Source organism: Castor canadensis, chromosome 8 (assembly GCF_047511655.1).
Source record: "Castor canadensis chromosome 8, mCasCan1.hap1v2, whole genome shotgun sequence".
NCBI classification, from domain to species: domain Eukaryota; kingdom Metazoa; phylum Chordata; class Mammalia; order Rodentia; family Castoridae; genus Castor; species Castor canadensis.
In genome coordinates this window covers 24,855,182-24,973,992 of record NC_133393.1, presented here as the reverse complement: position 1 = coordinate 24,973,992, position 118,811 = coordinate 24,855,182, and the positions used below count along the sequence as shown (strand labels likewise).

The following is a 118,811-nucleotide window of genomic DNA, read 5'->3' as shown; positions in this document are numbered from 1 at the left end:
GGAGGTGTGGCTCGAGTAGTAGAGCTCCCGCCTAGCAAGTGTGAAGCCCTGGGTTCAAGCCCCGCTACTGCCAGTAAGTAAATAAATACATAGATAAAAATATAAAAAGCTTCAAAGTACTATACCAGCATATTCTTTAAAAATCGTTTTTTAGTTGTAGAAAGGGATTCCATTGTGATATTTCTGTTTCCAGTTTATAGGATTATAAATTTTTGAACTATTCCTTTAATACTCACTCTTTCCTTAGGTTTTTTTTTCTTTTATTATTCATATGTGCATACAAGGCTTGGGTCATTTCTTCCCCCTGCCCCCACCCCCTCCCTTACCGCCCACTCCCTTAGGTCTTAAATTAAGGTCTTTGGTGCACTTTGAGTTGATTTTTGTACAGATTAGGAGACAGGGATCTAGTTTCAATCTTCTACCTATGGCTAGGTAGTTTTCCCAGAACCATTTATTGGAGGAAGAATTTTCTCCAATGTGTGTTTCTGGCACATTTGTTCTGCCAAAATATTTGTTGCTGTAGCTGTGTGGGCTTATTTCTGGGTCCTCTATTCCCTTGGTCTCTGTCTCTATTTTTTGCAGGATCATGCTATTTTTTTTTATAGTATAATTTTTTTTTTTTGGTGATACTGGGGTGTGAACTCAGGGCCTAATGCTTACTACACAGGCACTCTACCTCTTGTGTCACTCTGGCAGCCCTTTTTTGTGTGATTATTTTTGAGACAGGGGTTTGTGAACTATTTGCCAGGGCTGGCTTTGAACTGTGATCCTCCTGATCTCTGTCTCCTGAGTATTTAAGATTAAAGGTGTGAGACACCAGTGCCAGGCTTATAGTATAATTTAAAGTCAAGTATTGTGAGACCTCAGCATTGCTTTTTTTTTTTTTGCTCAGGATTTCTTTGGCTATTCAGGGTCTTCCATGATGCTGTATGAATTTTAGGATTGGGTTTTGTATTTTTGTGGAGAATGACATTGGAATTTTTGTGAGAATTGCGTTGAATCTGTAGATTGCTTTTTTTTTTTTTAGTGATACTGGGATTTGAACACAGTGCTTCACACTTGCTAGGCAGGCCCTCTACCACTTGAGCCACTCCATCAACCCTTTTTTGTATTAGATATTTTCAAGAAAGTGTCTTTTGAACTATTTGCCCGGGCTGACTTCAAGCCTGTATTCTCCTGATCTCTGCCTCTGAGTAGCTAGGATTATAGGTGTGAGTCACTGACACGCTGCACTTTCCTTGCTTTTTTTTTTTTTAAAGAATGATTTAAAATTCTTTGTTTTAACTATAATATGGCATGAAGAGGGTCTTTTCTGGTCTTGTCTGTTTGGTGTTCCAAATGTTTCCTATATCTGGATGACCATCTCTTTCTCAAGATTTGGGAAGTTTTCTGCTATTATGCTATTGAATATGATTTCTATGTCTTTAGCTTGCACTTAGAAGAGGAGACCTGATATTCTTTCTTCAACTTAACCCAGTCTACTGGTGATACTTTCAGCCAAGTTTTTGTTTGACTTGCTGAGCTTTTCATTTCCAGAATTTCAATTTGATGTTTTCAGTATTGATATATTATTAAATTCTTCTCTCACATCCTGCATTCCTCTCTCATATCTGTATTTCACTTAGCTATTCATTTATAAAAACCCAGGAGTTTATATGTGTCTTCATTGATCATTATAATTATTATTTTGAATTCTTAGTTCAGGACTTCATCTACTTCATTATCACTAAAGTTCATTATTGTGGAGTTGTTGACTTTTGGAGGAGTAGAAGTCATACTGCCTCATTTTTTCATTTTGTATTTATGCATCTGAGGCCAATTCATTGGTGGGTCACCTGTAGTGTTTCAGCTGAAATATTCTCAATGTGCAGACAGGACTATAGTGACAGGGTTTAGGTGCAGTTTCTTACCACTGGACTGGGGATAGAGCTCAGTGGTTAAACATTTGCCCATGTGCCCCAGGCACCAGCCTGATCCTCAGCACCACTCAGAAAGAAGAGACCAGCTGGAATATCTTCAGTTCCTATTGTTCAGGTTGGTGCTATACATGGGCTAAGGCCAGGGCTGGTCATGGACCATTTGTCCACTTCTGTGTTGCTTTCACTGAATAAGCTTCCCTCCTTTGTGTACCAAGAATTTCTACTGGCTGAAAAGAGCTTTACAGCCTCTGGGCAAGGCAGGTTCCTACTTACTTTATAAATCCTCCAGTTTGTGCCCCTAGAAGCAGCAAGTACCCAAGCCTAAGAATGTCCCAAAATGCATCAACAAGTTGGAGGGGCAAACAGAACACTAAGTTTTGCTCTAGTGGTGAACTAAAGGATTCAGGCTCTGTGAGTGCTGCCCTCAGTGCTTTCAGACCCTTCCCAGTAGTTCACCATCCTGTGGGAAGTAGACGGCTTAGGGAAATCATGTGATCTATGGATTCCCACCTGGTCTTGGGCCCCACCCACATGGTAGCAAATGCATGAAGCTGACAAGTAGCTCTGGGAGGCTGATCCCAGTGTTTAGACCCTGCCAAGCAGTTCACCACCCTGTGGGAGGGTAAAGGCTGGGAAAGCATATGGTTCACAGGACCTGGTATTGGGGCGTTCAGCCCCACCTGGCAGCAAAGACATGTAGCCCAGAGGTAGCTCTACAAACTTTAGCACTCCACCAGTCATGAGCTCACTGATCTGTTTCCACAGTGATCCTCAGGTGATGGGACTTGCTCCTTGCTGGTGTAGCCTGTTACTGCACAAGCTCCCCACTGCTTAAACTTCTCAGTGGGTCCACATCAGACCCTGTTACTCTCCACAACCACCTCTCACGGCCATCTCCTGCTCAAACACTGCAACAGGATGTCCACAGTACCCCTTATCCACAATTGTTCCATGTTTTCAAGTTCCCAGAGTATCTCAGCCTCAAATAAAAAGCCCACCACTCAAAATGGCATCTTGCTATAACTCTCCAAGGTATGAGGAGCTACAAAATATCTTTCCACTGCAAAGCTAGCCTCCCATGCAGGGGCAGTCACTGTCAGACCAAATCCCCACCCTGGGTTTAAGGCTTGTGGGAAGTGTTGGCTTATTTTATGTTGGAATTGCCAGTCTGGCACCAGGGCTGCCTGGCTTATCTTGTCTTTGTATCTCTGGCTTTCCCTGGGGGAACTGGAGTTGTAGCTGAGGACTGTTTTTCTCTGTCACCTTTCTGTTTATCCATGTGTTTCAATTGTCCTGTCACCTCTTTTGTGATTCCCAATGCTCTTTCTCTCCTCAGAATATCGTCTATCCCTTGTTACCTGGACTCTTCACATTCACAGAGCAGACAGAGGAAGATTGTAATCTGCCATCTTGCTCACAATCATGAGTTCATTTTTAACTTCAGATTTCTATGCCCAGTTCTGTCTGTGAATAGTAGTTGTTGTCTTTCACTCCTGCCATTCCTTTGTCTTCCTAATCTACTTACGTAGAAATTATGTTTAGCTTGGTAATTCCTGTTTTCTTTTCCATTACTAACACTCACATATGTAACCTTTTTATTTTTTGGTGGTACTGGGGTTTGAACTCAAGGCTTTTTGCTTGCTAAGCAGGTGCTCTATTGATTGAGCCACACCTCCAGCCCCAGATGTAACCTTTACTACTTTTTACTTCCTGAATAGCATTTGCTCTCCCTGGCATTAATACTTCCATTTTTTTCTTGATTGTTTTCTGTAGAGTTCTCACTAAGTTAACTTTGACAATTCTTCTATTTGTATGACTCTTTTAAGATGTTCAGAGACTTTAAGTATTCCGTTAATTTTACATTCTGGGAAATATCCCTCCTGGGCCCTTCTGACAGCTTCCCATCTGGACTTGGGGGTCCTATATTTGGAGCAGAACTCCTATCCTGGGATCTCTGTCCACCACTGTCTCTGCAGTGCTTTTTCATGAAGTGGAGCCACCTAGGAATCCTGCTAAAATGCAGATTAATTTAAGATTAATATTTAAATAAAAATTTTTTGAATTAACATACATTAATACTAAGAGGGGATTTCACTGTGATAATGCCATACATGCATACAATGATACAATGTACCCTGAGTAAGTTCATTTCTCTGCTGTCCCATTCCCTTCCTCTCACCCCAAAATTAATTTTTTTATTGTAGTTAAAAAAACCCCACAAAATTTACTAGAAAACCATTTTAAATGTACAATACCATAGTGTTAACAACAAGAATATTTTTTAACAGATCTTTAGTATTTTTTCATTTTGCAAAACCAAAACTCTATGTACATTGAACTAAAACCTCCTCATTTCCTTTCCACTCAAACTCCTAGCAATCCTTTCTCTATTTTCAGTTTCTAAGACTTTCACTCTTAGACACATTATATAAGTGGAATCATGCAGTATCCATGGTTTCCTTTGCTTCTATGAGACTAGAAGTTCACAATATGAACTGCAGTCAGTCACTGAACTGGGAAATCTAAATGCAAAGAATGTTCTGGACTCTGTGGTGACTGTGTGGCAGCATTCAGTGGCCTAAAACAAGATGGACATTGCTCTTGTGATGGACAACTGTTAGGACACAACCCGAAGTGTCTAGCTCTTGTACCTATGGTGCTGGCTAGTTCATCATCGTATCCCTAGGGGTGAAATAGGACTTTTTTGTGGTATTGGGGTTTGAACTAAAAGCCTGCAGTTTGCTAGGCATGTACTATAAGCCTTCAGCCACACCCCCAGTCCAAAACAGGAATTTCTTGATGTATATAAGCAGAATATTCTATGTCAAATAATCAAACATCTATCTTTAATAACAAAACTATAGAGTCATAGACCCTCAATCAGTTCCCAGACTTGAGCCAGTTCAGAGACCCAGAACCCCTGAAGCAAAGGGAGGAGAGTATCTCCTTTAGGAAGGATGCCACACAGAACTGATATTTATACTGTTAATCTTTCTTGGGGCTTCTTCACAGGGACTTATGTGCTATAAACAGGGTATGTGCACTGGGGGAAAGGAAATAATCAGATGTTTAGTGGCCATTAGACGTGAGTTCTAAATTGACACTAATGCCATGAGACTCAAAATATCACTGAGACATTCCAGTCAGAGTAGTCAGTGGATCCAGAGGGTTCCCAATGTGGTTATTTCTGTGGTTCATAAGTACAGTTGGAATGGACAACTTCAGCCACAAACATAGTCCCCAGATCGCTTCCTTGTCTTAGAGTGGGGTTTATTGAGGTGGGGAAGGCCTGTGGAAGTCCAGTGCATTGCTGGACAGATTGCAGAGATTAGTGCTACTAACAAGGACAAAAAGATACAACAGAGGCAATTTCTATTACATCCCCACTCAACTCACTTATTTGTCCTGAGGACAGTGATGGATCTTGGCGAATCACAGTCGATTATTTTCAACTTCACCAAGTGGGATTCCAGTTGCAGCTGCTGTAATAGATGAGTGTCCACTGCTTGATCAAATACCTGCACCTGATGTACAGCTTAGCTGGAAAATACCTCTCTCCATTGGTGTCCATCAGGCCTCCAACAAGGCCAGCAACACACCTTCCCTATATCTTTTTATTTTCTGCTGGACAGACTGCAGAGATTAGTGCTGGTAACAAGGACTAAAAGATGCAACAGAGGCAGTTTCTACTACATCCCCACTCAACTCACTTATTTGTCCTGTGGAGACTGATGGATCTTGGGGAATCACAGTGGATTATAATAAATTTCACCAAGTGGTGATTCCAGTTGCAGTCGCTGCCCCAGGTGAAGTTTCACTGCTTGACCAAATACCTGCACCTGATGAGCAGCTCTTTCTCAACTGGTGTACATTAAGGCCTCTAGTTTGCTTTCAGCTGACAAGGCCAGGAACACATCTTCACTGTATCTCTTTATTTTCTTGGGATCTTTTTTTGGGGGGAGGGGCTATACTTGAGTTTGAACTCAGGTCTCACACTTGCTAGGCAGGCATTGTACCATTTGACCCACTCCCCCAGCCCTTTATTTTCCTTACAGTGGAAAAAAGATACAGTTAGAATTACCTGGCTACACTCAGTTTAAATTATCCCAATTTTGTTGGCAACATCCAAAGCAACATAATCAGAAGCCAGTTGAACACATGCCTCCTTCTGTCCATCCAGCTGGACAGGGTGTTGACCTTGGCCACATCGGTGTCACAGAACTTCTTCAAAGTCTGTCTGATCTGATGCTTTTTGGCCTTGACATCCAGTATGAACAGTGTATTGTCTTCTGTCTTCACATTGGCAGACTCCATGGTCAGGGGGAACTTGAGGATGGCATTGTGGTCAAGCTTATTTTTCCACAGCTGTCATTCCAAGGATATTTTGGCTGTCTTCAGAGCTGCAGTGTCTTGGTCTGAAAAGAAAGTGGGTGATGAGCAGGTTTTCTTTTTTTCTTAAGTGTTGGTGCTTGGGATTGAATTCAAGGCCTCATTCATGCTAAGCACACATTCTGCCAGAGGTACATTTCCTGGATTTGTGTGTGTGTGTGGGAGGGGCTGTGGTTGTGGCTGTGGCAGTGGATGCTTTCACTTTTTGGTCTTCAAAACCTTGGCTTCAACTTTGGGAGAGGCAGGAACTCCTTTCTTTCCTCTTGGCATCGCCTTGGAAAAAAGGTCACATTCACTGTCTTACTGCAGGGGAAATAATTTCTTCAACCCTATATCGTAATTTAGTTCATAATGGTCTTGCTTTTCCCTCCCACAAGATAATACATTTGTCTATTACATTGATAACATTATTGTGACTGGCCCTGGTAAATGAGATGGGGCAACTACTTTGAACTTATTTGTAAGACATTTGTATGTTAAGAGGTAAAACATAAACCTCACAAAACTTGGTGCCTTCTATCTCAGTGAAATTTTTGGGGTCCAATGGTGAGAAACGTGAAACATTCCTTTTAGGGTGAAACAAAAGTTGCATCTTGCCCCTCCTATAACTTGAGAGCAGACACAGTGCCTAAAGGAATTCCAGATCCTTCAGGAATGAAGGTCAGGGTCACTCCACCAGGTAAAGAACCAGCTGAAGGAAAAGGGAATACTGAGTGAGGAGTAGATGAAGGTAGTTACAAATCAGCTAGAACCATGTGACTAGTTACAGAAACAAGGACTGTCATTCTTTTTTTACTATTAATAAATTTATTATTGGCATGATATATTATTAAAGTTTATTTCCCAAGAATTAGCCAAAATTTAAAAAACCTCTAGTTCCTGTGACTTTATCTGCATGTGTCCTGTCTGAAGTACTAACAGCACTAAATCCACCGCTCAGCTCCATGCCTCCATCTTTTCTACTCCAGTTTCATGAAATAACTGAATTTAAAATTCTACTACTTAACTATACTCATTCAAGATACAAGATGAGGGCTGGGGCATGGCTCAACTGTTAGCTCCAGACTAGTAAGCATGAAGCTCTGATTCAAACCTGAGTACAGCAATAATAATAATAATAATAATAATAATAATAATAAGGAGAGCCAGAGAATGTGGCATTTTGTAGATGATGTTGAAGGAATATGTTTGCCTCAAATTCTGATGAGTAACTATGACAGTGTTGTATGTGAGAGCCAAGAGGCATTTGTAACATTCATTTCCCAGGCATTTGAGCACAGCTGGCCCGTACATTGGCAGAGATGAGGCCAGCCAAATGTGTCATTAAACCATCCTGAACAGGCATGGCCTCCTTTTTATCATCCAGAGATGCTGTAAGAATTTGAAGATGGCAAAGACACAAGCATTCAACTGTACCACTCCAAAAAGACCGTTCCTCTTTTAGGGCATAATATAAACAATATGCCCAAGTCCAGACCATCTTCCTTGGTTTGCCTCTCTCTGCACAGTGACTGGGCTATGAGCACTGCTGTAATCACACGAATTCCTTCTGTTAACCCTATCTATAACATGCAAGGGACTTTCCAGAAGGCCACAGAAAACGCAGTGCTGACAAAATCTGTCTTCACTTGTGTAGCAGAGGCCACCTACACTGCAGCTTTTGCAAATGCCTGCATCCCACTGCCATTAGCTGACAACCTCCATTCACTTACTATGCAGGCATTTTTCAGCTAGGTATCAGACACATTTCTTTGTACTATGCAATTGGATTAAAACCATACTTCTGAGCTCACTCTTCAAGCTTTATTTTATCTAATACTTTTTTAGCATTTACAGATTTACTAAATCCCATGTGGCAATAACTCTATGAGGTCACCCTTAATGAGGACTACCCAGACAGGCTGATTCTGCAATTCCTTTATCAGAGCTGTACTAGATCTTGATAAAATAGCGATATATTTGAATAGACACAAGAAAAAGTTTCAGGGAGGGCTGACAGACAGCAAGTGAAGGTTTGAAATGTCAAACATAAATGGCGTTGTACAGTTGCTTTGTTGGATCCATGTGCTCTGATCCAGCAGTTGCACTGCTTCTTCTACTGACGCCATGATGCTCTGAACTCCAGGACTCAAGCTCACTCTACCAAGTCTGTAGAATCCTATTTTCCAAATAAATATAAATCTAAATTACACTCCCCCTACTGGCCCTTGAGTTGACATTGGAGCCAGTGCTAGGATTCCTAGAGCTAAAAGCAGGGATGGGGCAGGTAAGCATAGCAGAAGAGAATTCCAACAGGATTTGATCTAAGATGAGACCCTAGGGAACCCTTTCTCTTTGCTAATTCTAGAATCAAGGATTAGATTTGAAAAGTTTGGGGAATGAAGGAAAGAAAATTTAGGAAACAGCCATTGAAGGAGAGCTCACAAAACTAAAAATTCATCTCTAGATTTCATAGTCTCCTCTGTGCTGGGGCTTGCTAGCACCTTACAGGAAAAACACTTGTTACTGCTGTCATGACCAGGGGACACCCAAAGAAGAATGAGACCAGTATCATTCTGAAGAATGAATAGGCAAAATTCTCTATAGAAACCAAGAGACAAGAAACAAACACAAATGAGAGCAAAACCCAGGGCTGAGCCTAGACTCACCTGGCACAGGTTGCCTTAGTGTTCATGATCCTGGTGACAGGACAAGTCTCTGGCCATGTCTGAATTCCTTTGATCGCAAGCCCTGTTGGAACACGGTTCTACCAAAAGGACAAGGACAAAGGAAAGCAGATGGTGATGTACCTGAGGAGTGACCATGTCAAAGCCCACAAATGACTGAGCATCAGCTGGTCACAGGACCAGCTACACTTTGCTCTTCACAGCCTTCTCCTACCCCACATGCAGTGGACTCAAGCACAGGAAACCTGGACTCTGGAAGGTTCTTTCTTTAGTGATTCCATCTATTCCTCCATCAAACGTTAGAATTTTTCTCCTTAAGTTAACTCATCAGTCCCTCATGTCAAGGATTTGATGAAACAAGTTTATATTTAGCTACTTATTTTCAATATGGAAGTAAGAAGATGCAGGTTAGTGCACCATGAAGTTGATATGGGGATGGAGATGTCCCAGCTCTGCTTCTGCCAGAACAGGAAACATAACTGGAAGGGAGGGATCAGTGTGGGGTGTACTGGTCTCTCCAATTTCTTCACCTATAAGAATGCAGATATATTCAGATACCTTTGCAGAATGAGAATTCATGGGTTCTTGAAGTCACAAGGGAGAGACGTGAACAAATCTTGTGTCACTCAGTCCCACACAAGGCAGCTGTCTCATGCTGCACAGCAAAAGAATCATGAACAAATTCAGGGCAGGCAAAAGAAGTGGCAACACTGAACAACCCACCACTCACACAAAAGGTCCAAATTCTGAGAGTCCTTAAATCCAGGTGTGTCCCTTCTGCCTCATCCCCAATTCAGGGTCTCACCTTTATAAGCTGTGAGAGACTTATCACAGTCCTGGGTACCGTCACTACCTGGGATTGAAAAATAACAAGACACACTCAGAGTCCAGCAAAGATGTGGTTGAAGGAGCAATTGTGGGTTGGGTGAGTTCCCCATGGATACCCAACTAGTCTGCCTCTAGGGTACTCAGGGACTCTCTGCCCCAATATTTACTTGCAGCCTGGGGGAAGTGCCCTCTTTTTCCACCCATGGGAAAAAAACAACCTGTGAGAAAACAGAGGAGCCCTGGGCCCCAGGGAAGTTTACAGAATTCCCCAGGGAAGAATCAGGAGACAGGAGGAAAGAAGATGTGCAGGGACTGAACCAACTGCCCTCCTGGAGGCCTGTTCTCAGCAGGGACCTTCTTCTCTCACCTCTGACTGCTGGCAATCAGGTCCCATCACCAAATCCATCAGGGTGCAAAATCTATACCTTATTTTTCATATGTTTTACAGCAGAGTGTCAGCACACAGGGTGCAGCCTGGGGAAGCATGTGTGTGTGTGTGTGTGTGTGTTGCTTCTATTAATGAGGCAGAGAGCACTTCTATTTTTATTTATTTATTTATTTATTTATTTTAATTTTTCTTTTATTATTCATATGTGCATACAAGGCTTGGTTCATTTCTCCCCCCTGCCCCCACCCCCTCCCTTACCACCCACTCCCCACCTCCCTCTCCCCCTCCAATACCCAGCAGAAACTATTTTGCCCTTATTTCTAATTTTGTTGTAGAAAGAGTATAAGCAATAAAAGGAAGGAACAAGGGTTTTTGCTGGGTGAGATAAGGATAGCTATACAGGGCATTGACTCACATTGATTTCCTGTGTGTGGGTGTTACCTTCTAGGTTAATTCTTTTTGATCTAACCTTTTCTCTAGTTCCTGGTCCCCTTTTCCTATTGGCCTCAGTTGCTTTTAAGGTATCTGCTTTAGTTTCTCTGTGTTAAGGGCAACAAATGCTAGCTAGTTTTTTAAGTGTCTTACCTATCCTCACCCCTTCCTTGTGTGCTCTCACTTTTATCATGATACCACATTTTTTAATCCTTTCATCAGTTGTACGGCATCTGGGCTTTTTCCTTAAGTTAGCGATTGTGAATAATGCTGCAAAAACCATAAGTGTCAAACGTCTTTACTGTACCCTGACTTACATCGCTTCAGATAGATGTGTAGAAGTGGTAATGCTGGATCATATGGCAGCTCTATTTTTAGCTTTTTGAGGCTCAGAGAGCACTTCTAAAAGGGGCACCACCTCAAAAGAATCTCCAAGGAATTCTGCACACAGAAGATGAAAGCAAACAAAACCACGAGAGGATGGGAAGATTAAACCACAGGAGAAGAAAAAACAAGGAATCAGAGAATAGCATTGATTCAACTACACACAATCAAACCCTTAAACAACAAAAACAACTACCTGGCAGGAATCACCACATACCTATCAATATTAATACTGAACGTCAATGGACTCAACTACCCCATTGAAAGACACTGTTTGGCAAACTGGATTAAAAAGGAAGATCCACCAATCTGTTGTTTGAAAGAGACCCATCTCATTGACAGAAACAAACACTGGCTTAGGGTGAAAGGCTCGAAGAAAATTTACCAAGCCAATAGCCCCTGAAAAAGGCAGGAGTAGCAATATTTATATCAAACAAAGTAGTCTTCAAATTTACATTGATCAAATGAGATAAAGAAGGACAGTTCACACTAATAAAAGGGGAAATACACCAAAAGGAAATAACAATTATATACCTATATGCACTCCATGTCAGTGCACCCAATTTCATCAACATACTCTAAAGGACTTAAATGCACATATAGACTCCAACATGGTGGTAAGGGGAAATTTTAACACCCTCCTATCACCAATAGATAGGTCATCCAAACAAAAACTCATAAAGAAATTCTAGAACTAAATCACGCCACAGATCAAATGGACCTAACTGATGTCTACAGAATATTTCATCCAATATCTGCACAATATACATTCTTCTCAGCAGCACATGGAACTTTCTCTAAAATTGACCATATCTTAGGGCACAAAACAAGCCTTAGCAAATATAATAAAACAGAAATAATCCCCTACATGCTATCTGATCACAATGCATTAAAACTAGAATTCAACAATAAAAACAACAGCAGAAAATATGCAAACAATTGGAAGCTGAATAACACATTGCTCAATGATCAGTGGGTCATAGATGAAATAAGAGAGGAAATTAAAAGGTTCCTGCAACTTAATGAAATGAAAACACAACCTACCAGAATCTATGGGACACAACAAAGGCAGTCCTAAGAGGAAAGTTTATAGCCATGAGGACACATATTAAAAGGACAGAAAGATCACAAACAAACGACCCAATGCTACATCTCAAATGCCTAGAAAAACAAGAACAAGCAAAACCCAAAACAAACAGAAGGAGAGAAATAATAAAAATAAGGGCCATAGTTAACGAAATAGAGACCAAAAAAAAAAAAATACAAAGAATCAATGAAACAAAAAACTGGTTTTTTGAAAAAATAAAACAAGATTGACATGTCCCTGGCAAATCTGACTAAAACGAAGGGGAAAGACCCAAATCAGTGAAGTCAGAAACAACAAAGGGGAGATAACAACAAACACCAAGGAAATCCAAGGAATCATCAGACACTACTTTGAGAACCTATATTCCAATAAATTGGAAAATCTTGAAGAAATGGACAAATTTCAAGATATTTATGACCATCCAAAACTGAACCAAGAGGATATTAACCACCTAAACAGATCTATAATACGAAATTAAATTGAAGAATCAATAAAGAGTCTCCCAAAAATGAAGAGTCCTGGATCTGCTGGATTTTCTGCTGAATTCTATCAGACCTTTAAAGAAGAACTAATACCAACTCTCCTAACACTTTTCCATGAAATAGAAAGGGAAGGAACACTGCCTAACTCATTCCATGAAGCCAGTATTACACTCCTCCCAAAACCAGACAAAGACACATCCAAAACGGAGAACTGTAGGTCAATCTTCTTAATGAACATCGATGCAAACATCCTCAATAAAATAATGGCAAACTGAATCCAACAACATACTAGAAGGATCATTCACCATGACCAAGTCAGCTTCATCCCAGGGATACAGGGATGGTTCAGCATACACAAATCAATAAATGTACTACAGCACATTAATAGAAGCAAAGCCAAAACCACTTGATCATCTCAACAGATGCAGAAAAAGCCTTTGATAAAATTCAACATCACTTCATGATAAAAGCTTTAAGAAAACTAGGAATAGAAGAAATGTACCTTAACATTATAAAGGCAATATATGACAAATCTATAGCCAACATCATACTTAATGGGGAAAAGTTGAATCCATTTTCCTTGAAGTCATGAATGAGACAAGGATGCCCACTCTCCCCACTCCTATTCAACATAGACCTGGAATTCCTAGACAGAGGAATAAGGCAAGAAGAAGAAATAAAAGGAATACAAATAGGTAAAGAAATAGTCAAAGTATCCCTATTTGCAGACAACATGATCCTATACCTCAGAGCCCCCAAAAACTCCACCCAAGAACTCCTAGACACCATAAACAGCTTTAACAACATAGCAGGATACAAAGTCAACTTACAAAAATCAGTACACCAACAATGAACAAATTGAGAAAGAATATATAGGAAAACAATTTCATTTACAATAACCTCAAAAAAATGCCTAGGAATAAACTTAACAACAGATGTGAATAACCTCTTATGAAGAACTACAAGTCACTGAAGAAAGTGATTGAGGAAGACTACAGAAGGTGGAAAGATCTCCCATGCTCATGGATTAGTAGAATCAACATAGTAAAAATGTCTATACTACCAAAAGCAATCTACATGTTCAGTGCAACTCCCATCAAAATCCCAATGACATTCATCACAGAGATTGAAAAATCTATCCTAAAGTTCATTTGGAAACACAAGAGACTGCAAATACTGGGTATCACAATACCTGACTTCAAACTACACTACAGAGCCACAGCAATAAAAACAGCATGGTACTGGCACAAAAACAGATATAAAGACCAGTGGAACAGAATAGAGGACCCGGATATGAATCCACACAGCTATGCCCACCTCATTTTTGACAAAGGTACCAAAAACATATGATGGAGAATAGACAGCCTCTTCAACAAATGTTGCTGGGAAAAGTGGTTATCTGCCTGCAGAAAACTGAAACTAGATCCATGCCTATCATCCTGTACTAGTATCAACTCAAAGTGGATTAAGAACCTTAATATCAGACCCGAATCCTTGAAGTTAGTACAGAAAAGAGCAAGGAGTACTCTGGAAGCAATAGGTATGGGCAAGGACTTCCTCAGTAGAATTCCAACAGCCCAACAGCTAAGAGAAAGGATGGACAAATAGGACTACATAAAACTAAAAAGCTTTTGCACAACAAAAGAAATGGTCCCTAAATTGAAGAGACCACCCACAGAGTGGTAGAAAATATTTGCTGTCTATACTTCAGACAAAGGACTGGTAACCAGAATATACAGGGAGCTCAAAACTAAACTCCCCCCAAATCAATGAATGAAACAGAATTTTTTCAAACGAAAGAGTACAAATGGGCAAAAAACACATGAAAAAAATGCTCACCATTCCTGGCCAAAAAGCAAATGCAAATCAAAACCACACTAAGATTCTACCTCACTCCTGGTAGAATAGCTACCGTCAAGAACACCAGCAACAACAAATGTTGGCAAGGAGTGCGGAAAAAGGAACCCTCATACACTGCTGGTGGGAACGTAAGCTAGTACAACCACTTTGGAAAACAATTTGGAGGCTTCTTAAAAAACTAAACATAGATCTGCCATATGATCCAGCAATCCCACTCCTAGGGATATATCCAAAGGAATGAGACTCAGGTTACTCCAAAAGCACCTGCACACCCATGTTTATTGCTGCACTATTTACAACAGCCAATCTATGGAAACAGCTAAGATGACCCACTGCCTATGAATGGATTAAGAAAATGTGGTATTTATACACAATGGAATTTTATTCAGCCACAAAGAAGAATGAAATTTTGTCATTCTCAAGTAAATGGATGGAACTGGAGAACATCATCTTAAGCAAAGGTAGCCAGGCTCAGAAGGTCAAAAATTGTATGTTCTCCCTCATATGCGAATTATAGACCTAAAACAAATGCAGTAATATTATTGGACATGGGTCACACACTAAGGGCAGAACACGAACTGGAGGAATAGCGAAAGGGAGGGAAACCTAAAACTTGAATGTGGTTGATGTGCCCACTATAGAGGAGCAAATGAAGTAATCTTAAACTGGCAGGGGCCACTATGGGAAGTGACCAGAAAGTAGTGAAGAGGTCTGGTAGAGATGAATCAATTCAGGCTGTAATACACAAGTGCATGGAAGCAATGCTAGGAATCTCTCTGGATAGCTATCTCTATCTCTAACTAGCAAAAATGCTATGTCTTTCTTATTGTCTCTTACGTTTTCTTTTCAGCAAAACTGGAGAACAAGAAGGCAGAACAGGTTCTTCCTGGAAGTGAGGGGGGTTGGGATGGGGGGGGAGGAGGTGGGAAACAGGGGGGAGAGGTGTCTCAAACAATGTATTACATATAAATAAACATAAAAACAATTAAAAATAAATTCAAAAAATAAAAAATAAACAAAAGGAGCAAAAGGAGAAAACTATGACCCTTTCCCTTCCCTACCTGTGTTATTCTTCCTCCGTATCACAACAGCCACCACGGCTCCAGTGACCACAACTCCAAGGATAACCAGGGCAGTGACAATTCCCATGATGGGGATGGTGGGCTGAGGAGGTGGCTCTGGGAACAGAAAGAAAGGGAAAGGAAGGTTAGAGAACTTGATCCCCAGATTTCAGCCTGCTCCTGCTGAGGGTTCCAGACCAGCTCCTGCTTTCCCTGACAAGAGGCTCTGTGTCCACGTCCCCTCCTTACCCCAACTCAGGGTGAGGGGCTCAGGCAGCACCTCATGCTGCACATGGCATGTGTAATTCTTCTCCTTCCCAGAAGGCACCACCACAGCTGCCCACTTCTGGAAGGTTCCATCCCCTGCAGGCCTGGTCTCCACAAGCTCCATGTCCTGGCTCAGGTCCTCCCCATCCTGCTGCCAGGTCAGGGTGATCTCTGCAAGGTAGAAGCCCAGGATATCACTTTAAGGTGATATCCTCTTCAAGTTGGGGGGTAATGGGTCATTTGTGTCTTTGGGACATCTACAAAGATGAGTTGAAGAATTCAGGCATTTTGCATTCTTCCTGGGCCACTCCAGTAGCACTCACGTGACCATCTTGAGAACTGATAGCAGACTTGGATTGATGTAAAACCCAGACACTAGCCCCAACACAGGCATCTGGGATAATCTAATTCTTGGGAAGTTCTAGAAACCAGTGAGTTAGCCCAAGGCAGGAGACTCCAAGTCTCTAAGGGAGAAAAGAGAGGGATTTCTGGGGCTGTCTTGGTAGAGATTTGGCATAACTGGAGTCAAACCTCTAAAGCCATTGGGTGGTAGACAGAGAACAAGGTCTGAGAGAGGCCATGGTCACACCCCTGCATAGCCAAAGAGAACCGTAGTTTGGTTACTTCATGTACCTTTACTCCTTCCATCCTGAGGCAGACTCATAATTGTGATGAGAGGAGCGTGAGCCCCTGGGTGGGTCACACTCTGATACTGGATGTGAAAATCCCACAGCTCTCTTTCTGTGGTGATTCAAGAGAGCAGCAGTGTTCTGCTTCCCCTTTTCTGCCACTCGTTGGAAGACATGGGTTTCATCCCCAGGGCAGATGGAGGAGTTGCCCTTCGGGACCTTGTACCTGCGCGCTGCAGCATCTCCTTCCCATTTTCTAGGGGTCTGAGGAGCCCACTCCACTCACTCCCCCTCCGGGTAGGTCCTCTGGTGCTCTGCCTCACCAGCCGCCTCCCACTTGCGTAGGGTCATCTGAGCTGCCCTGCCCGCGGTGGTCCTCCTCATTCAGAGATATAATCGTTGCAATTGTAGGCTAATTGTACCCTCAGAGGAGGCGGCCATCCAGCGCCGCAGTGCAGCCATACATCCTCTGGATTGACCCAGGGTCAGCCTCCGCCGAACCGACTCCTGATGGATTTCAACCTAAACTGAAAAGGATACAGTCAGCGTCCCGACGTTTTTTCCCAGGTCGAGGGTCTCCGCACGTTTCGCAGCTTCGGGGTGAACCTCGAATCTGGGAGCCCGGGGCGTCTCTGACCCTTGTGAAGGAGACGTGGAGGGGTCATGACCTCCGAGCCCAGCCTGGAGTCACTCACCATCCTCGTTCGGGTTGTAGTAGCCGAGCAGTTTCCGCAGATACCCTCGGTAACTCTATGCGTTACCCTTGGTTCCTTCTGTGCCCAGGTTCCAGTACTCCGGCCGCTCCCGCTCCATCCACGGCGCCCGCGGCTCCATCCTCGGGCTCGCGGCGTCGCTGTCGAAGCGCACGAACTGCGTGTCGTCCACGTAGCCGACAGCTATGTGCCGGGGCTCCCCGCGGCCGGGCCGGGACACGGAGGTGAAGAAATACATCATGGAGTGCGAGCCTGGGGACGGGGGGCGGCTGAGACTCCGCGACCCTCCTGCCGCGGAACCCGGGTCCCAGGATGATGGGGCGAGGGGAGGAGGGTGCTCGGGGTTCCTGAGGCGAAAAGGGGGCTGCTGGACTCGAAAGGTGAGGATTAGGTGAGAGAGGAGGGGTCAGGAGATTAGATGGAGATCAGGGCAGGCGGTAGCAGACATAGGGAGGGATCTGGCTCAGAGTGGCGGGGACGCGTTTTCTGGTTCCTGACCTCCTCTCGCTTTTCCCCAGCAAGGGGTAGTTTCTGTCTCTGCCGCTCACTCACTTGCCCAGATCTCCACCGGGACCAAAGCTCCTGAGAGCAGCAGGAGGACGGCTCTTGGCACCATGATTCCAACACTGGACATTTGGAAAGAAAATGAGTCCCCGCGAGTGGTCGGGATTTTAGAACCCGGAACCAAGGCGGACGCTGATTGGCTTCTCCAAGAACTCAACACCCAATAGGAGTGAGAACTGAGGCCTTCTCATGAGCGTCTGGGCGGAAGAACCTGACCCCATGTTGAGAGTGTCCACATGCACCACAATTCTCTTTTCATATCGATCAGCAGTGTTGATTCTTTTTAGGTTAGAGTGGGCATGACGAGTGATCTTCAGATCTCGCAGTAAACTTGGGCCCACAGACATGAAAACACGCGCAAGTGGCCTTGAGAGCCCCGCCCAAGGTTACAAAAGGGGCTGCTTTGGGTGGTTTCTGTTTCTTTTCTCAGACTCAGCAATGGTGTCCGAAGTAAGCGCGGAGAAAGGCGCCACTATTTTTGTGAGTCCAGGGGTCCAAAGGCGAGAATGAAGAGAGAAAAGCAGCGTAAGAGGCAGAAGTCAGCCTGGGAGGCTTGTTGGGGGAGGGCAGCCCCACATCCAGAGCCAAGACCTACAGGGCCTCCTCTGAGGTTCCTTCTCTCTAAATGCCAGGGAACAAACCTAGCATGTAGCTATTAAAGTAGTAAAAGTCTTTCTTTGGGAAGGAGCTGAAGAGGACAGTGTGCTGGAGCTGGTCCACTTAAGAGGTCCTGGAGGACAGACATGGAGGAAAGGTCTAGGACCAGCTGTGAGGAGAGCCTGGGTCCGTCTCCCACTGCATCAACACTACCCTGTGGCCTTCTCTAATGAAAATGATTTCCCTGAGAATTGGCACTGGATCTTAATTCCTCTTGTGCTAAATAAATTACCATGGTCAAAATAATTAATAAAAATGAATGTAAAGTTTAAGTTGTCAAGACTGCTGGGCGTGGTTGTACATGCCTGTAATACCAGAACTGTGGAAGTTAAGGCAGGAGTATGGAGAGCTCCAGGGCAGCCTGTCTACACACAGAGTTCAAGACCAGCCCTGTCTCAATATATGTAAATTTTTCGAAGCGCTGTGATACGTGATATTTACATCCACAGACAAAAGGTAGTCCAGGGGTCCCAGGGGAGTGGTTAGTAAGGATAGAACAGTTCACCCTTAAAAAGGGGAAGCAGAGGTGAACTGAACACAGTTCCTGATCCTGGAGTGGGAGAGCTATGATCCTGTGGACCTGTCTGGTTTGAGAGGCTGATGGGCCCACGGATGCAGATGTCCTAAGGCAAGTTGGCAAAGGGAGTCTGGTTGGTGTTAGAGTGGACTATAGTGTGTGTGTGTGTGTGTGTGTGTGTGTGGAGTAGGAACAGATGCAATGGCCTTGTGAGCTTAGACACTTAGAAAATGAGGCCACAAGAAAGGAGGCCTGGCTGGATCTGGGAGTCAATGGATGGAAGAGGAGATTGAAATGGCTGACACATGTAAGAGATTTGGAGTGATTTAACTGGGGTAAGGAGCTTCTGAAAGGCAGAGGAGGCCAAAATTTGCAAAGAGCTCTTTAAATATGGCTAGGGGTGACATTACCAGCAATGCTGATAATGCTGAGCTTGGTTGAGGGCTGTGTATTGGGAGAATTAACAACTCATTGGCTTTTCTCCCAGAGTGCCCTGGAAGGAGCAGGGGTGCTAGAGACAGGCAGATGGGGAGCAGGACTAAAGGTGCTTGGGGAGACTTGCACTGCTCTATGGGCAGGGAGTGGGCAAGGCTGGTACTGATATGGGGTTGTTTAAGAATGGGACATGACACTTGGCTGCTCAGAAGCTGTTCCTACAAAATTCACCTAGCTGCAGTCACTTGTGAGTCTAGCCTGCCTGGGAGTCCTAGCTCACAGGCTTTTTCTGGACCTAGAGCATTTTTGGATTTTAACACAGAGTGCCAGCTGCTAGATAGTTTTCAGTGTCTTTGGTGATTGTTTTTTCTCCTTGGCCCTGAAGTAGATGGAATGATCTATGTCAAATGTAGGTGCTCTCTGCTCACCATTCATGATTGGTCTCTTCCACACACACTATAAAAGGATGGCTTTTTTTTTTAATTGATGACAAGAAGATGCAAATAATATAAAAATCAAAGGCTTATCTGGCGTTTAACTAATTTTTCTTTTTTTTGATTGTCAAGTGGGAGTTGGATTTTTTGAGGGTCCTGATCTGACCATGAAATCTTTTTTGTTGTTATTTGTTTTTATTTTGGCAGTACTGGAATTTGAACTCAGGGCCTTGTACTTGCTAGGCAAGCACTTTACCATTGGAACTGTGCTTCCAGCCCTGGTCCTGAAATCTTTATACAAAAAGAAGAGAGCAAGTGTGAGGCAGATTCCTTTAGTGGCCTTTCAAAGAACTCTTATGGGGGGGGGGAGCAGTTGTTCCATTCTGCCTGTTTCTGTCCCTTCTGCTTTATGAGCACTACAAAATAATCCTTGCAGGCATGGTGGTGAGGTTTGCCATTAGCAAATAGGAGCTCTGCAAGGCCACTTTGCCATCTGGACACTTTTCCAGGTTCTTCATTATTTTGTCCACAGCCAGAGGGTCTTTCTGATTTTCAAAAATCCAGGGAATTCCTTGTTCATGAGTATACTGGCACATTTGTAAATACATTCTGGTTTACATGGCGTTCTTTTGGAGACAGCATTTTGGAGAAGTCCCTTAAGGCTTGGCTGTGAGGTGCCCTCCTGGAGCCACCGTGATTGGGCAGAAGTTCGTGGCATCCGTTTTCATTGGGTGAGCAGTTGTGGGCGGCGCCAGGCTGTTAACTAGACCTCAAAACTGGCTGTCTTCCCACTGCCATCCACTGGGAAGATGACAGACTTGTCTGCTCTGGGACTGCTCCTGATCCTGGTGCTTTGGGCCGGCACTGCCCTTTCTGCACCCCTCGGTACCGCCGCCAGTGAGTGGGGTTCCTTGCGGTCCTTGAGAGCGGGTGCTGCCGCGCGTTTCCAGGGGTGGAAATGGGAGAAGTCGCAGGGAGAATCTCTTATTTCAGGAAATTTCAGGGTCTGCCGCATCATTGGGGTTCTGGTGCGCGGTCTTGGTAGGGGTGAGAGGTGCGGGGCTGGATGTGGCCTGTTTGCCACTGCACCTCAGCTCCGCTTTTCTGGGTGGGTCTCTTGCTCCCCGATGCCACGCCTCCTCGACTCGGTCGCCTCTCGATGGCCTCGTTTCCCCTCTGAGCCTACCTCTTCATTTTCTGACATTCTGGTGCTTCGCATGCCTGAAGTCTAGGGGCTGTCCTGGGTTGCTTCTTTGACCGACCTTCAAGGGCCGTTCGAGTTCTCCCGCGATGGGACCCCGCCCCAGCAGCTTAGGGGACAGTCTCAGGCCCCTGTAACCTTGTCCTTTCCCTGAGTCAGCAGCCTGCCCAGCCTCCTTTCGTGACTCATACCTCAGGCAGGTGACTCACACACCTGAATGTAACAGGGAGCTGGTGGCACAGGGAATACTCCCTTTCAGGTGCCCTGCTTTGGTAGACTCTAGAGGGAACCTGCAGTATGGGGAAGGCAGATGGTGGAAAACTGAACATTGAGGGCCATCTCTCCTGCCTTCTGTCCCTGCCTCTGTCCCCAACTCTACCATTTCCTTGTTCACATTCCTGCCCGTTGCCTGAGACTGGGAACCCTATCTATGGCCCCTGCTTGGCAGAGGAGGTGGAGAGGACCCTGGCCCAGTATTGTCACTGTGCGGAGTCACTCTACAGGTTGCTCATCACTCACAGCATAGAGACAAGACTGATCATGTGCTCTGTACTGGCCTCCCCTCCAGTCTTGCTCCTGCCTCAGTCTCCTTTTCTCTTTGCTGTGGACCACACTGGCCACTTTCCAGTTCCCTGCAGCTATCTCATGGGGCCCTGCCCCTCCCTCTGCCTTGGGATGTCTCACTTCCATCTCCAATTTCGCCCGTTCAGGTATCAGGCTTGAACATCATATTTTCAAGAAAGCCTGTCCTGATCCCCAAGCCAGTCACTTACCCTCAGTATCCTATAGCATTCCTCACAGCTCATGTTGATGGGATACCACTTTCTACTACTGGAGTGCAGGGGCAATGATGGCGGGGTCAACCTTGTTTCTGCTCCCTTCAGATTTCCCACACTGTGCACAATGCCTAGCAGAAAATCCTCTCTCAATAGGCTGATTCTTATTTCCTGTTTTGTTATGGTAAAATATACATGATTTTCTACTTTAACCATTTCAATTGTACAATTTAGTTGGCACTAGGGACATTTTGCAAACCTAACTCTACCCATTAAACAGGAACTGTCCATTCCTCCTCACCCGTGGCTCCCACTAACCATCATTCTACTTTTCTCTATGAATTTGCCTCTTAGATAACTCATTTAAATTGAATCAGTGTTTGTCCTTTTGTGATTGGATTTTCCCACTCAGCTCAAGGTGTAGCAGTTGTCAAAGTTTTCTTCCTTTTTCATGCTGAATAATGTTCATTGTATCTACACCATATTTTGATTATCCATTCATCAGTTTATGGATACTCCTTGTTTGGCTATTGGCTATACCATGACCATGGGTGTAAAAATGTCTCTTTTTGTCCCTGCGTCCAGTACTTTGGAGTAGATGTTGGGAAGTATAATCACTGGGTCATATGGTAGCTATATTTGGTATGTTCACCATCCTGTTTTCCACAGTGGTGGCACTATTACATCCTTCCCAAACCAGTGTCTAAGTGTTCCAGTTTCTCTGCATGCCAGGTTTGTTATTTATACATGTTTTTAATAGTAGACATATGAATGGGTTTTAACTGGCATCTCCTTGTGTTTTGATTTGCATTTTACTAATGGCTACTAAAGTTAAGTGCTCATTGGCATTTGTATTTCTTCTTCAGGGAACTAGCTATTCAGATCCTCCTAGGATTTCTAATTTTTATATTTTATTTTATTTATTTACTTTTGCACAAGAACTCAAACTCAGGGTTTACATGTTAAGTGCTCTACCACTAAGATACTACTCCACCCTAGGTATTCTATGTTTTTTTTTAAAGATGGGGTCTCCCTTGGTAGCCCAGTCTGGCCTGGAACCCTGGATCCTCCAGGCTCAGCCTCCTGAGAGCTGGAATTAGAGTTGTGTGGCATCATGCCTGGCTTCCAGGAATTCTGATGTCTTACTAGAATGCAAAATGTGATTGGCAAATATCTTCTGCCATTCTGGGGTTGCTTTTCCATAGGGAGCCTTTACTGCACCAATGTTTTTCAGTTTGATGCATTCAATTGATGAGGGCTTTTTTTTTTTTTTGGTTGTTGTTGTCTGTCTATTTGGTGCCACATTCAAGTCCTATGTTGTGATGGTTACCCCAGTGTTTCTTTATAAGAATTTTTAGTTTATTTTTTAAGTTTCGGTTTTTGGTTCATTTTGAGCTCTTTCTTTCTTTCTTTCCTTCTTTTCTTTTCTTTCCTTCCTTCCTTCTTTCTTTCTTTCTCTTTTTTTCAGTGCTGGGGATGAAACCCACAGCCTTGCACATGCTGACCAGGTAAGCTAGTGTACCACTGAGCCACAACCCTAGCCCGGACTTAGATTTTGTCTATGGTGGGAGAACAGGGTGTAGTTTTGTTTGCATGTGGATATCCAGCTTTCCCAGCACCATGTGTTGAAAGATGAACCAACTCTCAAGGAACATTGTTACCTGCCTGTTCCCAGAGGACCATAGCAGGACATTTCAACTCCTCACTTGGGGCTCACTATGCCAAAGTGGAAGCACTTTGGAGCCAGTCACTGCTTCCCTTCCTCTGGAGGACTGAGCCCACTTTAAATATATTTGGAGTTACAATCTCTGCACCCCTTTTACCTCACTGCTGCCCCTTCTCTGCTCCACCTTGTCTGTAATGATCCTGCACCAGAGCAGCAGAGTCCTTCCTGAGTCCCTGTGCTGCCTGTGCTCCACAGCCCCGCTGGTCATGGCTCCTCCCAACCCTAGCTCCTCATATGCCTGCCCTACCATCAGCCCCCAGCCTTTGTGCCCCTCCCTTGCTCCTGCAGGTCAGCCTCTCCCCTGGAATTTCCAGACCCTGTGTCCCTGCATGATTGCCTATCTCCGTACCACCTCCCTCCTTTCCACAGTTCCTCTCCCGTCTTCTCTCCTTTCCTATTTTCCTACTAGTGGAACTTCTTGTTCTTGTCCCTTTGTTCATGTGCATTTTCTTCATTCCTGGGAAGGTCAGGACAACAGAACTTTGTGTCAATGTTGATGCGTATTTATTTCCAGAAGGAAGTGTCTTCCTTGGTTTCTTCTTCCCCAGGATCCCATGGTCTATATTATAACCTCACAGTGAGGTCTCGAGATGGATTTGTGGACCCACAATTCTTGGCTGAGGGTCACTTGGATGCTCAGCTCTATCTGTACTATGACAGTGAGAAAGGCAGGGCAGAGCCCCGGGGGCTGTGGGCAGAAACAGTCCTGGGAAATGAGATCAGGGACACAGAGACCCACACCTTGGCAGAGAGTGGGAAGAAGCTCAAAATGACCCTGGCAGAAATCAATGCCCTGCAGAAACAGAAAGGTGAGTGTGACAGGAGCAAAAGTATGGGAGGCTTTTTCTGGGAAGGCTGGGGAAGAGGGCAGTGATCTGTGTCTTCTCACCACATTTGGTTGGGGTGGAGTAAAGAATGGAGATCTGTGGGGGAAGGGGACGGGGGGAGAAATGACCCAAACAATGTATGCACATGTGAATAAATGAATAAAAAAAAAGAATGGGGATCTCAGAGCCCAGCCCAAGGTAAGCCATTATTCATCCAGCACAGCGGAGACATAGTGGAGATCAGGCAAGGGGTCTTCGCTTAGCTGGAGTTTCTCATGTGGGTGAGGAAGGCAACACTAGTTGGGGGGGAGGGGAGGAAGTAGGATTTGTGTCACATTGTGTGTGGGGGGGCATGGAGGGGTGGACTGTGATGGCTGGGTGACTTGGTGGTGAGTTTGAAAAATGCTGCCAGAGAACAGAGAAGTCAATGCTGGGTGGGGGCAGGTTTCCTTTCCCTCCAGGAGATCTGGGGCTGTGAGATTCAGGAAGACAACCACTCCAGAGGATTCTGGGATTTCTACTATGATGGGGAGCCCTTCTTTTCCTACAATGCGGAGACCCACAGCTGGATGATGTCCCCATCCTGGGCTCAGTCCTCAGCTGCGCAACTCAAGACGTTATGGGACACAGATAGAATTCACAGCAAGAATCACTGGGCCTACATCCAGGGAGAACTTTGTGGAAAACTCACTAGATATCTGGAGTCCTGGATTGGCTTCAGGGAGAGTACAGGTAACCTCCCCTCCCCTGCAGCCTCTGTCCAGGGAAAGCCTCTATACTGTGGGATGTATGCTAGTGTAGTGAGTGGGTTGTATCTGATTTTCCTGTCCTGCTAAAGCCACAGTGATAAAGATACACAGTTAGGTCTGGAAATGATCTGTTAAAGGTTGTAACCATGAAGCAACCCAAACCTAGTTAGGATGGGGCTGATCAGGAACTGAAGTCCTCAGAGCCAGGGTCTTGCTCCACCTGTCTGTCAGCCTGCCTATCACAGAGAGCTCCCTCCAGGCCCCATGACCCAGGAGCTCCCCCAACCAATACCCTCTTCTCTATATCAACATGTGGAAGGAAGAGCTGAGGCCTGCTGCCAGTCTGGAGGAACCTCAGGGTGAGACTAGATTGCAGAAGTTCCTGCGGTCAATTAGGGCTTTGGCCAGAGTGAGGAAAGGGGAGAGGTCCAGGCCTGTTCCCTCTGCAGCGGTTCCTACTGGAGTGGGACCAGAGGTGGGCAAGGGCGAGGGGAGAGGGCTCGAGGCCCCTTGTGCCCTGTATATAACCAGGCCTACTTTCAGGGAAGGCTGTGGTGCTTCGAAGTCGATGGCCTGTCCTTCTGAGTGTGGCTCTTGCTTCTGTGGTGATTATTCTCTTTGTGTCCTTTGGTACAAGAAGAAGATGGCATCAGCTGTGGAGAGTTCAGGTAAGAAAAGTAGTCAATGGTTGGTGATGGTGGTGCCATGTGTGACTGTGGGCTTTCCTCAAGCCTCCCAATGACGAGAGAGTAGTGGAGGTGACAAACTTTCTGGAATAAACCTTCTGAAGTCAGGGTCTTTGTGAGGGTATGGAAGCTACCTGTCCAGCTATACCCCTTAGTCCTGCCCATATGTAGGGCTGGCAAGGCCCTTGAAGGCCGAGCTGTAGCCTCTTCTGGATACAGGGTGAGGAGTGAGCTGCAGTGGACACTGAGCTCCTACTCTGTCCCCATCTCTCACAGTCTTCTAGGCCTCCATCAGGGCCTGTATTGGGACTCCTGAGATGACCTCTGTGGGCTTGACTATCATGGCCTCAGGGAGAGCAATAACCTGTGAGCTGGGGAGAGGACTCAGAAATTAGAGAGGAATCCCAGGAGAAGAGATTTGTCTGGTCCCTTCCAGTCTGCCTCTCTCTCCCCTCGTCTCTCCAGACATCATGAGAAAATCAAGAAAAAGAACCCATGAGGCCAGAGCCCTGCCTCAGGGGCCATCTGTAGTGGGCCATTTGGTCTGTACTCTGTGGCCTCTCCTCACCCTCCTGGAGTGATTCCTTTTTCTCTAGGTGGTCACTGTCCTATAAATTTGAAGTCGGGGTGTTCAAATGATTCCCCCCAAAATCAAGTTACTTGAGGGAAGAGGAAAGGTGAAAACAGGAAGCTCCTTTTTCAGCAGAGAACCAAGGCCTTGTGTGAACAGTGAGGGGCTGAGGGTGGGCAGAACGTTCAGGTCACCCTGAAGGTTCAGCAGAAGGGGGAACAAGAGAAGTTAATGGGGGTGAGTGCGATCAAAGTACATACTACATATATAAGGATGTCAAAAATGAAACCCATTAAATTGTATAAAAATAATTTTGGTATAAACCAAGAAGTATTTGATAATAGAAGAAGGGTCTTTCTGCTGCTTCTGCTACCTCTGTGTGTCTGCAGTGGGGGCAGTGGGTGTTTTCTCATCCTTGAACCTGATTTCTCTGTTGGTTGACCCCTCAACCTGGGCAAGTGACTCCTGCACAGTTCAGTTTTGTATTTACCTTCCAGCCTTTTCTGGGGATGAGGTCGGGTGGGGGAATGTTGGTTGTGGTTCACAGTGGGCAAAAATGGCTGCCTGAAATGTCTTCGGGACATTGGCCAGGAAGAAGCCGTGTGCTGTTTTCTTCTTCTTCTTCTCCTCCTCATCCTCCTCTTTCTTCTTTTCTTCTTCTTTGTTGGTACCCAATAAATATGCTTCCTGGTTCAGTTGATTTAAAAAATATATATTTTTCCTTTGTTTTTTCAGTCAGGGTCTCACTGTGTTGCCCAAGAGGGCTTCAGACTCATTGTGTAGCCCAGGTTCACTTCTGCCCCCAGAGTACTGGGGTTAGGGGCATGCACTACAATGCCTGACTCAGCTGGACTATCTTAGTAAAGTTTCCTCCTGTGCCTATGTTGTAATGAACATTATGTGAAACAGGAAGTCACATTGCAAGGACCCTTTCTGGGATGGCTCCATGTGGAAGATGGTGGATGGTGACAATGGCAAACCCAGGATGATGAGGGTGGGCAAATAACCTCAGGCTACACGGTCTCAGGAACATCCTAGTCTACATTAAGAAGAAGAGCCCTGTGGTCTGTGAGGGCTGTGGTCTGAGTAAACCCCTGCTAGGAATGGGGGCAGGCAGGCTGGGGCAGCCTTAGGTAAGCAGTGGGCCTTGGAGAGGAGCTGTGTTCCAGGGGCAGGGGGACCAAGCAGGGGAGAGGATGTCAAAGGTCAGAATGACAGCTTGGGCAGGGGCTGAGGGTCAGGGGAGGCCAGGCCTCCATGGCACAGGCAGTTCAGGGTTGGGTTACCAACAGACCATTGGCAGCCAGGGTTGGGTTACCAACAGACCATTGGCAGCCAAGGTTTTCCAGCTAGGCCTGTTGTTGCCCCCTGGGCTTCTTCCTGGACTGGGTCAGGGCAGGAAAGAGGGGATGCTGAGCTGCAGGAAGAGGGCAGGACCTGTAAACAGCAGAGCCCAGGCTGGTTCACACCTGTAGGGAAGGAGGGCCTGGAACTGTGAAGGACTGTGTGGGAGCCCCATGCCGAGACCTGGCAGGACCAAGCTCCGTCCCTCTGGCAGGGTCCACTGTAGGGACTGATTGAGCTGGAGATGAGGGGTGGCAGAGGGTAATGGGCTCCCCACCAGAATCTTGTCACTTAATCCTGTGGTCCTTTTCTTCCCCGCATGATGGGTGGTGGAAATCTGGACAGACGGCACTGCTGACTGAGTCACAGGAGAAGGCTGCTAGGAGATGGAAAAGTGGGTTGACAGGAAGAAGACAGCGGGAGGATTTTCTTTGCTCAGAGAAAGGCTGATGTTGGAGGGACTGAGAAGGGGAAGTCCAAGAGAATGAAGGGCAATATTGTACAATCATTGAACACCTACTGTTTTCCCTTCTTCCCCAGAGCTCATGAGACTAGCAGTCCTGGGTCAAAAGCAAAAGGGCCCAAGAGATCAAAATGGCACTGCAGAGCTGGAGGCAGCATTCAGGGCAAATCCTGTGGGGCACGTCTGCCCTGAAGAGTTGGAGCCCTCATGTGATGAAGCAGAGCTGGAGGATGACACCAGGGAAGGGGGCAGGAATGGTGCTTTGGGGTTCCCTAGTGATGAGCAGCAGGGACTGTGGCTGTTCCAGAAACTGAGGGAGGTTAGAGTCTGAAGACTCAGGATTAAGAGATTCTCTTGACTTTTCATCTCTACCTTCACTGTTCCCTGGCCTCCTATTCCCTGGGGGGGTCTTCTCTTCCTCTTGCATCTCCATCACTCTGTATGAACTATAATTATCTAAAGTACCTGTGTTCTCTCCAGACCTCTGCACGCCTCCTGCCCTGACCATCTTACAGGCCCCTCAGTCCTGTTGCCCTCCACCTCCCTGCTATCTCTTCTTGTTTGCAGTTCTCTGATCCATTTGCAGAGTGTCTGCTTTCACATCACCTCCCTCCCAATGGCGTTCAAGCCCTTCCTGCTCCTCTAATGGACCATTGCCTACAAAGAGCTTTACCCAGTGCTTACCCATGCCATGTGCCCGACTTTCCCTAGTCCTAACTTTCTTCCATTATTTGAAAAATGATTTTTAGTTGGAATTAATTAAAAAAAAAAAGGCCTACCTGCCTTGGGCCCTTACCAAGTTCTGTCTCTCACAAATCCTTCTTGAAGGGAACTGAAGTTCACCACCCCTGACCTTACCTGCCTCCATCCAGAGCACCCCATTGTCCCCACCCTACCCCTTCCAGGGTCACTACAGAAATAAAATGAAATAGTACAAAGACAGGAAGCTCTTGATATTTCCTCATGGAATGATCTCCATGTTATACTGTTAAAAAAAAATCAAGATGCAAGAAAGCTATGTCTAGGCCAATTCAAATCCAAGCAATATCATCTATACATAGAAATATATACAGAACATGTACCCAAAAGTGGCACTGGCAGAGGAGACTAAGGGAGGAGGAAAAGAAAGAAAGAAAGATAATCAATAATAGTGAAATATATCACATCTGTGTAAGAATAAAACACAATGAAACACACTGAAAACTGTTGAACAGCACAGGATTGGGGAAAAGGGTAAGGAAGTACAGTGGAGAGGATAGATTGACTTAATTAAGCACTGTACATCTACAGGTAAAATACCAAAGCAAAAATCCCACTGATCAACAAATAGACACCTAAATAATGAGGAACAAGAATGTAAAACAGGTTACACTAAGAGGAGGGAACTGAAGGGAGGGGAGAGTAAATGAGGAAAGTAAAGGGTGTGGATATGGTTGATGTACTTTCTATAGAAGTACAAATGTGGAACATTCAAACCTCTTGAAATCACTATAAGAAGGGGACTAAGGTAGAAAAGAGAATAATGGAGAGGATGAACCAATTCAGGGCATAATACATTTACATATATATATATATACATATACATACACGTATACATGTTTATATTGTATATATATGGAAATGTTGCAGTGAAACTCCCTGTATAATCATCACAAGAAAACAAAAATGTATTTTTAAAAAAATAAAGGACAGGAAGGTAAAACAAGTCCTGTCCAGGAGTTGGCACCAGTGGGGGTGAGAGGACATAGGAAAGGGTGAAGGAGGACAACTATGGTGGAAGTACTACGTATTCACATATGAAATGGAACAATGACACCTGTTGGAATGGTTCTAAGGGTGGGGAGGATAAAGGAGAATGATGGAGGAAGTAAATCTAAGATATATTGTAAGCACTTTTTACCCCCAATACAACTATAATATGCTAATAAATGAATACAACAAAAAATAACAGAAAAGCATATATCATTTGCTATACTTTTTGTGAAAAGTGGAAATGATAAGTATGTGACATTTATATTTGCATATACATAGGGAGTCTTTGAAAGAATAAAGAAGACACTGGTATCAGTGCTGCCTGTAGGGGACAAGAGGGGAGTGACTTTTTACCTTGGAATCTTCTGTTTTTGAACAGAGCCAAAAATTAGGTAACTCAAAGGGAGACAAATGAATAAACCCCAAGGACTTTGAACTACTGATGTGGCTCAGAGCATGTGCAGCTACCAGACTCTGGGATCAGTCCCAACACCAAAACAGAAACCAAACCAAAGAAGCGAAAACAAACAAACAAACACTCTGATAGAAAAAATTCTTTTTCCTCCATTAAGATAACAAAATAATCTAAGAATGACTTAAATGAGAAGACTTACTACTATTTAGCTTCAATATGTTTTCTTTTTAATTGCATTATTTTCCTTTATGATTAATTAACAAATGTGATTTGTTTAGCAAAGGAAATTATGACCTAAAATAGCAAAGCTAGATTTATCACGATACCAGATGGAATCCCTAGCTAACCCCTAGCAAGAGGGGTGAGTGTGTGTGTGTGTGAATACAATCGATGTTATCTACATCGAATGGAATATTAATCAATAAGTGCTTGTGGCTTCAGCAAGCTCAGCGCGCCCTCTAGTGTGTTCTGGGCTCAAGCACATGATACGGAGAAAAGATGCTTATTGTGCCTCTTCCTTGGGGACATGTGATTGAAGCCAGTTGCCAAGTTTTCAGGGTTATTATAGCCAATTTTGTTATCTCTATAGATTTCCTCATACTCCTTAAAACACTTTGGCTCAAAAGAACTCTCAGATCTCCTCTGATAACACCATAACTCCAAACAGAAAAGAATAATAGAGCAAGGCCTGGAGGTCAATGTCATGAAAGGTGGAAAAGAACTGAGGGTGTAGCAGTTGGTCTGTGGAGCTGCAGGAGCCCCAGGTGCTGTGTATGAAGCACTGCCCCTGAATCACCCTCTGATCCCACCTGCCCCCTCCCTCCCACATCTGTCCCCTGAATCCCATACCTGTCCTCTCCCTAGGTGTTCTGCCATTAGTGGAACTCCCATGAAATCAAACACAGAATTCCTGAGGGGGTGCTTTCTACATGGGCTTGATGTGATCTAGTGTTTTCTATACTCTACTTGATAGTGCTCTTTCAGCAAAAAAGCAAACTGTTTTTGGTTTGTGTCTTTTGGGTGGCTATAGTGTTTGAATTTCATGCTTGTAAGGGAGGTGCTGTATCACTTGAGCCACCTCTCCAGTCCAAGCCACTCTTCTCTTTCTGTATGGCTTTCTCTGTCTCTATCTCTCCCTCTCTTTCAATGTTGAGTAGCTGTGATTTCTGAGTAGTCACATATGGGACACACTTTCTTGGCAGATAGCTGCTGGCTCATCCATCTCCATAGTCTGATTACTGGCCTGATCCACAGATAGATATTGATGTCCTGGATTCTGAGCAATGCTCTCTTGATCTGGGTACCCATTGGACTCCTTCTCACACCTCAAATCACAGCTCAAGGTTGTCTCATGCAGCTTCTATGAATCCTTGGCCATAGCCAAAAGTGCATGTATATGTCCACAAAGTACTTACCATTGGTGCCACAACTTCCTTACCCATCTCTACCTGAGCATGATTCCTTGCCAACTTTGAGGACAAGGAGGGCTTAATTCTCCTTATCTAGGCTCTAGTTTCTCCTAAAGACAATGTACAAACACACAGCAGGTGTCTCATAAATGTTTGCCACATGAAGGGATTGCCTGGGATGGCTTAGCAAACAGGAAAGTAGAATGGGAATCCAGAGCCAAAGTGGCTGGAAGAAGATTATTCAAACACCTTTACTGGGCCACAGTGTCTACTGCAGTTCACTTTTGGAACCTTCTCATGTGTCTTGATTCCCCCTCATCAGGCACCTCCACACCCTCTTCAGAGTCCACCTAGTGAAGCAATGCCTTTCAAGACCTCTTTCCAGATCAGCCAGGTCCAAACTCAAAATGACTTCCTGCCTTGGCTCTAAGGGCTTAGCTGCAACTCTGTCGCTAATTTCAGGGGGAGTTAGGAGATTACGCAGCTGGATGTCCCTGGGTGTGACAATAGCTTGATTTGAGGTCAGGAAAGTCATGCCAGCATTTCTTTTTTTTTTTTTTCATTTTTCTTTTATTAGTCATATGTGCATACAAGGCTTGGTTCATTTCTCCCCCCTGCCCCCACCCCCTCCCTTACCACCCACTCCACCCCCTCCCACTCCCCCCCTCAATACCCAGCAGAAACTATTTTGCCCTTATTTCTAATTTTGTTGTAGAGAGAGTATAAGCAATAATAGGAAGGAACAAGGGGTTTTGCTGGTTGAGATAAGGATAGCTATACAGGGCATTGACTCACATTGATTTCCTGTGCGTGTGTGTTACCTTCTAGGTTAATTCTTTTTGATCTAACCTTTTCTCTAGTTCCTGGTCCCCTTCTCCTATTGGCCTCAGTTGCTTTAAGGTACCTGCTTTAGTTTCTCTGCATTAAGGGCAACGAATGCTAGCTAGTTTTTTAGGTGTCTTACCTATCCTCACCCCTCCCTTGTGTGCTCTCGCTTTTATCATGTGCTCATAGTCCAATCCCCTTGTTGTGTTTGCCCTTGATCTAATGTCCACATATGAGGGAGAACATACGATTTTTGGTCTTTTGAGCCAGGCTAACCTCACTCAGAATGATGTTCTCCAATTCCATCCATTTACCAGCGAATGATAACATTTCGTTCTTCTTCATCATGCCAGCATTTCTAAAGAGAAGCCTGCTCATAAGGAACATGCATTGTTGGAATGTACAGGAGTCTTCAGGAGAAAAACTACAGATGGCTCCAGGAACATTCAGACTCACTCATGGCTGACTAGCCCACCCACCTGCCACCCTTGGCTGAAAAAGGGAGCTGGAGTCCCCACCTGGGCCCTCTTCTGCATCCACTGGTGTGGACCTTTGAGAGTGTGAACCTTCCTGGGTCCTGACCCTGGAGTTGCTCTTTCCATGCTGTGGGGCCTCTGTTAGCGTGGTTCATGCCCAGGTGGGCTTTACAGGTGGCCAAGTGTCCTGTAGGTCTTAAATCAAGTGTTTTGGAGAATCTAGGCCAGACATTCAGCATCTCAGGCACTCAGATCCCCAGTCTTCAAAAATGAAACCACTCATCCCACTTTCTCAGGTGTGGGGAGATGAAAATTATGTGACAATCAGCAGTCCATTAATGGATGGGATTCTCAGTGGTGATTTTTCTGCTGAGCTGATGCCTAGAGACCAAGGATGGGTGGGGCATGAGGAAGAAGAATTCATTTCTACCTTCTCAACAAGGCACTAGCAAGGATTTCTGCCCTGTGGAGTCCAGAGAAGAAAATTTGCTTCAAGTTTACTTGGAGAAGGAGACTTGGACTTTTTCCATTGTAGTTTTCTCGATATGTGTTAATTTTTCATAGTAGTATTTTATACTATTAAAGTGGAAAAAACTGAGCTGGAAGCATTGCTCAAGTAGTAGAGAGCCTAGGCCTTCAGTTCAAACCCCATTACTACAAAAAAAAAAAAAAAAAAAGCAAAACCTGCAATGCGATGATATACAACAACCTATTGTCTCTGCTGGGAGCTCATGGTTAACCCAACTGGCAGATCTTCAGATTGCAGTATGAAGGAGCCCCTGGAGCTGTGCTGTGCAGCCATCCTGGTTCCACCTCCCCATAGCAGGGGTGTTCTATGTATGTGTATGTCATCATAGGACAAATAGCCACAGTTACACATGATTATTTTGAATCTTGATTTGAAAGCTTCATTAGTATTTGTAAGCAACTTTATATGCTATTGCACATCTTTTCCTTTTGTTTTGTTTTTGGGAGAGGGTCTTACTGTGTAGTCCAGGATGGCTTGGATCTCATGATCCTCCTGCCTCAGCCTTCTGAGTTCTGGAAGTACAAGTGTGTGCCACCATGCCTGGTTTTTACTCTTTTAAATTGCTATTTTTATCAGCTGTTTACTGTTTCAAAAACAAAACAAACAAGACATGGCTTGACTTGAGGTCAGGCAAGTCATGCCAGCATTACCATTCATGTTCTGTATCTTTTCGTTGCAGTGCTGGGGCCAAACCCATGGTCTTGGGCATGCTAAGGAAGCACTCTATCACTGAGCTACATCACCAGCCCTTGGTTTTTAGAGGTGGGGTCTCCATATGTAGCTCATGCTGGTCTTGCACTTGGTATGTAGCCAGGGCAGGTCTTGAACTCCTGTTCCTTTTGCCTCTCCCCTCTGGAAGGCTGGAATTATAGGTTGTGTCACAACAGCTGGCTGCTGTTGCTGCTACCTCTTTCTCTTCTTTCTCTTCTCTTCTGTGCTGGGGACAGACCTAGGGCCTCCTGCTGGCTAAACTCTACCACTGAGCTACAATTCCACCCTCTCTTCATATATATAAATATATATACATATATATGTAAATAATGTCAAATTAATATCCTTATACTCAAATATCCTTCTATAATTTGTATTTTGTTTAAAAATCATAGATTTCTGGAAGAGGAATGATTCAGTTAAAGGGCATGGACTTTTTTTGTAGACAGAAGTTTGAACTCAGGGACTATATGTTAAGCCACTCCACCAGCCCTTTATTGTGAGATAGGGTCTTGCAAACAATTTGCCTGGCCTGGCCTGGAACCATAATCCTCCCGATCTCTGCCTCTGAGTAGCTAGGATTACAGGCGTGAGCCACCAGTGTCTAGTGGCATGGATATTTTTAAGGCATCTCATACATGTTTTCAAATTGCTTCTCAAAGGACTATACTCATTTATATCCATCCATCCATCCATCCACTCAAGCCATATGCATTGATATCTGTTCTGTACTGGGATCACTCTGGATGCTGGGGATACAGGTGGTAAAAATTAGACAAGAACTCTGTCTCAGAAACACATATTTCAGTGATATACACAGATGACAACAAAATGACATAACCACACCTTTTTCATTTGTGTGTGTGTGTGTGTGTCTGTGTACACAAATATGCAAAAGAGAAGTGGTTTTTTTTTTGTGATTTATTTGTTTAAGGTACTAGGGATTGAATCCAAGATCTTGCCCATGCTGGGCAAGCACTCCACCCCTGAGTTGCATCTCCAGCCTCCTTCCTCCCAGTTTGAAACATCTATAATGGCTGGGAGAAGGAAGTCCCGTACTGTGTGCAGAACCCGACATCCACACCACCATTGTTTTTTTTCTCTGTGGAACATCAACTGCTTCTATTTTGTGTTTCTTTTTTGGTACAGAATGCACCTTTTGCAATTATTTGTTAAATGCTCATTCCACTAAAAGTGTCCTTTTCAGGGATGGCAGTATAGCGAAGTGGTAGGATGATTTCCTGGTGTGCATGAGACATTGGGTTTCACCCCAGCACTGCAAAGATAGAAAAAAAAATGTAAATAAAAAAATACCTTTCAAGAAGAAACGAAAAAAATTTCTTTCAAAAATAGTTTAGGAAAAATTTCATGCTTTGAAAATATGAGGGTTTATCTTAAGAGAATTTCTGGTGTTGCACTGTAGTTAATATTTTGGTTTAAAGAATCAAGATTTTATTAAGTTTGGGACTTAATTTATCATATTTTAAAACTAATATTCTCTCCTTAGACCCTCTTAGAAATTCAAGTTTATACTGAAGATAAAATTCTAACATTCATTTCAGAGAAAGTCAAAGTCACTAAATGTTCCCAGTCCCTGGAGATATCACTGTCTACACTTTGGTGGAAAACTTTTCAGGTTTTGTTTCATCTATCATCTATCTATCTATCTATCTATCTATCTATCTATCTATCTATCTATCATCTCTCTACCTATCTATCTATCACCTATTGCAGCTGGAGTGCAGTGGCACAAATCTATAATCCCAGTACTTTGGAAGCTGAGGTAGAAGGATTGTGAGTTCAAGGCCAGCTGGTGCTACATAGCAAGACTGTCTCAAAAATGTGTGTGTGTCCATATAAGTGGTATTAGTGGCATTAGGATCCAATATTCTCTTAATTTGTTGAAAATCCTGAAAGTATGTCAGGTACCTCTTTTCACAACAGTACATCAAAATCCATTTTACTTCTTTTAGTGGCTGCATAGAATTGTATTGCAGAGCCTTTCTTGTGAGGGAGTGTGGACGTGTTCTGTATCTTCATTGTGATAGTGGTAACATGCATGTGTGTGATTGATCAAACTCAATGAGCTCTACATATCAGATAGTTACATTTCACTGTGTATAAATTATGTGTAAGTAAGACTGTTTTTAAAAGATCAACATCTTCTACTGTATAATATACTCAAATGTATACACACATTTCACATCTACAAGTACAAAAGGCGAAGAACTACAAAGAATATGAGCTACTACATCACCACTACATCAAAAGAGTTAATCTTGTTGTCCTTGTTCCCTGGTTTCTAAATCCAGACAGAAGTGGTAAATAATGCCATCCCCTCAAGGACTCCACATATAGAACTTGGACACTGCATGCAGCTCAGCACACATCTGGATTTTTCAGCACACTTCTGGGTTTCCTAGCCAAGGGACATGGGGACCGTCTCCTCACACACACCCCTCTTGCCATGTCCACCCACATTTGTTAAGCAGACACATTCCAACACCTCTGCAGAGAAATAATACAGGAGTTCTTCTTCTTCTTCTTCTTCTTCTTCTTCTTCTTCTTCTTCTTCTTCTTCTTCTTCTTTCAGTACTGTTTGAACTCAGAGGCTCACACTTGCTAGCAAGGCTCTCCACCACTTGAGCCACTCCACCAGCCCTGTTTTGTATTGGGTTTTTTTGAGATAGGGTCTCAGGAACTATTTGCCTCGGGCTGGCTTCCAACTGCAACCCTCCTGATCTTTGCCTCCTAAGTAGCTAGGATTACAGGTATCAGGCAGCTGAGCCCAAAGATCCCTTATGACTTCAAAAATTCGTAAGGGAGAGACATGAACAACTCTTGTCACTCAGTCCCACACAAGGCAGTCATCTCATGATACAGAAAAAAAGTTATGAACAAATTCGGGGCAGTTACTAAATGTGGCAACTTTCTGAACAACCTACCACTTATTCAAAGAGTCCAAATCCTGAAAGTCCATGTAACCCAGTAGTTACAACCCCCATTCAGGTCCTCAGAGTGTCACTTTTACAACCCAGGGGAGACACATCAGAGTCCTGGACTCTGTCACTACCTGGAGTAGAAAAAACAAAAAGGCAAAATCAGAGCCCAGAGATGTGGCTGAAGGAGGATTTATGGTGAATCCCCCACCCCCAGCATGGGCTACCATCTCATCACACCAAGTGTATTCCTTCCACATGCTTACCTGTAGCCTGAGCATAGCTCCCTGCTTTAGTACTTATGGGACGAAAACAATCTATAAGAAACTGAGGAAGAGCTGAGCCCCAGGGAAGTTTCCAGAACTGTGACTGAAGAACAGGGAAGGATCAGGAGGCATAGGAAACATGTGCAGAAACTGAACCAACTGCCCTCCTGGAGGCCTGTCCTCAGCAGTGACCTTCTCTCACCTCTGACTGCTTGGAATCAGACCCCCAGCACAATGATCAGGGTGACAAATCTGTCCCTTATCATGCACTTTACAATAGACTGTCAGCACACAGGGCCCCAGACTGGGGAAGCAGCTGTGTGTGTGGATGGTGCTTTATTAATGAGGCAGAGTGCACTTCTAAAAAGAGCTGAAAGGAGACCCTTCCCCTTCCCTACCTGCATTCTTTTTCCTGAAACAAGGGTCGTCACAGCTCTGATGACTACAGCTTCAAGGAGAACCAGGACAGTGGTAATTTCCTTGATGGGGAAAGTGGGATAAGGAGGTGGCTCTGGGAAAAGAAAGAATCAGGGAAAGGAAGGGGAGGTACCCTGATCTGCTTTTCCAGGCAAGAGGCTCTTTGCCCATGTCCCCTCCTTACCCCATCTCAGGGTGAGGGTCTCCATCAGCCCCTCATACTGCACCTGGCACATATATATCTGTTCTTTCCCAGAAGGCACTACCACAGCTGCCCACTTCTGGACAGTTCTAGAAAGCCTGGTCTTCACAGGTTTCATGAGATGAGACTTCCCCATGTCATTGCCAGGTCAGATTGATGTCTGCAGGATAGAAGCCCAGGGTTCAGTGCCTCAGGGTGACCTCATCTTCTGGTCTGGAGTGATGATTCACATGTCTTTGAGAGATCTGAGAGGAAGAATTGGAAACTTCAATCATCCTGAGAAGGGACAGGAGAACAGGGGTGTAGAGGAGTGGAAAACCCAGCCAAAACAGGCATCTGGGATAATCTATTCCTCGGGAAGTTCTAGAATCAGGGTGAGTCAGCCCAGGGTAGGAGACTACAGGTCTTTGACCAAGAGAAAAGGGATTTCTGGTCCTGCCTTTGAAGGAACTCAGCATAACTGGAGTCAGACCACTAAAGAGATAGGGCCAAGGCTAAGAAAAAGGCTTGAAAAGAGGCCATGGCTCACACTCCTTTGCAGAGTCAAAGAAATCTGCTGGTGGGTTATTTAACTGATCCACTCTCCTCCTGTCCTGAGGGACACTCTTAATTGTCCTGAGAGAAAGGACAGAGAGCCCTTGGGCAAGTGTCTCTGATGTTGGATTTGATGACTCAGGAGCTCTCTTTCCCCTCCCAATAGGAGAGAACTGCAATAGTCCAGCTGCATCCCATTTTCCTCCCACCTCAGGTGACAAGACCCCTTCTCAAGAGAAGAGAAAGGAATTATCTCGTGTCCATTTGTACCTAAGAGTTGCAACATCTTTCCATTCTCCAGGTATCTGAGGAGCTATTCCAGCTCTCATCCCCCAGGTAGGCCCTGAGGTGCACCTCCTCACCAGCCACCTCCCACTTGGGCCAGGTGATATGAGCAGGTGTCAGAGGTCATGGGGTGCAGGACCTCTTTCTTTCTGGGAGATGTAATCAGGGCTGTCACAGGAGGGCTGCTCCTACTGTAAGGAGTCAGAATGAGATAGGACCACCCAAGAAAGCCTTTAAAGAAGAGTCTTTATTAGCCAGCTGGCGACTGCTCTGATCAACAGGTCATTGGGACTCACAGCAGCCGCGTTTATAAAGGCAAAATTCCCTGGCAATCTATGCGAAGCAAGAAGCCTGGGTACAGAAGCAAGACAATGGATATTAGCTAAGGTACAGAAGTGTTATCTATAAGCATGAATGAACACAATTAACACAATGCACATAATCATTTGACCGTATCCTAGTTTAATTCCTCCTGTTCTTTTAATTTTATGAGAACCAGACTCCCTCCTGAACCTCCTTTACTTCCTTCAGCTTGAACATTAAAAACGGCACCTGATTAATGGCTCTCCTCTGGCTAAGTTGTTAACCATTTCACTACCTGTGGAGGAAGTGCCTGTCCAGGCTTCCATGGTAAGAGCCTCTCACCTGGCCCCGCCTTGCCACAACCATCCCCAGGGATTTTGACCTATACTGAAACGAGTTGGGGCAATAGTCTCCGCAAGCACTTTCCAGGTCAAGGGTCTCTGAGGGTCCTGCAGTCTTGCGGTGAACCTGGGACCTGGGAACCTGGGCGACTTGGCCTGTCTGTGGGAGATGCAGAGGGACGTGACTTCCCACCAGGACTAGGGTCACTCACCGTTTTTCGCTCAGGTTATAGTAGAGGAGCGGGGTACTTGGGTCCATTCGGAAAATCTGCGCACCGACTTTGGCGCATCATGTGTTCGGCTCCCAGGACTCCAGCTCCATCCTCCGGGTCGCACTGCGGCTGTCTAAGTCCACCGACTACGTGTAGTCCACCTCCAGGGGCCTGGGCAGGGACACAGTGGTGGTGAAACTACATCATGGAGTGGGAACCTGGAGGCGGGGAGCGACTGACAACCAGCACGGCCCTCTTGTGGCTTGGAACTCAAGGTTCCAGATTGGTGGGCATGAAGGGGAAGAGCGGGAGTGGGATGGAGGAGGGGCGGCAGGAACGAAAGGGCCGTAAGTGGGGGGAAGAGGAGGGTGCAGGAGACACATGGAGGGCCAGGACCCGCAGTAGGCCATTGGGAAGGGCTCTGGGCGTGGAAGTGGAAATGTGGCTTCCTGGAGTCCTGTGTCCAGTCCACTGTCCCTTGCTTCTCTCCAGCAGAGGCTGGTCCACTCCCAACCTGGCACTCACTACCCAGGGCTCGGTCGGGTCAGCGCCACTGAGAGAGGCAGGAGGAGAGTTCCTGGAGGCCCTCATCCGAGGCCTCATGCGTCCATGGGGACTTTATTACTGAGGAACTGCGCCAAGGTTGTTCGACTTCTCTAGAAACACGCAATGGGAGTGCGGACTGGGGGCTTCATGAGTGTCCAGGTAGAAAGACCTGACACAGCTGGGGAGAGGGAGAAGTAAAATTCTGTGGACCTGGGGATTCCCCAACACTGGGCTTCCCCACCCCAGGCACTGTCCTGGGACCAGAGGACCTGGGATTTAGCCTTAACCCCTTTCCTCCTGCCAAGGAGTGCCCTTTGTCACTCTCTACTCCTGGCCCATAGGCCGTCTGAGGAAAGCAGGGAGAGATTTCCAAGCTAGACTCAGTCTCTCTTCTTCCTCTTCTCTTTTGGGTTTCCTGAGATATAAGCCTAACCCCTAAGTGTCCCCTCTGGGCTATTCTAGAAGAAAGTTCACCCCCCAGGGATCCTGATGCCAGAGAGTGAACTGGCCTGGGAACTGAGTGGAGAGACAGGGTTTTTGCTGTAAACCTGGAGAAGCTGTGCCTGCAAGCACCACAGAGAGCCACACAGAGGCCCATTTCCTGTTGTTTATTGACGAGAGTGGGCAGCACTGATTGCTAACCCTGGATGGTCAGGAATCTAATTTGCAAAGGAAGTGACATTGGCCTTTCATACATAAATGTGTCAAACAGCATTGCACTTAGACTCACAGAACTGTTTAGTTGTCTTTTCCTTAGGTTGTTGTGTTTGAAAATTAACATAATTCCAGAGCCCTGAGTTTGTGTGGGTCCAGGGCATTGTCTCCATACAGGAAAATACAGTCTTTCTCCACCCCAGCCCCCTTCACCAGGGGGAATAGCCCAGTGGATGCCTGAATCCAGCAGAGTACTGAATGAACCTTGTCTACATCTTTTCCTATGTACACACATATTATGATAAAGTTTAATAAATAAACCAGATGCAATAAGAGATTAACAATAACTAATTATAAAAAAGAACAATTTTAAGTACAGTTTATTGTATCATATAACAATACAGTTTATTGCTAAATTATAACAATATACTGTAATAATGTTATGTAAATTGTATCTATCTTTTTCTCAGACACTATCTTAATTTCACCAAACACTTCTTGTGAGATGTTAGTTGACAGAATGCCTACTGATTATTTCATGCAATAAATATGTGCCAATAAAACAGTTTGAGTTTTTTCTTTTCTTTTTAAAAACATTTTTTTTTCTGTTTCTTTGTCCTTTGGTAGCACTGGGGTTTGAACTCAGGGCCTCATGCTTACTAGGCAGTAAAAACACTTTAAAATACTGAAAACAAAGAATGCCTACTGATGAGATAGATGAGTGGGATGTGTGGTGCAGGCATTGTGGAACAGTGTATGTGCTAAGCAAATTTGCTACTAAGTAACTTAGGTGTGTGTAGCATACACTGTGCATACACTGCACAAAGTCATGCTTCACATGCCAGCTGGGACAGATCTGGCCAGAAGTTTCATTGCACTACTAAGGAAATTAAAGACCTATGAATGGGTATTTCTGGAATTTTTGACTTAGTTTTCTCAGACCTGTGTGGTCTGAAAGCAAACTTATTAATGTGTGCTTAATCATCTCAAGTTGCATGTGTTCAATGCAGTCGTGATACCCCTCAGCAGCGCTTATGTATTGTCTGTTTTTAAGAATTATTCACATTAAGTGATGTACAAATTTTTACTTGGAAACTTTGTAGTATTATTTTATCCTTATAAGGAGGCAACTATATTTTAGGCAGTCCCACAGAATGTATTAAATACCAATTGCTTAGAATGCCCTGCCAAGCTCTGTAGATAGATCTATTAAAAATCTTTAAAATTCCCATATCATGGGAATATAGCTATAACCCTAGCTACTTGGGAGGCTGAGATTGGGAAGATCACAGTTTGAGGTTAGCCTGGGTAAATAGTTCACAGGACCCCAATCTGCAACATAACCAGAGCAAAAATGGTCTGGAGGGGTGACTCAAGTGGGAGAGTGCCTGCAAGCACAAAGCCCTGACTTCAAATCCCAGTGCCATAAAAATTGTTCAAATAACATACTTTAATTGAGAATTCTACTGCATTAGAATTCTTTACCTTTGTATTTATATGACATCACATCCTAACCTAAACTGAATTGTCATTTTTATTATTAATATGAGAATTGTATCCTGATTTGGAAAAGAAATAATATAACAAGGGTAGACACAGAAAGAGTTTTTATAAATACTTTTAAAAATAGGAAAATAATACTTTTTATTTTTTGTAGGGCGGGGTACTAGCACATGCTAGGACATTCTTTGCCACTGAGGTTGACTCTTAGCTCCTGAACAAATACATTTTAACAAGGATCTTTTTTGTAATCACATGAAAAAAGGAACTTTGTTAACTTAAATTTGTTTTATGCTTGATGCATTTTAAATTTAAATATAATAAAAGGAGGAAAGCTGTATCCCTTACTGGAGTGGGGTGGGGTGACCTCTAAGGGTTGAATCTTTTTCTGGGGTCTTAAGGGTTTCTATGTGGACAGAAGAGCCTGGCTCCGGGGGAAGGCATAGATCCCTTCCTTCCCTTTCCTGCACTCTGACCTTCCTTCTTTTATTCTTCCTTGTCTCTCTTTCCCCTTTTCTTTTTTTTTTTGTCCTTTTCTTTCTCTCCTTCCCTACTTATCTCTACACTTCACCCATCCTTCCCCACCCCTTTCTCCATTCTTTCCTTTCCATTTTATCCCCTGTGTATTGGAGCCTGGTGGTCCTGTTACCATGTCCATCTGGACTTGTAAAGCCAGCCCTAAGCAGAGCTGCTCACCGCATCTCCTGTGTAGTACTCACTGGCAGGCCATGCTGTTCCTGTCTTCTTTTTGATCAAAGTCACTCCAGTGGACCACAGAAAGATCTCATTCTGAATCCTAATAAGATCCTCAGAGAAGGGCTGGGAGAGTGGCTAATGCAATAGAGCATCTGCTAGCAAGCATGAGGCCATGAGTTCAAACTCCAGTACCGCCAAAAACCAAAAACAACAACAAAAAGATTCTCCAGGCGGGTTCTTCTCCAATCCACTTGTTGAATTTTGTTCCAGTGTGGCAGGTTTAAGAGAGAAAAGACTAGAGCCTGCTGCAATCTTCCTGGCTTGACCCTAAGCAGCAGGAAGTTGTGGTGGAATTCTAGAATCCTAGGGCAGGGCCCCAAGTCTGGGCGTGGTGTAGTGGTGGAAGAAATATTTCATTACTCACCAGCCTCATAGTTTACTAGAATGCTGGTTGAAATGTGGCAGGAGGGCTCAGACAGAGACTGAGAAGACACCAAAGCTTTCAGGAAGCACGTTTATTAAGCAAGCCAGAAGTGACTCAGCAGACTCGAGTCCAAAGGCTGAGCCCCGAGTACAAAGGGGGCTTTATTTATGTACCATTTAGAGCAGATTACAGAAATGGGGAGTGGGGACAGCTTGTCCCATACATAATCACATGTTATTTCATTGGCTGTTTTAACATCTGGGGCAAGGTGACCCTCCTCTGGTCTCCAGGTAACATTCCCCAACTCTGGTTTTCCTTTGTTTTACTGTAGCACTCATTAATCTCTCTTCCCCCTCCCTGCCTTCCTGCCACGTTCCCCCTTTGATGCTTGGACTTACTTCTGGGTCAAAGAACATCAACTTGATAAAGACTGCAGTACTGGGGGATTAGGCAGGATACTATCAGGCATGTTCTTAAGATAAGGAATGTTGTTCCTGTTAAGGTCTTGAACCCACATAGGGTTGAGAACCAACCCCTGAATAGATATTGGGGCTCCATCCTTTCCAGGTCTGCACAGGGACATGGGAAGCTTTTTCATCTTGTCATCAATCTGTAAACAGCAGCTACACAGATTGAGATTATTCCAGGCTATTGTGGGGAAGTTAGCCAGCGGGTGAGGTTGGGGCTCCTGTAATTGGGAGCCCCCCACAATTGAGTCTCCTGAGTAGTATCATTGTAAAACTTTTGTCACAAGCAGATCAAGTCCCCTACCAGGGTGGAGAATTGGCCTTTTGGACAGGAGATACAATAATTCCCAATAGAGGTTTTTAGGAGCCAAATGCTCTCCCTGTGGCTAGGGGACTGGTTTCATTAAAGGGCTCTTGTGGGTTTAGCTCTTTTGTCTCCCATGGCCAATGGTCTCTAATATTCGTTCTTCCACAAACATAACACAAAGTTACATTCAGTTTGTGCTATGGACTCAGCAAGTGAGAGGAACAAGTTTTTGGTTGTAACTGAGATGGGAAACTCACTTCGTATCTCCTTATAAAAGGAGTGTATGAAGAGCTTTCATGTGTGATCATGATGAGTTGAAAATGCAGCAAAGTACCGGGATCTGTTTCCTTTTTATAGATTAAAATGTCAGACTTTTTCTCAACTTTCCAGCCTGTTTCATTGAGGTTGAAAATAGTGACATTTATAGGGTTACAGGCACCAAAGAGTGCAGTTGGGGGTTGCTTCCCTGTTTTGTAAAAGAGTGGCAGTTCCCCTTTTAGCCAAGTTGCCCACCTTTTATAACTCCAATTAGGGCAGTAGAGTTGTTCATAGTATGCACAACTGGATGTCCCACTGTTACTTTTGGGCATATATACTTGTTATTTAACCTGTAGGTCCTATCCCAGGCTAGTTCCCCACAGTTGCCCTGAGGTCTGGTGTTTTTAGCTATTATGTCACACACATCAAAGTATATGGACACAGATTTTGGGGTCATTAACCCAGGTGTGTTTAATGAGCTTTTTAGTGCTGGTGATGCTTTGGACCTCTAGCTGATGTTCTTGAGGGTGATGGATGAAGTTAAAACAGATATATTGATCATCATGAAAGCACACTGAGTAGGTGGTATGGTTGTGGGTGCATGACCCAACAACGGTGCCTGCACAGGAATAATAAGTATGGAAAACCAGAGTTCTGGTAACAGCATTCCCCACTTGGGTAGTGTGCATGCATGAGTCACAGTCCAAGGCCTGGGATCCCCAGGTAGAGAGCTGACCAGGATTAGCAAGAAGAAAACACAGAACGATTCAACCTCAAAGGTGAGATGGGCGACTCTTCAGCCTTCCACTGTGCATAGACTAGTCAGCCTCTAGAGTGACTAGAGCAGGGCTGATGTCTCATCATCCATGGTCTGTTGTCTCCTGGGAAGTAGGGTCCTGTCCGGGAATGGTGAGGCTGGGTCAGGGATGCATTCCCATCTGAGGGAAGCTGGCTTCACTCGGCTGTGGTGGATCTAGGGAACAATGACTCAAACAGCATCCCCTGGTTTATAAGGGTGTGTGGGAGTTGTCAGTATAGGGGGGAGTCTCTCACTTACCCAGTCATTGATTTTTTGAGAGAGTCAACTCTGTTATCTCAGAGTGAGGTCACCCATTTCTTTAAGGTCCCCTCGCAGGCCCTACTAAAGTGGGTGGATGCCCAAAAAGAATTGTAAAAGGGGAGAGAACGCTCCATTTAGTGGGGCTAGACTTAATCCTGAGCAAGGCTATAGGCGGTAACGGATCCCATAGTAGGTGGGTCTCCTGGCATAGTTTTCCAATTGTAGTATTTTCTCTGAACTCTGGGGGCAGTAGGCTGTGTGTAGCTTTTAGGTTTTTAATCTCTTAGCCATCGACTGTACCACCTCAGTCACAAAGTCCGGCCCATTGTCTGACCCAATAGTCACAGGTATTCTGTACTGAGGAATGATTTTCTGTAACAGGCACCTGGCCACTTCCTGGACTTTCTCAGTCCAAGTGAGGAAGGCTTTTATCCATCCTGAGAAGGTACAAACACCAGGAAATATCAGGGATTGCTTCTGGCACACAGACTGTAGCTTTCACATACTGTCTTACTTATGCTGGAGAGCATGGGGGCATAAAAATGCTGGGCCAAGGTGGTCTCAAGAGCTGTTTGTCCTGAGTGAATTCCTTCATGGAACTGTTTGACAAATGTGGGAGCCAGTGTCTCAGGTATGGCAATGCAGCCATTAGTAAACTTCCACCATCTGTCTGGTAGAAAATTTCTTTCTTCAGTCTCAAACCAAGCCTGATCTTGTGAAGTATACTGTGAATCCAATTCAGATAAGGGACACAGGAACAAGACAGCTGCCAGTGAGGCTGAGGTTTGTCCCCCATGAGTGCTGCTCGCTTGGCTTCCCTATCAGCCTTTTGGTTTCCCCAAACAGCTGTTTTCTCCCCCTCTTCTGGTGCCTTCAGCAGTGCACAACTGCTACTCACTTAGGGGCCCATACAGTTTCTAGTAATTTAGAATTTTTTTGTCCATATTTAACAGTTTTTCTCCCAAGTTAGGAGTTCCCACTGGCAACGGTCCTGTTTTTAATGACAGTGTCCAGAGTCACTACTGCATATCTGGCAAAAGTTGTGTCTTTTCAGACAAAACTGTTGTCATCTGTGAAATAATCAACATCTGGATGACTAATGGGCTGGTTTGGTCAAGCCTGGCCAGCTGGAGAATACCTCATCCATAATCTCTAAACAGTCAAGCTCCAGTGGGCCTGAATTAACCCATAATAAGGGAGCTGGGTTTAGAGTCTGAACAGCCTTTAGCCAGACATGCAGGTTTTTATATAACATGCTTTGCTATTTGACCATTTGGGAGTTTGTTAACCAATCATTTTCTTTATATTCCATGAGAGTCAAAACTGAGTGGGAAACTTGTACTGTGAGTTTTTGTCTCAAAGCAAGTTTGTCTGCTTCAGCTACCAGATGGCAGTAGCAGCCATGGTGCCAGGCAGGGCAGCCAGCCTGGGGAAACTGCATCAAGTTGCTTTGATAAATAGGCCACTGGGCAGAGCCAGGAACCTAGCAGTTGGGTCAAGACTCCTACAGCTCCCAGTCTCTCATGTACATGTAAGAAGAAGGGCTTTGTCTTATCTGGCCGGCCCAGAGCAGGAGCGTTTGTGAGTGCCCTCTTAACTTTTTTTAAAGGCCTTTTTTTCTTTCTCTTCCCATACCATGGGTTCCCACTCTCCCCGCTTTGTGGCTTCATAAAAGGGTTTTGCCAAGGGAGAGTAATTGGGGATCCAGATCTGGCCGAAACCCACAACTCCTAGAAATTCTCTAGTCTGTAGAGTGGCACATAAGGGGGTGAGGATTCCTCAGGGTCCCCAACTAATATGGGTTTTTCTGGCTTTTTAAGTTTTTCCCTGTACTTGCAACCTGCTGCCACCCTGGCTACCATAATCTTACATGCTTTCTCTAGGTGGGGCTTTAGCCATGTGGACTGACTGAGGACTGCATCCTGCCAGCAGTCAATATAAGGAAACTATCTCGGTATTCTAGGTTCCCCTACAACCACTTCAAAAACTCTATTGACTATGACCTTATCTAATGACCCCTCCAATGGCCATGCTACATCCAATTAGGCCAGTCTATTTCACAGAAGGTCCTAAGCTTGTCAGAAGTAAGTTTGACCCTGTAATCTCCATGAAATCCCCTCTTTAAGTTCTAGGGGGGTGTTCTTACTCTGACCTCCTCCCATTCCTCCCTTTGGTCAGATGTCTAGACTGGGACAAAGATAGAAGGGATGAGGGCTGTGGAAAGGAGGTAAGGGGTCCTCCTCTCCAGCAAACAGGGGAAAACAAATAACACCACTCTTTTTGTCCATCTGTGGCCACTTCCCTCGTGGGGATTTAGGCATCTCTTGGCCATGGTGAGTCTGTATAAGCCCAGGACCAGAGGCCCTTGTTAGGGCTCATCCTAGACCATGTGATTTAACCACGGATACGTGGATTGGGACTCCACACTCAATTTGTAACCAGGCTATGTCTCAGGCTCACACCTTAACACACTCTCACACAGCACAGTAATTCCACCCTGCTCCCTGAATCTGAAAGACACGGTTTCACACCCATAAGGGTGTTACTTGCATGCCTTCTGAGAGTTGATCAGACTCCCCTTCTGCTTCCTGAGGCAAGCCTGAATTTGAACCTGGTTTCTTACCAGTCTGATGAACAGGGCTCACAGATTGGTTCCTGAGCCTTTCCAGGTTCCTTTGTGCAACCAGCACTCACCTCCTCAGCTCACTGGGAGAGGCTCCCTCCCCCAGATCAACACAGTCTGGTGGTGCCTGGTAGGGGTGGCCCTCCCAGTGGGCTGTGGACACTGAGCCAAAGAAAAGCAGGGGAAAACACCACCTCCACATCCTGGGCTGGCCCCCGGATATGTTTCAGGAGGGCTCAGACAGAGACTGAGAAGGCACCAAAGCTTTCAGGAAGCAAGTATATTAAGAAAGCTGGCAGCAACTCAGCGGACTCCAGTCCAAAGACTGAGGCCCGAGAAAAAGGGGGCTTTCCTTATATACCACTTAGAGCAGGTTACAGAATTGGGGGGGAGTACAGCTCGTCCCATACATAATCACATGTTATTTCATTGGCTGTTTTAACCTCTGGGGTGAGGTGACCTCCTCTGGTCTCCAGATAACATTCCCCAACTCTGGTTTTCCTTTGTTTTACTGTAGCACTCATTAATCTCTCTTCCTCCTCCCTGCCTTCCTGCCACAGAAGTGTTGTGGATCATTCAAATGACAACAGTCAAATTCCCTTGGAGATATGTCACTCAGGGGACCACTCCCCACCAGTTTTGGGGACAGTCCTTAGGTCCCTGAAATCTTGTCCTTTCCTCACTCAGGAGTTAGAGTTTTTTCTTTCTTTCTGCTGAGAGCTGGTGTGAGATCCCAGCCCCCAGCAGCTTCTCCTACAACCGTGGGGACTGTGAGATTCCAGACAGACTGAGGGAGGTTAGAGTCTGAAGAAGACTCTTGGCCAGGAGGTTTTTCCTGTGACCTCATCTCCACCCTCACTGTCCCCTGGCCTCCTGCTCCCTGAGGGTCCTCTCCCCTCTTGCATCCTCTTCACCCTATATGAGCTCTAATTATATGTCTGTGTTCTCTCCAGATCTCTGCATGCCTCCTGCCCTGCTCATCTCTCAGGCTCTCTCCTCCCCACTGTCTCCTCCTTCCTGCAACTCTGATACACTTTTATGGTGTCTGCACCCCATCACCTCCCTCCACACCACTTGCAGGTCCTTCCACCTCCTCTTATGGACATTGCCTACAAGGAGCTTTACCTAGTGCTGTCCCATTCCACCCCTCAACTTTTCAAGTCTTAACTTTAAAAAAAATGAGTTGGACTTTACTTTTTAAGTTTTAAAAATTGTTAATTGAGAGGTGCCTGTCACCTAAGCTACTTGGAAGTCTGAGATCAGGAGGATCACATTTGGAGACTAGCCTGGGCAAAAAGTTCACAAGACCATGTCTCAACAGAAAACAAAAACAAAAACAAAAACAAAACTGAGTGTGGTAGTGTTCACCTGTCATTCCATTAACACTGGAAGCTTAAAATAGGAATTCCTGGTCCAGGTCTGTGTGGGCAAAAAAGAGATAACCTGTCCCCAAACAAACCTGAGCAAAAAGGCCTGGATGCATGGCTCAAGTAATAGAGTGCCTGCCAAGTAGTATCAAGCCCTGGGTTTAAGCCCAGTACCACCAAAAAAAATTATTAATAGATGAATATTCTATATATTTTTGGAGTACATTGTGATGCTTTGAAACATATGCACATTTTGGAATGATCAACTCAGGACAATTAGCATATTCATCAGTTCAAATATTTATCTTTTCCCTGTGGTCAAAGCATTTAAAATCCTCTCTTTTTGCTTATTCAAGATGTTCACTATGCTATTATTAGCTGGAGTCATCGTGCTGTGCAACAGATGATCAGAATTATGCTCTGATTGTTATTTTGAGTTTAATTATGGTAAGATATGCAGAGCATAAGTTGTACTATTGTAACCATTTTAAGTGTACAATTTAATGGCATAAGGACTTTGTACTTTTTTGTAAACCGGAGCACTGCAGCCAGTCCCTGCAAACAGTCCTTGTACTTTCTGTCTGTATGGCTGTGACTACTGTGGGTGGAATTTAAGTGAGATCATAAGATGTTTTTCATTTTGTAATGGGATCCTTCCACTCAGCATATATCCTCAACGTTCATTCATTGTGTAGCAACATTCAGAATTCTCTCTCTCTCTTGCTCTTTCTCTCTCCCTCTCTCTCTCTGACCCGTTGCTGTTGTTTTGTTTGTTTGTTTTTGAGACAGGGTCTCGCTATGCAGCCCAAACTGGCCTTGCACTTTGTTATCCTCCTGCCTCAGTCTCCTGAATGTTGAGATTATGCGAGCCTCCCTGGCTCCTTGAGCTGCCTGTGCTGCATAGCCCCTCTGGTCATGGCTCCTCCCAACCCAAGCCCCTCATGTGCTCCTCCCTTGACCCTCCAGGGCAGCTTCTCACCTGGAATTCCCACCTGTACCCTTAGGGAGCCTGTGTCTTTGTTGCCTCTCCATGTTCCCTTCCTTCCTCCCTCACTTCCTCTTTCCTTCCTTCCTTCTTTCCTATTTTCCTAGTAGTGGAACTGCTGGTTCTTATCCCTTTGTCCACATGCATTTTCCTACCCTCTGGAAGGTTGGGATGGCAGAAACTTTGTGTTGAGCATTTATGTGCAGTTATTTCCAGGAGAAACTGTTATCTGTGCTTTCCTTTTCTCCTGGGTCCCAAAGTCTGTGTTATAACCTCACAGTGAAGTCCCAACTTGAATATGTGCACGAGCAGTTCTTTGCTGAGGGTTGTTTTGATGACCAGCCTATCCTGCAGGATGACAGTAAAAAAGGCAGGGCAGAACCCTCGCGACTGTGGCAAAAACTGTCCTGGGAGCTAAGAACTGAAACAGAGAGAGTCAGGCCTTGACAGAGTGGAAATTACCTCAGACTGACCATGGCAGATATCAAGAACTAGCAAGTGCAGAAAGGAGGTGAGTGTGACAGGGGCAAGAGGGATGAGAGGCTTTTCTAGAAAGGCTTGGGCAGAGAGTAGGGACCTGCATGTGGCTGGGGTAGGGTAAGGAATGAGGGTCTGTGAGTTTAGCACAAGTGCATTCTTAGTCAGCACAGGCAGATATGGAGGAGAGACAGGTAGGGGTCTCTGGGCTGGAGAGTCTCACTTAGTTTGAGAAGGTGACAGGGGAGGGGGGTATTGTGACATCCAAGAAGACAACTGCACTAGGGGCTTCTGGGATTTCCGCTTCAATGAGGAGCCCATCCTTTCCCATCACCCGGAGATCCACAGCTGGATGGTGGTCCCATCCTCCACTCAGACCTCAACTGTGAAACTCAAGAACAAGCTGGAAAGAGATACAATGTACACCAAGAACTGCTGGGCCCACATCCAGGGAGAACTTTGCAGAAAACCCTGCAGTTATCTGAACTCCTGGATGGAGTTAAAGGAGAGAACAGGTAACCTTCCCCACCCTGAGCCTCTATCCAGGGAAACCCTCTGTGCTAAGGGATGCTCATGAGTTTTGTGAGTGGGTTGTATCTGACTGCTGGTCCTATTAAAGCCACTGGATAAAGACACACAGGTTTGTCAGGAAACGAGCTGTCCAGGATCATAACCAAGAAGCAACCTGAACCTGAGAGATGGTGTGTGGGCAGGAGAAGTCCTTAGAACCTATGGCCCTTCCCCACCAATATGATATCCTGCGTACCATGGAGAGCTCCCTCCTAGCCTCAAGACCCAGGATCGCACCCCACACCTAATATGTCATTTTCAGTATGAACATCTGGAAGCAACAATTAGGCTTCCTCCCATTCTTCAGGATTCAGGCTCCAGTGTCAGAATGAACTTCCAGAAGTTCTGGGGCGATCAATGAGGGTTTCTGCCAGAGTGACAAAAGTGGAAAGGAACAGGCTGGTTCCCTCTGCTTCCCCTAGAGTGGAGGAGGCTTGGCAGGGCCCCTCACTAACTCTGTCCTTTCTTCTTCAGTGCTCTCGACAGGGAATGTGTCCTGCAATGAAACTTTGGAGGGCAGCATCACCCTGACATGCTGGGCTGTCAGTTTCTTTCCCTGTAATATCTCCCTGACCTGGTATCACAGTGAGGAACACTGAGCCAGGACAAGCAGCCGTCTGAGGATGTCTTGCCCTATGGGAATGGGACCTACCAGCCCTGGGACCTGGTAGGAGAAAGAGGGATACTGAGCTTGAAATGGAGGGCAGGACCTGCAAGGAGCAGAGCCCAGCCTTGTATACATCTGCCTCTGTTGGGCAGTAGTGTCTGGGACTGAGAAGAAAGACTATGTGGGAGCCCCATGCCCATGCCTGGCAGGATCTTGAGTCACCCTCTCTGAGGGGCCCTGTTGTCAGGGATGATCAGGTTCCAGAGGAGGGGAGGTCAGTGTGCTTCCTACTGGGATTTTGTCCCTTAGTCCTGTGTTCCTTTTACTCCCCTGCAAGGTGAATGGTGGAATAGGGGTAGATGATGCCATTGATGGAGTCACAGGAGGGACTGATAAGGGCAAAAAAAGTAGGATGAGAGGGAGATCAAATAATGGTGTTTGCTTCCCTCTGAAAAAGGCTGACCCTGGTTTTGCAGTGATGGAGGAGAGAGAGGTTCCCAGGGAATAAAAAGCAATATTGTTCAATCATTGAACACTCACTGTTTCCCCCCCCATCCCCAGGAGCTCATGAGCCTAGCAGTCCTATGTCAATAGCAGAAGGTGCCAAGAGATCACAATGGCGGTGCAGAGCTGAGGCTGATATATATATATATTTTTTGTGGTGAATTCAGTTTGCTCTTTATTTTATTTTTTTTTCATGTTTCTTTTATTATTCAATGTGCATACAAGGCTTGGTTCATGAGGCTGATATTCAGGACTGAGCCTGAGGGGCGTCTGCCCTGAAGATTTGGAACCCTCACATGATGAAGCAGAGTTTTTGAGTGACATCAAGGGAGGGGATGGGAATTGTGTTTCAGGCTTTCCTAGTGATGAGCAGTAGGGGTCAGTCTACTTCTGGAGTGAAGGGACTGCTGAGTGGATGTGAACTGAGTTGGTGAAGAATAAGTGAATGTTTGTAAATCAAGCACCAGCATCTGCTGCCACCTGGTCAGACTAAAAGAGGCAGGGAAGGGGGAATTGAGATGCTCCCCACCCTGTGTGTCAGTCCTTTTTGATTCCCAATCTGGGAGCCCACAGAGGGTGGTGCTATTCTTGGTCAGGGTGAGCTAAGCCACATCTAGGTAATGCATTGTGGGCAGCAGGCATCAGGGGACACCTGTTGCACAGCCATGATAGGCATGGGAGCCCTCTGCCTGTATGGGCATGGGCACAGGGCCTGCCTGGAACAGAAAGATGAGGTACCCTTGTTGAGTCATCTTCCCTTGCTGCCTGGGTTCCCCATGCCTCAGTCTGGTCTGAAACTAGTCATCCTCCACTTCCAGAGTGCTGGGATTATATGGATATGTGTCCACTCCTGGCTCACTTATTTATCTTGAGATCTGTTTCTTGCTCTATTTTTTTATGTTTGCATTTTGAGTTAATGTGACTCACACTTATGCCTGTATGTTATATATTAAAGCATTTATGTGTTTGGTTATCACAAATGTCATTTGTTGTATTAGATTTTCATTACTCAAAAACGTTCATATCCATTGAACTTTTGTTTTAATATTATTCCAAGTTACAATTGCTCCTATTCAAAAGAGCCAAAAATTTGTGCAAGATTTCTCATGAAAAATAAGAGTCCTCTCTGGCCCTTCTGAATTTCTTCCTTTTTAGAGGCTACTGCTTTTGGCCTTTGAGCTGATTCTTTTAACTTCTACTTCCATAAGTTGCAATGTAATGCCATTAAGGTTTCTTCATTTTTCATTTGCAGTCATTGTCTGGCAGTGCACCAGGGCTGACACTGAAGTTAAAAGTAATTGATCTCTTTCACTCTGGCTGTTCTTTTTCTTTCGAATGTATTTGTGTCAAAACTTAGCTTAGTCATTCTCTGTCTCCCTGTCCATGAGTAATCCTTGTAAGTATAAATGTTACTTAATTTCTTGTATATTTTTTTCACCCAGGAGTTAATGTGTGCCTATTTTTTGCTTGATTATTTCCCATGAAGCTGTCATTATATTAACTGTGACGATCCTTCTGTTTGGATGACTCAGGACGTTCAGAGAAGTTAGGTATTCTTTGAATTTTACCTTCTGGGAAATATCCCTCCTGGGCCCTTCTCACAGACTAATCTGGACTAGTGACTTTCATAAGTGGAGCAGAACCACCATCCTTCATATCCCTCCACCACTGTCTCAGTAGTGCTCTTACATGCCCTGGAGCAACCTAGGAACACTGCTAAAATGAATGTGATTCAAGACATCTAGGGTGGGACCTATAAGCCTGTCTTTGTGACTACTTTCATGAAAGACTAATTCTGCTGGTGCATGAATTCTAGCATGTGTAGCAAGTTCTCTTTTGTCTCTATCTGGTGCTGTATTTCCAGTTTCCTGTGTCTTGCAAATTTCTCTTTTTATACATCAATCATTAATTTTAAATTAAGGTTCATACTTGTTGAACCATAGTATAGGTTATAATCAAAACCACTTTCATTATACAATTTCATAGCGTTAATTCTAAGTACATTGTTGTATAACAGTATTTTTTCATTCTGCAAAACTGACACTCCATACACTTTGAACAAAAACTCCTCATTGTCCCTCTAGTGAAACCTGGGGCAATCCTCATTCTATTTTCAGGTCCTAAGACTTTATTCACCTTATATAGGTGGAATCATGCAGCATTTGTGATTTCCTTTGCTTCTATGTGGCCACAAGTTCACAGTGTCAACTGCAGTTACTGAATAGGGAAATCTAAATGCAATGAGTGCATTTAAATTCCAAGGTGGCCCAGTAGTGGCACTCAGTGGCCAAGCCAAGGTGGTCATGGTCCTGTGATGGACAGCAAAGCAGCAACCAGAGTTGCCGGGCTCCTGAGCTATGACATTGGCTAGTTCATCATGGTATTCCTATAAGGGAAATAGAAGTTTCTTCATGTGGATAAGCAAAATGTTTTCAGGTCAGATGAGCAAAAATCTGTCTTGACTCATGAAAACATACAGTAATGTTCCCTCAATCAGATACCTGACTAGAGCAAATTTACAGATATTATATTTTAATCACATTTTAAAAAATGATTTTGGAATTACTGTGGTTTGAATTCAGGGCTTCACACATACTAGGCAGGCTCTCTACTACTTGAGCCACTCCACCAGCCCCAGCTAGCACATTTGTCCACCACAGTGATGACATTATGCTGTTTGGACATAGTGAGAGAGAAGTAACAACTACTTTGAACTTATTGACAAGGCATTTGCATGTTAGAGAGCAAAAATACAATGGAAACACATTTGGTGCCTTCTACCATGATGAAATTTCTAGGCTCCAATGGTGTGAGACACATGAAGATGTTTCTTCTGAGGGGAAGCAGAATTTGTTGTATCTGGCCCTTCCTATGTCCTACAAAAGAGCACAATGCCGGGGTAGGGGGGCTCTTTGGATTTTGGAAGTAACACATTCCTCACTTGGGAGCGCTGTTCTGGCCCATGTATGGAGTGACCTAAAGTTCCTGGTTTTGAGTAGGGCCTAGAGCAAAAGAAGACCCTGTGACAGGTGCAGGCTGCTGTGTGTGTGGCAGGTAGGGATGCTGTTTGGAGGTTTGATAGCCCAAACAGGTGAAATGCAGCACAGGCCATTAGGAAATTGGAGCAAAGTCCTCCCATTTTCAGTAGATAAGTACTTTTTATCTGACCTCTACTTATTCCTAGCAGTTCATCACAGAGACTCATGTCCACCAAGTTGCCCTATGTTTGGAGCCCCCCATCATGAACTGGATGTTATCTGACCCACGAAGCCATAAAGTTGGGCACACACGGCAGCACCGCATCACCAAATGCTGTTGGTGTACTTAGGGAGTCCATGAAGGTACTTGATGAAGCAGTTCAGGTGTCATGGTCCACTCCTCTCCTGCCTGCACCTGTGGTTTCATCCCCTATGCCAGTTGGCAGAAAAAGAGAAGACCTGGACCTGATGTATAGGCAGTTCTGCAGGATATGCAGGAACCGTGCAAAAGAGTATAGCTGTGGCACCACAGCCCTTTCCTGGGGCATCATTGAATGTCACTTCTGAAGGTAAAACCTCTTTTTTTTTTTTGGAGAAATGGAAGCACTAGACCTGGCTGTTAACTTTGTTTGGAGGGAGAAATGACAGATATGCAATAATATATCCATTCATGTGGTGTGACCAATAGGTTTCCAGGATGGTCAAAGGCTTAGAAGGAACATTATACTAACTCAGTGGAAAGAACATTTTGGGAAAAGGGTAAATTCAGCAATGGAAATTTTAACAATCAAGTGCACAGAGTGAATCATTTCAAAGGTACCAGCCAGCACTTTCCCTGGCCATTCCTGTCATTGCCCAAAAGGCTAATGAAAAAACGTGTCCATGGTGGCATGGATGATTATGCATGAGCTCATCAATGTGGACCTCTGTTCAATAAGGCCAACCTGGCTATGGCCAATCCCCCAGCAATAGTGACCAACTCTGTTGCTCTGTTGTTACCATTTCCCAGGATGGTCAGCCAGCTATCATGGCAAGTTGTTTACACTGTACAGCTATCATCACGGAGGAGCAGGGCTTTCTTCTCACTGCAATAGATTATAGATAATTTGGATATGGATTTGCCTTCCCTACACAAATGCTTTTGTGAAAATTTCCATTTGTGGGCTTACAGAATGCCTTATGCACCATCATGTATTATACACAGCATGGCTTCTGATCAAGGAACTCACTTTTCAGAACTAAGCAAGTGAGCAAATAGGTTCATGCTCGCGGAATTCATAGGCAAACAACAGAGTTTCTGTGCTGACTGGAGTGATGATCCTGACTACAGAGAGGAAATTAGACTGCTGCTTCACAATAAAGACAGGGTATTGCGTGATTTTCCACAAAGATGTAAAGGAAATGTCTGCCTCTGAATTGGGACAGTGCAGACAGTCCAAATTGGGCCTCAAACAAGTCCAGCTTGATGAGTTTATTAGGGGTTACCTAGGAAGCAGTAGACAATTAACCTAAACTGCTTGCTGAAGTCTCTCCCACCTCAATCTCCCTTATACCCACCTACCAAACTTGTATTTTATATGGCTCAAATTCTACACTAGAATTAATGCAAATTTGAACCTAGAGTTCCACCTAGCGTTATATAAGCAGAAGTGACTATATGCTCAACATAAGGCACAGAAAAAACAGACTCTGAAAGGTTGTATGTTCTTGTGCTTGACCTCAAAGGTAATTCTGCTGATTTTGGTGAACACTGGCAGATTGTGAAAAGAATGGGTTTGTTTTGCTGCATTCTAGTGTACAGAAGAGTGAAATGGCAGCTTGCTTTAAGATGAAGGTACTCTAGCTAAGATTCTTAGGACTTGTTTCACTACACTGGGTTACAGGGATCCCTGAGTGTGAAATGGTACCTAATCTTAGGCTTCATCAGTGTGGAGGCCAGGGTCACCCCACAAGGAAAATAACCATGACCATCTGAGGTACTTGCTGAGGCAAGGGAATGCTGGAATTGGGAGTGGAGGAAGTCAGTTATAAATCAGCTCTACCCATTTGACCTTTTAGAGAAATGAGCGCTGTCAATTCCTGTGAATTTATGTTCATGTGTCTTGTTTAGAGTACTAAATGTATTCAATCTAGTACTTGTCACCATGCCTCAGTCTTTTAGAACAATGTCATAAGCCCCCATATTTGCTCTAATTTACTTGAGATAACGGAATGTTAAATCCCACCACTTACAAACATACTCATTCAAGATATAAGATGAAGGAGAGCCAGAGTCTGTGGCATTTTCAGTGTGATGTGAATGAATGGGCTAACTTACAATTGTGACGAGTAACTCTAGCAGTGTTAGGTATGAGAACTGAGAGGTATTTGTGCCATTCATTTGCCAGGCATTTGAGTACAGTTGGTCTGTAGTTTGTTAAAGATGAGGCCAGCCAACAGGAAACATTAGAAAGCATGACTTCCTTTTTGTGAGTTTGCTTAGCAGAATTTGACTAAGAATTTGGTAAAGACACAAACAAAGATCAATTGCATCACCTCCAAGGAAGACCCTTTCCTCTTTTATAACAGATATAAATGATATGTACAAGTCCAAGACCTATCTTCTTTGCTTTGCATCTATGTAGTAACAGGGTAGTGAGTGCTGCTGTAATCACGCGCATTTCATCTGTTTTGAACAAGATTGCCATTTTATTGCCTAACTACAGCATCCCAGGGCCTTTTGCAGAAGGTCACAGAGATCTCCCTGCCCACAATCCTTATTCCCTTGTATAACCCAGGCCACCTGTACTGCTCCTGCAGCCTCTGAAGACACCTGCATCCAACTACCATTCACTGACCCAGCCACTGCTGTGGTTTGCCTGAGTCAAGCCTACTCTACCAAGTCATCTATATGTTCTGGAGTTGCCACATCATGTTGTTCTAGAAATCTATATGGCTACTTACCTATTGATTATTATATCCTGCTTAAATGCCTTCTGTGAGTTGGTATTGACTTTCTGCAGCAGGTGTCTGTACAAAGACTGCGTTTCAGAGTTTGGAGTGTATTTTTATCTACTTCAACCTAAGCCCGAGGTTTGAAGAATTTTGGTGATTTTAACAGGTCTACCAGACAGATTGTAATTGATAAATGATTGAGAGGTAGCATCTTTGAGGCCATGCTTTTTCATAACTGAAGGGACTTGAAGAAAAGGACACAAACTGACACTACCTGTCTCAAGCTCAGAAATGGTTTTTGTGTGGACCATGTGGTCAAATCAACTGTGGATAGAACATGAACAGCAACTACAAGTATTCAAGCCTTCTGACCTCACTGACACTATTAGCAAAAAAAAAGGGAGGCACCCAGATGAAGACCTTCTTCAATAGCACTGCTCCAACATGAACAACAAGCAACAGCACTGGGTCCAGTTCTATACATGCTGTTTTGTGTATGAACTGCTTCATTAAGAAGTTACCCCATGGCTCTGGTTAAGTCCACAGTCTCAAGAAGCCTCACTAGTAAGCTGATTGTCAGACTTTCACGACATTCCTCACCTATAATAAATGTAGGTGATTTTTACTAGGCTCAGGAAAGTTCTTCCTGTTTCTGTGAATGTGAACTTTGTTGAAGTCTATGTGTCTTTATTTGTTTATGATGCCACCGGTCATCACTATGAATCATCATCTTACAAAGCCACTAATTTTGATGAAATCCAACTGTCTACTTCATGCTTGCCCTGGTGTAGCTCTGGCAGCTTCTTTTGGCATTGCACTGACACAGTCTGGTTCTTGTCCTACTGTGCATCAGCCCCAGGGTTTCCCACAAAAGGGTCTGTGCTTTCACTGCTTGCTGGCTTCAGGTTTCCTTAAATACTACTTTTTTGTTATTATCATTAACATATTATTTATACTCTCCTCCTGGCAAGTCTATGGAACTTAATAATCTGGATCTCGATTGGCTATCTAGGAACATGACACCCAATAGGAGTGAGAACTGGGGTCACCTCCTGAATGCCCTGGCAGAAGGATCTGATCCAGGTTGGACCCAGCCCCAATGCTTTAGATTTTGTGTACATTGTTTCCTGGTAAATGGGTTACTGAAGGCTTCCTTTTTCAGTTAACATTGTATATTACATGAATCCACGTTTACACAAAGAGTTCACTTGTTTTCATTGCTGAATAGTATCCCATACTGTGAATATACTACAGTTTATCTCTTCCCCTCTTCACTGACCTATCCTATTATAATCATTGTTACAACAGCTATGTCCCTTGGTCCCATGTGTGAGTTACCCTAGGATACATATGTAGGAGTGGGTTTACCACACGATGCTACGTTGTTCTATATGTTTCTCTGAAGTAGTTGAATTAGTTTATACTCCTCCTCACCTCCTCCCACTGCAGGTAGAACTGAGGGTCTCATACAGGCTAGGAATGTGCTCTCCGGATGAGCTACATTCTGATTTCCTTCCCTTTTTGACATAAAAGCTTCCATGGCATTAGGCAATTCCGTTTTCTTCCTACTGCACAGGCTGCTGCTCCTCAGTCTCCTTGCTGACTGCTCTTGCTGAAGTGTTGGAGAGCTCCAGACATTGACCTGGGCTCTTGCTCTGCTCTCACTGACATCCCAACTGCTCCACCTTCCTCTACTCCAGGATTTTAAATAGCATGTACTTACAGATGGCTATATTTCTATAATTTAAAAAACTGTACCAATAGAGGTACTTTCATATATTGCAGAAGGGACTGCAGTCCCACTTCTAGAATGAGTCCAAAAATATACTTACATACATTCAGAATGACTGTATCCAAAATTATATATTGCAGCATTGTTTGTAAAAAAAAATAAATAAAGAGTTGTGGGTGTAGATGAGTGATAGCGTGCTCACCTAGCATGTGCAAGCCATAGGTTCTATCTCTGTCATTGTAAAAAAAAATGGAAAAGAAGTAATTCAAATGTCTATCTGTAAGTGAAAGCCTAAAAGCATAGCCTATGTATATAACAGAGTACAACAGAAGTTTAAACAAAAGAAAAAGACCTAGGAAGCTTTTAATACACCTTCATGGAATATTATCCTGTTATGTTTTTTAAAAAGTACATTTCGGGAAAGCACAGGTAATTTGGCATATTTTGTGTGCAAAGTGGTAAAATAATAAATATGTCTGCATTCACGTTTATTTGCATGTACAAGAAATGTCTTTGGAAGAATAAGCAAACAACTAGTATCAGAGACTGCCTGTCTGGGTGGGACAAGGGTGAGAGAGACCTTCTAATCTTCTGTTTTTGAGCAAAGTCAAAAGATAAAACCAAAGATAATTTCAAGGAAGACAAACAAAACCAAAGCCCAGGGTGTAGCTGATGCATAAGTGAGGCCCTAGAACAATTTAACCACCAAAAAGAAAGAAAAAAGCAAACAAAAACCTGATAGAAATATCTCTTCCCTTCGTTAACATAAAAATTGTCTATGACATATAGTATTCCTTAAATAAGGATGTTCACTACCATTTTGATTCAATGTATTGTTTTCTTTTCACTGTGTCATCTCTGTTTGCATATCTGTCTTTCATATGTTAAAAGGTAAAATAAAGATATGATTTATTAACAAAAGCAATTTGCTTAATGAAGATCATTTTAGCCAGATCCTGACAAAGTCTGCTCTACAAAGGACTCCAGGTGGCTCAATGGCTTCAGCAAGTTCAGAGTTCTCTGTAGTTTCTTGTGGACTCAATCATGTGATATGTAGAAAAGAAAATATGCTCACTGTGCTCCTTCCTCTAGGACACCTGATGGAAGCCAGTTGCCAAAATGTCAGTGTCATTAAGGCCCATACTCTTACCCCTATAATTTTGCTCATACTTGCCAAACTATGTCACCCATCTTTGGGCTGAAAAACTCTCAGAGCTCCTCAGGTGTTAACATAACCCCAAACAATAGAGGGGTCCAAACAGCAGAGGGCAGAAGAGCAAGGCCTGAAGGTCAATGTCAAGAAGGCAGGAAGGATTGAGGGTGTAGCAGCTGTTCTGTGGAGCTACAGGAGACCCAGGTGCTATATGGAAATCAATGCCCTGGTGGGGTCCAGTCAGGGAATGGGATGGGGTAGGGTGGAAGAAGCCTTTCTGTACCTACCAGCCTGGGAATCCACTGGGATGCTGGTTGAAGTATTAAATGATGTCAGATTCCAGATCTCGCTTCAGACCACAGAGTTCCCACACAGCCACTAGGCTGTGATTTTCCCCTTCCTTCCTTCCTTCCCTCCTTCTTTCTTTCTCTCTTCTTCTCTCTCTCTCTCTCTCTCTCTCTCTCTCTCTCTCTCTCTCTCTCTCTCTCTCTCTCATTGACTTGTGTGTTGTTCATTAGGTTTTGGTACTTGGGTTTGACTCAGAGCCTTAGGCTTTCTAGGCAGGTGTTCTATCACTTGAGCCATGCTCCCCAACCTTTTTTTGCTTTAGTTATTTTTCAGGAAGGGTTCTGTGGGAACTTTTGCCCCTGGTCAGCCTCAGACTGCACTCCTACCCACAGCTTCCCACATAGCTGGGACCACAGGCACAGGCCAGGATCCCCAGCTTCTTGACTGAATAGGGGTCTCACTGACTTTTTCCTCAGGCTGGCCTGGACACCCAACTCCCCTGATCTCTGCCTCCCAAGTAACTGGGATTACTGACGTGAGCCACAGCATCCACCCTCGGTCTGCACTTTCACAGCCGGCAGGTGTGACTGCTCAACAGTTTGACAACCAGAAACCCAAAAGCTATTCAATCCATTACAGTGCCCATAATGAATCATAATTCTGCTTCTATATCGATCAACAATTTTTACTTTCTTTATGCCAGATTTTACATGAGGGGTAATCTTCAGGCCATGCAGTATACTTGGGCCCCGCAGACTTGAAAATGTTTGCCACTGGGGATTGGGATGTGGGGCAAAGGAGAAGCACTGGTACTGAAGCCTCTCTGGCAGGCCTGGCAGGGAGGGATGGTGGGCATGGGTCCTGGTGATCCTCACATCCAGAGCCCAGGACCTGCAGGGCCTCCTCTGAGGTTTCTTCTCTCCTTGCAACCATCTCTAAATGCCAGAGAACAAACCTAGCACCTAGCTAATAAAGTAGTAAAAGTCTTTCTTTGGGAATGAGCTGAATGTCACAGTTTACTAGCACTGGGTCACCTGGGAGGTCCTAGAAGGAGGGCAGACATCATGGAGGAAAGGCCTAGGACCAGCTGTGAGGAGAGTTGAGTTCCCTCTCCCACTGCATCATCACTACCCTGTGACCTTCATTAATGAAATAGTCTCTCTGAGAATGGGGTCTGGACCTCAATCCCTCTTGTGCTAAATAAATTATCATGGTTAAAACACTTAGCAAAAATGAATGCTTGGTAGCATTCCTCATACCTGCCATGTCTTGGTGGGATGCCTATGTGTCTTACTGGACTGGAAGGGCCAAGTGGGCAGGGGACAACCTTGACTCTGCAATCCTCAGTTTTCCCCCACACCTTGCACAGTGTCTTATGGGACAGGGTGTCCTTGCTCAATTGGCTGGTTCTTATTTCATGTTTAATCATGGTAAAATACAGATAAGTGTTACTATTTCAACCATCTTAATTGAGAATTCAGTTGACAGTAAGGACATGTACATGTACATATTTTGCAAACTGAAACTCTGTTCCATTAATCAGGAGCTATCCATTCCTCCTTCCCCCACACCTCACTAATTATCATTCTACTTTTTCTCTGTATGAATTTGACTGCCTTAGGTACCTCATTTTGGTAGAATCATTCAGTGCTTGACATTTCATGACTGGCTTTTTCAAGTTATAATATTTCAAAATTCTTCCATGGTATAGCAATTGTCAGAATTTCCTTTAGTTTAAATGCTGAACAGTACTCATTGTATATATATACCAGATTTTGATTATCTGTTCATTTATTGATGGATTTTTTGGCTTTGGGGATAATGCTGCTATGAACATAGGCATAGCAATATCTCTTTTAGGTCCTGGTATCAATACTACTGAATTGATTCTTAGAAATAGAATGGCTGGGTCATATGGCAACTATACTTGGACTGTTTGGAGGAAACCCCATACTGTTTTTCAGAGTGACTGCCACTATTGATTATTTCCAAAAGCGATGCATAAGGGTTTCAGTTTTTCTACATACTGCCAAGCTTGTTTTTTTAATGAAAGACATCCTAATGGGTATTACCTGGCATTTGTTGTGCTCTTGATTTGTATTTCCTTAATGACTACTAAGTTTCAGTCTCTCTCTCTGGTGGTTCTGAGGTTTAAACTCAGAATCTCATGCTTGCTAGGCAGGTACTCTACCACTTGAGCCACAGCCGAGCCCTTTTACTTCAGTTATTTTTCAGATAGGGTTACATGGTTTTTGTTGCTATTGTTGTTTTTCCCAGCAACCCAAGATCAACCACTGTTATTATTGAAGAGTAGCTTCTAGTACAAAGGACCAGGGGCACTTACAATCCCACAAGGGAAACTACCCAAGTTCAGAGTCAGACCAGCTGGCTGGTCACACATTGTATCCAGGTGGGCTCTGAGTCCCAAACAGAGCTGAGTAAGTGGCCTCATGGAAGGGTGGGGGCTCTTTGGTCTCAAGGAGCTATAATCTATAGCCATAGGCATCCTAACTGCTAGGTTTCCCACCTACTTACATTTCAGAGATCACTTCAGAGGACTGTCTCCTAGATGGGCCACAACTTGTCTAGGAAGAAACCAGGGGTAGACTTGAATCACATCCTCATGGCTGCTGAGAGCTTTGATGAGTCTAGCCACATGCTCCAAGATAGAGTTGGCAAGCCATGCCTTTGAGTGGGGGATGAACTTCAGGATACAGGACACAGAACCTAAGTCCAGGGAATCCATTTTCTTGTTCCAGGACAAGGTTTACATTGAACTGGATTAATACCTATAATACACAACTTGTCCACAGTTCTTCTGAGCTTCTTTTAGAAGCTTCATGCTATCTAATACTGTTTTAACATTTGTAGAATTACAAAATCCCAGGTGGCAATAACTCCCTGTGAGGTCACCCTCAATAAGGACTACCCACACAGGCTAAGTCTGCAATCCTTCATCAGAATAGTAGTGGATATTGATTCAATAATGATGTATCTTGGTAAATACCAGAAAAAGTTTCATATGAGCCTGGTAGACAGCAAGTGGAGGCTTGAAAGGTCAAACAAAAATAGCGCCATACAGTTGCATTGTTGCATCCACACATTGTGATCCAGCAGCCACACTGCTGCTTCTACTAACTCCACGCTGCTGTGATCTCCATGACTCAAGACCACGCTACCAAATCATTCCTCTGTAAGTTCTTGGAATGGCCGCACCATGTTCCAGAAGTCCATTTTGTTTGCTTACCTATGGATTGTTCTGTCCTACTAAAATGCCTACTGTGAGTTAGTATTGAACAACTGCAGCAAGTGTCTGTATGCAGACTTTTTTCAGTTTGTGATATGTTTTTATCTGCTTCAAACTTAGTGTGAGGATTGAATAACTTAGCTGATTATGACAGGTCTCCAAGAAAGACTGTAATTGGTCAATGATCAAGGGACATCTTTGAGACCATGTTCTTCTAGTACCTGAAGGGATTTATGGAAAAAAAAGTACATAAACTGACACTATTCCAAGTCTAGAAATTGTCTTTGCGCTGTCCCTGTGGTCAAATATTCTGTGAATGTGAATGTGAAGGCAATCTACCTCTTCGCTGAAGGTGTGCAAGCCTTCTGATATCACTGACACTGTTATCAAGAGGGGGACACCCAGCTGAAGACCTTCTGCAACAGCACTGCTCCATGTACAAACAAGAAACAAGAGCACTGGGTCCAGTGAAACTGAAATGTCATTTTGCTCATGAACTGCTTCACTGAGAAGTTGGCTCACTGCGTTGTCTAAATCCAAACACTCAAGAAGCCTCACTGTTGAACTGATCATGACACTTCTAGTACATTCCTGGAATATGTGGACAGTTTTACTGGGTCTAGGAAAGTTCTTCCTGTTTCTGTGAAAGATGAAAGTTGTTGATGTCCCAGGTGCCTTCTTTTGTTTATGACCTTGTAGTCATCAGACAAATCATCATCTTGCAAAGCCACTAATCTTGATGAAATCCAACTGTCTACATGCTCACCCTGGTGCAGCTCTGGCAGCTTCCCTTGGCATTGTAACTGACGCAGTCTGGTTCTTGTTCTAATGTGCATCAGCCCCAGGGTTTCCAACAAACTGGTCTCTGTTTTCACTACTTGCCATCTTTATGTTTCTTAAACTTTGTTTTTTAATCATTACAATTATTCACACATGTTAATAGCACAAATTAATGGCTATACTCCTTGACTCCACTTTCTTACACTCAGGATTTTGTCGATTAAGAAGTGCTGAATGATCATCTCAAGAGTGGATCCAGGAGCACATCACTTCCACCATTTCCACAGCTCACACAGGTGAGGGGCCCAAGTCCAGCAGGAACAGTACATTCATTCCCTCAATTTCCCACGGCCTGGCTCCCTCCTCACCTTGAGATGCTCTTCTCTGCACAGCAGCCAGAGTTCTCCAAACAGAACCTATTGCAGGAGTCACACTGTGACTCTTCTCGACTGTCTTCTAACTCCCTGTCAAACTCAGAGCAACAAGCATCCAAACCCTTCCATCATCCTCAGGTGGCATCACGTGGCTACACAGCTGTCCTCATCTCAGTGACTCTGCTTCCTCAATCTTTCTGGAACACAGGACCCTCTCCTACCCCAATGCATTTGTACAGCAGGATCCTCTGCCTGGAAAGAACTAACTAGGTCCAGACACTGTCATTGATGGTTCCTCATGTTTTCAAATCATTTCTCAAAGGTTACCTTCTCTACAAGGCCTATGCTGAGCACCCTAATAAAACAGGCATCTTCCCTGTCCCTGTCCCCACACTCCCACATTCTGGACCACCTTCCTTGTAACACTGGCCACCTCCTAACATGGACAGTCCTTCTTCACTCTGCCTCTTCCCACTGGAACACATGTTCCCCAAGGCCAAGTATGATTTTTACATTGTGTCCCAGTTGCAAAAAAAATTGTACGTCACACATCTGGCACATGACGAACACCTGTTGAATGAATGATTCATACAGACCCCTCCCTCTTCTAGAGACACTGTCTTTATTAATGGAGACTCAAGCCAAATCCTATTCTGTGGCAGCTGCAGACAAGGTCCTTCCACACAGAGGTCACGGCCACGTGGGATTTTCTCAGAAATGCTGTCCTTCCTTCCTCCCTCCTTCCCTCCATAGAATAACAGTACGTTCCTTCAGAAAAGAACAGTTCTTTTTTTTCTTTTTGTGATACTGTGGTTTGAACTCACAATTGCTATGCAGGTGCTCCACCATTTGAGCCATCTGTCAGCCTCAGAAAAGAACAATTCTTGAATTATGCATCTTATTTAAATATAAATCCTAAATAAATATGTATCCTAAATAAATATAAACCTAAAATAGGCTCTGCCATATATACCCTCAAGTTTACATTGCAGCCAGTTCTAGAACTAAGGGCAGGTGAGCAGAGCAAAAAATAATTCCAACAGGAAGTGACCTGAGATGACGTACTATGGGATCCCTCTTCTCTGGAAATTAGAAATTAGAAATTAGATTCTGGTTGCTCATGCCTGTAATCCTAGCTACTTGGGAGTCTGAGACTGGGAGGTTTTTGGTTTTAAACCAGCTGTGCAAAAAGTTAGCAAGACCCTATCTCAATCAATAGATGGGTATAGTGTTACATCCCTGTCATTCCAAGCTACAGGGGAGGCTGAGATTGGGAGGATTGTAGTTCCAGGCCTGCCCAGAAAAGGTTTGTGAGACCCCATCTCAATGGAAAAAAGCTGGGCCTGGTGGCATGCTGTCATACCAACTATGGCAGGAAGCACATAAAAAATAGATTTTAAGAATGGGGAAAGAAAGGAAGAAAGTATAGGAACCATATAAAAAAAGCTTTGCAAGTCTGAAAATTCATCTCTCTCTCTCTCTCTCTCTCTCTCTCTCTCTCTCTCTCTCTCTCTCTCTCTCTCCCTCTCTGGGACAGGAGTTTGAACACAGGACCTTGACCTTGCTAGTCAAGAGCTCTACCACATGTACTATGCCCCCAGCCCTTTTTGCTTTAATTATTTTTCCAATAGGGTCTCACAGTTCTGTGCCTGGGGCCAATGTTTCACCTATACCTCCTGCATAGCAGGGATGACAGGCATGTACCACCATGCCTAGATTGTTCATTGATTTGATGATTTTACACAGGCTGGACTTGAACCATAATCCTCCCAATCCCTGCCTCCCAAGTGACTGGAATTACAGGTGTGGGCCACCATGCCCAGCCTGAAATTATATCTCTTCACTTCACAGTCTCCTATGCACACAGGCCATGTTGGGCACTGTAAGGGCAGTGACTTCTTACTACTGTCACAGCTGGGCAACAACGACAGGAGACTGAAAAGAACAGGCAAAGTCTGCTATAGAGATTAAGAGTCAAAAAATAAACACAAAAGATGGGAGGAGGGTCACCTCCAGGCCTGAGCTTACGCTGACCTAGCCACAGGAAGCTGTTCAGGATCCTGGAAACCAGACAATGCTATGGCCATGTCTGAGCCCCTGTAATCAACAGGTGCTGTTGAGACATGGTTCTAGTGAAGAATAGGACAAAGAAGGTGACACACGTGAGCAGTCACAATTTCAAAGCCCACAGAGGACTAAGCATCGACTGGGCACTGCTCTGTCCACACCTGGCTCTTCACAGCCTTCTCCTATCACCATGTGTAACAGACCCAATAAATATATTCCAAAAGGGATAATGCTTTAGGAATTATCTCCTTTAACCCACAAGCCCCTCATGTCAAGGATTGAAAACAAAAGTATATATTCATACACTTACTTTCAGGATGAAAGTAAAAAGTTTCAGCTCGATGCACCACGAAGTTGAGATGTGAATGGAGCTGTGCCAAAGAGTAAGTCTGACTGTGGAAGGGAACACGGGTCAGTGTGGGGAGAAGGGTCCTGGGGGGCTGGTTCACCACTTCTTCACATTACTCCTATAGCAATGCAGACACATTCAGACATTTTCTCAGAGAGTCCATGGGTTCTTGATGTCACAAGGGAGAGACTTGAACAAATCTTGCCACTCAGACCCACATAGGACAGCTGTCTCACACTGTAGAACAACAGAACAAAAGAACCATGAACAAATTCAGGGCAGTCGTAATAAGTGGCAACATTCTGAAAAACCCACCATTCACTCAACAGGTCCAAATTCTGAGAATCCCTTAAGTCAGTCGTGTCCCTTCTACCACACTCCCAATCCAGGTGCTCCAGGGTGTCATGTCTACAAGAAAAGAGAGACACTAGAAACCTGGGCACTGACCTGAAGTAGAAAAAACCTAACAAGACATTCTCACAGCCTAGAGGAGTTGTGACTGAAGGAAAAAGTATGGGCCAGGTGAGCTCCCCATGGACTCCCATCTACACAACCCCAAGGAGGTCCAGGATCACAAACCCCATACTTATTTGCAGTCAGAGCATCATGTCTTCCTTTTCTACCTGTGGAAAGAAAGCAACCCATAAGAAATCATGGAAGTCATGAACCCCAGGGAACTTTCCCGAGCTGTGACAGCAGACACAGGAAAGGTTCAGGACACATGAGGAAAGGAGCTGTGCAGGGACTGAACCACTTGAAATTATCCTTCTGGAGGTCTGTCCTCAACAGGGATCTTCAATTTCATGCACAATGATCACAGTGATCAACCTGTCCTCTGTTTTCCATGTGCTTCATGGTAGAGTAAATGTGAGCACACAGAGCCCCAGACTCAGGAAGAGTGTGTGTGTGTGTGTGTGTTTGTGTGTGTGTGTGTGTGTGTGTGCATGTGTGTGTGGGGGTGGTGCATGGTGCTTCATATTAATGAGTTAAAGACATACTGCTAAAGGGACTAAAAGGAAAAAGCTCAGACACTGCCCCTTCCCTACCTGCATTCTTCCTCCTCCTCATCACAACAGTCACCACAGCTCCAATGACCACAGCTGCAAGTAGAACCAGAACAGTGACAATTCCCACAATGGAGATGGTGAGCTGAGGATGTGGCTCTAGGAGGGAAAAGGAAGGAAGGTCTATTTTCAGCCCTGACCCTGCTGAGGGCTCCAGAAGGCTCCTGTTTTCCCTAAGAAGACAGTCCATGCCCACGCCCCCTCCTTACCCCATCTCAGGGTGAGGGGCTCACGCAGCCCCTCATGCTGCACATGGCACGTGTATCTCTGCTCCTCCCCAGAAGGCACCACCACAGCCGCCCACTTCTGGAAGGTTCCATCCCCTGCAGGCCTGGTCTCCACAAGCTCCATGTCCTGGGTCTGGTTCTCTCCATTCCGCTGCCAGGTCAGGGTAGAAACCCAGGCCCCAGCACCTCAGGATGGCCTCATGGTCAGAGATGGGATGGTGGGCCAGGTGTACCTCTGGGGGACCTAAGGAGGAGATTCAGAAAATTCAGACATTTTGCATAACATCCACCAGGCCCTGAAGCATAACTCTTAAACACCCTGAGAATAGCCGGGACAACTGGGCTGGGGAAGGGACTGCAAAACCCAGACATCTGGACTCAACCTGGACTCAGGTTTCTGGGATAATCACTTATTCTTTTAAGTGTGCTAGAATCAGGTTGAGTCAGTCCAGATTAAGAGGTTGCAGGTCTCTTGAGAGGGATTTCAAGTTCTGACATGGTTGGAGTACGAAGACTCAAGCTAGAGTCAGACCTTCAAAGACACTAGGCTGGGACAGAGAACAATGACGGAGAGAGTCTCCCTGTGATGTCCAAGGCTGCTGCCAGAGCGAAAGGGACCTGCTGGCAGTTCTTTCAGGGACTGTCTTCCCCTCCATGTCTGGACAGAGACACTGTTTCCCTTAATTGTGTTGAGGGAAAGACTGGCCTCAGAGTTGTTCTGTGGTGCAGCATCTGGAAAGCTCACCCCATGTGGAGCAGGGGGAGGGCTGAGTCTTAGGGTGGGTTTCCTTCCCTTCTTGTGAGAGGCTGGCTGGGGGATCTACAGGAAATCTGAGAGGTGTCCAGCGGCCCTTCGTACCTGTGTGCAGTTCTCCAGGTATCTGTGGATCCACTTCATGCATGTACCCTCTAGGTAGGCCATCCGGTGCTAAGCATCACCAGCCACCACCTTGCGCAGGCTGATGTCTCCGGCCATGCCCACCGCGGTCCAGGAGCGCAGGTCCTCCTTCAGGGAGATGTAATCACGACCCTCATAGGCGTACTGTCAGTACCCACGGAGGAGGCTCCCGCTCCATCCTGCATCCAGCTATGCATCCTGGGTAAGGTATGAGAACCCGGCCCAACCCCCGCTGCCAGCCATGTCCCCGGTGCCGCTTGCCCTCCCATCCTGCACCGACCCTGGGGATTTCCACCTAGAGTGAAAAGTGAAACCCGGCCAGAGTCCGTCCTCCCCTCCCGCCCCCCGCCCCGCTCCTGCCCTTGCCCCCATCCCGCGCGCTTCCCAGGTGGAAAGTCTCCACGCGTCACGCAATCTCTGAGTGAACCTCAGATCTGGGGCTCCGGGGCGCCTCGGGCCAGTCAGAGTTGGGTCGTGACCTCGGATCTGGCTCGGGGTCACTCTGTCCTCGCTCTGGTTAGAGTAGCCAAGCAGAGTCCTCAGGTTTACTCCGTTATTCCGCGATCTGCCTTGGGCATTCCATGTCTCCCGCTCCCAGTACTCCGGCCCCTCCCGCTCCATCCACGGCGCCCGCGGCTCCATCCTCGGGTCCACGGCGTCGCTGTCGAAGCGCACGAACTGCGTGTCGTCCACGAAGCCCACGGAGATGAAGCGGGGCTCCCCGCGGCCGGGCCGGGACACGGAGGTGGAGAAATACATCAGGGAGTGCGAGCCTGGGGACGGATGGCGGCTGAAACCCTGTGCCCCTCTTGCCCAGGGAACCGGGTCCCAGGAAGATGGGACCGGAAGGGAGGCGAGGACACGGAACACCTGCGACCCAAATGTGACATGGGGAGAAGGGCTTGGGTTGGGGGAGGAAGGGACACAGGAGACCCCAAAGGGACATAGGAGAGAAGGGAGTGGGTAAGGGGACAGGCAGCACCCAGGGGACTGGAAGGATGAGGGCTTCAGGGGCAATGATATGGCTCCAGGATCCTGAGCTCCCTTCCCGAGCCCCGCGCTCCTCCCCAGCAGTGGTCATTTCCCTCCCGACCCCGCACTCACCCGCCCAGGTCTCAGTCAGGGCCAGGGCCACTGACAGCAGCAGGAAGAGGGTTCTGGGCGCCATGAACCCCATCCTCATGGTCCAGGAACAACGTCTGTGGGCGGCTCCACGCGGACTTTATTACCTGAAAAGGAGGAACTGCTGACTGGCTTCCTGGGAACCCAACACGCAATGGAGTGAGAACTGCAGCCTCATCATGAGTGCTGAGGCAGAAGCACCTGTCAGTTTGGGAGAAGTGAGACTCTATGGAGATGGATCTCCAAGGCTGGGCTTCCTCACTCCAGACCAGGCTTGCAGACCTGGTGCTTTACCCTGACCTTCCTCTGCTCTACTACTTACTAAGCCTTGTGTCAAGGTTGAGGCCAGCCAGGGCAAAAAATTATGGAGACATTATCTCAACAAACTAGTTGGGTGTGATGGTACACACTGTAATCCAAGCTAAACAGAAGCCATTGATAGTGTTGCAGGAGGGCTCAGAGACAGCTGACACCCTGCCTCCCAAAGCTCAGCTAATGCACTGCCCTCAGGTCTTCTAGAAGAGTCACATTGGATGCTAAGGAGTGTCCTTTGTCTAGGGACAGAGCTGAAGGGACTCAAGGTTCCCCTTTGAGTTGGGAACAGTGTGTGTCTGAAGGCATCAGATACAAATTCATTAATTTTGTGTTTTGGCTTTAGGTCTCCATATGGCAGACAGGGATCTGACTCAATCTGCATGAGAAAACGTTGTCCTTTCATTTCAAATGAGTTCAGTGCATTTGGCTTGAGGCCCACAGAGACTCAGGAGCATTTATCTCAGTCCATGAAGTTGGTTGGTGTAACAGAAGCACCATGGATGGGTGATTTATAAACGAGAAATTCGTGTTCACCATTCTAGAGACTAGGAAGGCCCATGTGAAGGTGTGGCCATATCTTTCCGGAAGGGACCCTTCCTGACAAATATCCCTGTTCTCACCTACCCTCCATGGGGAAGGCCAGGCAATTTCTGAGATCTCATGTGCAAGGGTGCTAATTCCATCCAGAAGGCAGATCTGATCATCTCTCAAAGCCCCCCTTCCAGATGCCATCACAGTGAGTGTTAGCTCTTCAACACAGGAATTTAGGAGGGATGTAAACATTTCGTGATGCTGTTCAATAGAACATTCTGTGTTGTGCATCTGCACTGTGCAATATGTTGCCCACAGGTACATGTGGCTACTGAGGTCTTGGCAGGTGAGTTCTCTACCACTTGAGTCACACATCCAGCCATCATCATCGTCGTCATCAAAATATTATTATTATTATTTTGGCACTACATTATTATTATTTTGATCTCAGGTCCTTGCTACGAAGGTGCTCTACCACTGCTCTAATATATGGTATACAGTATTGACAGGAACATCCTTAAATGGTGCAGGAATGGGTACCATACATATTTCACATTGTGCATGTACACGAGAATCAGAAAGAAATGCTTTGGTTGGAATCTTGAAAGGAAGGCAGATGGGTACAAAGTCAGGACTCAGGGGAAAGACCTTCAAGTGAAGAGCCTCCTTGTTTGGGCGCTGGGGCAGTGAATTTGCAGAGCCGCTCTCCATGTCTCAGCTGGCATTCTCTGTGGAGGAACAGAACTTTGTTTCTTCCTTTGTGGGATGAGGACATTTATCACTCTCTTGTCAACAATTTGATGCTTTTATGAAGAGTTGCATCCAGGTGCTGTGGCTCATGCCTATCATACTAGCTACTTGGGAGGTGGAGATTGGGAAGATCAAAATTCCAAGCCAGTCCAGACACGTAGTTCTGGAGACCCGCCTATAAAATAACCAGAGCAAAGTTGGCTGGAAGTGTGGCTCGAGCAGTAGAGTGCCTGCGTTCAAGTTCCAGTCCTACCCCAAAATAAATATTTATTAATAAGTAAATAAAAATAAAAATAAGAGTTGACATTTTTGGTGTTTTTTAGTTGGAGGATTTGTCCATGCAATCTACCTCCCATTTTCCAAAAAATGGATATTTTGCAGCAAAGTATTTCACTTATAAGACTTCATTGGTCCTGGATCAGAGGATCACGATTTGAATCTTAGCATGTACACTGGACATGATCCATCAAGGGTTTCACAAGGGAAGGGTGCATAACTATGAATTATTTTTCAAAATTCTATTCAGGCACAAAAAGGAAATTCAAAAGATTCTCCAGACCCATAAAGATAAGTCATCCATATTGCTCTCCCCTCATCAACCCTTGTTATTCAGGTCATCTACCCAGAAACCATCACATTGAGAAATTTCTCATTTCTAGTCCCAGAAAAATAGTCTATGCAATAATGACTGTTGTTATGTCTGTGTAGACCACAAGCTACAGATGACATTGCAAATCATGTGACAGCAGCTTACAGAGGAATCTGTCTTTGAGGCTGGAACTGAGGTGCCATGGAGTCATTGGCAGCCCAGAAATTCAGGTGTAGAAGCTTGATCCTTCAAGAAAAGGGTTGGCCATGGCAGATGACCTAAGGCAATTCCTGCATAAGATGTCACTGAGTGTTGAGGGCTCCATGTTCTTGCTGTGTCACATGGTGACAGAGCGCCTATAATTCGAGTGGCAATGACAGTGTCCAGAGCATGCTTTCATACCTGCTGTATTTTTTAAAAATTTTTATTTTATTCATATGTGCATACAATATTTGGGTCATTGTGCCCCCTTCTCCCCTCTTATCCCCCCTTCCCCCCCTTATCCCCCCGCCCCCTCCCTCTTCCCCCCTACCACCTAGCTACCCCGAAGAAACTATTTTGCTCTTATCTCTAATTTTGTTGAAGAGAGAGTATAATCAATAATAGGAAGGACCAAGGGTTTTTGCTACTTGAGATAAGAATAGCTATACAGGTAGTTGACTCGCATTGATTTCCTGTGCATGTGTGTTACCTTCTAAGTTAATTCTTTTTGATCTAACCTTTTCTCTAGTTCCTGGTCCCCTTCTCCTATTGGCCTCAGTTGCTTTAAAGTATCTGCTTTAGTTTCTCTGCGCTGAAAGCAACAAATACTATCTAGTTTTAGAGGTGTCTTACCTATCCTCATACCTACCTTGTGTGCTCTCGCTTTACCATGTGCTCAAAGTCCAATCCCCTTGTTGTGTTTGCCCTTGATCTAATGTCCACATATGAGGGAGAACATACGATTTTTGGTCTTTTGGGCCAGGCTAACCTCACTCAGAATGATGTTCTCCAGTTCCATCCATTTACCAGCGAATGATAACATTTCGTTCTTCTTCATGGCTGCATAAAATTCCATTGTGTATAGATACCACATTTTCTTAATCCATTCGTCAGTAGTGGGGCATCTTGGCTGTTTCCATAACTTAGCTATTGTGAATAGTGCTGCAATAAACATGGGTGTGCAGGTGCCTCTGGAGTAACCTGTGTCACAGTCTTTTGGGTATATCCCCAAGAGTGGTATTGCTGGATCATATGGTAGATCAATGTTTAGATTTTTAAGTAGCCTCCAAATTTTTTCCAGAGTGGTTGTACTAGTTTACATTCCCACCAACAGTGTAAGAGGGTTCCTTTTTCCCCAAGTGCTCGCCAATACCTGTTGTTAGTGGTGTTGGCTAATGATGGCTATTCTAACAGGGGTGAGGTGGAATCTTAGTGTGGTTTTAATTTGCATTTCCTTTATTGCTAGAGATGGTGAGCACTTTTTCATGTGTTTTTTTGCCATTTGAATTTCTTTTGAGAAAGTTCTGTTTAGTTCACTTGCCCATTTCTTTATTGGTTCATTAGTTTTGGGAGAATTTAGTTTTTTAAGCTCCCTATATATTCTGGTTATCAGTCCTTTGTCTGATGTGTACCTGGTAAATATTTTCTCCCACTCTGTGGGTGTTCTCTTCAGTTTAGAGACCATTTCTTTTGTTGAGCAGAAGTTTTTAGTTTTATGAAGTCCCATTTATCTATGCTATGTCTTAGTTGCTATGCTGCTGGGGTTTCGTTGAGAAAGTTCTTACTTATACCTACTAACTCCAGAGTATTTCCTACTCTTTCCTGTATCAACTTTAGAGTTTGTGGTCTGATATTAAGATCCTTGATCCATTTTGAGTTAATATTGGTATAGGGTGATATACATGGATCTAGTTTCAGTTATTTCCAGACTGCTAACCAATTTTCCCAGCAGTTTTTGTTGAAGAGGCTGCTGTTTCTCCATCATATATTTTTAGCTCCTTTGTCAGAGACAAGTTGGTTATAGTTGTGTGGCTTCATATCTGGGTCCTCTATTCTGTTCCACTGGTCTTCATGTCTGTTTTTATGGCAGTACCATGCTGTTTTTATTGTTATTTCTTTGTAATATAGTTTGAAGTCAGGTATTGTGATACCTCCTGCATTGTTCTTTTGACTGAGTATTGACTTGGCTATTCGTGACCTCTTGTGTTTCCATATAATTTAATGGTAGATTTTTCAATCTCTTTAATGAATGTCATTGGAATTTTGATGGGAATTGCATTAAACATGTACATTACTTTTGGGAGTATAGACATTTTTACTATGTTCATTCTACCAATCCATGAGCATGGGAGATATCTCCACTTTCTATAGTCTTCCTCAATCTCTTTCTTCAGAAGTGTATAGTTTTCCTTGTAGAGGTCATTCACATCTTTTGTTAGGTTTACACCTAGGTATTTGATTTTTTTTTTTGAGGCTATTGTAAATGGAATTGTTTTCATACATTCTTTGTCAGTTTGCTCATTATTGGTGTATAGAAATGCTAATGATTTTTCTATGTTGATTTTATATCCTGCTACCTTGCTGTAGCTATTGATGATGTCTAGAAGCTTCTGAGTAGAGTTTTTTGGGTCTTTAAGGTATAGGATCATAAAGTCTGCAAATAGGGATATTTTGACAGTTTCAACAGTACTCTGTTGAATAGGAGTGGAGAAACTGGGCAACCTTGTCTAGTTCCTGATTTTAGAGGGAATTTTGTCAGTTTTTCTCCGTTAAGTATAATGCTGGCTGTAGGTTTGTCATATATAGCTTTTATAATGTTCAGGTACTTTCCTTCTATTCCTAGTTTTCTTAGATCTTTTAACATGAAATGGTGTTGGATCGTATCAAAGGCTTTTTCTGCATCTATTGAGATGATCAAGTGGTTTTTGTCTTTGCTTCTGTTAATGTGTTTTATTATGTTTATTGATTTTCGTATGTTGAACCACCCCTGCATTCCTGGGATTAAGCCTACTTGATCGTGGTGAATGATCTTTTGATGTGTTGTTGAATTCGGTTTGCCATTATTTTATTGAGGATGTTTGCATCAATGTTCATTAAGGAGATTGGCCTATAGTTCTCCTTTTTGGAGCTGTCATTGCCTGGTTTTGGATAAGTGTAATACTGGCTTCGTAAAATGTGTTAGGCAGTTTTCCTTCCCTTTCTATTTCGTGGAACATTTTAAGGAGGGTTGGGATCAGTTCTTCTTTAAAGATCTGATAGAATTCAGCAGAGAATCCATTAGGTCCTGGACTTTTCTTTCTGAGGAGACTCTTGATTGCTACTTCAATTTCATTTTGTGTTATAGATCTATTCAGGTGATTAATTTCCTCTTGGTTCAGTTTTGAATGATCATATGTATCTAGAAATCTGTCCATTTCTTTTAGATTTTCAAATTTATTTGAATATAGGTTCTTGAAGTAGTCTCTGATGATTTCCTGGACTTCCATGGTGTTTGTTGTTATCTCCCCTTTTGCATTCCTGATTCTACTAATTTGGGTTTTGTCTCTTCCATTTTAGTCAGATTTGCCAGGGCTCTATCAATCTTGTTTATTTTTTCAAAGAACCAACTTTTTGTTTCAGTAATTCTTTGTATGGTTTTTTTGGTTTCTATTTCTTTGATTTCAGCTCTTGTTTTTATTATTTCTCTCCTTCTATTTGTTTTAGGATTTGTTTGTTCTTGTTTTTCTAGGAGTTGGAGATGTATCATTAGGTCATTGATTTGGGATCTTTCAGTCTTTTTAATATATGCACTCATGGCTATAAACTTTCCTCTCAGGACTGCCTTTGCTGTGTCTCATATATTCCGGTAGGTTGTGTTTTCATTTTCATTGACTTCCTGGAACTTTTTAATTTTCTCTTTTATTTCATCAATGATCCATTTTTCATTAAGTAATGAGTTATTTAGTTTCCAGCTGTTTGCATGTTTTTTGTCTTTACTTTTGTTGTTGAGTTCTAGTCTTACTGCATTGTGATCAGATAGCATGCATGGTATAATTTATATTTTCTTATATTTGCTGAGGCTTGCTTTGTGCCCTAGGATATGATCTATTTTGGAGAATGTTCCATGGTCTGGTGAAAAGAATGTATATTGTGTAGAGGTTGGATGAAATGTTCTGTATACATTGACTAGGTCTATTTGATCTATTGTATATTTTAGATCTTGGATTTCTTTATTGATTTTTTGTTTAGATGACCTATCTATTGATGATAATGGGGTGTTAAAGTCTTCCACAATCACTGTGTTGGAGTTAAAATATGCTTTTAGGTCTTTCAGGATATGTTTGATGAAATTGGGTGTGTTGACAATGGGTGCATATAGATTGATGATTATTATTTCTTTTTGCTGTTGGTGGGAATGTAAACTAGTACAACCACTCTGGAAAAAAATTTGGAGGCTACTTAAAAAGCTGGACATCGATCTACCATTTGATCCAGCAATACCACTCTTGGGGATATACCCAAAAGACTGTTACTCCAGAGGCACCTGCACATCCATGTTTATTGCGGCACTATTCACAATAGCCAAGTTATGGAAACAGCCAAGATGCCCCAGCACAGACGAATGGATTAAGAAAATGTGGTATCTATACACAATGGAATTCTATGCAGCCATGAAGAAGAACGAAATGTTATCATTCGCTGGTAAATGGATGGAACTGGAGAACATCATTCTGAGTGAGGTTAGCCTGGCCCAAAAGACCAAAAATTGTATGTTCTCCCTCATATGTGGACATTAGATCAAGGGCAAACACAACAAGGGGATTGGACTATGAGCACATGATAAACGCGAGAGCACACAAGGGAGGGGTGAGGATAGGTAAGACACCTAAAAAACTAGCTAGCATTTGTTGCCCTTAATGCAGAGAAACTAAAGCAGATACCTTAAAAGCAACTGAGGCCAATAGGAAAAGGGGAACAGGTACTAGAGAAAAGGTTAGATCAAAAAGAATTAACCTAGAAGGTAACACCCATGCACAGGAAATCAATGTGAGTCAATGCCCTGTATAGCTATCCTTATCTCAACCAGCAAAACCCCTTGTTCCTTCCTATTAATGCTTATACTGTCTCTACAACAAAATTAGAGATAAGGGGAAAATAGTTTCTGCTGGGTATTGAGGGGGGGAGTGGGAGGGGGTGGAGTGGGTGGTAAGGGAGGGGGTGGGGGCAGGGGGGAGAAATGAACCAAGCCTTGTATGCACATATGAATAATAAAAGAAAAAAAATTATTTCTTTTTGGTCTATTTCCCCTTTTATTAGTATGGAATGTCCTTCTTTATCTCATTAGATCAATGTACATTTGAAGTCTACTTTGTCAGAGATAAGTATTGCTACTCCTGCCTGTTTTTGGGTTCAATGGCTTGGTAAATCTTCTTCCAGCCTTTCATCCTAAGCCTATGCTTATTTCTGTCAGTGAGATGGGTCTCCTGTAAGCAACAAATTGTTGGATCTTCCTTTTTAATCCATTTCGTCAAGCAGTGCCTTTTGATGGGTGAATTAAGTCCGTTAACATTAAGTGTTAGTACTGATAGGTATGTGGTGATTTCTGTCATTTAGTTGTCTTAGTTGTTTGAATGTTGATTGTGTGTACCTAAGTTGAGGTTTCTCTCTACTTTCTTGCTTTTTCTTTTCCTGTGGTTTGGTGCTGCCTGTCTTTTCATGGTTAAGTTGGGTTTCACTTTCTGTGTGCAGAATCCCTTGCAGAATCTTCTGTAGTGGTGGCTTTGTGGTCACATATTGTTTTAGTTTCTGCTTATCATGGAAGACTTTTATTGCTCCATCTATTTTGAATGATAATTTTGCTGGGTCGAGTATCCTGGGGTTGAAGTTATTTTCATTCAGTGCTCGGAAGATCTCACCCCATGCTCTTCTTGCTTTTAATGTTTCTGTTAAGAAGTCTGCTGTGATTTTGATGGGTTTACCTTTGTATGTTATTTGTTTTTTCTCTCTTACAGCCTTCAATATTCTTTCCCTAGTTTCCGAACTTTTTTTTTAATGATGATATGTCGTGGGGTAGTTCTATTTTGATCTGGTCTGTTTGGTGTCCTGGAGGCCTCTTGCATCCGTATGGAAATATCTTTCTCCAGATTTGGGAAATTTTCTGTTTTTATTTTGTTGTATACATTACGCATTCCCTTTGCTTGCACCTCTTCTCCTTCTTTGATGCCCATGATTCTCAAGTTTGGTGTTTTGATGGAGTTGGTGAGTTCTTGCATTTCTTTTTACAGGTGTAGAGTTGTTTAATTAATAGTTCTTCGGTTTTTCCTTTAATTACCATTTCATCTTCAAGTTCTGAGATTCTGTCTTCTGTTTGTTCTATTCTGCTGGATTGGCCTTCCGTTTTGTTTTGCAGTTCTGTTTCGTTCTTTTTTCTGCAGTTTTCCATATCCTGGGTCATTTCCTCTTTAATGTTGTCTATTTTTGTCCTGAGTTCATTTATCTGTTTATTAATCGTGTTCTCTGTTTCACTTTGGTGTTTATACAGTGCTTCTGTGGTTTCCTTTATTTCTTCTTTTGCTTTTTCAAATTCTCTATTTTTGTTGTCTTGGAATTTCTTGAGTGTCTTCTGCATATTTTGGTTGACCATATCCAGTATCATCTCTATAAAATTCTCATTGAGTACCTGTAGTATGTCTTCTTTTAAATTATTCTTGTGGGCTTCATTGGGTTCTTTGGCATAGTTTTTTTTTTCTTTTATTATTCATATGTGCATACAAGGCTTGGGTCATTTCTCCCCCCTGCCCCCACCCCCTCCCTTACCACCCACTCTCCCCCTCCCACTCCCCCCCTCAATACCCAGCATCTTTGGCATAGTTTATCTTCATTTTGTTGGAGTCTGGATCTGAGTATCTGTTTTCTTCATTTCCCTCTGGTTCCTGTACTAATTTTTTGCTGTGGTGAAACTGGTTTCCTTGTTTTTTCTGTCTTCCTGTCATTGCCCTTGGTGTTGTTACTGTCCCTGTACTGTGTTCAATTAAGTATTTTCTAGCTTGTAATAATAACAATGGTAATATTTAGAATGGAAGGGTGAGAGGAGATGGAAGGCAAAGAAGTTAAAGAAAAAGTGAAAGACAAATAAACTGACAAGTAGGAAAAACAAAACAAAGACTCAAACAAAAAAGTTTCAAAGGTATAAACAGGGAGCATTAGTGTACTAATCGACAGTAAGCTGAACAGGCACTAGAGAGACAGAGAGAGGATTGAAAATAAAAAATAAAAAGAGTAAAGATAATAAAAATAAAAAGTAAATGAAAGAAAAAAGTATATATATATATATATATATATATATATATATATATATATAAAATAAAATAAAACAAAATGAAAAATAGAAAGTAAAAAAAACCCTCCAAGTTCAAATGTAATGAAGTTTCAGTCTTAATAATTTTGGTGTCCATCTGAGCCTCCAGTTCTGGAGATGGTGCTTCAGATGTTGTTCTGTAGTTGTCTCATCAAAGGGGAAGCATAAAGTAGAACAAAACTGGACACACACACAAAAAAATCCCACAAAGTGTCCCAAGTTCAAATGCATTACAGTTTCAGTAGGTTTTACAGCATGCAGTTGTAGTTCGGTTGTTTTCTCATCAAAGGTTGGGAGAAAAAAAAGAGTCTGGAGACAGTTCCGTGAATGGTATCTGTGGCTGTGGCTTGCCTGCCCACTGCTGTCAGCCTGCTGTTGCTGGAGGTGTTATTTATGCAGATCTCTGGGGTGAGCTTAGCACTCACCTGGCCCCGCAGGCTTTGTTTGTTCAGAGTTCTCCTGTGCTCCAGCCTCTGCTACAAGCTTTCCCCTTTCCAAGCACACTGGGTGAGGTGACACTGCACCCACTTTCTCTGTCCTGTGTGTTTATTTACAGTTCACGTGGGAGGTGGGTCTTCCCTCCTCTCCTGTGAAGTTTTCCTCCCTCTGGCATTCTCACAAGCTTTCCTGCTCTTCGTTGCTGGGCACGCGCCCTGCCCCCACTCCTGCTGGAGCCTCTCCGGCCAGGCCCGGCTTGTTTATTTACAGTTCCGGGAAGGATTCCCCTCCCCCACTCTTCGGCGCTCAGTGAGCCCCACCCTCTTTCCCGCATGTCTTTATAGTTCTTATTGCTTATTACTCAGTTTCTCTTTTTCCCCCAGGTGGGGGTCAGTCTGTCAAGGGGGCTATGCTGCTCTGGCCCAGGGTTGTCTGTGGGAGTACCGTGTACTGCTTAGCTCACCTTGTCCGCATCTTCCCAAGCCGTCTGGGCGTGGGTGACTGGTGGCCCAGGGGCCCTCCTGATTTCTCTAACGTGAAGTGGAGATTCTCTGCACAGGCTGGATGTGTGGAGCGGTCGAAGTTTTGCCTCTTCTCGGTGGTTTTGCCTGCAAGGTGTGTCTCCAGCGTCTCTCCAAGATTTCCCTATAGGAGGCTCGCTTTCTGCTTCCTCCCTCTAGCCACCATCTTGGAATTCCCCTATGTTTAGTTTTTTAAGAAGCCCCCATATTGTTTTCCAAAGTGGTTGTACTAGCTTGCATTCCCACCATCAGTGTATGAATGTTCCTTATTCCCCACATCCTCACCAACATTTGTTGTTGGTGGTGTTCTTGATGATAACTATTCTAACAGGGGTGAAGTGGAATCTTAATGTGGTTTTGATTTGCATTTCCTTTATGGCCAGAGATGGTGTGCATTTTTTCAGGTGTTTTTTGGCCATTTGGATTTCTTCTTCTGAAAAAGTTCTGTTTAGTTAAGTTGCCCGTTTCTTTATTGGTTCATATATTTTGGGGGAGTTTAGTTTTTTGAGCTCCCTGTATATTCTGGTTATCAGTCCTTTGTCAGATGTATAGCCAGCAAATATTTTCTCCCACTCTGTGGGTGGTCTCTTCAGTTTAGAGACCATTTCTTTTGTTGTGCAGAAGCTTTTTAATTTCATGTAGTCCCATTTGTCCATCCTTTCTCTTAGTGGCTGGGCTGCTGGGCTTCTATTGAGGAAGTCCTTGCCTGTACCTACTGCTTCCAGAGTATTCCCTGCTCTTTTCTGTACTAGCTTCAGAGTTTTGGGTCTGATATTCAGGTACTTGGTCCATTTTGAGTTGATACTAGTACAGGGTGATAAACATGGATCTAGTTTCAGTTTTCTGCAGGCAAATAACCAGTTTTCCCAGAAAAGCACATCTATTCATGTTCAAGAGGTAAACTGTCCTGAAATTCATCCCTATGGCTATAAGAATAATGTCTTGCCAGGCATAGTAGCTTACACCTGTAATCCTAGCTACTTGGGATGCTGAAATTGGGAACATGGTGATTTGAGGCCAGCCTGTAGAAATGGTTCAAGAGACTCCATCTCCAAAATAATTGTTGCAAAATGGACAAGAGGTGTGGCTCAGGCAGTAGGGCACTTGCTTTGGGAGTGCCTGCTTTGCAAGGGCAAAGAACTGAGTCCAAAACCCCACTCCCACCAATAATAATAATAATAATAATGACTTGTTCTTAGTTGCAACACCCAGTATTCCTACAGCATGTGTACCTAACCATGCTTCTCTGTTTACCTCCTGTATCAATAACATGTCTGCCAGGTGGTTTGAACACTTTGTGAGGAAAACAGAAACCTGATACTTGCTTCTAACCTGTTACAGTATTATCATCAGCCATGGTTTAAAGCTTTCTGCCTGGTTACCTTCACACACTCTCACCCCAGGGCAAGGAATAGAAGAATCTGAGACAGACACCTTGTTTCTTGTGGCCTTAGTGATTGGTCCCATTTAAATCCCACTGTTCTTTACAGGAAATGAAACAGAAGGGCCCAGTGCAGGGACTCAAGCCTGTAATTCCACTTTCTCAGAAGGTGGATATCAGGAGGAATACACTTCAAGGCAGCCCAAAAAGTTAGTGAGACCCCATCTCAACAGATAAGTTGGGAGTAATGGTTCACACCTTAAATCCCAGCTTGGCAGAAGGCATATGTAGAAGGATCAAGGTCTAAGGCTGGCACATGCAAGAAGCTTGAGATCTTATCTGAAAAATAAACAAAAGGAAAATTAAAGAAGGAAAGGAGGTGAAACTCACCATCTCTCCTAGGTCTCCAGCCTTCGTCCTTCCTTAAGCTTCAAAGGAAACCACACTGGGAGGAGTCAAGGGTCATAGATGTGCCTATGCTTAGCCACTTATTGACTTTCTTGCTATAAGATTTCACTTACTCTCATAAAACGTGATTTTTACTCTTTTTATGACATGTTTATCTCAACACTTTCTGGTGGCCATGACTTTTAGCTTCACCTTCCTGATTCAGTGTCATTTTCTCAGCACTGGACAGAGAGGGCAGCTGTCCTTCAAGTGAGGTGTGTCAGGCACATGGACTTCAGTGAGGCAGTGGCCAATTTGAAATATGACCAGGGCCCACAAAGTACCCCAGCAAACACAGACAGCTGAGCTGTGGGATTGTGGGCTGGGAGCCAAGCTGCTGGGCACTGATCAGTGTGAAGCCACAGTGTGAAGCCACTGTGACTTATTTCCCCTTCCTTCACTATCTTGATAAGGGCCACATTGGGATCTTCCTTCTATAAACCTCTCTCCCAATTTCTCCTTCCAGCCTTGTCCCATGGAAGCAACACTCTGTCCATCTTCTTCCATCAGCCCTGAGGGCAGGACATTGATCCCTTGCTGGAAATTTCATCCTTTGCTTCGTGCATGAGGATTAGGCTCAGACCTTGCTCTCATCCCTGTCCTTCCCTCTTGTCTGTCACTTCTATCACTCAGTAATGCCAGTGGACACAAGTGTCCCTCTGTCTCTTGGTTTTCATTCTATTCATTTGGTCTAATGCAGGCTAGTTTGCTGTGGGCATAGTATCTGACCTGTGACCAGCATGGAGCAGCCCTTGCTTCCAGATCTCCGGGAGCCTCTGGTTGTTGGCAGGGATGGTGAATGGAGAGGCACAACAGTCTCCTTATAGGTTTGCAGCGGTGATGGTTGTTCACCCCAGGGGCTTAAGCTGTTCATGCCTTCTGCAGAGCAGTCCTCTGGAGACTATGCTGACACCTGCCATGTCACTGATACTGATAAGCCCTACCCTTCATCTTGGTTCCTAGCCAGCTGCAGCTGTCTCAGGGATGCTGACTTCCACAGTGGGACTTTCTGTATGGTTCTTTTCTGTTTTTCTGGGATTTTAATTCTATTTTGACTATATGTTCTTAACTGGATTCCTGAGCCCTCTCAAAGGTACTTTTCTTCATGGATTGCATTCTAATGGTTGAGTTGTTTATTGCTTTGTTTTTTTAATTTTTTTTTTGCAGGGGATAATGTCTGTGTCTCATACTTTGTTGTCTTGCTGATGTCAGCCAGTATTTTATCCTTTTTAATTCTATTGTACATGACAGAATGTTCCCTCCCCAGGGAAATCAAGTATTTGTTTAGTACATGGAAAAATTGAGAGGAAAAAAGAGCACCCCCCTGACGTGTAACAGGTTGGGATCTGAGTCTTAAAATGGCAGTCCTCTACACAATATTTATACCTCTATCCTAGGGTATTCCTATCTGAATATTTACCTAGATCTCCTTTTGTTCAATTCCCTTTTTGATGTTATCATCTATTATTCAGGAAAGGAGACCAAGAAATAATCAGGGTTTTGGGTATCTTTACAATTAAAGAATCTTGTGACATGAGTGTCTGCTTCTTATCACCATGAGCATGATTTTCTGGTCAAAGAATTACTGATTCTGGACTCCTCTGAGAAAATTGTAACTCAACATTCTGAAAGAAAGGGATGGATGCATGTGGTTTCTTTAAAGCATTAATTTAACTTTTGCTGCTATAAGGATCATTTAGCAGTTAATATCTTAATCACTTAGGTATGACCTCTCTTCGGAATGTAGTATGTTGGGAAAGGGAAGCAAGAGTCACTCTGCCAAGGCGAACCTCAAATAGAGTGGTCACTGTTATAGTGTGGCATTTTATTCATATATAAAATATGCAATCTTTTAGTCTTAGTTCCTGACTCTGGATTATATTCAGGTGTTTTCTCATTTCCCTGTTAATTTGTCCTGACATGCACCATTCCTCAACCCCCAAATGACTTTGGTCCCCTTCATCTTAAAGGGTTGTAGAACAGTGAAATTCTATCTTCTATTGCTGCTTCCTGCTGAGAATAGACAATGACCCTGCCTAGTGTGGGAGATCAAAAGCTGTTCCCTATCTTAGTCAAGAGGTGACATGGAAATCAAGTTGACAGGAATTTCAGTTGGCCAGGATCAGGACCAGAAGACATCAGAAGTATCTTCATGATTCTTTATGAAAAAAAAAATCAAAAGAGAAATCAGTAAAGATCATCTTCCAAAAATAACATAATATCAAATATATTTCTATGCATTAAAACCTCTTGACATCTCCAAAAACCTTGTAGTATACTGGTTATTATTACAAATAAGGCAGCCAGAACGAGCAGCTCTAGGTAGCAGAGCTCATGCTACCCCAGAGCCTTAGCCTCCAAACCAGGTAGAGCTGTCTTCATTTCCTCACTGGCCTTTATTTGGTCAGTGATCTCAGGAATATATATTTTAAAGATCTTCCACATAAATGCATCATTCTTTCCTGGTGACTTTATATATTTTAACTCAGCATGCAAGTAGGAAGTCCTGGATATGCTGGTTTGCTATGGAGAAACCTTGGTGTTCTGAGACTCCTTGCAGGAGTATTGTAGGACTTGACTGTCTGATTTGCCAGCTGTAAAAGTTTGATGTAACTATGTTACCATAAGTAGGGAGATGATGGTTCTTTGGTCTCCTTTCCCCAAGAAGGACTCCATCCTACCTCTTTTACTATGCTAAATTTGTGTACTCCAGGTGGTAATGGTACAGTCACAGCTCTCTTCTCTGGACAATACTTTGAATACTGAATGGCTCCTAGAAAAAAGCGGGAGGCACAGAGCAAATCACTAAAGAAATGATCAAAAGAAAAAGGATTGTAATAGTCCATACACAGATAAAGAGAAAGTCATGTAAATAGGCAAATGGAATGGGCAGTTACCCTTAGAAACACAACTTCAAATCCCCCAATGTCTCACAGGAATGAGATTCTTCAGGCTTTGACGAAGCTGGCCATTATTTTTCCTGATGTAAGGACTCTAGAGAAATAGGTTATATTCTTCAAATGTGAACCCAAGAAGCATGTCCTTGGATGTGACACTATCCAATTGTTTCGAAAAATAAGTCACAGACTGAGGAAGTTTACTGAACTTTTGAATAAAACTCCTGTGCCTTATTCTGCCTTCAGTTTGCCTAAATCTGGAATTCCTAGGTACAAGGCAGATCCTACTGAATCTCTCAGTTGTGGAAAGGCTTTCTGATGTTTCCCGGTGCATTCCAGTTCACAAGGTCCTGACATTGTCTCATAATGGCAGGATTTTGTTTGCATTTCATTTTAAGATGGTTGCAAGTGTATCAAAATACAATGAGTTTTGTAAATTGACCTTGTGACTCACATCCTGGTGAACTTCTTATTACAAATAACTTTCTGCTTGGATTCCTTAAGGTTTTCTACATATAGATCTACAAGTAAAGTTAGTTCTATTTTTATAATCTATATGAGTTTCACTTGAATAAAATGGGTTTTTTTGGGGGGTTAACAAAGGTGATCATGTGACTTTTGATCTTCATTCTGGTGTTTTGGTGAATTGCATTAATTGAATTTTAGGTGTAAAATAACCTTGCAAAGCAGACATGGTGATACAAGCCTGTAATCCCAGCATTCAGGAGGCTGAGGCAGGAAGATCCCAAGTTTGAGGACAGCCTGGGTTACACAGACCTTATTTCTAAAACAAAAAAAAAATGTAAAAATCCAATCTTGCATACATGGGATAAATCCCACTTGGTCTTGGCACACAATTCTTTTTATATGTTGCTGATTTGTGTTACTCAGGAATTGTTCAAAATTTTTAGAGAGATTGATCTATGAGTTTTCCCATGCAATTCCTGAAGTTGTGCTATCAGAATTTACTGGCCTCATAGATTACTTGGGTGGTGCTATGTCCTGTCTACTTACTGGAAAATTTTTTGAAGATTTGGAATTAATTCTTTAATTCTGACGTTGTGAAAATCATTTATTTATTCACTGACCAAATGCCTCCGTGATGTGTTGTGGTTGGCATTGTGTTAAACACCTTGATAATAGTCACTGTCCTAATATTCAAACAGTCCTGGGAGGTAAATAATATTGTTGTCTTCATTTTACAGATGATGTCACAGAGACACAGAAGGTCCAATAACTTTCTCAAACTCTCACAACCCATCACTGATGGAGCCAAGATTGGAAACAAAACATTTAAGCAGCAGCCTGGGCTGCCACCCAGAATTCTCCCTAAGTATTTAGGAGACCTCAGCAGTAAAGCCATGTGGAGATAGACTATTTCTGTGGGTAATTCTAAAATTATTAATGATTCACTCCCTTCACTTGTTAGAAGCCTATTCAGAATGTCTGTTTCCTTCTTGCATCAACTAAAGTCTACCCAGGAATGTGTCCCTTTTACCTATGTTATCCAAATGTTACCATAGAATTATTCATAGTGTACTTTAAATGCGTTCTATCATTGCAAAGTGTGCAATCATGTTCCCTCTTTCTTTTCTGAGCATGGGTACTTGAGTCTCTTTATAGTGAGTACAGCTGACAGTTGTCGACTTTTCTCATCCTTTCAAAAGAAATCACATTTCGTTTGATTTTCTGTACTGCTTTTCTTTTCTCTACTTCATTATTTTCCACTCTAACCTTTACTAATTCCTTCGTTGTTTTGGTTTTTGGGTTTAGTTTACTCTTCTTTTTCCCATATCTGAAAGTGAAAAGTGTCTGTATTAATTTGACTTCTTTCTTTCTTTTTTTTTTTTTTTTTTTGCAAGACTGACAGGTCCTTCACCTTGAGCCATTCCACCAGCCTTTTTTTTGTGATGGGTGTTTTCAAGATAGGGTTTTGTAACCTGTTTGCCCAGGCTGGCTTTGAAGCATGATCCTCCAAATCCCTGCCTCTTGAATAGCTAGGATTACAGGCTTGAGCCACCAGCACCCGGCTCTTTTTTCCTTTTAATGAAACCCTTGCAGCAATGAATTTACAGCTGTCGAATCTCCTCTACGTGTTCCTTCAGTAGCATGACATAGTGTTGGTCTCACATTCCTTCATTTTCATTAATCGGAAAGTGTTTCTTAACTTCTGTTTTAGTTTCTTTAGCCCATTAGTTACTCTGGAGTATATTCTTTAATTTTCTGAGTAATTTAAATCTTTTTCAGTTATTGATTCATTTGTAATTTCATTCTCATGTGTCCAAGGAATATGCTTTTATCATTCCTGTCCTTTTAAATGCACTGGTCTGTGTGTCATAGGCTGGCATAGGTGTGTCCTGCAGGATATCCCATGTGCACATGAGAACCGTGTGTTCTGCTCTGGTTGACAGCAGTGTTTACAGGTGACCCTTAGGTCTACACGGCTTTCAGTGCTGTTCCAGTCTTTGGTTTTTTTAATGTTTTCCTCAGGTGTTGAATCAATTAGTGCTCATGGAATGTTGAATCTCCAACCAGTATTTTGTATTTTGCATTTCTCTCTTCATTTCTTTCAGTTGTGTCTTCATGTACTATCATGTGTTCATTAATGATGGGGAGATTTCCTAAGAAATGTATCGTTATTCAATTTCCTTGTTTTGTAACATCATAGAGTATATTTATACAAATCAAGAGAGAGAAGATGTCATGAGGCAATACAATTTTCTGGAATGCTCTGAAAAAATCATTTTCATGACATGCCTGACTATATTTTGGTGTTCGGTTATTAAGAGTAGGAATATTTTGTGATTTTTTTTTTTGTTGTCGGCACCAGGGCTTGAACTCGTGCCCTGAGTTTGCTTGGCCAGCACTCATAACACTTAAGCCCCTCCACCAGCCCTACCTTTTTTTGATCTTCCATGTTTTTGGCAGCACTGGGGTTTGACTCAGGGCCTCACACTTCCACTTAAGCCACTCCGCCAGCCATGAGGAGCAGGTATATTTTAAATCATTATTTCCTTGTGATTTATTGACAGTTACCATTTGTCATGCTACGGGTAAGAGTCCCCCCACATACCCAGTGTTAAAGGCTGCTTCCCAGCTAGTGGAGTAAGGAGAGGTGTTAGAAACTTTAACAGGTAGAGCTGGAGAGCTGACAACCTGCCATTTCTCAATGTCCCTGTTTAACTCTACCTAACACCATTAAAAAGTCATTTTGTCTGATATTTGTGTAACCACACCAGCCTTCTGATTGCTGTGACTGGATCATTTTCCACCTTTTAGGTTTTAATCTATTTGTAACTTTGAATCTCAAGTGTTTCTAACGTAGCATGCAGTTTAGTCTCATTTGTTTACCCAGAGTGACAGTCTCTGCTTGCTGTTTGGCTTGGCTGTTCCATTTCCATTTAATCTTAGTATTGAAAAAGTACAATTTGTCATTTTACTTTTGTTTTCTATGAGTTGTTTTTTGTTCCCCTATTCTGCCTTTACTGATTTTGTAGATTTTATATGCATATTTTTTACAAGAATATGTTAACTGTTCTAATGGTTTTTCACCGTTATTTTCTTAGAGTTTGCTCTAATGACTTATCATAGACATCTGGATTACTAGAAACTACTTCAGATATATATAAACTTTATTTCATAATTAAAATATAGAAATGCTATTCTCTATTCCTCTTTCTTCTACTTTTCTTTGTTTTGTTGTTATTAGTAAGCATAGCATAGCTGAATATTTATTAATACCAACTTATAATGAAGAATTATAATTATATAATTATGGAAAGGTTCTATTTATTTGCCTTCAAAGACCCTGATCTATTTTTCTACAATATGGAGTCTACCATTTACTCTTTAAATATCCTTTGCCTCTCAGACCTTTTCATATTTGAAATTTGATTTTGATCTTTTATGTATTTTTACTGTCTCTCACATGACGTATTGAAAATACATAATACATATACCATAACTACTTTGAAATCATTGACTGCAAATTTTATCCTGTGTGTCAGTTCTGGGTTATTATATTTTGTGTTATTTCATTTTTTTGGTGGTTCTGGGGTTTGAATTCAGTGCCTCATGCTTTAGACAGATGCTCTACCCCTGCAGCCACTTCGCCAGCCCTGTTTTCTGTTGGGTATTTTGGAGTTAGGACCTCATAAACTATTTACCCAGACTGGCTTTGAGCCATGATCCTCCTGGTTTCTGCCTCCTGAGTAGCAATGATCACAGACCTGACTACCGTTCCTGGTCATTCTGGATGATTTTAGATAGGTTGCTTTTCTCTACCCTCTGAATTGCATTTTCTTTTTCCTTCTTTCTTTTTTACTGTCTTTCTTTTATCTTTTTTCATTTTTTTCTTTTCCTTTTTTTTTTTGGCAGTTGCAGAGTTTGAACTAGGTCCCATGCACTTGCTAGGTAGGCACTCTGCCACTTGAGCCCAACTCCCAGCATTGAATTGCGTTTTCTTCCTTTTATTGTACATTTCATGACTTTATTTGATGCCAGATGTTAGGACTTTATCAGGTTAGGTGCTAGATATTTGGAATTATATAAATATTCTTGAGATTTTATTTCTGGGACAAACTAAGTTATGCATCTTTTGGGTTTTACTTTTAATATTTGTTAAGCAAAGCCAGAATCTGTTTAGTCCACACAGGATGTGTTTAGTGGTGTTTATTCACCACTACAGACACTGGGCCCTTCTGAATCCCCTACCCAGTGTTCAGCAAACTCTGAGGCTTTCTAGCATAGCTACTGGGAACTGACACCATTTCTGGCTCTGTGGCTCTCTAGGTACCATTGCTCCTTCATGTCCTTTTGGATTGTTCTCGGGGAGTTTCTTCACAGGCATCCCAGATGAGCTGGAGTCTGGAGAGTGCCTCTGCAGACTTATTGTGACTTTTACTTTCAGCGATCTCCTGTATGTGCTTCATCTTACATGTCCTGGCTGCCCTCCCTGGCCTCTAAAATTCACAGCTCTGTCCCCTCCACTCATCAACACAGCTGGGCTGTGTAGGCCTCCTCCTCCCTGTACCTTGTCCTGGAAACTCCACCCAGAAAGATGGACAACTGTAGGACTTACCTTTCATTCTCTTCTCTGAGAGTTTGTCCAATGTTTGAATACCTGTGTATTTTTTCATATATTCTTCTGAATTTTGAAAGGTTTAAGGTATGAGAATAAATGTTGTCCTTGTTATTTTGTCATGGCTCAAAGCAGAAGTCTGTAAGATGATTTGGGCTGGGCATATACCTTGGCTGTGGAGTGCTTGATTGGAGGTGTTAAGACCCTGGGTTTGATACCTAGCACTGCAAGTAAAAGTCAGTGAGATAGATTTTCAGTAAAATTTTTAGAATTTCATGTCTAAAAATGGAAATTGCTTTTGTAAAAAATTAGTTTATTTTCATTTTCCTGCATCCTACAGGTACTTCCAAGCTTATTATATTTTTTTACATATACTATATTAAAATATTATATACTATATTATAGTAGGGCACACTATACTATGTACTACTTTAAATTATATACTGGTACACATACACTGCTTTAGACATAAGACATCATGGTATGTTATGTTCTGTTTCTTAGTTCAAACATGGAATTTGAGAGTGTCTTTTCACTCTGCTGTTTCTGCAGGTTCTCAGTCTTGTCACTGTTTTTCCACTTGAACGCCTACATGTCTTGCTCTGTGCTGCTGCCTTGTCTTTCATAGTGAGTTGTGTAGATTCTTTGACACCTGGGATTAATATGAATTCCTCTAGAGATTTTATTTCTTCCTTCAAATTTTTAGTGAGCTTCAATCCAGGAAATTTATTCAACAAAATAATAGTTAAACTACTTGCCCTAAAATTGCAAAACCAGTTTGGATAACAAACCTGCAGGATTCTGGCTTTTGGTTACAAACTCTCAAAGGCAGTTAGTTGCTTGCTTCATTTGTTGCAGGAGTAAAGAAAATTTCCTCAAAACACTCGGGGGCAAGGTGGAACAGATTTACGTTTCTTACTCTGATGAAATAAGTAAGCACTCTGTCCTGTTAGTTACACACTCTACCACATGGGGCCTTCATGTGCAAATCCCAGTTCTAAGTGCCACCTACTGGCTATAAGCCCATGGCAAATGGAGCTGAGCCTCTCTAAGCTTCACTTTCCCCTCTGGGAATTGGAGATCCTAGTTCTTACCTCACAAGCAAAGATGAAACCAGATGGGTTGGAGATGTAGTTGCATGGTAGAGCACATGCCTAACCTGAACAAGGCCTTGGGTTCCATCACCAGCATTACACACACACATGCACACACAAACACAAAACACACACACAGAGATTAACTGAGATAGTGCATGCAAATGTTAACATAAAACTTACCAGTAAGAGACTGGGGATATAGCTCAGTGATAGAGGCATGCCAAGGCCATGGGTTCAGTCCCTAGCACTGCAAAGACAAAATACAACAATGACAACAACAACCCCTACAAGCAAGAATTTACAGCTCATAGCTACTAGTGAACTAAGTATCACCGGGAATAGAACTTACGATATCCCCAATTGTTTGCTAGATGAAAAAAAAATGATGTAAGCTAGAAATACACTTTCCCAGGATGCTGACCAGTCCTCCAGTCTTTGTAGAACTTTTGGTATGTCTGAAAAGGGCAATTATTTTCTTGTTTCTGAATTTGAAAAAGTTGAATAAGATTTTTTTGCCTGAAGGGAAAGTTTGGGAGCTTAGAGACAGTGGCTAATAGTTTAGAAACCAATTCCTTGAGCAGAGGAAAATGTGTGGTTGGGTCCTTCCACTTATGTTCCTACCCTTTCCAGTATCAATATTCAGGCCCTCTGGCACCACTGGGAATGTAAGAGGGTTGAGTCAGGGATGAAATTCACCAGGCAGTGAAGGCTGTGGAATCCAAAGTGCGGGCACAGAGTGTCATAGATCTTACTTGGATAATAATGAGTGCAGCTCTACATCTCTGCACCTGTTGATTCCCCCTCTCTTCCTGGCTCTTCCTGAGCTCCCAGCCCCATTCACCTTGGCTTTGGTTGTTCTGTGTCATGACACTCCTTAGGATGAAGACAAAGTGCTGGGTTCTGGCCTTCAGTCTGAAAAACCAGCTTCTCCCAAGCCCTTGGCTCCCTGGCCTGGGACCAGGACAGACAGAGATTCTCCACAAGCCCTCTTTGCAGCACCGTAAGAAAGGTTCTCCATCCAAGTGGCCTGAGACTTCATAAGGGGCTTGCCTAGGGCTGACCTGGGCAAAAGCAGGGAAGTTGTAGCCCAGAGCAATGGTGGGAAAAGGCTATCTCTAACGGGAGTCTTGCTTGGGAGACAAGTGCATGGGTTCCTATGAGCAAGTGAGGCTGTACAACTGTTTCTTAGACCACCAGTGGAGTGGGTAAGGGGGATAGGGAGTGAAGAACGGGAAGAGAAACTTGATTCCCTGAAGAATCTCATGCAGGCTTACTGTTCTAGTAATGATTCAGTCAGTCGTGGTGGTGCATCCCAGCACTCAGAAGGCTGAAGCAGGAGGACCATGAATTTGAGGCCAGCTTGAGCTACACAGCAAAACCCTGTCTCAAAACAACAAGAAAGACAAATAAAAATAAATGAATAAAGCTGGGCACTGACGGCTCACGCATGTAATCCTACCTACTAGATGCTGGAAAGCAACGACAAGGATGAGCACTCCAACAATCAGGGTGCAGTGAGTCAGCCGGTGCCACCCACCCTGTGCCACTCCCCCATGTCACCCACCCTGAGATCCCATTGAAGTTCCGCAGCTCCACCTGTGGCTTTTGGAACCCCAATCTCTGGCTAAACCAGTTGCCTGTAGACCCACCCCCAACTGCTTTGTCTACTTGAGACCGTCTTTACCTTTCTTTTTTTTTATTGTTTTATTATTCATATGTGCATACAAGGCTTGGGTCATTTCTCCCCCCTGCCCCCACCCCCTCCCTTACCACCCACTCCACCCCCTCCCTCTCCCCCCACTCAATACCCAGCAGAAACTATTTTGCTCTTATTTCTAATTTTGTTGTAGAGAGAGTATAAGCAATAATAGGAAGGAACAAGGGTTTTTGCTGGTTGAGATAAGGATAGCTATACAGGGAGTTGACTCACATTAATTTCCTGTGCGTGGGTGTTACCTTCTAGGTTAATTCTTTTTGATCTCACCTTTTCTCTAGTTCCTGGTCCCCTTTTCCTATTGGCCTCAGTTGCTTTTAAGGTATCTATTTTAGTTTCTCTGTGTTAAGGGCAACAAAAGCCAGCTAATTTTTTAGATGTGTTACCTATCCTCACCCCTCCCTTGTGTGCTCTCGCTTTTATCATGTACTCAGAGTCCAATTCCCTTGTTGTGTTTGCCCTTGATCTAATGTCCACATATGAAAGAGAACATACGATTTTTGGTCTTTTGGGCCAGGCTAACCTCACTCAGAATGATGTTCTCCAATTCCATCCATTTACCAGCGAATGATAACATTTCATTCTTCTTCATGGCTGCATAAAATTCCATTGTGTATAGATACCACATTTTCTTAATCCATTCGTCAGTGCTGGGGCATCTTGGCTGTTTCCATAACTTGGCTATTGTGAATAGTGCCACAATAAACATGGATGTGCAGGTGCCTCTGGAGTAACCTGTGTCACAGTCTCTTGGGTACATCCCCAAGAGTGGTATTGCTGGATCATATGGTAGATCAATGTTTAGATTTTTAAGTAGCCTCCAAATTTTTTTCCAGAGTGGTTGTACTAGTCTACATTCCCACCAACAGTGTAAGAGGGTTCCTTTTCCCCCGCATCCTCGCCAACACCTGTTGTTGGTGGTGTTGCTAATGATGGCTATTCTAACAGGGGTGAGGTGGAATCTTAGTGTGGTTTTAATTTGCATTTCCTTTATTGCTAGAGATGGTGATCATTTTTTCATGTGTTTTTTGGCCATTTGAATTTCTTCTTTTGAGAAAGTTCTGTTTAGTACACTTGCCCATTTCTTTATTGGTTCATTAGTTTTGGGAGAATTTAGTTTTTTGAGTTCCCTATATATTCTGGTTATCAGTCCTTTGTCTGATGTATAGTTGGCAAATATTTTCTCCCACTCTGTGGGTGTTCTCTTCAGTTTAGAGACCATTTCTTTTGATGAACAGAAGCTTTTTAGTTTTATGAGGTCCCATTTATCTATGCTATCTCTTAGCTGCTGTGCTGCTGGGGTTTCATTGAGAAAGTTCTTACCTATACCTACTACCTCCAGAGTATTTCCTACTCTTTCTTGTATCAACTTTAGAGTTTGGGGTCTGATATTAAGATCTTTGATCCATTTTGAGTTAATATTGGTATAGGGTGATATACATGGATCTAGTTTCAGTTTTTTTGCAGACTGCTAACCAGTTTTCCCAGCAGTTTTTGTTGAAGAGGTTGCTATTTCTCCATCGTATATTTTTAGCTCCTTTGTCAAAGACAAGTTGGTTATAGTTGTGTGGCTTCATATCTGGGTCCTCTATTCTGTTCCACTGGTCTTCATGTCTGTTTTTGTGCCAGTACCATGCTGTTTTTATTGTTATTGCTTTGTAATATAGTTTGAAGTCAGGTATCGTGATACCTCCAGCATTGTTCTTTTGACTGAGTATTGCCTTGGCTATTTGTGGCCTCTTCTGTTTCCATATAAATTTCACGGTAGATTTTTCAATCTCTTTAATGAATGTCATTGGAATTTTGATGGGAATTGCATTAAACATGTAGATTACTTTAGGGAGTATCGACATTTTTTTACTATGTTGATTCTACCAATCCATGAGCATGGGAGATCTCTCCACTTTCTATAGTCTTTCTCAATCTCTTTCTTCAGAAGTGTAGAGTTTCCATGTAGAGGTCTTTCACATCTTTTGTTAGGTTTACACCTAGGTATTTGATTTTTTTTGAGGCTACTGTAAATGGAATTGTTTTCATACATTCTTTCTCAGTTTGCTCATTGTTAGTGTATAGAAATGCTAATGATTTTTCTATGTTGATTTTATATCGTGCTACCTTGCTATAGCTATTGATGATGTCTAGAAGCTTCTGAGTAGAGTTTTTTGGGTCTTTAAGGTATAGGATCATGTTGTCTGCAAATAGGGATATTTTGACAGTTTCTTTACCTATTTGTATTCTTTTTATTCCTTCTTCTTGCCTAATTGCTCTGGCTAGGAATTCCAGTACTATGTTGAATAGGAGTGGAGACAGTGGGCATCCTTGTCTGGTTCCTGATTTTAGAGGGAATGGTTTCAGTTTTTCTCCTTTAAGTATAATGCTGGCTGTAGGTTTGTCATATATAGCTTTTATAATGTTGAGGTACTTTCCTTCTATTCCTAGTTTTCTTAGAGCTTTTATCATGAAATAGTGTTGGATCTTATCAAAGGCTTTTTCTGCATCTATTGAGATGATCAAGTGGTTTTTGTCTTTGCTTCTGTTAATGTGGTTTATTACATTTATTGATTACCATATGTTGAACCACCCCTGCATCCCTGGGATGAAGCCTACTTGGTCGTGGTGAATAATCTTTTTGATGTGTTGTTGAATTCGGTTTGCCATTATTTTGTTGAGGATTTTTGCATCAATGTTCATTAAGGAGATTGGCCTATAGTTCTCCTTTTTGGAGCTGTCTTTGCCTGGTTTTGGGATAAGTGTAATACTGGCTTCATAAAATATATTAGGCAGTTTTCCTTCCCTTTCTATTTCATGGAACAGTTTAAGTATGGTTGGTATCAGTTCTTCTTTAAAGGTCTGATAGAATTCAGCAGAGAATCCATCAGGTCCTGGACTTTTCTTTTTGGGGAGGCTCTTGATTGCTGCTTCAATTTCATTTTGTGTTATAGGTCTATTCAGGTGATTAATTTCCTCTTGGTTCAGTTTTGGATGATCATATGTATCTAGAAATCTGTCCATTTCTTTTAGATTTTCAAATTAATTTGAATATAGGTTCTCAAAGTAGTCTCTGATGATTTCCTGGACTTCCATGGTGTTTGTTGTTATCTCCCCTTTTGCATTCCTGATTCTACTAATTTGGGTTTTTTCTCTCCTCATTTTAGTCAGGTTTGCCAGGGGTCTATCGATCTTGCTTATTTTTTCAAAGAACCAACTTTTTGTTTCATTAATTCTTTGTATGGTTTTTTTGGTTTCTTTTTCGTTGATTTCAGCTCTTGTTTTTATTATTTCTCTCCTTCTATTTGTTTTGGGATTTTCTTGTTCTTGTTTTTCTAGGAATTGGAGATGTATCATTAGGTCATTGATTTGGGATCTTTCAGTCTTTTTAATATATGCACTCATGGCTATAAACTTTCCTCTCAAGACTGCCTTAGCTGTGTCCCATAGGTTCCGGTAGGTTGTGTTTTCATTTTCATTGACTTCCGGGAACTTTTTAATTTCCTCTTTTATTGCATTGATGATCCATTCTTCATTAAGTAATGAATTATTTAGTTTCCAGCTGTTTGCATGTTTTTTGTCTTTACTTTTGTTGTTGAGTTCTACTTTTACTGCATTGTGATCAGATAGTATGCATGGTATAATTTCTATTTTCTTATATTTGCTGAGACTTGCTTTGTGCCCTAGGATATGATCTATTTTGGAGAAGGTTCCATGGACTGCTGAGAGGAATGTATATTGTGCAGAGGTTGGATGAAATGTTCTGTAGACATCAACTAGGTCCATTTGATCTATTGCATATTTTAGATCTTGGATTTCTTTATTGAGTTTTTGTCTGGATGACCTATCTATTTATGATAATGGGGTGTTAAAGTCTTCCACAACCACTGTGTTGGCGTTTATATATGCTTTTAGGTCTTTCAGGGTATGTTTGATGAAATTGGGTGCATTGACATTGGGTGCATATAGATTGATGATTATTATTTCCTTTTGGTCTATTTCCCATTTATTAGTATGGAATGTCCTTCTTTATCTTGTTTGATCAATGTAGGTTTGAAGTCTACTTTGTCAGAGATAGGTATTGCTCCTCCTGCCTGTTTTTGGGGGCCATTGGCTTGGTAAATCTTCTTCCAGCCTTTCATCTTAAGCCTATGCTTATTTCTGTCAGTGTGATGGGTCTCCTGTAAGCAACGAATTGTTGGATCTTCCTTTTTAATCCATTTTGTGAAGCAGTGCCTTTTGATGGGTGAATTAAGTCCATTAACATTAAGCGTTAGTACTGATAGGTATGTGGTGATTCCTGCCATTTAGTTGTCTTAGTTGTTTGAAGGTTTGATTGTGTGTACCTAAGTTGGGGTTACTCTCTACTGTCTTGCTTTTTCTTTTCCTGTGGTTTGGTGCTGCCTGTCTTTTCATGGTTAAGTTGGGTTTCACTTTCTGTGTGCAGAATCCCTTGCAGAATCTTCTATAGTGGTGGCTTTGTGGTCACATATTGTTTTAGTTTCTGCTTATCATGGAAGACTTTTATTGCTCCATCTATTTTGAATGATAGTTTTGCTGGGTAGAGTATCCTGGGGTTGAAGTTATTTTCATTCAGTGCTCAGAAGATCTCACCCCATGCTCTTCTTGCTTTTAATGTTTCTGTTGAGAAGTCTGCTGTGATTTTGATGGGTTTACCTTTGTATGTTACTTGTTTTTTCTCTCTTACAGCCTTCAATATTCTTTCCTTAGTTTCTGAACTTGTTGTTTTAATGATGATATGTCATGGGGTAGTTCTATTTTGATCTGGTCTGTTTGGTGTCCTGGAGGCCTCTTGCATCTGTATGGGAATATCTTTCTCTAGATTTGGGAAATTTTTCATTATTATTTTGTTGAATAGATTACGCATTCCCTTCGCTTGCACCTCTTCTCCTTCTTTGATGCCCATGATTCTCAAGTTTGGTCTTTTGATGGAGTCGGTGAGTTCTTGCATTTTCTTTTCACAGGTCTTGAGTTGTTTAATTAATATTCTTCGGTTTTTCCTGTCATCACCATTTCATCTTCAAGTTCTAAGATTCTGTCTTCTGTTTGTTCTATTCTGCTGGATTGGCCTTCCGTTTTGTTTTGCAGTTCTGTTTCGTTCTTTTTTCTGAGGTTTTTCATATCCTGGGTTGTTTCCTCTTTAATGTTGTCTATTTTTGTCCTGAGTTCATTTATCCATTTATTCATCGTGTTCTCTCTTTCACTTTGGTGTTTATACAGTGCTTCTAAGGTTTCCTTTATTTCTTCTTTTGCTTTTTCAAATTCTCTATTTTTGTTGTCTTGGAATTTCTTGAGTGTCTCCTGTACATTTTGGTTTACTCTATCCAGTATCATCTCTATAAAATTCTCATTGAGGACTTGTAATATGTCTTCTTTAAATTATTCTTGTGGGCTTCATTGGGTCCTTTGGCATAGTTTATCTTCATTTTGTTGGAGTCTGGATCTGAGTATCTGTTTTCTTCCTTCCCCTCTGGTTCCTGTACTAATTTTTTGCTGTGGGGAAACTGGTTTCCCTGTTTTTTCTGTCTTCCCATCATTGTCTTTGGTGTTGTTATTGTCCCTGTACTGTGTGCAATTAAGTATTTTCTAGCTTGTAATAATAACAATGGTAATATTTAGAATGGAAGGGTGAGCTGAGATGGAAAGCAAGAAGTTAAAGAAAAGGAGAAAACAAATACACAGACAAGAGGAAGAAAGCAGAACAAGGTTTCAGACAAGAAAGTTTCAAAGGTATAAACAGGGAGTGTTAGTGTACTAATTGACAGTAAGCTGAACAGACATTAGAGAGATAGAAAGAGGACTGAAAATCAAAAATAAAAAAATAGATAAGAATAAAAATAAAAAATAAGTAAATGAAAGAAATATCTACATGTAAAAATGAATTAAAATAAAATGGAAAATAGAAAATTAAAAAAAAAAACACCAAAATACCAAAAAACCAAAAAACCTCCAAGTTCAAATGCAGTGAAGTTTTAGTCTTAATAATTTGGGTGTCCATCTCAGTCTCCAATCCTGGAGATGGTGCCTCAGATGTTGTTCTGTAGTTGTCTCATCAAAGGGGACGCATAAAGTAGAACAAAACTACACACACACACACACACACACAAACCCCACCAAGTGTCCCAAGTTCAAATGCAATACAGTTTCAGTAAGTTTTTCAGTATGTAGGTGTAATTCGGTTGTTCTCTCATCATGGGTAGGGAGAAATAGAAAAAAAAAAGAGTCTGGAGACAGTTCTGAGAATGGTATCTGCAGCTGTGGCTTGCCTGCCCACTGCTGTTAGCCTGCTGTTGCTGGAGGCATTATTTATGCAGATCTCTGGGGTGATCTTAGCACTCACCTGGCCCCACAGGTTTTGTTTGTTCAGAGTTTTCCTGTGAGCCTCTGCTACCAGCTTTACCCTTTCCAAGCACTGGGAAAGGTGACACTACACCCGTATTCTCAGGCCTGCGTTTTTATTTACAGTTCATGTGGGAGGTGGGTCTTCCCCCCTCTCCTGTGGAGTTTTCCTCCCACCGCCACTTTCACAAGCTTTCCTGCTCCTGATTACTGAGCGGTGCTGCTGCTCCTGCCAGCCACCATGTTTGTTTACAGGTCACATGGGAAGTGGGTCTTCCCTCCTCTCCTGTGGAGTTTTCCTCCCTCCGCCACTCTCACCAGCTTTCCCGCTCCTGGTTGCTGGGCACGCGCCCTGCCCCCACTCCCGCCAGAGCCTCTCCGGCCAGGCCGGCTTGTTTATTTACAGTTCCGGGAAGGGTTCCCTTCCCCCAATCTTCAGCGCTCAGTGAGCCCCACCCTCTTTTCTGCGTGTCTTATTTGTTCTTATTGCTTATTACTCAGTTTCTCTTTTTTCCCCAGGTGGAGGTCAGTCTGTCCCGGGGGCTATGCTGCTCTGGCCCAGGCTTGTCTGTGGGAGTACTGCATACCATGAAGCTCACCTGGTCTGTGTCTTCCCAAGCCGTCTGGGCACGGGCGACTGGCGGCCTGGGGGCCCTCCTTGTTTCTCCGTTTAACATGAAGTGGAGATTCTCTGCATCAGCTGGAGGTGTGGAGGGGTCAAAGTGATGCCTCTTCTCAGTGATTATGCCTGCAAAGTGTGTCTCCAGCGTCTCTCCAAGATTTCACTATAGGAGGCTCACTTTCTGCTTCCTCCCTCTAGCTGCCATCTTGGAACCTCTCTCTTCCTTTGGTTATTTTTGAGATAGGGTCTCAATTTATGCCCTGATTGGCCTGGACCTTGACCCTCTTCCCAGGTAGCTTGGATGACAGACATGTGCCACCAAGCCCAGATTTTTAATGTCTGAGACGGAGGTCTCCTAAAGTTTTTGCTTGGGCTGTCCTTGAACAGTTATCCTACTAATTTCTGCTTCCAGAGTAGCTAGGATTATAGCCTTGAGTTTGTGAATCTGGCCTTTTCAGTTTTTTTTTCTTTTTGGTGCTGGGATAGAGCCCAGTGCTTCCTGTCTTCTGAGCATCAGTACTACCCCCGAGCTACAATCTCAGTTCCTTTTTTATATGTTTTGTTCATCATTGTAAATCATGTCCGGTTGATATCCTTAAGATTGTTCTAGAGTTTGGATTTTGTTTTAAAATCATAGATTTCTTGAATAGGAATTATTAAGTTAAAGGGAGCAGACACTTTAAAGGCTTCTCATACATGTTATAAAAGTACTTCTCAAGGCACTATACAGGGCTGGAGGTGTGGCTCAAGTAGTAGAGCTCCTGCCTAGCAAGTGTGAAGCCCTGAGTTCAAGCCCCCCCACTGCCAGTAAATAAATACATAAATAAATAAACAGATAAAAATATAAAGAGCTTTCAAAGTACTATACCAGCATATTCTTTTTTTCAAAAATTTTATTAATTGTACAAAGGGGTTCCATTGTGATATTTCTGTTTCCAGTTCATCAGAATAAAAGTTTTTGAACTATTCCTTTAATACTCTTTCCTTAAGTCTTAAATTAAGGTTTTTGATCCATTTTGAGCTGATTTTTGTACAGAGTGAGAGACAGGGATCTAGTTTCAATCTTCTACATATGGATATCTAGTTTTCCCAGAACCATTTGTTGAAGAACTCTTTTCTCCAACATATATTTTTGGCACATCTGTTGAAAATCAGATTGACTGTAGCTGTGTGGGCTTATGTCTGGGTCCTCTACTCCCTTGGTCTCTGTTGTCTGTTTTTATGCAGGATCATGCTATTTTTTGTAGTATTTTTTTTTTTTTGGTGATACTGGGGTTTGAACTCAGGGCCTAATGCTTGCTACACAGGCACTCTAGCTCTTGAGCCACTTTGGTAGCCCTATTTTGCATATTTTCTAGATAGGGGCTTGTGAACTATTTGCCAGGGCTGGCTTCTAAATGTGCTCCTCCTGATCTCTGCCTCCTGAGTATTTAGGATTACAGGTGTGAGACACCAGCGCCAGGCTTATAGTTTGAAGTCAGATATTGTGATGCCTCAGCATTGCTCTCTATGCACAGAATTACTTTGGCTATTCAGGGTCTTTTATGATTCTGTATGAATTTTAGGATTGGTTTTCTATTTTTGTGAAGAATGACATTGGAATATTGGTAACAATTGCATTGACTTGTTATTTCTCTCTCTCTCTCTCTCTCTCTCTCTCTCTCGATATGCTGGGATTTAAACACAAGGCTTTATGCTTGCTAGGCAGGCAACTACCACTTGAGCCCCTCCATCATCCCTTTTTGGTGTTGGGTATTTTCTTTTTTTTATCCAAATAAATTTTTTTAATTTATTTTATTTTATTCATATGTGCATACAATGGGTCATTTCTTCCCCTCTTACCCCACCCCCCACCCCCTCCAGGTCACCCCACCCCCTCAATACCTGGCAGAAACTATTTTGCCCTTATCTCTAATTTTGTTGAAGAGAGAGTATAAGCAATAATAGGAAGGAACAAGGGTTTTTGCTAGTTGAGATAAGGATAGCTATACAGGGAGTTGACTCGCATTGCTTTCCTGTACATGTGTGTTACCTTCTAAGTTAATTCTTCCCAAACTCACCTTTTCTCTAGTTCCTGGTCCCCTTCTCCTATTGGCCTCAGTTGCTTTTAGGGTATCTGCATTAGTTTCTCTGCATTGAGGGCAACAAATGCTATCTAGTTTTTTGGGTGTCTTACCTATCCTCACCCCTTCCTTGTGAGCTCTCACTTTATCATGTGATCAAAGTCCAATCCCCTTGTTGTGTTTACCCTTGATCTAGTGTCCGCATATGAAGGAGAACATACGATTTTTGGTCTTTTGGGCCAGGCTAACCTCACTCAGAATGATGTTCTCTAGTTCCATCCATTTACCAGCGAATGATAACATTTCGTTCTTCTTCATGGCTGCATAAAATTCCATTGTGTATAAAGACCACATTTTCTTGATCCATTCGTCAGTAGTGGGGCATCTTGGCTGTTTCCATAACTAGGCTATTGTGAATAGTGCTGCGGTAAACATGGGTGTGCAGGTGCCTCTGGAGTAACCTGACTCACATTCTTTGGGTATATCCCCAAGAGTTGTATTGCTGGATCATATGGTAGATCTATCTGGATTTTTAAGAAGCCTCCAAATTTTCTTCCAGAGTGGTTGTACTAGTTTACATTCCCACCAACAGTGTAAGAGGGTTCCTTTTTCCCCACATCCTTGCCAACACCTGTTGTTAGTGGTGTTGCTAATGATGGCTATTCTAACAGGGGTGAGATACAATCTTAGTGTGGTTTTAATTTGCATTTCCTTTATTGCTAGAGATGGTGATCATTTTTTCATGTGTTTTTTGGCCACTTGAATTTCTTCTTTTGAGAAAGTTTTGTTTAGTTCACGTGCCCATTTCTTTATTAGTTCATTAATTTTTGGAGAATTTAGCTTTTTGAGTTCCCTATATATTCTGGTTATCAGTCCTTTGTCTGATGTGTAGCTGGCAAATATTTTCTCCCACTCTGTGGGTGTTCTCTTCAGTTTAGAGACCATTTCTTTTGTTGAGCAGAAGCTTTTTATTTTTATGAAGTTCTATTTATCTATGCTATCTCTTAGTTGCTGAGCTGCTGGGTTCCATTGAGAAAGTTCTTGCCTATACCTATTAGCTCCAAAGTATTTCCTACTCTTTCCTGTACCAACTTTAGAGTTTGGGGTCTGATATTAAGGTACTTGATCCATTTTGGGTTAATACTGGTATACAGTGAAAAACATGGATCTAGTTTCAGTTTTTTGCAGACTGCTAATCAGTTTTCCCAGCAGTTTTTGTTGAAGAGGCTGTCTTTTCTCCATCATATGTTTTTAGCACCTTTGTCAAAGAAAAGTTAGTTATAGTTTTGTGGCTTCATGTCCAGGTCCTTTGTTCTGTTCCATGGGTCTTCATATCTGTTTTTGTGCTAGTACCATGCTGTTTTTATTGTTATTGCTTTGTAATATAGTTTGAAGTCAGGTATTGTGATACCTCCAGCATTGTTCTTTTGACTGAGTATTGCCTTGGCTATTTGTGGCCTCTTGTGTTTCCATATAAATTTAAGGGTAGATTTCTCAATCTCTGTGATGAATGTCATTGGGATTTTGATGAGAATTTCATTAAACAAGTAGATTACTTCTGGTAATATAGACATTTTTACTATATTGATTCCACCAATCCATGAGCATGGGAGATCTCTCCACTTTCTTTTTTTTTTTTTTTCATTTTTCTTTTATTATTCATATGTGCATACAAGGCTTGGTTCATTTCTCCCCCCTGCCCCCACCCCCTCCCTTACCACCCACTCCACCCCCTCCCGCTCCCCCCCTCAATACCCCGCAGAAACTATTTTGCCCTTATCTCTAACTCTCCACTTTCTATAGTCTTTCTCAATCTCTTTCTTCAGAAGTTTATAGTTTTCCTTGTAGAGATCATTCACATCTTTTGTTAGGTTTACACCTGGATATTTGATTTTTTTTGAGGCTATTGTAAATGGAATTGTTTTCATATATTCTTTCTCAGTTTGTTCATTATTAGTGTACAGAAATGCTAATGATTTTTCTATGTTGATTTTGTATCCTGCTACCTTGCTATAGCTGTTGATGGTGTCTAGGAGCTTTTGAGTAGAGTTTTTTTTTTTTTTGGTCTTTAAGGTATAGGACCATATCATCTGGGATATTTTGACAGTTTCTTTACCTATTTGTATTCCTTTTATTCCTTCTTCTTTCCTAATTGCTCTGCCTAGGAATTCCAGCACTATGTTGAATAGGAGTGGAGATAGTGGGCATCCTTGTTTTTTTTCCTGATTTTAGAGGGAATGGTTTCATTTTTTCACCATTAAGTATAATGCTGGCTGTAGGTTTGTCATATATAGCTTTTATAATGTTGAGGTACTTTCCTTCTATTCCTAGTTTTCTTAGAACTTTTATCATGAAATGGTGTTGGATCTTATCAAAGGCTTTTTCTGCATCTATTGAGATGATCAAGTGGTTTTTGTCTTTGCTTCTGTTAATGTGGTTTATTATGTTTATTGATTTTCATATGTTGAACCACCCAAGTATTCCTGGGATGAAACCTACTTGGTCATGGTGAATGATCTTTTTGATGTGTTGTTGAATTTGGTTTGCCATTATTTTATTGAGGATGTTTGCATCCATGTTCATTAAGGAGATTGGCCTATAGTTCTCCTTCTTGGAGGTGTCTTTGCCTGGTTTTGGGATAAGTGTAATACTGGCTTCATAAAATGTGCTAGGCAGCTTTCCTTCCCTTTCTATTTCGTGGAACAGTTTAAGTATGGTTGGTATCAGTTCTTCTTTAAAGGTCTGATAGAATTTAGCAGAGAATCCATCAGGTCCTGGACTTTTCTTTTTGAGGAGACTCTTGATTGCTGCTTCAATTTCATTTTGTGTTATAGATCTATTCAGGTGATTAAAGTCCTCTTGGTTCAGTTTTGGATGATCATAAGTATCTAGAAATCTGTCCATTCCTTCAAATTTTTCAAATTAATTTGAATATGGGTTCTCAAAGTAGTCTCTGATGATTTCCTGGACTTCCATGGTGTTTGTTGTTATCTCCCCTTTTGCATTCCTGATTCTGCTAATTTGGGCTTTTTTTCTCTCCTCCTTTAGTCAGGTTTGCTGGAGTCTATGGATATTATTTTTTCAAAGAACAAACTTTTTATTTCATTAATTCTTTGTATTTTTTGGTTTGGTTTCTATTTCATTGATTTCAGCTCTTTTTTTTGTTATTTCTCTCCTATTTGTTTTGGGATTTGCTTGTTCTTGTTTTTCTAGGAGTTTGAGATGTATCATTAGGTCATTGAGTTGAGATCTTTCAGTCTTTTTAATATATGCACTCATGGCTATAAACATTCTCTCATGACTGCCTTTGCTGTGTCCCATATGTTCTGGTAGGTTGTGTTTTCATTTTCATTGACTTCCAGGAACTTTTTAATTTCCTCTTTTATTTCATCAATGACCCATTGTTCATAAAGCAATGAGTTATTCAGTTTCCAGCTGTTTGCATGTTTTTTGTCTTTATTTTTGTTGTTGATATTTAGTTTTATTGCATTGTGGTCTGATAGAATGCATGGTATAATTTCTGTTTTCTTATATTTGCTGAGGCTTGCTTTGTGCCCTAGGATATGATCTATTTTGGAGAAGGTTCCATGGGCTGCTGAGAAGAATGTATATTGTGTAGAAGTTGGATGAAAAATCTGTAGACATCAACTAGATCCATTTGATCTATGGTATATTTTAGATCTTGGATTTCTTTATTGATTTTTTTGTTTGGATGATCTATCTATTGATGATAGTGGGGTGTTAAAGTCTCCCATAACCACTGTGTTGGAGTTAATATATGCTTTTAGGTTCTTCAGAGTATGTTTGATGAAATTGGGTGCATTGACATTGGGTGCATATAGGTTGATAATTGTTATTTCCTTTTGGTCTATTTCCCCTTTTATTAGTATGGAATGTCCTTCTTATCTCATTTGATCAATTTAGGTTTGAAGTCTACTTTGTCAGAGATAAGTATTGCTACTCCTGCCTGTTTTGGGGGACCATTGGCTTGGTAAATCTTCTTCCAGCCTTTCATCCTAAGCCTATGCTTATTTCTATCAGTGAGATGGGTCTCATGTAAGCAACAAATTGTTGGATCTTCCTTTTTAATCCAGTTTGTCAAATGTGCCTTTTGGGGGGGGAATTAAGTCCATTAACATTAAGTGTTTGTACTGATAGGTATGTGGTGATTCCTGTCATTTAGTTGTCATAGTTTTTTGAAGGTTTGATTGTGTGTAGCTAAATCTATGTTACTCTCTACTTTCTTGCTTTTTCTTTTCCTGTAGTTTGGTAGTGCCTGCCCTTTCATGGTTATGTTGGGTTTCACTTTCTGTGTACAGAATCCCTTGAAGAATCTTTTGTAGTGGTGGCTTTGTGATCACATATTGTTTTAGTTTCTGCTTATCATGGAAGACTTTTATTGCTTCATCTATTTTGAATGATAGTTTTTCTGGGTAGAGTATCCTAGGGTTGAAGTTATTTTCATTCAGTGCCCAAAAGATCTCACCCCATGCTCTTCTTGCTTTTAATGTTTCTGTTGAGAAGTCTGCTGTGATTTTGATGGGTTTACCTTTGTATGTTATTTGTTTTTTTCTCTCTTACAGCCTTCAATATTCTTTCTCAAGTCTCTGTACTTGTTGTTTTAATGATAATATGCCATGGAGTAGTTCTATTTTGGTCAGGTCTATATGGTGTTCTGGAGGCCTCTTGCATCTGTATGGGCATAGATTTCTTAGGTTTGGGAAATTTTCTGTAATTATTTTATGAAATATATTACACATTCCCTTTGCTTGCACCTCTTCTCCTTCTTCAATGCCCATGACTTTCAGGTTTGGTCTTTTGATGGAGTCAGTAAGTTCTTGCATTTTCTTTTCACAGGTCTTGAGTTGTTGAACTAATAGTTCATTGGTTTTTCCTTTAATTACCATTTCATCTTCGAGTTCTGAGATTCTGTCTTCAGCTTGTTCTATTCTGCTGAATTGGCCTTCCATTTTGTTTTGCATTTCTCTTTCATTGTTTTTTGTGAGGTTTTCCATATCCTGAGTCCCTTCCTCTTTAATATTGTCTGTTTTCATCCTGAGTTCATTTATCTCTTTGTTAATCGTGTTCTTTGTTTCACTTTGGTGTTTATACAGTGCTTCTATAGTTTCTTTTATTTGTTCTTGTGCTTTCTCAAATTCTCTATTTTTGTTGTCTTGGAATTTCTTGAGTATTTCCTGTACATTTTGGCTGATCATATCCAGTATCATCTCTATAAAATTCTCATGATTACTTGCAGGATTTCTTCTTTCAGAGTGTTCTTGTGGGCTTCTTTGTGTTCTTTGGCATAGTTTATCTTCGTTTTGTTGAGTCTGTATCTGAGTATCTGTTTTCTTCATTTCTCTCTTTTCCTGTACTAATTTATTATTGGGGGAAAACTGGTTTCCCTCTTTTTTCTGTCTTCCCATCATTGCCCTTGCTATTGTTCTGTCCCTGTACTGTGTACAATTAAGTATTTTCTAGCTTGTAATAATAACAATGGTGATATCTAGAATGGAAGGGTGAGAGGAGAGGGAAAGCAAAGAAGATAAAGAAAAAGGGGAAAACAAACAAATCAAAAAACAACAACAAAAAACCTCCAGAGCCAAAGAAATAAACAGGGAGACATAGTGTACTTATCAACAGTAAGCTAAACAGGCATTAGAGAGACAGAGAGAGGATTAAAAAATATCCCCAAGTTCAAATGCAGTAAAGTTTCAGTCTTAATAATTTTGGTGTTAGTCCTTCAGCCTCCAATCCTGGAGATGGTGTCTCAGAAGTAGTTCTGTCATCTCATCAAAGGGGAAACAAAAAACAAAACAAAACAAAATACCCCAAGTTCAAATGCAATACAGTTTCAGTTAGTCCTTCAGCATGCAGTTCTAGTTCAGTCGTTGTCTCATCAGAGGAAGAGAAAAAAAAAAAAAGAGTCTGGAGACAGCTTTATGAATGTCTGTCTGAGGCTGCAGCTCACCTGCCCACTACTGTCAGCCAGCTGTTGCTGGAGGCTTTATTGATTGCAGATCTCAGGAGTGAGCTTAACACTCACCTAGCCCCACAGGCTTGTTTGTTTAGAGTTCTCCTGGGTGCATGCCCCTTTTGTTTTCTCCAGTATACAGCCCTACCTGCCTGTGCCACAGGCTTCTGGGCCTGCTGCCACTCCTGCCTTCTCCAGCCAGCCTGTTTATCTACAGTTCATGTAAGGGAGAACCCTTTCCTCCCCACTCTGGTGGAGCTTTCCACACATTGTTACAAGCTTTCCCCTCTCCAAGCACACTGGGGGAGGTGGCGCTACACCCGCCTTCTCTGACCAGCTTGTTTATTTACAGTTTGTGTGAGGGAGTGCCCCCCCCTCCCACTCTTTGGAGCTCAGGGCGCTCTGCCCTCTTTGCTACGTGTCTTTTGTTCGTTTGTTTGTTATTCAATTTGGGTTTTTTTTCTCTTTTTTCCCTGGGTGGGGGTCAGTCTGTCCAAGGGGCAATGCTGATCTGGCTTAGGGTTGTTTGTGGGAGTACAGCATGCTGCTTAGCTCACCTGGTGGTCTGCTTCTCTCAAGCTGGTAGGAGCTGGCATCTAGAGGCGTGAGAGCCCTCCTGGTTTCTCTATTTAACATGGAGTGGGGATGGCATGCATGGGCTGGGGGTGTGGAGGTGTTGGAGTTTGGCCTCTTCTTGGTGGTTTTTCCTGCAAGGTGTATCTCCAGCATCTCTCCAAGATTTTACTTTAGGAAGCATGTTTTCTGCTTCCCTCCTCTAGTCACCATCTTAGAATCCCAAAATAATTAATTAATTAATTAAAAATAAATTTTTTTTAAATGGGGTATTTTCAAGATAGGGTCCCATGAACTATTTGCCAAGACTGGCTTTGAGCCTCCATACTCCTGATCACTGCCTCCTGAGTAGCAAGGATTATAGGTGTCACTGACACACTGCTCTTTCCTTGTTTTGGGGGTTTTTTTGTTTGTTTATTTTGTTTTAACAATGAGTTAAAACTCTGTGTTTTAACTGTAATATGACAGGAAGAGGCTCTTTTCCAGTCTTGTCTGTTTGGTGTTCCAAATGCTTCCTATATCTGGATGACCATCTCTTAAGTTTTGGGACATTTTCTGCTATTATGTTATTGAATATGTTTTCTATGTCTTTAGCTTGCACTTAGAAGGGGAGACCTGATATTCTTTCTTCAACTTAATCCAGTCTGTTGGTGATGCTTTCAACTGAGTATTTATTTGATTTACTGAGCTTTTCATTTCCAGAATTTCAATTTGATGTTTTCAGTATTGATATATTGTTATTGAATTCTTCTCTCACATCCTGCATTTCTCTCTCATAGCTGTGTTTCACTCAGCTGCTTATTTGTATGCTCAGGTGTTTATATGTGTCCTCCTTCATCTCATTGATCCTTATAACCATTCTTTTGAATTTTTTGTTAAAGATTTCATCTGCTTCATTATAATTAAAGTCCATTATTATGCAGTTGTTGATTTTTGGAGGAGTAGGAGTCATATTGCTTCATTTTTTCATATTTTTTGCATTTATGCCTTTGTATTTATGCATCTGAGGCCAATTCCTTGATTGATCACCTGTAATGTTTCAGGTGACGTATTTTCAATGTTCAGACAGGACTGTGATGGCAGGTTTAGGTACAGTTTCTTACCACTGGACTGGAGCTCAGGGGCCAAACATTTGCCCATGTGCCCCAGGCACCAGTCTGATCCTCAGCACCACTCAGAAAGAGAAGAACTAGGTAGAGTATCTGCCATACCTAGTGCTCAGGTTGGTACTGTATATAGGCTGAGGTCAGCTCTGGTCCTTGACCATGTGTCCATTTCTGTGTTGCTTTCAGCAAAAAGCTTCCCTTCTTTGTGTACCAAGAATTTCTGCTGACTGCAAGGAGCCTTGCAGTCCCCCAGGTTGTACCCTTGTAGCAGCAGGTACCCGAGCCTAGAAATGTCCCCAAATGCATCAACAAGTTGGGGGAGCAAATAGAGCACTGAGTTTTGCTCTGGTCGTGGAGAACTGAGGGATTCAGGCTCTCTACCTGCTGTTCTCAGTGGTTTCAGACCCCTCCCAGTAGTTCACCATCCTGTGGGTGGGTAAAGGCTGGGAAATCAGATGTTTCACAGGATCTGGTATTGGGCTTTCAGTCCTACCTGGCAGCAAAGACATGTAGCCCAGAGGTAGCACCACAAAGTATAGCATTCTGGGACTCATGGCCTCAGTGCTCTGCTTCCACAGTGATCCTCAGATGATGGGACTTGCTCTTTGCTGGTGTGTGATGGGAGACACTGAACACTAAGCTCTTCACTGCCCAAGCTCCCCACTGCTGAAACTTCTCAGTTGGTCCATGTTAGACTCTTAGACTCTGTCCCTTTTCACACCCACCTCTCATGGCCATCTCCCACCCAAACACTGTAGCACAGTGCCCCCAGACCCCCTTAGCCACAATTGTTCCTTGTTTTCAAGTTCCCAGAGTATCTCACTCTCAAACAATAGATCCCCCTCTCAAAATGGCATCTTACTATAACTCCCCAACCATAAAATATATTTCGTCTGCAAAGCTAGTCTCCGACACAGGAGCAGTCACTGTCAGACCAAATCCCTACCCTGGGTTTAAGGCTTGTGAGAAGTGTTGGCTTATCTTGTGGTTAGAATTACCAGTCTGGCACCAGAGCTGCCTGGTTTATCTTGTCTTTTTGTCTTTGTCTTTCCCTGGGGGAGCTGGGACTGTAGATGAGGACTGTTTTCTATATTTATGTGACACCTTTCTGTTTCTCCATGTTTTTCAGTTGCCCTGTCAACTCTTTTGCGATTCCCAATGCTCTTTCTCTCCTCAGAATATTGTCTATCCCTTGTTAACCAGACTGTTCACATTCACGGAGTCAGATAGAGGAAGGTTGTAATCTGCCATCTTGCTCACAATCATGAGTTCATTTTTAACTTCGGATTTCTATGCCCAGTTCTGTCTGTGAATAGTAGTTGTTGTCTTTCACTCCTGTCATTCCTTTTGTCTTCCTAATCTACTTATGTAGAAATTATGTTTAGCTTAGTAATTCCTGTTTTCTTTTCCATTACTAACCCTCACATATGTAACCTTTTTAGTTCTTTTTTTTTTATTCTTTAGTGGTAATGGGGACTGAACTCAAGGCTTTCTGATTGCTAAGCAGGTGCTGTACTGTTTGAGCCACACCTCCAGCCTTAGATGTAACTTTTGCTACTTTTTACTTCCTGAATGGCATTTGCTGTCCCTGGAGTTAGTACTTCCATTTTTTCTTGATTATTTTCTATACAGTTCTCACTAAGTTAACTTTGACAGTTCTTCTATTTATATGACTCTTTTAAGATGTTCATCGTTAACAGAATATTTTAAGTATTCTGGTAATTTTACATTCTGGGGAATATCCCTCCTGGCCCTTCTGACAAGCTCCCACCTGCACTTGGGGCTCCTATATCTGGGATATCTAGGATCTCTGACCACTACTGTCTCTGCAGTGCTTTTTCATGAAGTGGAGCCATCTAGGAATCCTGCTAAAATGCAGATTGATTTAACAATAATTTTTACATAAAATTTTTTTGAATTAGTATGCATTAATATTACAAGGGGATTTCATTGTGATAATGCTATACATGCATACAATGTACCTTGAGTAAGTTCACTTCTCCATTATGTTTCCACTCCCTTCCTTTTCTCCTAAAATTAATTTTTTATTGCAGCAAAATCCCCACAAAATTTACCATTAAAGCCATTTTAAATGTACAATACCACAGTGTTAACAACAAGAATATTGTTTTATAACAGATCTTTAGTATTTTTTCAGTTTGCAAAAACAAAACTCTTTGTCCATTGAACAAAATCCTCCCCATTTCCTTTCCACTCAAACTTCTGGAAATCCTTACTCTATTTTCAATACTTTAAACACATTATATAAATGGAATCATGCAGTATTCATGATTTCCTTTGCTTCTATGAGGCCAGAAGTTCACAATATGAACTGCAATCACTGAATTGGGAAGTCTAAATGCAACAAAAGTACTTGAATTTTATGGTGGCTGAGTGACAACATTCAGTGGTCCTAAACAGGGTGGACATCGCTCTTGTGACGGACAACTGATAGGACACAACCAGAAGTGTCTGCCTCTTGCACCTATGGTGCTGGCTAGTTCATCATGGTATTCTTAGGAGTGAAATAGGATTATGTGTGTGTGTGTGTGTGTGTGTGTGTGTGTGTGTGTGGTATTAGGGCTTAAACTGAGGGCCTCCAATTTTCTAGGCAAATGCTATAGCCCTTCAGCCAAACCCCCAGTCCAAAATAGGAATTTCTTCATGCATATAAGCAGATATTCTAGGTCCAAAATGAAAGGTCTATCTTGAATCACAAAAACATAGAGTCATAGCCCCTCAATCAGTTCCCAGACTGGAGCCAGTTCACAGACCCAGAACCCCTGGAACAAAGGGGAGGAGAGTGTTTCCTTTAGGAAGGATGCCAGCACAGAACTAAACATTTATACTGTTAATCTTTCTTGGGACTTCCTCACAGGGACTTATGTGCTATTAACAGGGTAACTTTGCAGTGGGGAAAGGAAATAATCAGATGTTTATTGGCTACTAAACATGAGCTTTAAATTGACACTGATGCCATGAAACTCAAAATATCACTGAGACATTCCAGTCAGAGTAGTCAGTGGATCCAGAGGGTACCCAATGTGGTTATTTCTGTGGTTCATAAGTACACAGCTGGAATGAACAACTTCAGCCACAAACATAGTCCCCAGATCAGTTCCTTGTCTTAGAGCAGGGGTTATTGAGGTGGGGAAGGCCTGTGGAAGTCCAGTGCATTGCTGGACAGATTGCAGACATTAGTGCTAGTAACAAGGACTAAAAGATGCAGCAGAGACAATTTCTACTACATCCCCACTCAACTCACTTATTTGTCCTCAGGAGAGTGATGGATCTAGGCAAATCACAGTGGATTATTTTAAACTTCACCAAGTGGGATTCCAGTTGCAGCTGCTGCACTAGATGAGTTTCCATTGCTTGATCAAATACCTGCACCTGATGTGCAGCTTAGCTGGAAAATACCTCTCTCCATTGGTGTCTATCAGGCCTCCAACAAGGCCAGCAACACACCTTCACTATATCTCTTTCTTTTCCTTTTTTTTTTTTTTTTTTTTGGCAGTACTGGGGTTTAAACATAGGATTTCATGCTTGCTAGGCAGATGCTCTAGCAATTGAGCCACTTCTCCAGCCCTTTATTTTCTTTATAGTGAAAAAATACATATTTTGAATTAGCCAGCTAGACTCAGTTTTGTTGGCAATATACAAAGCAACATAATCAGGAGACAGTTGAACACATGCCTTCTTCTGTCCATGAGACTGGATCAGGGTATTGATTTTGGCCACATCAGTGTCACAGAACTTCTTCAAAGTCTGTCTGATCTGATGCTTTTTGGCCTTGACATCCAGTATGAACAGTGTGTTGTCTTCTGTCTTCACATTGGCAGACTCCATGGTCAGGGGGAACTTGAGGATGACATTGTGATCAAACTTATTTCTCCAGGGCTGTCATTCCAAGGACATTTTCGGTGCCTTCAGAGCTGCAGTGTCTTGGGACTGAAAGAAAGTGAGTAATGTGCAGGTCTTCTTCTTTTCAATCTGGGAATTTAATTCAAGGCCTCATACATGCTAAAGACACTCTGCCACTGAGATACACTCATTGGATGTGTGTGTGTGTGTGGATGGATGTTTTCAGCCCTCCTTTTTTGGTCTTCAAATCCCTGGCTTCAACTTTGGGAGAGGTAGGACCTCTCTTTTTGCTTTTGGTATCACCTTGGAAAAAAGAGCGCATTCACAGTCTTACTGTATGGGAAGTCATCTCTTCGACCCTATGTCACAATTGAGCTTATAACAGTCTTGATTGCTTTTCCCTCCCACAAGATATTACATCTGTTCATTACATTGATAACATTATTCTGACTGGCCCTGGTAAATGAAATGGAGCAACTACTTTGAATTTATTTGTAAGACATTAGCGTGTTAAGAGGTAAAATATAAATTTCAAAATCAGTGCCTTTTATCTCAGTGAAATTAATCAGGGTCTGATGGTATGGTATGAAACGTGAAATAATCTTGCTAGGGTGAAAAAGAAGTTACATCTGGCTAATCCTGTAACCTGTAAGCAGGGACAATACCTAGAGGAACTCTTAGGATTTTAGGACCAACACACTCATCACTTGGGAGGAATCATTTTGTAGGTACCAGCTATTCTGGTCCATGTACTGAGAGTCCTAAAAAGTCTCTGGTTTTGAGTGGGGCCTGGTTTTGACAGGTGTGGGCTGCTGTGCATGTAGCATGTAGGGATGCTGTTTAGAACCTTTGGCAGCCCATACAGGTGTATAGGTGAATTGTAACACAAGCCCTTAGATGTTAGAAGTAAAGCCCCGTCACCCTGAACAGAAAGCCACTTTCAATTTGAGAAACAGCTCTTGGCCTCCACTGATTCTTAGCTGTCTCTTTCACTGAGACTCAACATTTAACCATGGGTCACCAAGTTACCATGTGAACAGAGCATCCCACCATGAACTGGTTGTTCTCTGACCCACCAAGTTGGTTGTACTCAGCAGTACTCCATCACCAAATGACAGTGGTATATATGTGTACAGGCCTGAGCAGGCCCTAAAGGTAAAATTCAGGTATATGAAGAAGTGGCCCAAGTATCCATGGCATCTACTCCTGCTATGCCACTTCTTCACTTGCCTGCATCTATGCCATGTCCCTATGCCCAGTTGACAGAGGAAGGGAAGACCTGGGCTTGGTATTTAGGTTGTTCTCTATGATATGCAGTTGCCATGAAAAGGAGGGCAACTACAGCATTGGAACACATTCATGACACTGATGAAAGGAAATCTTCCCAGAAGGCAGAAGTTCAAGCAGTAAACCTGGTTGTTAACTTTGATGGAAGGCAGAAATGGCCAGGTGTGAGGTCATATACCCATTCAACTGATGTGACCAATGGATTGGCAGAATGGTCAAAGGGTAGGAGGGAACATTATAGTAATTCATTGACAAGAAAATTTTGGGAGAAGGGCAAATTTAGTAAAGGAAGATTTTAATAATCAAGTGAGTATGGTGAATCATTTTGTAGGTGTCAGTCAGCCTCTTTCTTCACCCACTACTGCTATTGCCCAATGGGCTCATGAGAAATGCAGCCATGATGCAATGTATGAGTGTAGGTGCACGAATGTATGAGCTCGACAATGTGGATTTCCACTCACTAAGGCTAACCTGGTTATGGCCAATCTACCATCAGTGGAAATCAACTTTGTTTCCCTAATATGTCACCATTTCCCAGGATGGTCAACTAGCTATCTGGTAGCATGTTGATTACATGGGAGTGGTACCATTATGGAGAAGTGTTTTCTTTCTACTGGGATAGACAGTTACTTTATGCATTAATTTTCCTTTTCTGCTTGCAGTGCTTTTGCCAAAATTAGCACCTGTGGGCTTACAGATGCCTTTTCTATCATCATTGTTTTCCACACAGCCTTGCTTCTGATTAAAGAACTCACTTTATAGCTAAAAAAAAGTGAGGAAATAGGTCCACACTCATGGAATTCAAAGGTCTGCCATGCTCTCCAGCATCCTGAAGCAGTTGGCTTGACACAATAGTGGAATGGCCTTTTGAAACTATTTGTTACAATGCTTGTAAATGGTTCTCCCTTCCAGGGCTGGGGTAAGGTTCTCCAGGAGCCTAGGTATGTTTTTTCCATAGGGAGGAATTGAAAGCTGGTAATGAGAGTGGCAGCTCTCAAGATTACCCCTAGTTAGCCATTTGGAAAGTATATGCTTTCTGCTCTTCTGGTCTAGATGTCTATGTCCCAGAGGGAGAAATGCTGCCACCAGGAGACACATTGAATTGGAAGTTAAGACTTTCATTCAGGGCTGAGAATATAGCTGAAAGGGAGAGTGCTTGCTTAGCATGTGAAAAGACCTAGGTTTGATCCCCAGCACTGAAGAAAAAAGAAAAAAAGAATCTCATTCAGCTACTTCAGGTTTCACCTGTCTGAATCAACAATTAACAGGTAAACAACAGAGTTCCCTTGCTGATTAAAGATCCTGACTACGCAGGAGAAATTGGGCTGCTGCTGCACAACAGAGGTTGAGTGTTACATGAGTTTCCCAGGCAGACATAAAAGAAAGTTCTGCCTCTGAATTAGAACAGCATGGTCAAACTCAAAGAATGATTAGAAAAAGTCCATGTTTACAAATAAATGAATTTATTTGGGACTACTTTGGGGGTAGTGAAAAACATCCTGAAGGCTGCATTCCCAGAACTCTCCAACCCACCCCACAAACTTCTATTTTATATGGCTCTAAGGCTACAGGATTGATGCTAACCTGGTCTTACACTTCCACCTAATGTCAAAACTGCAGAAGTGACTACAGGCTCAGCACAAGGCAAGTACATGCAAAAAACCAGACCGGGAAAGTTTTATGTTTATATTCTGTCCTTGCCCTTAACAGGGATTCTTCTGGTCTCAGAAAACACTGCCAGACCATGGGAATGATGTCTTGGGTTTACTTCAGGATTATATGTAGAATGGCTAAATGGTGGCTTGCTGTAAGATGGAGGCACTCTAGCTAGGATTTGGAGGACTGGTCTCCCTACACAGGGATACAGGAATCCCCCAGTATTAAGTATTGCCTTAATCTTAGGCTCTTTATACTACCATACCCTGTGATTAACTCCAATGATAAAATAAGACAACCCAGCCCAGGCA

At 42.9% G+C, this 118,811-nt stretch overlaps 1 protein-coding gene and 3 pseudogenes across 8 annotated transcripts; 1 reads left to right on the top strand and 3 right to left on the bottom strand.

Moving 5' to 3' along the window:
- Positions 1-4,110: 4,110 nt before the first annotated feature.
- On the bottom strand, positions 4,111-71,984 carry LOC109700907 (HLA class I histocompatibility antigen, alpha chain G-like; annotated as a pseudogene).
- Positions 17,884-33,476, top strand: LOC141425655 (MHC class I polypeptide-related sequence B-like). Of its 8 annotated transcripts, XM_074082612.1 has the most exons (7): positions 20,497-20,609; positions 22,359-22,421; positions 23,158-23,197; positions 23,964-24,224; positions 24,687-24,974; positions 25,535-25,659; positions 28,135-28,854. In XM_074082612.1, the coding sequence occupies exons 4-7, from the start codon at positions 24,185-24,187 to the stop codon at positions 28,384-28,386; spliced, it is 705 nt and encodes a 234-aa protein (XP_073938713.1). In that variant the 5' UTR covers positions 20,497-20,609; positions 22,359-22,421; positions 23,158-23,197; positions 23,964-24,184; the 3' UTR covers positions 28,387-28,854. The 8 variants fall into 8 exon arrangements, with proteins under 8 accessions (XP_073938707.1, XP_073938706.1, XP_073938712.1 ...); XM_074082606.1 differs by lacking the exons at positions 22,359-22,421; positions 23,158-23,197 and adding an exon at positions 17,884-18,149 and having other exon boundaries at positions 18,355-20,609; XM_074082605.1 differs by lacking the exons at positions 22,359-22,421; positions 23,158-23,197 and adding an exon at positions 17,884-18,194 and having other exon boundaries at positions 18,355-20,609.
- Positions 57,852-62,734, bottom strand: LOC141425596 (chaperonin-containing T-complex member BBS12-like; annotated as a pseudogene).
- On the bottom strand, positions 64,450-65,884 carry LOC141425595 (chaperonin-containing T-complex member BBS12-like; annotated as a pseudogene).
- Positions 71,985-118,811: the final 46,827 nt, after the last annotated feature.

Bases quoted from the DNA above. Each gene is read 5' to 3' on its own strand.
- LOC141425655 (XM_074082606.1), top strand. From the start codon at position 20,522: ATGACAGACTTGTCTGCTCTGGGACTGCTCCTGATCCTGGTGCTTTGG. The intron at 20,610-23,963 runs GTGAGTGGGGTT...CTTCTTCCCCAG, and splicing joins ACCCCTCGGTACCGCCGCCA to GATCCCATGGTCTATATTAT. The intron at 24,975-25,534 runs GTAACCTCCCCT...GCCTACTTTCAG, and splicing joins TGGCTTCAGGGAGAGTACAG to GGAAGGCTGTGGTGCTTCGA.